Source organism: Brachypodium distachyon, chromosome 3, assembly GCF_000005505.3.
Source record: "Brachypodium distachyon strain Bd21 chromosome 3, Brachypodium_distachyon_v3.0, whole genome shotgun sequence".
NCBI classification, from domain to species: Eukaryota; Viridiplantae; Streptophyta; class Magnoliopsida; order Poales; family Poaceae; genus Brachypodium; species Brachypodium distachyon.
This window is the reverse complement of record NC_016133.3, coordinates 19,096,749-19,239,323: the sequence shown is the minus strand read 5'-3', so window position 1 is coordinate 19,239,323 and position 142,575 is coordinate 19,096,749. Positions and strand designations below refer to the sequence as shown.

The 142,575-nt window shown below is 44.8% G+C and overlaps 9 protein-coding genes and 2 long non-coding RNA genes across 17 annotated transcripts; 3 read left to right on the top strand and 8 right to left on the bottom strand.

The window, feature by feature from the left end:
* The first annotated feature begins 4,010 nt into the window (after positions 1-4,010).
* On the top strand, positions 4,011-5,701 carry LOC100825628 (peroxidase 40). The gene is made up of 3 exons (XM_003573634.4): positions 4,011-4,454; positions 4,546-4,737; positions 4,828-5,701. The coding sequence occupies exons 1-3, from the start codon at positions 4,143-4,145 to the stop codon at positions 5,428-5,430; spliced, it is 1,107 nt and encodes a 368-aa protein (XP_003573682.1). The 5' UTR covers positions 4,011-4,142; the 3' UTR covers positions 5,431-5,701.
* A 7,469-nt stretch (positions 5,702-13,170) lies between these two features.
* Positions 13,171-22,720, bottom strand: LOC100825323 (probable sucrose-phosphate synthase 4). Its single transcript, XM_003573633.4, has 14 exons — positions 22,252-22,720; positions 22,040-22,129; positions 20,132-20,373; positions 19,768-19,831; positions 18,881-19,579; positions 18,678-18,791; positions 18,443-18,574; positions 18,133-18,309; positions 17,140-17,193; positions 16,984-17,046; positions 15,977-16,879; positions 15,743-15,870; positions 14,499-14,813; positions 13,171-13,469 (listed from the first exon to the last, which is right to left on the bottom strand). The coding sequence occupies exons 1-13, from the start codon at positions 22,501-22,503 to the stop codon at positions 14,537-14,539; spliced, it is 3,195 nt and encodes a 1,064-aa protein (XP_003573681.1). The 5' UTR covers positions 22,504-22,720; the 3' UTR covers positions 13,171-13,469; positions 14,499-14,536.
* Positions 22,721-41,086: 18,366 nt separating this feature from the next.
* On the bottom strand, positions 41,087-48,963 carry LOC100825018 (pentatricopeptide repeat-containing protein At5g65560). Of its 3 annotated transcripts, none has more exons than XM_014899913.2 (6): positions 46,536-48,963; positions 45,336-45,549; positions 44,926-45,096; positions 44,763-44,849; positions 42,217-42,769; positions 41,087-41,456 (listed from the first exon to the last, which is right to left on the bottom strand). In XM_014899913.2, the coding sequence occupies exon 1, from the start codon at positions 48,801-48,803 to the stop codon at positions 46,584-46,586; it is 2,220 nt and encodes a 739-aa protein (XP_014755399.1). In that variant the 5' UTR covers positions 48,804-48,963; the 3' UTR covers positions 41,087-41,456; positions 42,217-42,769; positions 44,763-44,849; positions 44,926-45,096; positions 45,336-45,549; positions 46,536-46,583. The 3 variants fall into 3 exon arrangements, with proteins under 3 accessions (XP_014755399.1, XP_014755400.1, XP_014755398.1); XM_014899914.2 differs by having other exon boundaries at positions 41,087-41,473; positions 44,763-44,846; XM_014899912.2 differs by having other exon boundaries at positions 44,763-44,846.
* Positions 48,964-53,085: 4,122 nt separating this feature from the next.
* Positions 53,086-57,037, bottom strand: LOC106866543. The gene is made up of 2 exons (XR_001407057.2): positions 56,851-57,037; positions 53,086-56,397 (listed from the first exon to the last, which is right to left on the bottom strand). It is a non-coding gene; the product is annotated as an uncharacterized LOC106866543 (long non-coding RNA).
* Positions 57,038-59,860: 2,823 nt separating this feature from the next.
* LOC112271563 lies at positions 59,861-64,571 on the bottom strand. Its single transcript, XR_002964687.1, has 2 exons — positions 63,648-64,571; positions 59,861-62,880 (listed from the first exon to the last, which is right to left on the bottom strand). It is a non-coding gene; the product is annotated as an uncharacterized LOC112271563 (long non-coding RNA).
* Positions 64,572-74,573: 10,002 nt separating this feature from the next.
* Positions 74,574-77,259, top strand: LOC100824206. Of its 2 annotated transcripts, none has more exons than XM_010236265.3 (2): positions 74,574-75,140; positions 75,895-77,259. In XM_010236265.3, exon 2 carries the CDS (start codon positions 75,918-75,920, stop codon positions 77,016-77,018), a length of 1,101 nt encoding a protein of 366 aa, XP_010234567.1. In that variant the 5' UTR covers positions 74,574-75,140; positions 75,895-75,917; the 3' UTR covers positions 77,019-77,259. The 2 variants fall into 2 exon arrangements, with proteins under 2 accessions (XP_010234567.1, XP_003573679.1); XM_003573631.4 differs by having other exon boundaries at positions 74,575-75,554.
* A 9,372-nt stretch (positions 77,260-86,631) lies between these two features.
* Positions 86,632-95,683, bottom strand: LOC100822445. Its single transcript, XM_010236263.3, has 14 exons — positions 95,560-95,683; positions 95,092-95,451; positions 94,902-94,999; positions 94,723-94,809; positions 94,493-94,628; positions 94,051-94,350; positions 91,029-91,168; positions 90,760-90,951; positions 90,585-90,675; positions 90,379-90,508; positions 89,509-89,622; positions 89,346-89,439; positions 87,342-87,419; positions 86,632-87,075 (listed from the first exon to the last, which is right to left on the bottom strand). Exons 2-13 carry the CDS (start codon positions 95,365-95,367, stop codon positions 87,380-87,382), a joined length of 1,698 nt encoding a protein of 565 aa, XP_010234565.1. The 5' UTR covers positions 95,368-95,451; positions 95,560-95,683; the 3' UTR covers positions 86,632-87,075; positions 87,342-87,379.
* Positions 95,684-100,268: 4,585 nt separating this feature from the next.
* Positions 100,269-105,156, bottom strand: LOC100823897 (putative chloride channel-like protein CLC-g). The gene is made up of 5 exons (XM_003573630.4): positions 104,874-105,156; positions 104,123-104,323; positions 103,733-103,910; positions 100,865-102,580; positions 100,269-100,764 (listed from the first exon to the last, which is right to left on the bottom strand). The coding sequence occupies exons 1-5, from the start codon at positions 105,029-105,031 to the stop codon at positions 100,597-100,599; spliced, it is 2,421 nt and encodes an 806-aa protein (XP_003573678.1). The 5' UTR covers positions 105,032-105,156; the 3' UTR covers positions 100,269-100,596.
* A 5,928-nt stretch (positions 105,157-111,084) lies between these two features.
* Positions 111,085-120,837, top strand: LOC100823592 (synaptotagmin-5). The gene is made up of 13 exons (XM_010236262.3): positions 111,085-111,336; positions 113,799-113,903; positions 114,000-114,050; positions 114,185-114,305; positions 115,295-115,416; positions 116,257-116,358; positions 116,437-116,511; positions 116,589-116,668; positions 116,749-116,899; positions 116,965-117,195; positions 118,896-119,168; positions 119,243-119,356; positions 120,344-120,837. The coding sequence occupies exons 1-13, from the start codon at positions 111,232-111,234 to the stop codon at positions 120,500-120,502; spliced, it is 1,689 nt and encodes a 562-aa protein (XP_010234564.1). The 5' UTR covers positions 111,085-111,231; the 3' UTR covers positions 120,503-120,837.
* Positions 120,838-122,417: 1,580 nt separating this feature from the next.
* LOC100822130 (ABC transporter B family member 4) lies at positions 122,418-136,689 on the bottom strand. 4 transcript variants are annotated; one of them, XM_010236258.3, is made up of 12 exons: positions 136,444-136,689; positions 129,007-129,061; positions 128,370-128,545; positions 128,042-128,263; positions 127,682-127,920; positions 127,063-127,588; positions 126,702-126,975; positions 125,963-126,602; positions 125,644-125,872; positions 123,738-124,004; positions 123,323-123,586; positions 122,418-123,240 (listed from the first exon to the last, which is right to left on the bottom strand). In XM_010236258.3, exons 1-12 carry the CDS (start codon positions 136,672-136,674, stop codon positions 122,602-122,604), a joined length of 3,762 nt encoding a protein of 1,253 aa, XP_010234560.2. In that variant the 5' UTR covers positions 136,675-136,689; the 3' UTR covers positions 122,418-122,601. The 4 variants fall into 4 exon arrangements, with proteins under 4 accessions (XP_010234560.2, XP_024317105.1, XP_014756848.1 ...); XM_024461337.1 differs by having other exon boundaries at positions 125,644-126,602; XM_014901362.2 differs by lacking the exon at positions 136,444-136,689 and having other exon boundaries at positions 128,042-128,087; positions 129,007-129,791.
* Positions 136,690-140,045: 3,356 nt separating this feature from the next.
* Positions 140,046-141,905, bottom strand: LOC100823280 (premnaspirodiene oxygenase). Its single transcript, XM_024461988.1, has 2 exons — positions 140,988-141,905; positions 140,046-140,886 (listed from the first exon to the last, which is right to left on the bottom strand). The coding sequence occupies exons 1-2, from the start codon at positions 141,888-141,890 to the stop codon at positions 140,263-140,265; spliced, it is 1,527 nt and encodes a 508-aa protein (XP_024317756.1). The 5' UTR covers positions 141,891-141,905; the 3' UTR covers positions 140,046-140,262.
* Positions 141,906-142,575: the final 670 nt, after the last annotated feature.

Below are 142,575 nucleotides of genomic sequence, written 5' to 3'. Positions count from 1 at the left end.
TATTTAACCCGGCGCCATGGCTCTGCTTCTTCTACACAGCTCTCCATTCTTCTCCTTCTTCTACACGGCTCTCCACTCCACTTCTTCAACCCGCCGCCCAACGCCCCCACTGAAGACAAGCAATGGCGTTCGAAGGCCTCACCTTCAACCCGCCACCCCTCACTAACGAGGCATTGTTCCCACCTGGCGTGCGTGTGGAGCGGACGCTCCAGGTGTGGGCGATATCGCGCAGCCGGAGCTCGATCGCGCTGGCCAGGAACTTCCTCAACACCGACTTCGGTCACCTGGAGGCCGGTGGCCCTCCAATGTACCGCCTGGAGCAGCTCCACGAGCACGGCGTCAAAACCGCCCTCCTGGTGCACCTCACCAACAGCCATGATGCCGATTACCTCCTTGGCCCCGTGTACTGGTGTGGATGCAAGTTGATCGCATTCACGCTGTTGAGGGGCGCATTCTGCGGCGGCGGCGCCGGTGCTTCCCTTCGTGTCTCGCCTGCGAGCCCACGGAGGCAGATCAATGGCCAGAAACTCGACCACGTCACGCCGCAAAGGGTACGGTGCGGCGTGAGCGCGCGGCAGCGGCGCATCCTAGTGTCCGGCGCGCCGACCGAGAGCATCCTAGCGGCGCGTCCTAGCGGCTCATCCTAGCGTCCACGTCCCCGTCCCGGTCCTTGTCCTCATGGTCGCGCCAATCCCCACGCCGCAGCGGCCGTCGTCGTGGTGGCCAGAGTCAAGCTCGTCGAAGCCCGGCTCGGCGCACAGTCAGCAGCGCGCATTGGTCCCACCCCTCAGGCTTATACCCGGTCCCACCCGTCCGCAGCTAATGGCTTGACCGAGTTGACCGTGAGGAGGTGCTCGGTGATGGCAAAAACGAGCATTTGCGCAAAGGAGGAGGGTAGAAGCGAGCAGTGTTCCAAGACCTGAACAAAACTGAGTAGAACTAAGGAACCGATGGCACAGAAGTAAGAAATCCTTCTATAAATTTGGTCAAACTTTAAAATTTTTGACTTAGAACAAAAGTAAAAGGCAACATATGGATGCTAACTCCTTTGGGAGGACTGGACATGTGCTTCTAGGCCAAAATGTGAAGGAACGTGTGATTAATTTGAACTGATCTCTCGACGGACATATCCAACTAAAAAAAAATACTAGCCGCACATACGTAATCTCTGGCGCTGGTGCTTCCCAACGAACGCATGCTGATCGAACGGCATCAGCAAGACCCGGTCGCGATCGCCTGCAGTCCACCGTGACCACGGGAATCTTCTCTCTGACTCCCTTCCATCCACCGACTCATCTCGCAGTTTGACCGCTTCATGCACGCACTGGCATGCAACTGCCACCGCAAAGCTGTTGTGCCAACTCCACCAGGCGTCCAGGCCCAGCGTGCCAAATCGATCATCATGCATATTACGTAATACTCTCTTCTCAAAATAATTTTACGTGCAGTTAACGGTCTACAATTTGAATATAACTTCAACTTTTATTTACAGAGAAAGCTGTCCAAAATGTAGGTCACATAAATTTGTTGGCTGTCAAATTAATATTATAAAAAATATATCAACAATTATGATGCTAAATGAAGATCATTAAATCTGTTAACTATGAACAAACTTTTAATATTTGAAAGTCAAAAAAAGTTATATGCCCTACTTGCATTGAAGGAACTAATCGGATGTACTAGAGTATTACTAAATGCTCAACTTATAAGTTATATACTTTGTCATATAATAGTACTGGTTTGTTGGTTGTGTAATGTATTAGTGTGTTGGGTGTGTGCATCCATTGATCTTGATGCAGAGACCAGTGGTCATTCCCTTAAAAAAAGAGAGTAAAGTCTGTTTTAAAACTTAAACTTGTACTCCCTCCGTTCAATAAAAGATGTCTCAAGTTTGTCAAAATTTAGATGTATCTAGACATGACTTAGTGTATAGATGCATTCAAATTTAGTCAAAGTTGAGACATCCTTGGTTGGACGGAGGAATACAAACTGTCGAAATCGAACCTCCATTTCTTAATTTGAAATCAGCACCCTGATGTTCCCGGTCAATATTGCTTATAAGAAGGTTTGTCATCCTGGATTGCTCACATGGCCACGGCCAAGGCCTAATAATGTTGGCTGACGCTAACTCATCTTACCACGCTCGCTATAGAAGGTCTCGTAGCTTTTAAAATGGTCACTATTCAAATCGGCTGTACAAACTAAAGGTTTTTTTTCTGACGAAACTAAAACTCAAGGTTTCAAACATAATTTGTTGGCAATGGTCAGTCAGCGATTCCAGACTTGACCGTGTCCACGCGGTAATACGTTCTTACGGTCAATAATGAGCAGGAACAATAAGGCTAGGGTGTTGATTTCACGAATCAGAAGGTGGAGGTTCGATTTCGATCGGCTCTACAAACTCAAGGTTTCAAACATATTTTGTTGGCATTCTAAAAAAAAGATATTTTGTTGGCAATAGTCAGTCAACGATTCCAAACCTTGACCATGTCCACGCGGCATATAATCCATGTTTTTATACGTTCTTATGGTCAATAATGACCGGAAACAATAAAGTCAGGGTACTGATTTCAGGGGATCAGAAAATGGAGGTTCGATTTCGATCAGCTCTACAAACTCAAGGTTTGAAACAGAGTTTACACTCTAAGGAAAACAGCATTAGAAAGTCAACTATATGCAAAATTGGCTTATGTTTTGGAAAGGAGTCACGCATGCATACAACATATTTTGGTACACATGCACGTGGCATCGATCATAAATACACACATACATGCATATGGCCATTTCGTGTCGATTTCCACAAAACAGACCTCGAGTCAAAACTATTTTTCAAAATAAACTCGTCACGAAACTATTTTACAAATATAACCCTTTCACATAGCACCCAACAGTTAGGCGTTAAGCTCTGTAGCATAGCGCCTCTCCCTAAGGCGCTATGCAACTGCCAGCGTGGCCAGCCTGGACGCCTTAGAGTTGGGCGCTATGGCAGCTACATTCGCACCCAATGAGAAGGCGCTATGCTGCTTCCTACCTTGGCGGTACTTGGATGTTTCTATTGGGTTTCACATGCTCGATCATATTGACCATGCATTGTCCAAATATTTATTTGGAGATGTTTTATACGAAGACCAACGCTAGGGTCTCTACACGCTGTAGTCAAAAATTTCGATCGGGTATGTGATCGAGCTAGGCGCAGCATAAGCTACGGCTCGGGTAGCTAGCTAGCTTGGTATGTGTAGCTGCATGCATGCCTTGAAATATGATATTTTAATCCATTTCACATGCATGCCTGGAGATATGCTATTTTATTCCATTTCGATCGCCTGTCGCTGCATGCATGCCTGCGTGGGACAGTGAAATCAGCAGATAGTGAGGGCACATCGCCTTTTCGTTGGGCACGAAGGTAGCTGGTACAGCGTCCAACTCTGAGGAGTTATGCTAGGACTTGGCAAAATTTGAGACCCTGCAAGGTCGCAGGTGGGGTCCGAGCTGGCCACGCTGGTAGGCGCATAGCGCCTTAGGGAGAGGTGGTATGCTACAGAGCTTAACGTCTAACTGTTGGGCACTATGCGAAAGGGTTAGATTTGCAAAATAATTTCGCGACGAGTTCATTTTATGAAATAGTTTTGTCTCGAGGTTTGTTTTGTCGAAATCGACCCATTTCGTGCGGCAGAGACCAGGTCTCAGGCGATTTTTACAGCCACTACGTAATGCGTGCTTCTAGCGTTTGATCTCAGAGTACCTTCGCCGACAGCTATGGGAGAATCTGATCAGATCATATTCCAAGAACAAGCCGCGGTACAGCGACGATTGATCGATCCTTGTACAACTCAGATTGATCAGTGTTGTGTACACCAAGGGCCAATGATTTGACCGTCACGCAAAAGGCCTGCCACCCTAGCTTACCTAATTTCTCGCTCTCTAGCCAGCTCCCTCGTTGGGTTTGGGTCTATCATGCATATTCGTCCATATAAAGGGCGACCGACCATGCATATTCCCCATCACGATCACCAGCCACTGGCGCGCACACACACACACTGAACACTGAAATCATCACCCGGACGATCGACCAAACACAGCAGCACGCAGCAGCTGCGACAACACTCATTGTCCTTGATTCCTTCCTTTCTGCGTGCACTGCCATGGAGGTGGCGTTAGCCATGGCGCTGGTAGCCTTCTTCCTGCTGCTGCAGCTTGCAGCAGCAGCCGAGGCGACCGCGGTGAACAAGTCGTGCGTGGCCGGCGCAGGCGGCGCGTCCGTGAGCATCGGGTACGGCGGCGCCAGGGCCAGCGCCGGCGCCGGCGCCGGCGTGTCCCTGGGCGGCGACGCGTACCGCTCCGTGTGCCCCCTGGCCGAGGAGATCATCCGCGAGGCCGTCGAGAAGGCCGTCGCCGCCGACCCCCGCATGGCCGCTTCCCTCCTCCGCCTCCACTTCCACGACTGCTTCGTCAATGTACGTGCATGAAGGAACTACAATGCGCTCGGGAATAATGCAGTGCGCCATTATGACTTCGCGAGTAATTTTGCTCTCTTTTTTGGGTCAGGGTTGCGACGGGTCCGTGCTCCTGGACGACAAGCCGTTCTTGGTGGGCGAGAAGACGGCAGGGCCCAACGCCAACTCGCTGAGGGGGTTCGAGGTGATCGACGCCATCAAGGCCCAGCTGGAGCTGGCGTGCCCGGACACCGTCTCCTGCGCCGACGTGCTCGCCATCGCCGCCCGGGACTCCGTCGTCGCCGTAAGTTTTCCTTAGTCCTTCCTCCACACGCATTAATTCTTCGCATGAACAACAACAATTCGATGTCACATTCTAACTGAAAGCGTGCAGTCTGGCGGGCCGAGCTGGCAGGTGGAGGTGGGCAGGAAGGACAGCCGCACGGCGAGCCTGCAGGCGGCCAACAGCAACCTCCCGGCGCCGACATCCGGCGTCGCCACGCTCGTGCAGAAGTTCGCCAACGTCGGCCTCTCCGCAAAAGACATGGTGGCCCTCTCCGGCGCGCACACCATCGGGAAAGCGCGGTGCACGACATTCAGCGCGCGCATCGGTGGCGGGATGGGGGTCGCGGGCACGGCCAAGGACGCGGGGTTCGTGCAGTCGCTGCAGCAGCTGTGCGCGGGGTCGGCGGGGTCGGCGCTGGCGCACCTGGACCTGGCCACGCCGGCAACGTTCGACAACCAGTACTACATCAACCTGCTCTCCGGGGACGGCCTGCTGCCATCCGACCAGGCGCTGGCCGCCGCGCCCGCGGGCGACGATGACGGTGATCAGGATGCCGGCACGCTCGTCGCGGGCCTCGTGGCAGATTACGCCTTCGACGCGGCTCTCTTCTTCGACGACTTCGCGGCTTCCATGCTGCGGATGGGGAGGCTGGCCCCGGCTGGCGGACGCGCCGCTGGCGAGGTCCGCCGCAACTGCCGTGTCGTCAATTAAGCCAAGTTTAGCACGATGTGTAGTAATGTGCGTCACTCTCTCGCGCGCTCTCTCAGTCGGTATGCAGTTATGGATTACGTTTCGGTTAGGCTTGAAGATTTAGTTTGGTGTCCGGACTCCGGAGCTAAGAATTGGTAGATTCTAGCTAGATGTATCAGTTGATGTATGTGAGGGGCGCGTCGAAATAATTGATCCGGAGGTGTTTCGCTTCTGTTAAACTGGTGATATATTTGTTTTGATTAGAAATGAAATTGTGTGTTTATTATTACCAGAGGATATGTATATATACCCTACGAGGGGATGCCAAGGCATCGTTACATTGTGAATACACCTTTACGAACAGTTGTGTCCCAAAGTTTTGTACAATCCTAACCGTTAACACTTGATTAATTAATCACTAATACAAAATGCTAATCCTAACTGTCAATGGCTACTCGGATGGAAGCAGCGGTTCACAACACTTCCCCTTTTACAAACGTCAAATCTTGAGTTAGACATTGTCTTAATAATTCCGCGTATAGTTTGGGTAATAATAATCTTGGAAAAACTCCTTTGAAAAACCCTGTGGAAAAAATAAGGAGAAATATAGAAAACAATGATATACCATGGAAAACTCCTTTAAAACCCTATGGGGAAATATAAGGAGAAAACGATATGGTATATTGATATTGCCTCATTAAAAACCTATATGAGAAATCGATTTTGAAAAACTCGTAAAGGAAAAGAGTACAATATTAATTATCTAATGGTAATTAATGGGTTATTAGTTCAGAAGACTTTCTCCCCCTGAACTTTGCAAATTTCTAAGTCGTCTCATACCAATTCCATGAATACATTTTTCGAATGTAGATGTTGGTAAAGACTTAGTGAACAAATCTGCTAGATTGTCACATGATTTGGTTTGCAAAATATCAATTTCTCCACTTTTTTGTAATTCATGAGGGAAGAACAATTTAGGAGCAATATGTTTTGTGATATTACTTTTTATATAACCCATATGCATTTGAGCAATGCATGCAGCATTATCTTCATAGATAATGGTTGCTGATTCTAATGAACCAATATCACATGATGTTTGAATATGATTTATCATTATGCGAAGCCATACAAATTCTCGTGAAGCTTCGTATAAAGCGATTATTTCAAAATGATTAGTGGAAGTTGCTACCAAAGTCTGTTTTGTTGACTTCCATGAGAACGCAGTTCCACCATATAAAAATACAAAACCTGTTTGTGATCTGGCATTGTGAGGATCAGATAGATAGCCAGCATCCGTATAACCAACCATAGTCATGTCTTGATTTTTCTGATAGAACAAACCAAGATCTTTTGTGCCATGTAAATATCTGAAGACATTCTTTATTCCCGCCCAATGGTGTTTAGTTGGAGCTGCACTATGTCTAGCAAGTAAATGTACCGCAAATGCGATGTCATGTCTAGTACAATTTGCGAGATACACTAATGCACCAACAGCACTAAGATATGGGAACTCGGGTCCTAATATCTCTTCATTTTCATCCCTAGGTCTAAAAGGATCTTAATTCATATCGAGAGATCTAACGACCATGGGGGTGTTTTGGATGGATATGATTTATCCATGTTGAATTTTTCCAAAACTTTCTGGATATAGGCAGGTTGATAAACAAGAATTCCTGAGGGAAGGTGTTCAAGTTGTAAATCTAAGCAAAATTTGGTTCTACCCAAATCTTTCATCTCAAATTCCGTCATTAAATGATTACGTGCTTCATTTATATCTAATGTACTTCCAATGATGTTGAGGTCATCAACGTACACTGAGATGATACAAAAACCTTTTGAAGATTTCTTTATAAATACGCACGGAGAATCATCATTATTTGAGTAACCTTTCTGAATAAGGAACTCACTTAGTCGGTTATACCATATTTTCCCCGACTGTTTTAAGCCATAGAGTGACTTTTGTAATTTTACACAATACATGTTGCGATCTATTTTTGGATTCGGAATTTTAAGTCCATCAAGAACTTTCATACAAATATCCGCATCAAGTGACCCATATAAGTATGCGGTCACTACATCCATTAACTGCATTGATAAATTCATTTGTACTGCCAATGATATTAAATATCGAAACGTTATTCCACTCATAACAGGAGAGTATGTATCATCGTAATCGATGCCAGGTCTCTGCGTAAACCCTTGTGCTACAAGCCTCGCTTTATATCTCACCACCTCATTGTTTTCGTTTCTTTTTCGAACAAAAACACATTTTTCTCCCACAGGGAAGACCTTTTGAGGAGTAGTCATTACTGATGAAAATACCTTTCTTTTGTTAAGCGAGTGCAATTCTGCCTCTATAGCTTCCTTCCATTTAGGCCAATCTGAGCGCTTGAGGCACTCTTTCATAGATTTAGGCTCTGGATCCAGTTGAAGGGTTTTAGCTATTTTCGAGGAGAAATATATGTCGACAAGCGTAGTCTTTCTATTGTATGATTCTCCCGAATCAATATAATTTGTGGATATTTCTTTAATGGCCTCAGGTTCCATGTGATTTCCCTCAACAATGGAATCTGGGTGTTTGGATGTCCCAACATTTAGATTTGTGTGCACATTTATGTTGGGGTTTTGATGTTGAACATCTGGTTGGTGTCTATCAACTTCAGGTTGATTTGCATTTACTGTTGATTTTCTTTGTTTTCGCGGAGGCTTCTGAGAAGTCTTATTATCCTTTGTTTCCAGATTTCTCCCCCTTTTATTTGCATTTGGGAGATGAGTGGTTTTAATTGGTACCTCCACTCGTTCTGGTGCATTAACTGTAGGAATATGTGATTTAGTGACACCTTTATGATCAGTAAATGCGTCTGGCAGACTGTTTGCAATGTGTTGCAAATTTCTAATCCTCTGAACTTCTGATTCAGATTCTTTAGTACGTGGATCTAAGGACTGAATGCCTGTAACATTCCAATCTATTTCTTGGCATTCTTTGTGGTTTGATTCTCCCCCTAATGCCGGGAAATTGTCCTCATTAAAAATTGAATCAGCGTACCGAGCCATAAACAGGTCCCCTGTTAGGGGTTCTAAATATTTGATAATTGACGGAGAATTATATCCCACATAGATCCCTAATATTCTATGGGAGCCCATAGATGTACGCTGCGGTGGTGATATCGGTATGTATACAGCGCAACCGAATTTTCGCAGATGGAAAATACTTGGCTGATTGCCACGTACTAGTTGAAGCGGGGAAGTTGAATGATATGCAGATGGTCTAATTTGAATTAGATCAGCGGCGTGTAAAACTGCATGTCCCCAACATGACGTTGGTGGATTGCAATTCTGTAATAATGGTCTGGAAATTAATTTCACTCTTTTAATTAAGGATTCAGCAAGTCCATTTTGAGTATGAACATATGGTACTGAATGTTCTAGATTGATACCTAGAGCCATGCAATAATCGTTAAATGCTCGTGAAGAAAATTCAGCGGCATTGTCCATTCTAAATGTTTTGATCCTGTGTTCAAGGTGGTTCGCTCTTAATTTGATAATCTGAGCAATAAGTTTTGCAAAAGCATGGTTGCGTGTGGATAGTAAACACACATGTGACCATCTGGTAGATGCATCTATAAGTACCATGAAGTACCTAAATGGTCCTGATATAGGTTGTATTGGACCACATATATCTCCTTGAATTCGTTCAAGGAAATTGAGTGACTCATTTTTTATTTTAAGATGAGATGGTTTCAAAATTAATTTGCCTGTTGCACATGCACTGCATACAAAATCTGATGATTTGGGAAAAGATTTATTTGGTAAATTATGACCTACATAATTGTCTATAAATTTTCTCATCATCCCTATACCAGGATGACCAAGGCAATCATGTCATGTCTTGTATTTGTCAAGATTTTGAAAAATTATTTTATATGCAACATGTTGTACGGGTTTAATATATGTATAATATAATCCTGATGATAGTGAGGGAAAATTTTCAAGAATTTGTTTCTCAGATCCATTGTTTTTTGTTAAACAGAAATATTCAGTATTGTCCTCCTTTGTTGTTTCCAAATGGAAATTGTTGGAACGGATATCTTTGAAACTAAGAAGGGTACTTGTTGATTCGGGATACATGAGTGCATCCTCAATTATTATAGTAGTACCCATAGGGAGTACGATTGTGGCTCTTCCTGAACCTATAATTGATTTGTCATGTTCAGTAATGGTCATAACATTTCCTTTCCTTTTGGTAAGGGTTTGGAAATATTTTGTATCCCTTAATATTGTATTAGTGATACAACTATCCACTAAACATAGTTCTTCCTCCATCAGATTCTTTCCCGTATAGTTCTATAAGAGTAAAAGAATATTTAGAATAAAACTTATTCATATTACTCAATGAAATTGCATACGAAGTATTGATATTATAATATTATGTCTGAATTACATAACGTATTACATATTATGTCTGAATCACACAATACAATATTATGTCTGAATTACATAATACAATCGAGTCTGACGGACTTTATTCTACTTAATGTCATACAATACATATAACGTCTAGTAGTATAATAATTAGCTTGAACATACGTTATATATAGGAACATTAATTGAGGTCCCCATATGCATCTTGTGTGAATTCAACAAGCATGTCATCTTCAGCAAGGAGATTGGTGTCCTCTAGTTGGTTTTCCTGAGTATCGCTTTGAGAAGGATTGACTTCGAGGTTGTCTTCTTGCATGGCGTTGAAGTGAGCTTCGGCCTTATGTCCATGAACATACTTCCCTTTCCCAGTAGATTTGAGGTATAGGTCAGCCAAGTGCTTGGGAGTACGACATATATTTGTACGATGATTCGTACATCCACACCTTTGACAAATTTGAGAATTGTCATTTTGATCGTTTTTCTTGATACGACCTTTACCTTTGAAATGACCATTCATTTTCTGCTCGTCATTGCGCTTCCACTTTCCTTTAAATTTTCCGATGTTTTTCTTGATACCTCGAAATTTATTGTTGATATGAGTACTAGCATGTGCTTCAGGGAGAGGCATTGCGCCCGTTGGACAAGTTTGATGATTTTTCATTAGTAATTCATCATGCTTCTCGGCTTGAAGTAAAGTGTATATCAACTCGGAATACTTTTCGTATTTTTGTTGTCTGTATTGCTGTTGCAATATCCTCATGGATGGGTGGAACGTACATAAGGTTTTCTCAATTAATTCATCCTCCGAGACAGCTTGATTGCAAAATCTCAGTTTTGAGTTAATCCTATGGACAGCAGAGTTATATGCAGCGACAGATTTGAAATCTTGGAATCTAATAAGAGACCATTCTCTTTGGGCTTCTGGGAGCATAATAGCCTTTTGTTGGTCATACCTCTCTTTAAGAGAGTTCCACAGAGCCAGCGGGTCCTCCTCCATCAAATATTCAACTTTTAAATCTGGATGGAGGTGGTGCTGTATATAATGAAGTGCTGCATATTTGTTAATTTCTGGGATTGGTTCAGCATTTGTTGGTGGTGTAATTATAGTTGCACCAAGTTTACGTCCTATTAAGTTGATTCTAATATCCATAGCCCATGATAGATAGTTACTACCATCAACTTGGAGTTCATGGAAATCTTTTTTTGTTGATGTCAACCATGTCCTGCATGTATGATCATGCATAAATTAATTTCACTTGTAAAATAATCGAATTTAGTAACAACAAGTATGCTAAGATATAGCACTTTAATCGATGCTGATGCATTTTAAACCACTTGTGTAGACCTCAAGTTATAAGCTAACACGTTGAAGATAATCACCGATTTGGTGTAGATCTCACAGTAGTACGTGAAAAATTCGCTAAAAATACTACCTTGTGCATATGCTTATTTAAAATATTAAGGAGAGTACATTGAAGGTAGTCATTATTCCAATATGGTATAATATAGACCTCACAGTGATATAAAAATTATCACCTTGTGATCCAAAATATAGACATGGGTAGTCAAATTTTAGTGGAATTGTGTTCACTTAATTGGTGAGAATTTGCAAGGGAACGTAATTCTGAATGCAAATGATAGTTGTTGTACTAAAACGACAAATCTACACAATGTATGTGTATTCATTCATATATTACAATACTTAAAACATAATACTTAGATGTAATATGGTCTATCATACAAACCTACAATACATTAGAGTACAGTACGTAATTATGAACAATGTCAGACTAGGATGAATAAATACACAATAGTCATTATTTAATAGTTAAACTATAGGGCTGATTGGCAAATGTCCAAAACTATAGTGGTTAAAATGCAAATCGCCGTTTCTTGAGGTGCAGGAGCAGTTGGCCTGTAGGCAGGCCCATCAATCCCATGGAGAGGAGATCGATCAGACGGAATAACGAGGCTTTGTGCGACTCGTCGAATAGGTTTTTCCTGCTGCCGCCGCCACACTGTCTTCTCTGGTCTTCTCCACCGGGACTGTACCGCGCCATTGCTTTCTTCAAGGGGTGGCTGACCCTCCCGCATCAGAGGAGGGCGCCGCGGAGGAGTTCCCGGCGTTGAAGCCGAGTGCGCCTGGGTTCCACCCGCCCACGTGCAGATCGGGGCGGCGCGCTGCCATCGCTGAGGCGAACCGGCGCAGGAGGCGTCGGGCTTCTGGCGTCGGTGTTGGGGTTGGTTCTGGTGCCGGCACCTCCACTGTACCATATCCCGGCGGTGCATCAAGTTCTGGGGTCGGTGTTGGTGTCGGCAGACGAGGAGGCGTTAGTGGGAGTGGTGGCGGCGCTAGTTCGTCGTCGATGAGGACCGGACGCAGAGGCGTCGCTCGGCGTTCCCCTTCTTCTGCCAACCAGCCAGCGCTCGGGTCGGCTACAAGCCATTCAAATGGCGGTGCTGCGGGCGTGGCTCTTCTTGCAGTTCCTTGATTTGATGACGAGCCCGGCGCTGACGGAGGCCAACACTGGGACCAGCAAGTCGACGGCGACGAACAGCAGCATGAAGTCGACGGCGACGGACAGGAACAGCAACTCCTCGACGGCGACGGACAGCTACAGCAACTCCCCGGCGACGAATGTTGGAGACGCAGTGGTGGCGACGGGCTTCCTGAGTATGAACCTTACGGAAGGCTTGAACGAGTTCAGCAAGATGTGCCGTCATTCCTGCCTTTTCTTCTTCTCTTCATGCGCTCTTCCTGTGCTCTCTAAGTGCTTGATAACGTATTTTTATTAAAAATGAAACTTTGTGTTTAGTATGTACATATTACCAAGGCATCGTTACAATTGTCAAGACACCTTTACGAACAGTTGTGTCTCAAAGTTTTGTATAATCCTAACCGCTGACACTTGATATACAAAATGCTAATCCTAACTGCTAATGGCTGCTCGGATGGAAGCGCGGTTCACAACAATATTGATGTGTTGGCATATGAAAATCAGATGCAGAATATCTGCGCACATGTACGATTGATAGCTTCAACCTATGAAATCGTGCATTTTATAAACAGTGCACGCACAATGTTGCCAACGCCTATAGCTGTCAAGTTCTTGACCCTCAGTGTACCTGACTCTTTTTAGTTCAACCAAATGAACTAAAATTTTAAGATGACACAACATTTCAAATGAACTAAAATTTTAAGATGACACAACATTTGAAAACTAGTTCATTTAGTTGAACTAAGGAGGATCAAAGGTACATGAGGGTCACAAACTTGCAGCTCTGCCAACGCCCCAGTGCCCAGTGGCCGGTGGGCTATCTATTAAGACGGGAAAAACATTCGGGGCAGGGCAAAGCGTCGCCGAGCATTCAATTTATATTTTCTCGTCACTATCCTTTTTGCGAGGAATTACATAGCATGCATGATCGGGTGAAATCACGATTTCCATAAAGCTTCATAAGAATGTTCCGGCACGTGATGCATGTCTGTATACATCTTATTGCGATGTAATTACAGAATTGGACAAAAAAATGCCTCAAGTTTGTTCGCTTGCCTCTCATTCTTCAGCTGCAGAAGGCAAACCTCTTATTTCCCACCATTTGAGAAGTTGTACACAGCGGGCCGCACTCGACTCCATCTGGATCACGTAGAATGGATGAATAAATATTATATATTAGAATATAATAATAAGAAATCATTGAAATACTACTTTCTTAAAATAAATAAATATACAATCCACAGCACATTTCAGAAAAGAGTTATGGAAGACCAAATAACTGGGACAAAACCGGGCCTGCTTAGATGATAATGCTGCGGAGCAATTTTCACCGACTAGTTTCTTATTTGTATGTGTTTTAGCTTTGAATATTGTTGAGGTGAAAAAGGATATAATTATGCACACCTGTTAAGAACGGCTACTGTATATACTTAAATTAAACACATTACAAACACATGAAATTGATGAGCTCATATAGACATATATTGATCATTGTAGAATTTCATCTATAAAACAGAAAACAATCCTTAAGAATTTTGGGCTACATGTACAACTCAGATTTTACATGGACAATTTTATGTGAATAAATAAATAAATAGCACAAATAGAAAATCTTTATGCATGAAAAGGCAAACGGTTCTAATGCAGAGTGCATGTTCTTGCAATTTTGTGGAATTTCTTATATTACTACATTCCACAAGAGAGGGTTTTTTTACATGACTAAACTGTGTAAAGGTGAATAGTCCGGTGAAAAGGCAAAAATATTGCATGTACAGTATTTTTATGTAAAATGATGGATATATCCAGTACAGCTTAGTTTTCTCAGTGGACGCATTTGCTTTTATGCATGTATTAGTAAATTAAAGCATTTAATCCTTTTACATGAGGAATTAAGCATTCCATTTATGGTATATAAGTATATATAAACACAAGGAAACAAGATTACAAAAAAAGAAAGAAAAAATAGTTGGATCAATGATATTCTGTTCCTGAATTATAATTAATTAGTTTCCAATATAACACAATAATAAATGAAACTGAAAAGCCAAAAAAACACCCTTACTTTTGATATGCATATCTCTAACCATGCAGTTTGAATATTCATATGGCATTCAGTTCAGTCAAGAGTCAAGACAGTGTTCAATATGAATGAAGTGTGTCTGAACATACCTAACTTAACTCTGCCGTGGACTGGCAAGTTTAATATTTTAGTCTTTCAGTACACCAAATTGTTGTAGAGCTGATTTTAGGTCATCTGGGAGATATCCCTCAACTGAAGAAATTCCTGGTTTATCAAACGATACAACATCCTCTAATGAATAGCCTCTGGCCGCATGAAGTTGGTTTGGAGCAGCATTAAATGAGCCTTTCAGTATGATGGTCTTGTGTACGCCTCCAAGTAGTCCATCATAATCTGTATCACCACTTTCACCAACAACCACTGTCATGTTTGACAGTTCCACCCCCCATCTTATATACAAGTACCTGGATAAAGATGAAACATTATCAGAAAAATTAACTCGTGAATTGATGTTGCAAATTGGCAATTTCTCTGGCCATGCAGACAAAACTGGAAATAATTTTGGACATCATGCAAGAAAAGTTGGCCTCGTGGAAAAAATTAACATCATTTCAACAATCAAGCTGTACTCTAGTATAGGAGTGACATATAGGTCATCTGAGACATCAACGCACACCAATGTGCTATTCTGATTGCTATTCTCTATGATAAGCTACCAACATTCTGTTATAAATAAAAATAAATCTATGGAAGTTTTATAATGATGTAGTACCAAAATGAAAAAAGTAATTATGAGATGTGTCACACTCCTTTATCACTTTGAATATACTCGAATAGTAATAACTAGACACTCCAAAGTGACTCCCATGAAACTTCTTATTTCAGTACATATGTTTAACTTAATTTTCATATATACTGCTTTTTTATGTACATAACCAAGGGTTCCAATGGTATTTTTTCTTGCAATTAGTACATCTTTTAATCATTATTGAAGTATACTGAAAATGAAAGATGTACTCCCTCCGTCCCATATTAAGTGCCGGAATATTACATGTATCTAGACGTATTTTAGTATATAGATACGTCCATATTTAGACAAATTTGAGTCACTTAATATGGGACGGAGGGAATATCATGAATCAGTGTCAAAAGATGGGAGTACATACTCCTCGAAGTACAAAATAGGAGTCCATTCAATCTATATACTCAGTATTTTGTTACCTTGCAAAAACAAAAACAAAAATACTTCCTACAAATGATGGTCAATTACAAGCATTCTAGAATGGCAACCGTTAGTGGCAGCAGAGAGAGTAACAGTATAACATTTTACTCGAGACTAGAGGTTTGAAGGCTCTGCCCATGAAAAAGAGAACAGTTATAGGAGTAGTCAAACCTTAGTGCTTGTGATCGTGATGCTAGGACAGGAATAAGATTCAATTTGCTACCATCATGGCTGTACAAAACATGACAGCGTAGAGCTTGAATTCTCATTGTCTTTCTAAGGTCTTTCACCGGAGGGACCTAAAACAGTTGCAACATAATAAAACACCAACGAGTGTACAGAATGTAAAGACAATCATTGAAAACATAAATGAAGAGGGCATAGAAGGATGAAGAAGAAACATACAGCCTCAGAATTCTTCACTTTAAATGAAATGCAGTAAGTTGACGAACATTCTTCATCTTCAACGACGACTTTTTGTCCACTCTCACTGTTCTTTTCTGCTGCCCAACGAATTAGTGTCTTCCTTAAACCTTCTCCTCCCCAGCGATATTCAATTTGAGAGTGATAATCAAGATCAATCATAAATGGAAGCTCGGAAGGGCTAAGCATGTCTTCAGAACTTGCAGACGGATAGCAAAGATCACTGCCACTGCTGCATATGAAGGCATCAAAATCAGTAGTTTCTATGCCCCCAGATGTTAACAAAGGATGTATCTCTGATACGGCTCGAGATGTTGACAATACAAAACCAACATCACCGGACAGTCTTTCTTTGCTTGAAGCCTCAAAAATGTTTTTTATAATCTGAACTAAGTCTGCATCTTGCACAGAATCTACAGCTATCACAACAATGTGTTTTCTCCTTCGCAGAGATGGCCATTTATTGGAACCTGTGGTAGCCTCAGCATTCTCACCAGACTCATCCTTTGTGCTGGCACTAACACCTTTTGAAAATTTTAGTAGAGCATCCTCAAGGTTTCTCTTGGTGCTTGATTTTTCACTGTCTAAGGAAATCTTCAAGTTAAGAGATATATCATGAAGATCCCTCAAAGAGTCGCCAGGTGAATCTGCTTCAGAAATTTCAGTAGCATCATCACTCCTTTGCCATCTTGGGTGTCTAGGCTTAAGTGTACCAACCCGTGACAAATAGTTCTTGCAATGTTCTGGCCAAGAAAATCTATGGATATTTTGCAGACCATTCTCACGGCATTTTGCCCACAAATGCTTATCAGAAACAAGCTTATAAAGTGCCTCAGCTATATCATTTTGATTGTGGGGATCAACAAGAATACCATTGTCAAGAACCTGAATGAAGAAATGAAACCAAAAGAACATTAAAATATATGACATCAATAAGCAAAGGAAAAAAAAATCAGTGCAAAAGATAAACCAAGATAGCACAGCAGTACCCGATGTATGTCTACAGGTCCACCATTTTGTGTAGCAACCATCGGTAGACCATAAGCAGCAGCCTGAGAGGCAACAAGGTGCAAAGATTGCATAAACATTGTTAATCAACACATAAAGTAACTAACAGCCAAAGGAAATGTTGCAGAAGTAAGAACCTCGATCAAGGTGAGTCCAAATGGTTCAATATAAGCTGGGTTAATAAACACCCCCTGAAAATAATAGGAACTCAGATGAGCATGTTTTTAGTATGGAAATGTGAGTAAGGCACAAACAAAAAGCATGTCCGTTTGTTGCTGAAAGTCAGAACTTAAGCAAAAAAGAGAGGAGAAAAACAAGTAAAGATGCCAACATAGTCTTCGCTACAACGATGGGAGGCATGGGGGTCTCTGGTGGTTGGTGGCGACAAGCTGGAGTCAGTAGACAGGGGATTTATGTCCCAACATGGCCAGCGATCGCACATTAGACTATGGAGAAAATATCCAATGGAAACCACCTTACAGGTGGAAACTGGTGAAGACCCACACAAGAAACATGTTAAGTTTTTAAAAAATACAATATGTTGGGGGAGAGGAGTTCCATAATAACATATAAAATTTCAAGTTCTCAAACTCAAATTCATTTGGAAAGTATGAAAAAACAAATTTAACCATGAATAGTACCAAACAGAGATGCTACTATTTATTGCTGAACTTGTCTTTTACATACCCCTGAAATGAATGAGTTTGAACTTGAAATTTTGCATCTAAAACCACTCTCCTAACATACATTTTTTTTCTTAATTTGTGAAAACTTTAAACATGTTTCCATTCGGAGTTTTTACTGTAAGATGGTATCCACCGGGTACTTTCTCCAGACCATGTAATGCCTGAGATAACACTGTCAGCTTTTACGTACTCATTTCACTTATGTGATGCTGATTGGCTCCTGACTGCGTAAACTGTGTGCATTTCATACGCAGAGGCCCAAGGAAAAACAACTCTTCCTTTTCCAAAAACTAATAAATACAGACAGGTTAAAACTTAATTACCACTTAATCTATAACATCCAATTAACGATTAATCATGGTACCACAGAGAATTCGGTAGCATGCTTATTGCAGAACTCTATTTTCACATATTTCAAAATATGAAGATATAAGACTCGGTTACCTTGGTTCTTGCTGCCAAACGGTAAATATCTGGGACATCAGATTGCTTATGGTGCTTGGGGTATGCCACTTGACCATATAGATCGTATTTGTCAATCAACTTGAGTACTGATGTCAAAACAGCTCCATTTGTGCTTGACATTTCATCAATAACATCACGGTTACCCATAATCAGTGTCTGCAGAATAATGATAGTTCTCAATGCTGAGCACAGCTGTGATATTCTGTGATCATAAGAAACTAAAAAACAGATAAAAAAGCAAAATAAGATCAAAGCAACTAGAGATACCACATAGGACTGGCAAACGTACAAGGTTAGCTAAATTTCTCAATTCATGGTGTTCACCAAATGCCTTCACAAGTGTAGTGATATTCTTCTTGGGATCTGGACGAGCAAGAGCGAGAATCATGGGCTTTCGAGGGTTTGAGAAGAAGCGCATTATCTGAAATTATTTCAGACAGAAATTGTAAGTAAACATAACATGTGAGTGTCATATCGGCAATTTATTGAACTATCTTATGGGAAATAGAATGGAAAGAACATACATCAGTCCAAATAGGTGGATCCGGTGAACCTGATCCAATTTCATTGCCTTCTTCACCATCCAGATCAACATCATGGGGCACTATATGTCCAAACTCCATTCCTGGAGGAATTGCCTGATAATATCATACAACAGTAAGCACAAAGAAATATTGAAAGAATGAAATGCATTCGAACAGAAAGGGGTTGCTGCAGATGAACTTACAATCATACGAGGCATGTATCGACCATAGCAGCTCACACCGCGCTTCATTCTTGCTCTAAGCTTCTTTGCCATAGTTAAATCAAAACCGTTATACAATCCCCATTGTTTTTCTATCTCTTGCCTAGTGCTTGTGATTATAATTTCAGATGCATCAAGACATAGTTCCTCAGCCTCAATCCGACGCATTATTTTGTATGTTGCATCCACTTCGTCCCTTGTTTGACGCCCTTGTTTCAAAAGTTGCTCTAATTTGTCTCTGCCAAGAGAATGTCCTGTAAATACCATCGGGACATTGAGTGCCCCAGATAGTAAAGCAGCAGAATCGCCAGCATCCGCATAGTGCCCATGGATAACGACTGGCCATACTGGTTGTCCACTACCAACTTGTTCTCCAAGAACCTTCGACATCTGCATGATATGGACAAGCGCACCATCAACAAATTCCTGGATGTGGGGCCAGAGATGCTCTTTAGGGATATACTTATCTCTTGGTCCAAATGGTATCCTGACAATATAAGCACCACTACTTTCACCCATGTCATCTCCAAGGTTCTCAGAATTTCTTGGACTCAGCATCTCTGTAGGTTCCCCATAACTCCAATCAACATCAGGTGCAGAAATCTGCCTTGTCAGCAGATCCACTCTATACACTCCAGGTGTTTCACCTAATGCCCTAGCAAGCTCTACAACATATTTGACCTGCAAGTTATGGAGCCAGTTAGTTCAAATCAGACATCAATTCTATATAGACCAATATGTTGATACTACGTAACAACTATAACCAGACAAACAACAAGCATAGCCCACCAGGTTGTGAGAATTGGGCACAGGCATGAAGACGATATCAAGGACGCAAATATGAAAACTAGGTAGATGCAATTAAGTACCTGACCACCTGTATCTGAATCACGCCCAAGCTCCATATTCTCACCACGTATAAGACCATGAATGCTGCATAAAAATAAAAAAAATGTGAAAACAGAGGCATCCTAAACAATGTGCACCAGAAAAACAAACATAGGTTAATTGGCTATTTAAGCATGCAATCTACATGTGCCCCAACAATTTGAATAGAATAGAACCTATGAATTGACACTTGTGTTACCATCCAATGCCATTTGCACAGAAATGCATTAGTAGACAAACTTCCATGGAAGCTTCTAAATTGACTAATGTTATTAAACTATAAATATGATCAAATGGTAACTCGTTTATCGATTATTCAAAAAGAAACACCCCTTAGAACCATACCTTATCAGCACTATATACAGTTTTTTATCTTTGTGCTGATTTGCCCACACCTCAATAGCATCAGTCGAACCTATCCTTGGCATTCGTCCCCTTGTGCTCTCATCGTGAATAGATGATTCATGAATGTTTTCTCCCTTTTCTCCCTCAGATAGGTCTTCAGACAAATCAGCAGCAGCATCTCGACGAGCCTTCTCGCGCTCAAGACGTTTCTTTGATGAACGGGAGGCTTCCTCGCCTTCAATCTGTATTAAATAATCAAATAACATGATGAACCAACTCAAATGTTGGTGGAAAAAACATGGGCATGTATACTTGGGGAATGAGAAGTGTTAAAAGTCATTTTGTATTCAAGACTACGACTATCTTCTTTGGTAAAATTGAAGTAGCTTCAACAAAAAAATCTCCCTCCAATTAGTATCATATGCAGAACCTTAATCATATATGGCATGAGACATAGGTCTGGTCAATTTATAGCTCTGCAATGGAGATGGTTTGTGCACTGTGACCACTAATAAAAGAACTCCCTCCTGACCAAAAGGAGCACTGCTTGTGCATGTGTGCTACTGAATCCGATCATCAAATTATAGATCTGAATAAACAAAACCCTAAATCTTCTCTTAATATGTTTTTTCTTCTACAAGAACATGAACACCAGCACAAGATATTGTCGATATTTTGACCAAACCAAGAATCACTCTGCATTTCAAATTATAGGGTGTATTTCAATTCGTTGAGACAAGGCTTTCACAAACAATTACACTACCAGTACATACTTTATGTGACACAAAATCAATGTCATTAGATTCGTATTCAAAAGTAACCACTTGTGATTTTGTATCACATACTCAAAGCATTGTCTTAATGAACCAAAATACACCCTAAACAGGCGTAGTAGTTTGTGTTAGATGTGTAATATTCCCACTAATAAGGGCTATTTCTCTCGCCTGTATGTGTATGTATGCTATCCTATTATCCCTATGGTAAAACAACATGCCTTAACATGGTGTCAGAGTAAAGCTTTCTTCCTTGGCAGGCATCAAAAGCTTCTTGTAATCATGTCTTGCTAAGCTGTGAAGTCATGTTTGGACTTGGACTCGAGCCTATATTAATTTGGTGCACTTATTTGGTACTGGACCATCATCCATTGTCGGCAAGAGTGGAGGGGGGCATGAATAAACAAAGGCAGCGAAATACGGAGTAGTCCATAGTGGCAACACATGAAGATTATAATCAGGTGGCCCAAATCATATGGTATTTTATGAAATACAGAGCCCTCGATTATTTGTAGGCCTACTCGTAAGATATACTTTTGCCTTGCTAGAGTAGTCTGTTACTTCATTGAACGCATAGCCAAGTGGGAAAAAACATTCTTATTAGACTGAGAGGGGATCAAACCCACAAAGGTCAAACAAAATATACATGCACATAACGTTTGACTGGTTTAAGCATCATAAGTTGCATCAGTCTTGACTATTCCGGTCACAGCATAAGCAAGGGACAGTATAGGAGTGTGCCAAGAACAATGCTTGGCCAAAAGAAAAATTACTGGCAACTCTTGGTATGCTATTATTGTCATCCTTATAATCTGGGCACCACTTGAAGAGCCAATTCATAGGCAGCATTGGTATATTAAGTATTCACTGCATGTGAGAAGCTAAAATGACGTCCAGCCACCATAAACCCACATACACACAAGTCAACAACTAGCACTAGTTGTCAACAGCAGTGAACTCCCCAACAGTCACACACACACGGTGTATAAATAAATTAGACTACATAACTATAGTGCAAAAGGTTACTGCGGCACAACTTGGTGGGTAAAACAGAGTGCTAAGCATGTAAGACAAGCAAATCAAGCATTTGACAACTTTTATATTTCACCGACCCGGACATGCATCACATACATACCTGCTTCTTCTTCCTGGCAAGGTTCCAGATCCTCCACGACATGTTCTCCAGCCGCGTATTCCTCTCCTGCGGACTCCTCATCGCCGACGTCTAAACAAAACAAGTCCATAAGCCACCATGAAGGCGAAAACAGCCGCAAAATATCACCAGAAACAAGCCCAAAACCCGAGGAGCAATTAACGGAAAGAGCGGGCGTGGTGGGCGACGCTTACGCGGACCCAGGTCTTGTAGAGGTCGGTCTCGTCGAAGCCGGAGATGACCTCCTCGACGAAGTAGCGCGCGGGGTTGAACCGGCCGCGCTCCCGGAGCATGAGCGACGACTTGTCCCGCTTCTCCCCGTCGGCGCCTCCAGCGCCCGGCCCATCGCCGCCTCCGGCCACCGATGCGGCCGAGATGTCCCCCGCGGCGCCGCCCGCGTCGAGGATGGCCTCCAGGTAGCTGTTGATCCAGTCGTTCCCCACCATCGCTCCCTCTCCTCCTGTGCTCTCGCGCAACGAGGCGGTGAGATATGGGAGGTGGGGGGGGAATCGGTGGGTGAGATCGCGTAGAGAGTTCTGGGGAAGATGGGCAGGAATCGGTGGCAGTGCCGACTAGACTAGTGCTAATGATGGTGATGATTTGAGTCTTTCCGAGCGTTGCAGCGGAGATAGTACAGCGCGGTGGCGTCAGGCGGAAGGCAGATTCGTTCCGTTTCCGTAGGCTTCTCCCGTTTCACGCACTTTTAGCGACAGTTCGCCACGTTGCGTCCTGCTATTTCAACGCGCCTCCCTCTCAAGAAAAGAAAATGCTGCTTCAACGTGCCATGTCTCGCTCGGGAGAGCAAATGGTATTATGGCTCACATGTTGTTCCGTGCCGACGGTACATGCGTTCGCTAGATATTTACTACGGAATTTATAAGGACATAGTATAACTGAAATTTCTAAAATTTAACCATGCTGCTTGAATTTCTAAAATTTAACTGTACACAGCTAAGTTTATATTTTCTCCACTTTAAATATAAAACGTTTAATTTTTGTTGACGATTAAACTTTTTAAATTTTTGACCAAAGTTAGCACCAATGAGTATATTTAGATAGATCTATTTCGAACTTTAAATTTATTGCCTTTCTTATATATAACTTGATCAAATTTTACAATTTTGACCGTCACAATATTTTGAAACGGAGAAAGTAGTTACTTAATATGTGCGGCGAAGTCCTAAACACTAAGGCCATCTCCAAAGGTGAGCCCCCATTTATTCTCCCATTTGTCCATTTGAGGAGTTTTTGAACTAATGGGAGTGAGCAAAATATCAAGTTGTCCAACGGTAACCTCCTATTTATTTTTTCATGAATCTATCACATGTGGACCAAGAAGACAAATGGACAATGTTTGGATGAGTTTTGCACAGATGGGGACTCTCATACTCTCCTCAAATTTGGAGAAGAAATGAGGGTGTGGACCACTTTTGAACAAATGAGGGTTCTCATTGGGTTATGTATTTTGCTCATGGACCCCACTATGAACAGATTTGGACAAATGGAGAGGATTTGGGGAGTTCCCTTGGAGATGCCCTAAGGAACTCTAGAATAGAGGCCATAGTTAACGGCTATGAAGAACTGTGATAATGGTTTTAAAGGCGTCCCTAAAGCGTCACCTAAGCCTCGGAGCGCCCTCGCGTGGCAAAACTTCGGTCTTGCCTTAGAGGGCCACGTGAGGCGTCCGCCTTAACCCTTTTAGGTGTCCAGGATGTCGTAGGGTGTCCCCATGTCCAATTTGGACGCAAGGGCATGAGCCTCTCCTGTGCGGGCAAATGGTGCGTTGGCGGAAATTTGGGAGGGGAAATAGGAGGCAAACTGGAAATCTGGGAGTTGAAATAGGAGGCGGGATCGAAAATTGGAAGAAGTATTGGGAGAGAGAGGAGGGCGCAGGCACCAGCATCGAGCAACTCCTCTCTCTTTATGCGGCAACCAGTGACGGGGCCTGCATCTCTGCAACTAGCCAATCACTGCTTCCTCTAAAGAAGGGAAAGCAGGGTGCCAGCTTCTTGTTATTTATCTTCTACCCGTGCCCCTGAAATCAAGGCAAACACTAGTCAAGGCCTCGCAAATTGTGACGTATTCCTATCCTTCATATGCTACCTACCAATCATGATCGGTTACCATGTTTGATTCACTTGATTGTTGTCCCTATGATCATGGTTAGTTACCATATTTGATTCATTGATTGATGTCCCTTGAATTTCTTAATTCTTGTCCCTATGATTCCTATACTTCAGTTGAGATGCTACCAATCAATGAGTGGATGTTGTCCCTATGATTGCTCAAGAATTTCAAGATATGTATTTCTACCCTATAGCCAATATATTGTGCTACTATAGTAGGTCTAACGAGTGTAAGGTGTCGCCTCGTTTTAGCGCTTAAAAGTTGAAAAGGGGTCGTAGGGCCTCGCCTTACTACCTTAAAAACCATGACCCTGATATGTGCGCACGAACAAAGCGTTTTTTACAACGTAGTAGAATAAAACTACTGTAACACAAAATTATGTGTTTGGTTTACTTAATTGTTAAGCTAATTGATCTATTATAATATCTATATAAAATGGATAGGTGTATGGCCTAGTGGTTAAAACAGGGTTGTTCGTTCTCACCCACCATGTTTAGTTCCATGCCGTATTTATTCGAATATCACGCAAACGTGCACACTATGTGGGACAACCCAGCGGATGACCAACCACAAGGAGAACCTTGACCTGGCGCTCATTCGCCGGGGCAGGATGGATTTCCACATGGAGATGTCCGACTGCTGCTTCGAGTCCTTCAAGGTGCTCGCCAAGAACTACCCCGGGATCGAGGAGCATCCCCTGTTGGGTGAAATTAGACAACTCTTGGAGGAGGTCACCATGTCGCCGGCCGCTGTCGCGGAAAACCTGATGCCCAGGTCCAAGAAGAAGGACATGGACCGCGCTAGGTTTGCTGCTTAAGGCGCTCAAGGAGAAAGCATTGGCTGGGAACGTCGAGGACGATTGCAACGACCAGGAGGAGGAAGAGGATGAAAACGAGGAGAAAGATGAGGACGAATGTAGCAACGACGAAGAGGAGGAAGACGACAAATTAATCTCATCACTAATTTATCCTTGCCAGACCGTAATGTGTGTCAAAACTGGCACCGTGTTTTAGGTTCTTGTCTAGTTTTTTCTCAAATTAGGTCAATCTTTCTTGACGAATCAGCAGGGACATCGAGATAGATGCATCTTTGGTCTTTCTGGAAAGCATTCTCTTTACAAATAACACTTATTTTTCTATGACAGCTAATAATTGATCTGTTGATAGTAGTAACATGTTGCAGTAAAATAAAACCATTATATGGGCCGGACCGTAAATCCTACGTGGCAGCGATCAAGTCAACATTTCACAAGCACGAGTCAAGACATCCACGTGGCGCAGTCAATCCTACATGGCGAAGGGAGACAAGTCAACAAGTCAGGCCTCTCATGCCATGGTCAAAGGGTCAAATGAGCTAGAGTAGGGGCAAGAAAGGTTTGACGAGGGGGGCCTTAGTCCATGGTAGACCATGGACCAAGCCCCACTTTTCTCGCATGGTGCACACAAAAGTTATGGACCAAAAGAGCTACTTTTACCATTTTGCCCCCACTTTTCTCTCTTCCTCAAGGATAACCATGGTCTTTTGTCATGGATCCCTAGGCTATAAATACCTCCCAACGGGGCATGTACCATTCACTCTCACTTAAATAAACTCAAGGGGAGAGGGCTAGAGTGCTCCCTCTAAGGTTCGCTCTCGCGCGCCGCTCTTGACTGAAAGTCGATTGGCCTCGAGGAAGCCTTCTAGGGGACTCTAGTTTCGAGGCTCCGAGCTAACCTTGGTTGGCACGGGCTCGAAGGAGAAGGGGTTGGGTTAGAGATCCGAGGGTATCCTAACCTCGATAATTAGAAAGACGCGTTCGGTCCAAGTACGAGGCGGCCCCGACGAATCTCTCGCCAAAAGGTGTCTTGGGAAGATCCGCTCGGCCCAAGCCCTCGGCTCACAACCCCCTCGAAGCCTTTCCTAACATAGGATTAAGTCGCACCCGCAGGGTCGACCGAACCTATTAAAAAAATATCGACGTGTCAACTTGTCCAAGTGTACGCATAAGGCCGGCGTACACGCCCTACTTTTATACCCAAACTTGTGCCATCGCGCATTGGCACCCCTTACTCTAATTGTTGTCGAGAACAACCACAGTGGCGCCGACCGTGGGGAACCTCGCCGCAATTGAAGATCTAATGGCCCCGACGAAGCCTACTTCATCGGGTTCCCAACTTGCCGCGAAGTCTACACGGTTGCAAACAAAGAAAGCAAGTGCCTCGAGGGCTCCCGAGGAGAAGGAATCCTCACCAATCCGGACACCGCCGCAAGCATGGTCGCCACGACGGAAGTCGCGGTCACCCCTCCGCTCCCGGCGGTCCCGGAACGAACCGAGGTGCTCAAAACCGTCGGCGGCGGTCCCTCGACACGCACCAACTTGGTGGCAAGGATCAGCGAGCTGCCTAAAGTTGCCGCCCCCGCAGGGGATACGGAACTCGGCATGCCTCGCTCGATGGGCTTCGCGCCACCTTCCCTACAACCGGTGGTAACCCTGCCCTCGGAACCTACAAGAGGAAACAATGTGGCGTCAGGAGGATGCATGCCAGAAAACCAAGGAGTCCCGGCCTACGACCCCTCCAACTCGGGATTACCTCCACTGGCGCTCACCCCGATCGCCTAAGGAGCTCCTTGGTACCATCCTTATTGGGGGCTTCCGCCACAAGGCGCTCTCCAAGTCGCCCCTTGCTCCCCCCGCCGGGGTCGAACAAGGCGGCCACCAGGTACCACCTCAAGCCACGCAGGCTCACGAGCTATACGCCGTGAAACAAAAGCCTGGGGAATCCCTTCGAAGCTTCTTCCATCGCTTTGCGAAGGTGCGAAGCCAAATCGCCAACCCGCCGTCAACCATCGTGATCAACGCATGCATGCAAGGTCCTCTCCAAGGAGAAGTGAATCGGGCTCTAAGTCGTAACCCACCGAAGACGACCGAGGAGCTCTATCAAATCTTGGAAGAATACGCCCGGGGTAAAGACGAGGACATCGCCAAAAAAGACGCGCCACGCGCCGCTCCCGAAGGAGCTCCCTCATCCGACAAACCCCCTGCGCCTACGTCGTCTTCCAAGAAGAAGAGGAGGTGGGGGAAAAAGGCCCCCGGCGACCAAACCCGGAAAATCTTCGCCGTCGAAGGACAAGCACCATCCCAAAAAACTTGGCAACCCAAGAAGCCACCTCGCCTCGCCGAGGGGGGAACTAGGAGATGCCTTATCCACAACTCGGCAAGCCACAGCACCGAAGAGTGCAACACTCTCATCGCGGCTCGCGAAGAGTTCCAGGCACGAATGCAAGCCCGGCACAAGGATGAGAAGACGGCTGAGGCTTCACGCCCCGCCAACGTCCTTGTTGCTGACCCAGCACCCAAGGAGGATAACCTCCCTTTCCAGGAACCCGCACATCACGTCGGAGTGATACTTGGGGGCTCCGTCACGGTACGGGGATCAAAGCGACAACACAAGGAGTATGCTCACGAAGTCAATGTCGTGGGAACCTTTACCCCGACACCACCACCCAAATGGGCGAGCGTGCCAATTGCCTTCACCGAAGAAGACGCCAAGGGGATACGCTTCCCACATGACGACGCCCTCTTTGTGACGGCGATCGTCGCCAATTGTGAGCTCAAGAAGATTCTCGTGGATGGCGGAAGCTCCGCCGACATCCTATATCTGAGCACATTAAAGAAGCTGATGGAGCCACAGGGGGGATACAAGAACGGATCGCTTCAGCCGTCCCTTTATCCCCTCACCGGTTTCATGCCGAGGAAGTCTATTAAGCTGCTCGGACAAATTGAGCTCCTCACGACCTTCGGAGACGCCACAAACCATCGAACCGAGCTCGTACGCTTCGACGTGGTGGATATGGAGGCCTCCTTTAACGCCATATCCTCGGGAGGACGACACTAAACCGTCTTTGCGCCGCCATCCACCACAACCTCTTGTGCATGAAGATCCCAGGCCCGAAGGGCATGATAACGGTCCGCGGCGAGTAATCTTCCGATAGGAAGACACTCTACCGTCATGAGACCAAGTGCGCCGAAAAGGGAGAATCATCCAAGAGTATTAACTTGCTTTCGAACGCGGGAGCATCCGAAGCCAATCCCCAGGAGCGCTACATCCCCAAGCCTCTCCCCGAAGGAGAGCTCAAGGAAGTACGCATCTCCCAAGATGACGCCACGCGCACGGTGAAGATTGGAGCCGACCTCCTGAGTAAACTCGAGGAAGAACTCATCATTGGGAGGAATTCCGACATCTTCGCTTGGTCACCTTCCAACATGGGACGAGTCCCGCCCGACGTCATGGAACATCGCCTCGCCGTGAGACCCGACAAAGCTCCCGTGAAGCAAAAGCTTCGGAAGCTCTCCACCGAGCGAAGCGAAGTCATCAAACAAGAAATTGCTAAACTCTCCAACGCCGGGCTCATCCGAGAAGTTTGGCACCCCGAGTGGTTGGCCAATCCGGTCTTGGTAAAGAAAGCCAACGGCAAGTGGCGAATGTGTGTCAACTTCACCGACTTGAACAAGGCATGCCCCAAGGACGACTATCCGCTCCCTCGGATCGACCAACTGATCGACTCCACGGCGGAATGCGAAAGTTTAAGCCTCTTAGACACCTATTTAGGGTATCACCAAATCCACATGGCCGAGAAAGACGAGAAAAAGACCAGCTTCATCACTCCCGTCGGCACCTTCTGTTATCGCAGAATGCCTTTTGGATTGAGGAACGCCGGCGCAACTTTCCAACGCCTCGTCAGTCTCATCCTCAAAGAACAATTGGGGAGAAACGTCGAAGTCTACGTTGACAACGCCGTCATCAAAAGTCAAGTTGCGAAGACCCATCCCCAGGACCTGCAGGAAACCTTCGACAATCTTTGCAAGTACGGCGTAAAGCTCAATTCGGAGAAGTGTGCATTTGGAGTTCGAGGAGAAAAACTCATGGGCTTCCTCGTCTCTCAACGAGGGGTCTTCCTTTTTTTCAAAGCCTTAAGAAGCATCGACAACTTTGAGTGGACCGACGAAGCTCAAAGGGCCTTCGAAGAACTCAAGACCTATTTGTCGACCCCTCCGCTTGTCACGAGCCCAAAGCAAGGAGAGCCTTTGCTCCTGTACCTGGCCGCGACCCCGGTCGCCGTAAGTGTCGCACTCGTGAAGGAGGAAGACGGGTCACAACGCCCAATATATTACGTGAGCGAAGCCTTGGGAGGAGCCAAGGGTCGATACACCCAGATCGAGAAGATCACATACGCCCTCCTCATGGCCTCTCGAAAACTCCGTCATTACTTCATGAGCCACACCATCACGGTGCCAACTACCTTCCCACTCAAGGAATTCTTCGGCAATAAGGAAGCCACCAGAAGAATCGCCAAATGGGCAACGGAATTAGCCCCTTTCTCGCTAGAACTCACGGCGAGAACGGCCATAAAATCCCAAGTCCTGGCTGACTTTGTGGCCGAGTGGCATGCTCCACTAGTCCCGCCTGAAGAAATCACATCCAAAATCGAGCCCCCCGAACCATATTGGATAATGAGGTTCGATGGTTCCAAGCGTCTCGACGGTGCCGGGGCCAGAGTCATACTCATCAGCCCCGAAGGCAAAATGTTGAAGTACTGCCCATCTTGACTTCAACGCCACCAATAATATGGCGGAATATGAGGCGCTGCTCCTCGGGCTTCGACTGGCCAAGGCCATGAGAGTCTGACGCTTTCTCATCCAAGGAGACTCCCAACTGGTGATAAACCAAATGGACAAGTCATATCAATGCCTTGATGAAACGGTGAAGAAATATATCGAAAAAGTTCGTAAGATGGAACGGTATTTCCTGGGCATGGAGGCACGACGCATTCCACAAGGAGAAAATCATCTGGCCGACAGGTTAGCCCGAACGGCCGGTTCCAAAGAACCGCTGCCACCCGGTGCATTCTTCGAAGTAATTCGCGCCCCATCCATAAAGAAAGAAGCCGACGCCCTTGACGAAGCTTCAAAGACCAGCATGGTCATCGACGCCCCACCCTCTTGGATGACACCGATTATCCGCGCCTTGAAAGGCGAGATGGACGAAGAAGCAGAAGGCCCAAGCGCCAAAACTCTGCTCGCAAAAGCCAAGATGTCCGTTATCCTCGACGGCATCCTATACAAGAAAGGAGTGGCCGCATTGCTTAAATGCATAACTCCTGACCGGGGAGCCAAGCTCCTCCTGAAAATCCATTCAAGAATATGCGGCCACCACCTTGCGCCAAGAGCCACCGCGGCAAAAGCCTTGCGTCAATGATTCTATTGGCCCACCATGGTGCAAGATGCAATCACCATATTGCGGAAATGCGAAGTTTGCTAGAAAATGGCTAAGTCAATCCATGCGCCCGTGACTTCCCTGAAGAATATCCTGATAACATGGCCATTTGCACACTGGGGAATGGACCTTCTTGGACCTTTCCCCACATGCAACGGGGGCTGCAAGTACGTCGTGGTGACGATTGATTACTTCTCCAAATGGATAGAAGCAGCGACGCTCAGCAAGATCAGGTCACAGGCCGTTCAAAATTTTTTCTGGGAAAACATCATATGCTGATATGGCGTCCCGCGACAGCAAACCGTGGACAATGGCAAACAGATCGACTGTGTGGAATTCATCAAATTCTGCGAATGCCTTGAGATCAAACTGCAGTTCGCATCCGTAGCTTACCCAAAGAGCAACGGCGCATGCGAAAGGGCAAATGGACTAATACTCCAAGAACTCCGCTGAAGGGTAGAGCACACGGTTAGCAAAGCAAGGGGAGCATGGGAAGATGAACTCGCTAGCGTGGTTTGGGACATACGCACCTCCGTAAGCCGTTTCACGGGCCGAACACCATTCTCTTTGGTGTATGGAGCCGAAGCAGTTCTTCCCGCCGAGGTCGAGTTCCGCTCACCTCGAGTTGAAAGGCTCCAAGAAGCCACCCCAATCGCCTTCATCGAAAATGAAGAGCATCACAAGACGGCCGTCGATCTTGTGGAAGAAGCACGTGACAAAGCTCTCATGAGGCACGCCATCTACGAGCAAAGCGCCGCACGCTTCTACAACCCAAGAGTGTGGGAATGAGCCTTCTCCCAAGGAGATCTCGTGCTGAAAAAGAATGTCGACCCAAAGCTCCAGCGCAAACTCGACCCTAAATGGGAAGGACCATACCGCATCACCGTAGTATTGGGAAATGGTGCATACCACCTCGAGAACATGAAAGGGAAAAATCTTGTCCATGCCTGGAACGGCGACAAGCTCCGGTGTTTCTACGCCTAAGAACCTTCAAGGGCAATCATTGCCGCTCCCGAAAGAAGATCATCAGCGCCCAACCGGCCTCTTCCCTACGAAACTTCGAGGGATCATAAGCGCCAATGAGGCCACGTCTACATAAGGCTTGTAAGTGCCCATCGGGCCATACCTTAAGACAAGAAAGCAAGGATCAATAAAGCAAGTTTTTGAGGAAAAATTAAGAGTGACACGAGACACTCACACGACTCATCGTCGTAAAAGAGCCGCTGCCCCTGTGCCGCTCACCGAGGAACGCGAAAAGGCCTCCGTTGGCCCAAGCATCCTCTAAAAATGTCCATGGACATAGGTCACTACTAGTGACTTGTTCCTTGGTAGATCCTAGCGTGGCTCGAGGCCATCCGCCAAGTAGAACCAAGTCCCCCGAGGGCCGGAAACTCCTTAAAACACATTTAAGGAGAACCGTAAATAAGCGAGTTATGCATGAGCATACTTACCTCGGAGAACCATGCTACCCGTATGCGAGACGTCGCGCACGGGCCTGCATGATAGTAACCGAGTTAAGGCTCCATAATAATCGCGGGAAAGCATATCTTCCTGAAGTCCGAAGAGGGAAAATTCCGCATGAAATTTCCCGAACGGCAGGTCGAAATGTCCGGATCACTACCGGCATATTGATAGCGACCCTCACAAGGATACTAGGACCCGTGGCTCGTAACCATGGCCTAAGGCGCCGAAGCCAAGTTGTATCCCAACGGCGACAGCAATTGATGGCACAAAAGTGCAATCATAGCGAACGATCGCGAGCTGTATAAACTAAGGAAATATAATACTTCACAAGAAGGAAATATAGTACTCCAAAAAACACATGTTGAGCCAAGTTAACATTTTCGATAATGTCGACTACATGGTGAAACATGAGAAATACATGCTAAAGCAAGGTTAACATTTCCGATAATGTTGCCTTACAACCTCTACGACTAAGAGCCTAAGCATGCTAGCCATGAGGCTAAGTCAAGTGGGGATATGCAACATCGCATAAGTAAGCAGCTGAGGTACATCACCACCTCCGGGGGCGACGAGGCTCACGCCTCACCGTCACCCTACTGAAGAGCGGGCTCAAGGCAAAGCACGAAGCATCGAGCCTGAGCGCGAAGAGGAGCTCCCTGGTCCGCCAGAAACTTCTTCACCTCGTGAGACATCTCACCCTCAAGCCCGCTCATCCCGGCACCACCGTCAAGGACTGCCGCAACCGCCGACGAAACAAGTCGGGCACCCGTACTCAGGAGGCACTTCTTCACGGTAGGCTCAATGAGCTCCACCTGGGAAGTAAGCACCCTGCTCGCCTCATCCACCGTGCAACACGGAGGAAGATCCGGCTGGGGAACACTCCTCACGCAAGTCATCGTCTCCCGAATCTCGGTGGCCTAGGCAAGCAAAAGCGAAACCACATCGGGACAACGATCCGGAGGAGGACGAGCACGAGGAGCGAGCATCAGGCCATCACCCGCTGCCGCCAACTCCACCTTGATGGAAGTTGCCTCCGCGCGGGCATGCTCCCTATCAAGGTTGGCCACCACCAAGTTCTCCTCAGCTCGACGGGTCCTCGCGATCTCGTCCTTCTGCGCTCCTCAGAAAGTCGAGCCCTGGTCTCCACGGCCACGAGCTCCACCGAAACGCGGGAAAGCTCAGCCTCCACGGCATCGCGCCGCACCCTCTCCGAAGCCAACTCACTCAAGGCAAGGGTAGACTTGGACATCTCCACGTACAAAGCAGCAGAAAGCGCCCCCACCTGAGTCTTGAGGGCAGGAAGGGCACCCACGACCTCGACCAAACCCCTCACCTGCAAAGGAGAGGGAGTTAGCACAAAACCAACCCGAAGGACAAAGGGAGATACATCACGTATGCTCACCAGCTCCAGTGTCACGAAATGGTCTCTCGCTCCATCCTCGGCCGTCGGAAGTGCTCCATCCTCGCTTGAGTCGGGGGCTCGCCCTCGAGAACCTCGGGCTCCGTGGCCCTCGCACCTAAAAACAAAGCAAGGAGATCATGTCAGAATCGTTCAGAAAAAGAATGACGTGACCAAAAGAGAAAGGCACTCACCCGAGGTAGGAGCATCCTCCTCGGGGCGCTCGCGACCAATGGAGAACACCTGGACGCGCGCACCGCTGGCTCCGGTCGACAACTCCACCACCGAGTCGCTCCGAAGCCGAAGCCCCGTCTCACGAGTGAAAGCCTCAACCTCGTGACTCGAAGGAGGAAGAACTTGCTCAAGTCCAATCTTCCCCTTAATGTGCAGGTCCAAGGTCACCCTCAGGGGAGACCTTGACTCGCCCACGATAGGATCCGCCGAATCTGTCGGGGCGTAGTCAAGAGAAGGAGAAGAAGTCAGGGGAGCTTTCCTCTTGCATCCACTCGACGGACGAGGTATCTTGGGGATCGGCGCGACAGGCACCGCCAAGCCCAGCACCGCCGTTCCCGCCTTCGCCTTCCCGCAGGAGTCCCTCAGCTTGGACCCCACCGCCAACATCGACGGTGTCGCCAAGCGGGAGTAGCGATCACCCACTCGGAGAAGGCGACCGAGCTTCGGGTCCTGTCGCACAGGCACCATCTTCCCGAAGCACCTCGCAATGACGTTGTGGCATCCCCCCTCGCTAATCTTGGTCTCGTAGTCGCGGTGCTCTGCCCCGCCGTACGGACCTATTAGCTGCGTGGCCCACAACGCCGCCCTCTCCTTGGAAAACGTCGCTGAAAAAGACAAGCCAAAACCATCAAGTACCTTCACAAGGGAAAACAATCAAAGCACAAAGGGGGGAAGGACGCCACTCACGTGCGGTGACGAGCTGTGGAGGACGAAAAGATCGAGGGATCCCAGTCTCGGACCTCGGACGGCTCCTCATTATGAAGCGTCTAGCCATCACCATCTCCTCCATGAGGTCACGAAATCTCCTCTCAGCGGACACCTCCTTGATCTTGGCCACCTTCCAAAGGTCGGCTGATCGAGGATCGCCGGGGTGAGACACCTCCCTGAGACCTCCGGCCCCACAGTGCCGGGGGAGATCACCCGTGTGTCGAAGATGGGTCTTCGAAGCCCGGAGAAGAAACCACTAGGACTCCACTTGAGGAACAACTTCTCTGCACTCTTCCCCGGCATGAGAAGGAAATCGTCCCCGAAGCCAGAACGAAGCCTCAGGTTCACCGAATCAAAGGCGCTCAAAGAAAAGCCGTCCAGGGTGAGCAACTCCCTCACCTCCACAGTGAAGTTGAACAACAGAAGCTTCATTGAGGGCTCCTCGTGAAGCGCCGTCTCACACAGCCACCTGAAAACGTTCAACCTCACGATCGCCGACGGGTGAAGCTGGGCCAACTCGATGCCGTAGGTCTTCAAGAGCTCCAATAGGAAGGGGTGAACAGGCACGCACAAACCAGCGTGGAACCAAGCCGAGAATGCCACGATGCATCTTGGACGCCGCCACTAGTCGAGCCTCACCTCCTCACCATCAGGCAGAATACCATCCCCCTTAGGGAAGTATCCCGCCTCCTCCAACTGGGCAAGATCCTCGGGGCTCATCGACGAAGGGTGAAGGTGGTCGTGCGCCCAACCGTCAGCGTCCACCGACGCCGTCGAAACCAAGGGAGGACCACCGCGAGGGCAGAAGGAGACCTTCTTCTTCCGCGACGGTCAGTTCGCCGCAAGCTGCGCCGCAGAAGACCCCCTCGGCGGCTCACCTGTCGGACGCTCGACATCGGGTCCCGCCATCTCACGTGCAAAAAAAAACTGCCAAAAATTAGCAACGTATGGAAAGGACGAAGGAGGAGGAAGGGAAGCCCGGGCCCGTTGGGCCCTCCCGCGGGCCGCAGTCCCCGCATCATCCAGCCATCCCAACGCAGGAAGAAAGGGAAGAAGGCCGCCTCCTCTGTGCGCATGGTATTCGACGCGAAGACGCTCCCGCGCCGGTGCCTACGCGCCCGCCTAGCCGTGCCCGTGCGAGCACCGCGCTCCCGCCGAGCCACTCCCGTGCCCGCCTAGCCGCGCCCGCGCGCGCGCCGCGCTCCGGCCAAGCCACACCCTGGCCACGCCCACGCCGTGCCGCGCTCGTGCGCGCCCCGCCCGCGCCGCGCCATCCCCGTGCGTGCGCCCCGCCCGTGCCGCGCCGTCCTGAGCACGCGCGCCCCCGCCGCGCCGAGCCCGTGCCTGCCCCCTAGCGACGCCGCGCCCACGCCGAGCCGTGCCCGTACGCGCGCCGCTCCCGCGCCGTGCCGCCCCTGTGCGTGCGTCGCGCCCCCGCCTGGCCACGCCAACGCCATGACCTCGCCAAGCCATGCCAAGACGCGTGCCATGCCGTGATTACCCGGAGTGCTCCCAAGGTGCTCGACGAAACGTCCGCAAGCCTCACCGACGACCGAAGGGCACCAAAGCATATGCCACGAAGCTCCACTCACCCTCGCACGAGCAGGAAGGGCGCGGCCAACAACGAAGGTCACCCGGAAGTACTTGGAGGCACGATCGACACCTTGCCCCGAGCGGCCTCGGACGTGCTCCGTGCCCCCATGAAGGCTCGACGATGGAGAGCTTCCGCGGCAGTCCCCCAACAACCAGCACAACCTCCGTCGTTGCCGTGGAATGGCTAGCGCCCCTGCGGAGCTCCCTACTACACCAAGCCCTCAAAGGAGTGCTGGGTGCCGCCGAGCGCGTCTTCGACACCGGGCAAACCAAACGAGTATGGTGTGAAACTTCTCAGTGCCTAAGGGCTCCATTTTATAGGCCAGCAAGCTCCTGGGCGTCCAGGCCCAAGCCAATCCTCCAGCGACACATCGTCGTCCTCTCCCCTGTCCAAGGCCGACGGAAATAGCAAATAGACAAGCCCTCTTTCCAAAAAGGAAGGGGAGGAGGGAAAAGGGAGCCCCCCCCCCCCCGCGCGGCCCCGACCGGAGCAGCAGCTCCCCTCGTCAGCAGCCGTCCGATCTAGGGCTAAGGGACGCCCCCAGCCGTCGGATCGGGTCACTTGAACTGAACCGGTATCGGGGCCCGGCTGGGCCTCGGCCCAGCAACAGCCCAGGAAGGCCGGCCTGAAAAAAAAGAAAAAAACTGAGAAGAAGCCTCCCTGAGGCGGCCCAGCTAGCGGCCATCCCGCACCCGCGCGTGCACAAGGCTGGCCCGGCTCAGGGAGGCCCGCAGGGCCCCTGATTTTTGCAAAAAAGTCCTCCGAGACACCGGATTTCTCGCAAAGAGGCCCCTAGGGTCCCGGTTTTTGCTAAAATACCCCCCGAAACTCGATTTCTCGCAGAGAAATTCGTCGTGGGCATGGAATTTCCCCGCAACTCCACCAAGGATCCTGTTTTTTGCAGGAAATCCACCGAGGTATCATTTTTCTCTCGCGAATGGAAGATCTCGGGAGTCTTGCATCGAAGGTTGACCCGAAGGCATTCTCAATGCATCCAGCTCAAGGGGGCTACTGTTGTAGTAAAATAAAAAACCTTGTATGGGCCGGGCCGTAAATCCTACGTGGCAGCGACCAAGTCAACATTTCACAAGCACGAATCAAGACGCCCACGTGGCACAATCAATCCTACATGGCGAAGGGAGACAAGTCAACAAGTCAGGCCTCTCATGCCATGGTCAAAGGGTCAAATGAGCTAGAGTAGGGGCAAGAAAGGTTTGACGAGGGGGGCCTTAGTCCATGGTAGACCATGGACCAAGCCCCACTTTTCTCGCATGGTGCACACAAAAGTTATGGACCAAAAGAGCTACTTTTACCATTTTGCCCCCACTTTTCTCTCTTCCTCAAGGATAACCATGGTCTTTTGTCATGGATCCCTAGGCTATAAATACCCCCCAACGGGGCATGTACCATTCACTCTCACTTAAATAAACTCAAGGGGAGAGGGCTAGAGTGCTCCCTCTAAGGTTCGCTCTCGCGCGCCGCTCTTGACTGAAAGTCGATTGGCCTCGAGGAAGCCTTCTAGGGGACTCTAGTTTCGAGGCTCCGAGCTAACCTTGGTTGGCACGGGCTCGAAGGAGAAGGGGTTGGGTTAGAGATCCGAGGGTATCCTAACCTCGATAATTAGAAAGACGCGTTCGGTCCAAGTACGAGACGGCCCCGACGAATCTCTCGCCAAAAGGTGTCTTGGGAAGATCCGCTCGGCCCAAGCCCTCGGCTCACAACCCCCTCGAAGCCTTTCCTAACATAGGATTAAGTCGCACCCGCAAGGTCGACCGAACCTATTAAAAAAATATCGACGTGTCAACTTGTCCAAGTGTACGACGACCTTCGCTATAAGGCCGGCATACACGCCCTACTTTTATACCCGAACTTGTGTCATCGCGTATTGACACCCCTTACTCTAATTGTTGTCAAGAACAACATCATAACGTTTTGAGCAGTGTTTACCCTCTCTACTTTAGAATTCTTGACAGCAATTACCCCGTTTAGCGAAAATTCTAACTTTACCTCCTTTAGCAAAAGTACCGGCTTTTACTCCGTTTAAATTTAATTAATCACACAACTGCGTAACTAGCTCCGCCTTTGCCCCACGGTGCGTAGATCAGCTTGGGTACAATAGGAATGAATCAAAACAATCGATCGCATTGGTGTAGATTGCTGACTGGTATTTAACGCGGAGCTTGTGCCCCTCACCCTATCTACACCCCTTCGCAGCCACATGTTTTATCTCAGGCCCATCAAATTTGGCATATACTGCAGAGAGATTAACAGAGAAATTACCTGTGTCAGGTACTTACTTTTTTCTGACTACTCTTTATTTTTCTTTGGTTTTCTATCTCTTTCTATCTGTGTGTCCCACTTTCAAGTACGTTGTGGTACATGTCATGTTTTTAAGTACATATTTAGTACATTATGGTATTGGATTATAACTTATCAGTTTTCAAATACCTCGTATACATGAACATATGAGACTAGTACATTGTATGGTATATCACAGGTACCTTATCAATTTTTAAGTATCTCGTGTACATGGACTTATATAACAAATACATCGTATGGTAAATAACATTTATCCAGAAAAAAATCAGAATACATGACAGATACATGACGAGTACATTAAGATACCCAGATACATCAAATTAAATGACAAATACATTAAAGTACATTGCATATACCTAAGTACTTCATCAATCCTCAATCATAACGATCAGCAATGGATGGATCAAAGAGATAGAAAGAAGGAATCGTAAGGAAAACTCAAATTCAACTTTAAATTCAACAAAACCAAGTACCTAAGTACTCGAATTCAACAAGGCATCATCACATGTTTGTATTGTCCCCTTCCTTCCTAAGTACCTCACCAATCAAAGTACCTCATTGATCTATGTTTTTAGTACTCTTGGTTCAAACAGAAACCACAAGATCCCAAATCAAAGTACCACATGTACATTTATCCATGTCCTGCGATGGGATACACAAATCAAATTAATACCAAGATCCGAGCGATGGGGGCAGCCGGGACAACGGCGGCGGCGGCAGAGCCCGGGATGGCGGCGGAGTGGAGGCCGCAGATGGGGACGGCAGGGTCGGCGGACGTCGGGGGAGCAAGGGGGCGGCTTCGTTCCTCCGGCCGGGGGATGGGGGCGGCGTCCAAAGGAGAGAGGGGGTGGCAGCCATGGCCTCGGGCAGCCGTGCCAGTCGCCACGCCCACACGCTCCCCTTCCTCCTGGCGGCCCGCGGCTTCACCGGGGGCAAGCGGCGACCAAGCTGGACGGCGCAGGGAGGCCAAGCCGGGTCAGCCACGGCGCTTGACCAGGAGCACGGGCTCGTGCTGGAGGAAGAAAGAAGAAGGGAGGAAAGAGACGAGGGGATGGAAGAGAAGAAACGGACGTGGGTGCTAGAGGAGTCAGAGGGATTAGGATTACGCAGAAAAATAAATAAAGAGAGGGGACATGTGAGTGGTGGAGACCAGGGGCGGAGGTCGCGGGCGGTGTACCGGGGCGTTTGGCGATTCGCATGGCAATAGAAGGCTGAGTACGGTGCTCTGATTACAAAGTATGGACTCTTTCAAAAAAAAAAGATTACAAAGTATGGAGAAGTATAAGAGCTAGATTCTTTTTTCCTGAAAGGAGGACTAGAGAGAGGGAGAGAGCTGCAGGAATGTACAACACAATAGAAGAAGATAACTGTGTGCTGGAACTGAAGGCCCTGAAGAATAGGTCATGTTAGCTAGCCATAACGAGTACATACAGAACGTGATGGTGGAGCTCGGCTAGCACAGATAAAGAAACAAGGGACTTTTATTTCGAATGGGGTAAAAAATCGGCACAACTTTCGCTAAATAGGATAAGATTAAAGAATTTCCACTAAATGAGATAATTGCCGCAAAAATTTCAAAGTAAGATGTAGGAACTAGAATGCCGCACTACACTTTTGCTAGGGACTCAGTTGCATGATTTCTCGATCGACGACGAGCCACCCGATCGACTTTGAGATTCGTGTAACTATTATTTGTGTTCCTGTTCATCTGTTTTCGGTCGTCGCTTCGAAAATTGATACTCCCTCCGATTCATAATAAGTGTCTCAGATTTAGTATAAATTTCATAATAAGTGTCCCAGATTTACTACTTCCTCAGTCCAACAAAGGATGTCTCAATTTTGACTAAATTTGATTGCATCTAAATACATCTAAATTTTGATAAACTTGAGACATCCTTTGTTGGACGGAGGAAGTACAGAGTTATATTAAGTTTGAGACACTTATTATGAATTGGAAGGAGTATGGAGTATCTCTCGAATGATTAATAGCTAAGTTCCCCGTGTCCCAAATTATTTCTATCCAAAATATGCTACTTAGACTAATAATTATTCTCTTAAATGTTGTCTTTTTAGATCATCTTACGCCGATTTTGGGCTAGGCCGAATAGTTTCGCGTGCAGTGAGCCAAACGTTGCTGATGAGCTTAGGTAAGGTTCATTAGTTCTGAGTTGTGAATGAACAGAGAAACGGACACCAAGTGTAAATAGATACCGCAGTTGGCGTCTGACAAAAAGTATCACCGGCCATCACAGGCTTGAAGCGATCATAGACCAAAAGAAACCGCACCCTGAATCACATTTCTCTTTCGTACTTTCTTCCAGGAATCTCTACTGACTATACACATCATGACATGTCACTGCAAATAGCTGACTAAATGACACGTGTCGGCACGGTTGCTGTGAAGCAACAACCATTCCCTCGTAGCAAATTTGTCGTCGCCATTTGCTAAGTTTGCCACGTCTCAATCTTTGATATCTATTTTATTATCGGTATTATTGTTAAGCCGTCAACGCAAAGAACATTTCAAGCTGATGGAAAAGACAAGGGAGCTTTTGTTTTTCCGTAGGTCACACGTGGTCCCTCTGTCTTGTTGATAATTTCGATGATGGAGACGCAAGCGGTGGATGCTGCTTTGCCTTTCCAGGGTATCAAATTCCACAAGAACTGATAACCCACGAATATGCGAATAACCCATCTAGAAGAGTTTTGATTTTCCTTTTTAAGTAGACAACTCGCCGATTGGGATCGAGCACTGAGCACAACAATTGCCGCGGGCCCATTTCCGCCCGCGAAAGTAAAATCGGCCCACTACCACGGACAGACTCTTCCAAACAATTTTAACCTAATAGGCCGTAACAGAGCCCAACATATGATAAACCGAGGCTACACGTGACTTCTCTTCAGCAACAAGTATACCTGTGAAGGGTAAATGGTACATAAAACAAATACAGGCCTCAATTATCACTTTCCACCTTTCTGAAGACAAACAAATACAGGCCCCAATTATCACTTTCCATCTTTCTGGAGATAAAAAATTGTTATGTTCAACTATCTCGCTATCTATCACTTCTCTATACTTCTGGCATCCTACGGAGATGCAATTGCTGGTGTTTTGCAATTTCTCTATACTTTACAGTGCCCAGAGCATATCGGTCTGTGCCTAAGAATATCTATCACTTACATCCTTTTTCACTACAGCATAAAGAATTTGAATGGTCTTGTTATACATAGAAAATAGCGCCCCTCCCCCATAGCTGTTCAGATATTTCTTTACACCAATGTGTGCAACCTTGTAAATACCTATCATCCACATGAATCTGAAATTAGGGAACCAAAATCTTCAAGCTGACTTCCAAACATTTCTTGAAAACGTAAGCGTAACCATGCGATTAAAGTGAATGAGAAGTACATGCTAGAATGAAATTCAACCCCAATAAATAAAAAAATTGATGACACTGGATGGAAACATGATTCTGATTAATTATATATGAAAGACCAACACCTACTTTTTCCTTCCCCTTACGATTAGCACATGAAACGATAAAATGCTGTTAGCCCAGTTGCATGTTTTCAGATACTATGCTCCTACTAGTAGCAAACTAGCCATTCCATTTGTGTAAAGAAGTGCGCATGCTGTGTGATGTCAAAAAAAGTGTGCATGCTGTGTAAGCATGACACCTCAGTTCTTGCAATCAGAAACCATTGCTCTGCAGATGGTCATCAGCCCATCAGTGGGATGTGGTGCGACTTCAAATCATAATTATTTATTGTCTTTTTCTGTTACAGTCATGACACTTGCGGTACTTGCTTCTGGCCATAGTGCCAGGGATTTGGAGGTCACTAATGAGCATACAAGGAGTTACTTATATCAATTTATTTCTTCCAAACTCATGATAATGCTAGCTGCCCTTACAGTTAAGGCGTTCATAACATACCATGCATCTAATAAAAGATAGACATAGAGATAGTATCTCTTATTAACTAATTTATATTCCAAGCAAACACGCTAGATGAACTTATCTGTCCCAAACTACTTGTATGATATGGTGTTATCACGTACCATGTGTTGGTCCCTTGCAGAGTGATGGTATGAGGTACCCCAGGAGTCCACAACATTTATCTGCCTCCTGGAGAAACAGCCTGCCCTCGATCTGGAATGTAAGAAAGACACGACAAAGTCACCACCAGCTCCCACTTCCCAGGAGGTGTCGGCCTGAGAACAGTTGTAGCATTGACTGGCTGAACTCCCTTTTGTTGCCCGAACTCCCTTTTGTTGCCCAAGAACTCGTCACAATACAGAATTTAGCATTCCACAGCAATCACGAGCAACAAGCCAGCCATATGAGAGTAGGGGTGGCAGGTCACGACCATAGACCACAAAAAACAATACAGTGTTGTCCAGAGTGTCATCTGGAAAGAGGAATCGTATGCAATGAGATACGACAAAAATTCATGGTAATGATATAATTGACCACCTCCGTCTGCCTGGCTGACTAGGGGGGTGGAAACTTGAGCTAAAGTGAAGCTTCACGCCTACAAGAAGGCAATATGTCCTGCCAGAAATTGCTTATGAAGATGGTGACATGACAGTCATTTAGGAATGAGGTGGAATCCTGCAAAGGCATGAAGATGTCATCAAAGCATGCATGCAATGAGCTTGCATTATGAATGGGCAATACTTGTTGACACGGATGGCTTAGAAATCATAGACGAATCCTACAAGGATGATGATTCCTACTTCCTTTGGAGCAACACATGTGGGTCTAAAAAATATGTTATGGCCATAAAGACTCAAAATAATCAACTAATTGACAATCTAGGGATGTAAGCGGCGTGGGCATGCCCACTAAACTGCTACCCTGCCCCACAAAAGAAGGCCTAAATTGCTTGCAGGGCAATCACATTGTCCTGGCAGTTCAGGTGACCGAGTCCACGTTGTCTGGTGGACAACCGCTACGCCCACAGGAAAAAAGAAAACCAATGAACATGCCTTCATTCCTCGCGCTGCAGAGCCGCCTTCAACAGTACCGCCACTATGCCAACTGGCTATCGCCGTGCCATCTTGCCGAAGAAGGTGCTCGGCCACGAGCCCGCGACGCCACGGCTAGTTGCATCTCAGAGCACCATCACCGAAGTGCGAGGTCAGGCGCACCGTTCCTGTCGCAACCTAAGGACTCCATGTCTCGAAGCGCCATAGGCTTCAGCGTCGCATCAGCACTGTTCATCACGAGCTCCCTCAGTACTTAGCTGATGGCAGTGTTTATGTGTGTTATGTGTGCAAGATTACATGCTCATGCAGTTCACCCGCTTCAAAAGAGAAAGGGAGAGAAGCTAGTGAGCTAATGTGAGCTCATTCATATGCGACAAATTCCACAGCATTAGGCAGGGATAGTGGACAGCTGCAGTGCCGCAGAAAATAACTGGCGGTCAGGGCAGCACAGTGTGGGCAACCACAAGCCACCCCGCTTGCACCCGCAAGACAATTTCATAACCACTGTATGTGGAAAAGGAAACCATAGTCAGTTTCACCCAATCTTATCCCTCTTGTCATAATCGATTAATCGGTGTTCTTTGTGTAACCTCTGTAAGATTTATGTACTTTGTTCTTGATAATGCACACACATATGCTATGTCTCAGTCGGATTTGGATCCTGGTAGCTCAGCAGGAGGGTATCAGAATATAACACAAGGTATTAGAGGCAGGTCCACATTTATCTTATTATGAGCAAGATCTCTGTCAATGCTATGGAATGAAGTGGAGAATTGAAGGTAGCGGACACTTTGTGACCAGGAATATTTTGAAGGTTTAAACTAATAATGGGAGATCAAAGCAATCATGACCAATGGAAACAAGCAGCGGTGGTAGGTGATTGAACCTTAGTACCTTACGTACAGTTATACACGGAATTGCAAATAAGGTTGCAAGCTCTAGCTACTGTATATAAGGTGTGAGCTATTGGAAGAAAACGTGGAAGGGTCAACGACTTAGCGAGTAGGTGGAGCTTGAGGGTGGTACAAACGATAGACCAATGATATTGAGGGATGTGGGAATAGTAGTGGTTAAAACATTTCCTATTGATGTCGCAAGCGACCTAGCCTGGAAACTAGAGCACAGTTGATGCTGATGTGTATGAGCCCTTGTGGTAGGGGCACAAACAAAGTTTGAAGCAAAATGTGGGCGTCAGAGTGTGTTCTTGGAGAAACACACAGCCCGGTTACTTCAGCAGATAAGAGCCAAGGTGTAAACTATTGAGAATTTTGGCTCATATCAAAATCCTAGCACATAGAGAGATAAACTTCCTTTAGAGGGAGCACAGGAGCACTAGTTCAAATGTTTAGTTTTGGAAATTCTCAACGTTCTGCTAGGTAATTTTTTTCTGCACGTAAATAATTGCGGTCACAAAAGGGGCCTACATAGCAGTACTTACTTTAAAAAGAATCTCACGTCATCCAAGATTCTGAAACGGAAACATGATAAGCCATGCATAGCTTGGATTTGAATAATAACCATATACATAGCCCTAAATTTGAATAACAAAAATATGCACTGAACAGCATTGTCTAAAGTAGGGACGGAATACATTAATGTCTTGAGTGCCAGTCTACCTTATTATACACATGAAGCTGACTCAGTGCATGAGCAACGAGTTGCATCTGCAGCATTTTCCAGGATTTAATTACCCCATTCACCTGCTGGATGAAAAATTATAAATTAATTAAAACTTAAGTAATAGAGCACAAATAAGACGAACACAACAATGTAGCTTACCGTCCAAGTATTCTTGAGTGAGCCATTAGGAACATACTCAGTAATATTACAATTCAGATACTCATGTTCTTTACCATTAAAAACGAGCAATTTCACCTAATTGAAGCAATCAATTTTCAAAAGTAATTGCAGTTTGTTGCTGTATATATCTCTTGGACCAGGTAATTGATCCTGACAAACAAAATACAAAGGCAAACGAAGAAAAAAGATAATCAGGTAGTTCAGTGGACAAAAGAAACAAAGGTTATACGAGTGCACTAATAAAGTTACGTGCATATAATGTCACTCAACAACACAGGTAGGTATGTCAAAGGTGATAATATGGATCAAAATGTGCACCATAAAAGATAAAGAAGAAACAATAATTGGCAATAAAACACAACACAAACAGAAGGTAATTCGGAAGGTACCTTCTTAGTGCATGCGATATATGCAAAACAGAATGTAGACTGTTCTAGTTCCTCTTCTAGTAAGTTAAGAAGTTGCACACTAGCATTGAGAATCTGCTGGATGCTTGGCACACTCAGGTCTAGATATTGATGGAGACACTGAGAGCCTGATTAGTCTATGAAGAGTTTGTGTCTCTAAAATCACGTGCTTACTCAAAGGACGAAGCAGAGCCAGCTGAAAACAAGTAAATGTTAGGGAAGATGAAATTGATTGAGTTAATGCTGTAATATTGAGACGATAATTAAGCGACTATTTGTGCATGAATGTAGCACAGCAAGTGACTGTCTAGGGACACAAGGGAGCTACAGAACTACTCCCTCCGTTCGTAAATATAAGATTTTCTAGCTTTGTTCTAAGTCAAACTTCTAAAAGTTTGACCAAGTTTATAGAAAAATATACTAACATCTACAATATCAAATAAGCATACTATGAAGTTATATACCATGACGGATTTAATAAAACTAATTTAGAGTGTAGATGTTGGTAGATTTTTAACTTGGTCAAACTTTAAGGAGTTTGACTTAGGACAAAGCTAGAACATCTTATATTTAGAAACGGAGGTAATAGTTATAAACAGTGCCAGCGAATTTTGGGGATGCAAATAAAGTTGGCAGTGCTAACAGGGGCAGCAAATAGGTCGCAATAAAGTTTCCCAAGAATCTGGAAATGACTAACATGCCTAATATTAATCTAGGCTATATCACTGGAGTTCTCAATCATCAAACATCAAATATACCACATCACAATCTGTTCAATTGCACAGTAGGATATATGATATTTTAGACAAGCGAGCTAAGATCTTTGTTTTTATCAGAGAAACAAGATGCCAGAGTTTAGTTTTCCCTTTTATTGTTTATTTTACCATCAAGCTTTCCTTGATATTAGTAAAGTCAGTAACTAGCTGGTCACCAACAGTAGAGTTCTTACAGTTCGTACTGTTGCATAGGCCATATGAGCTGTACTCTATTACAGACTTTCTAAACTGAAATATTAACAGATTGCATCAGATATCTTGAATACAATCTATCAAATCAGATCCCCTATCTGAAAGTAGCTATGGCACTAAGCATCACTAAGACTATACATTGCTCAAACAAACAAAGGAAAATAATATGACAGAACATAGATTGGAGCTGAAAATGAGAAATTAAAATGCATACCTTGTTCAATAACCATCAACACACGGCAGTTGGTTGGTTTGTCTAAATTTATCTAGCAATTTCCTGAATATCATTTGCATCTGTTATTTTACCTGTAAGCCTAGCATACAATGCGTCACTTGGGCGATAATTTTTTTCCTCCATCACTGAGAGCAGACTTGAGCACTCAGCAACATAGCCCTTCTGTAACAAACCATCAATCAGAATCCTCCAGGCAATTTCCTCGTAGTTGTATTCCTTTGACAACATGTCACCAAATACTTGTTTAGCAGTCTGAATACTTCCTTCCTCACAAAGAGAAGAAATAATATGCCTATAAGATTCTAATTGTGGTATGTAACCACTTTTGACCATTGAATCAACAAATGTCAACGCTTCTGTTAGCATTTTTAATCTGCAACAACACGCTATAATTGAAGTATATACATCCTCGCTGGGGGTCAAGTTAGCACTTTGCATCTCAATGAGCAAAATTTTGGCTTCGTCCAATCTGTCAACTCGGCATAAAGATGTGAGAAAACAGTTGTAAATATCGATCTCTGAAGGCAACTGAAGCTTAACCATCTCCTCCAAAAGCCCGTGCAGATATTTCATTTCTGCTATTTTCCATATACTCACAGAGTTGGCAGGGATGTTGTTAGAGGATTCCTTCTTTATCAATAGTCTAAGCAGAACTGTGTAGGACTCCTCATTTGGCTTGCATCCATTAGCAACCATGTGCTTGAAAGTTGAAAATGCTTGACTGGTTAGTCCTAAATTTGCATACCCACAAATCAAAGCGTTGTACGTCACTAAATTTGGGCAAACGCCATGATCGACCATATGAAGCATCATGTGTTCAGCATCTTCCATCCTCCCCTCGTGACAATAGGAGCGAACAAATATTGTGTAGGTGAAAACATCAGGCTTAATGCCTGCTGCAATCATCTTATCAAGTATCTTCTTTGAACCATCAGCTCCCACCTCCCTAACAAGTTCATCAATTATAATGGTATATGTGACAGGACTGGGCTGTACTCCTTTCTCCATCATATCATCCAATACCAACATCGCTTCTGATAACTCCTTCTGTCTGCATAATCCATCAATCAGTGAACTGTATGTGTGGGCATCTGGCACAAACCCCTGTGAAACCAATGTCTGCATCAACCTGTCAGCAGCAGCAAACCTTCCTGCCTTGCATAATCCATCTATCAAGCTTGTGTAGACAATCTCATTCACCTTAATTCCCTTCTGGATAAGAGAACCAAGAAGCAACTGAGCTTCCCCTACTCTTTCATGTTTGCACAGAGCATCAATCAACACCGAGCAAGTCCACTCATTAGGAACCAGCCCACTATTCTCCATCGATTGGAGCAGCCTATAAGCACAATCCAACTGCCCGTCACTGCACTGTCCCTGAATTAAGGCCGTGTATGTTACTACATTTGGCACCAAACCAGCGTCAACCATCCGGCTGAACAGCATCATGGCTCTATCCAACTTCCGTGATTTGCAGAACCCAGATATGAGCTCAGTGTACGTCCGCACATTTGGTGAGCACCCGTTAACATCCATCCGCTCAAAAACATCAACGGCGAGCTCCAAGTCCCCAACATTGCAATATCCATCAATCAGCGCATTGTAGACTACCACATTCGGCTCAAATCCCTCCGCCATTGCATCTGAAAGAAGAGTCTCTGCCTCACGAGTTCGCCCCGCCCCACACAGCCCATGCACCATCGTGGCGTACACGTGCGGATCAGGGGCGCACCCATCCGCCTGCATCCCAGCAAACACTGACATAGCCTCGCGCACCATCCCAGCGCCACACAGCCCATGGAGCAGCGCCGTGTAGGTGAACGCGGTGCGCACGCATCCCCGGAGCGGCATTAGCACAAACAGCCGGCAGGCATGCGCGAGCAGCCCCGCGCGGCAATACCCGACGACGAAGGAGGTGTAAGCGTGGGAGTCCGGCGCGAAGCCCGCACGGAGGAGGGAGGAAAGATGCCGCTTGGAGGCGGGGAGGTCGCCGGCGAGGCAGTAGGCGTTTATGAGGGTGGTGTACGTGCGGAGGTTGCGCGCAGGCATGCGGGACGCGAAGGACTCCATGTCCGCGAGCATGCGGTGGCGGGCGAGGGCCATGAGGAAGGCGTTGAGGCAGCGGAGCGGGGGGAGTGGGGTGCAGGGGGGCAGGAGGAGGTGGGAGAGGCGGCGGAGGTCCGCCGGCGAGGCGGCGGCAGCGGAAATGGCCGCGAGGATGCGGGGGATCGGAATGGGCAGGGGCATTGCGCGGCGGGCTATGGCGTGGTGGGCATTGCCGTGGTGGGTTGATGGAAGTGGGCGGCGGCTGCGGCGGCAACGGCGGCGGCGGCGCCGAAGGGTGGGAGGTGTGAGGCGGATCCAGGGTGCGCCTAGTCAAAAGACGAGAAATTTCTCAAACGAAAGACGGGAAATTGGGCCGTTATGCAGGCGGCCACGCAGAGCCGGTGATGTTCCTTTTTTTCAGCATTTGGTCCGGCCCATGGCACCCAAATGGCCTGGCCAGCCTTTGTTGTCCCATCCCGATCCTTCCATCCCCTCAGGCCTCGTTTGGCAACTTGGTATTTAGTTGAAAACTCTCTAAATTACCAGCCCAGTTTGTGTTGGCAGTCCGGTAATCGGTCGTTTTGGCCCGGTTAAAAACCCTAGACACACGCCTCGTGTTCGATTAATCAAGACGCTGTCTCAAAAAAAACGGAGTAATCAAGACGCGAGCCCCCCCCCCCCACCCCCCCTCGCGTATTTTCCATGACCGCGGCGGCAAAGCTTCATCCCAGTGGCGATTCTCCTCTCTACAACTCACTATAGCTATTACTACATCTACCACCATTGAAATTGGCCGCTCTCCATTGGTGCATCTCAATCTCGAGCGAGCTCCAGCCTTCGCCTCGCTTGCCGTGTTAATTAATCATGCATTTATTTCTCTCGCTACGAATTTCTGAACGGACGCGAGCGATTAAACTACTCCTCAACTAAAACCTGAACACCACCACAGCAGCAGCAACAGAGATTCCCGCCATTGATAGTGAAATTGGTCCGACGATCTAGAATAGGAAGAAAGCTGGAGATGTCTCTCTAAACGACATTTTTGGGAAGTGTGTTATAGGGTTTTTTTTTTCCACCAAATACTCTAAGGGGAAATTACCCCCTAACGCCCTACAATACCCTACAACCAAATGAGGCCTCAAGAAAAAAAATCCTGATCCTTCCGCATCGTACATCCAAGACAGAGAACACCCAGGCCGTGTTTGGTTCCATAGCCCGTACTTACCTCGAATCCGAGATGCAGACTTAGGCCTTGTTAGTTTCTTGGGTCGCATCATGGGTTATATCCGAACTGCAAAATTGGCCTTCGGGGTAAGGTTGAATCGCTATTCCTCATTCCAGAAAAGAAAAGGTGCTCTTCCTTTTTTTTGGCGGGGAAAAAGGGTGTTCTATTAGAATCACATAATAGTTTGGTTACACTCCGTGTTTAGCATGGCTAACAGCTCAATAGGACCCGAACCCAGCCAAAGAGCTGTCCTCGCGTCACTCCTAGCAACATTAGTAAAAGAAAAGGTGCTCTTCCTTTGACAGACTCTTATATAAATCCATGTCAATGATGTTCAAAAAAAATCCACGTCAATCACTTTGGTACGGAGGGAGTATTGTTTCTTCTCCCAGTTCACACTCGACTCTTTCTCCCATCCAACGCAAAAGTTCATACATCCCAAACTTGCAAACTATCTACGAGAACCATTGGATCTAAAACATGTGGTGCTGATTAAAGGTGGAAATCAACATGACCAGTTAAACACGTTTTCATAAAACCCCATGTATTTGTTCCATGTTATCTTATATTTGATTTTCATCTCATCTGAAACGTGTTGTATCCGATGGCCTAGGACGATAGTCTGCAACTTTGCACCGGACATGTTGCGACATCTATTTCTCCCTTTTTGATCTCTACATCTCGCTCGTCTCTCTCTCTCGCTTCTCTCTATCCCTATCTCTCTCCCCTTCGCCATCCACACACCGTTTGACGCCAGTGCGGCATCTGTGTGAAGTTTGTTGCCTGATGTCCTCTTGTCGTCGATTTCAAGCATGACCTAGGCATGCAAGGCAACCAAACATTGGATTGCAACTCATGCATGCACCTTCTCAGCATGTCTTCTAACCACAACATGCCTGGTGCAATGCAAAATAGGTCCATCACAAGAACCAATAACACACCCTCACTGTATCGCCTAATCAACATCATTTCTGGTCTAAATTAGATCGAGGAGTGTGATCTCGAATCAGGGAGGTGGAGCGATGTTGTTCTCCACAGAGTCTTTTTGGGTGTCTTCTCCGCAAATGCTTGCAAAATCCGGATTGCAGCAATAACATACGGCCCATCGTGGTCTTTCCTGTACCAAAGTTGGTAGTACCAGCTCATTTACTATGTGGCTTTCTGATTGAGTGGTAGCATTATGATTGTGGGTCTATTGTCCAACAGGGACAACATCCCTTCCATGAATAGTATAATACATGTGCATTGCTACACACCAAAAAGATACATGTTTAAAGGGAATATTGTACCATTATCTTAGATCATATGAATCATACTTGTTCCCATCTTAATGATTTGTGCCAAAACAAAATATGGTGCGAAAAAAGTCACAAACGCACAGGCGACATACCCCACTAGCAATTGGGTCTTTTATAGGAGTAAAGATGAATAGATGATGTATATATTTTGCAAAGAAGGTCAAGAATAAGAGGCAAATGGCCAAGGAAACTTCAAACAAACATGCATCATAGTATTTATCCGTTTTCATGTGCCATAGCAGCATGACTGGCAATATTATGCAAGGGGAATGCAGGTTTGGGTGTTGGAGCTAGGTGATTAGACATGGGAAAATTATTTTTAGTCGCCATCTCTTGTTTGGTTGTCGGTTGGGAAATATGGGGTAGAATTAATGAGGAAAGTCCATTCCGTGCTTGATTGGTGGCAGTTCAGGAAAAATCAGCTTAGGGAAGGTAACATAAGATAACAGTTCCCTCCGAATTCCTACCTCTCGTTCATTACTAAAATGGTGCAAGTTGGTCTCTCAACTTCGATGTCCAATCTCCCTTAAGCTTTTATTCTCTATAATCTTCCGTAAGCCTTCATTCTCAATAACCAAACAAATGATTTAATAGCACATACTCATTCATCTCCCATCCACTCTCTAATTTCCTCCAACGAAACATTAGCTAGGTGCAAACGGATCAACTAAAAAAAAAGCAACTAGATTTGTTAGATAATTTAGATTTTTTATTTAAATTAATTTGGTATTAAAGATACATAATTTCTCTATTAGACTGTTTAGATTTGTTATGCTAATAAATAAATATCAGTAAATCTGAGAAGTATACTTTTGGTCTACTGCTTAGCATAGCTTTCGGCCACAAACACTCGGTCTATTCCACATCACCATCATGTGTTATGTTGGTCTGAATCATGTGTTATGTTGGTCTGAAAAAACAGCTTGTTCATGGAAAAGATGCATACACGGAAGTTTAGCCGGTTCATGCTGTATGATTCGAGAAGAGGTAGCTAGCTGACAATGTGGTGGATTCTGAAATTCTTTAACTTGAAGATTGTTTGCTAACTTCGAGATTGCACTGAGTCCAGTAAACAATAAAAAAGATGGAAACATCTAAAGTTAGCTTCGCTTTGCACTCAGCCAACTTAGAATGAAAAGCTTGCTTTATTTACATTACAATTGTTTTTCCCAAAAATTTCAACCAAATATACTTAAGGTTCAATTTGAAAAGCTCGTCAAGTCAAAATATAAAATGTGTGGCTTTTTCAAAAACAAACAATATAGAAGTGTCACATGAATGTTGGTTGTTGCAAAACTCATGGATACGAATGTCTCAAAACACCCCGTCAAATGTCCTCTCTCTGAGTGGTTAGGTGGCACATGTACCAATTTTTGTCAACATTAGTTTTCCAACTATTTGATCAAATAAAGAAAAAAATATTACAATTTGGAAAAGACAAGACACTGCTAGATTAGTCCAAATCAAAAAAACTCAAAGACAAATATTCTCGAGAATGCAAAGCAGTATCAAGCAAACAGACTCCGAATATAATTATCAAATTCCATTTTTGTTAAAAACAGTATCAAGCAAAAGTTGAATCTCGATGGAGTCGAACCATCAGTTCCAGCAGTTATTCTGGAACGCTCTTTCCAGTTCAGAGCTAAAGATCCACGAATGATGTTGTTATTTGCTGGGACGCTCTTTCCAATTCAGAGCTAAGCATCCATTGATGATGTCATTTGATGGAACGCTCTTCCAATTCAAAGCTAATCCAGGTGACAACGTTGTCGGATTATCTCCAAGGTGCCTGCCAAAAACCGTGACGCTCAGCGCACGGGTAACTGTGTTACAAAAACTGTGCAAAAGACATGTTTATTTGCCAGCACCGAGGAAAAAAAAAACAGCAAACAAAATCCCTTCATACCATAACATTTCAAAACAAATTTAATTGCCCACCAAATTACTCTGTCCGGAAAAGTGAGTGTCCAAATGAAGATATTTAAACAAAGTGAGTGTCCAATTTAGATCAGACATTTAGATCAGACAGAAAAATGGTTCCTTCTACCAGGCAATTAATAAACCAAGATAATCACTGTAAAAGATGAAGAGATAATAATTAACCAATGACCTTTTCCACTACTATTAACTTGCAACAAAAGCTAAAACAGATTATTATACATCACCAGACGCGTATGAACTATATCAGCAGCTCTTCATGGCAGAAAAACTTCGCTCCAAGCAATTAGATCATCACCATCATCATTAAACACTATGCGCCATCCTCGCAGCTCGGAACACTTTATATGCCCTTCCCGGCAGCAAGAATGGTTCATCATAAAACAGCCGGTGAAGTAACAAATACATCATATACATGTCTAGAACTTAACTCATCACAACAATCCATGATTGCAGTTATGAGCTCAATGTGAATAATCACAACCAAGCTAGTCTCCTGGAGGCATAGTGTGCACCAACAACCCAACATGGAGACCGGCTTTCAAGGATGTCCCATATATGAAGAAATAACTCATCCAATGACCATCAGTGCCATGGCATCACCACGTAGCATTACTGTCCTGCAGCATAACACTAGTCTGCAGGAGGCTTCATGCAAGCACCAGCAGCCAGTAACAGATAACTCAGAGCACCCACATGAAAACTTTGTGTGCACAAGAGATGATAACTAAAAAATCTTTCCAAGAGGCAATAAAAGAAGTGGATCTTTCCAATAGGCAATACAGAGAATTCGTATACAATTCTCCAAATAAAACACCCAACTAGCAGCACCTCTCTATATAGTCAAATACAACCAAATCACAAAACAGAAGGTCCACAAAATATATGCTTGTGAAAGAAAATAATCCTCAGAATATTGCATAAAAAGATTCAGTTAGTGTATTGGAAAGATCCAGTTCATGTTTTGGCAGAACGTTCTATGCCATGTGGAACAGAAGCCATCAGAACATTGCACAGGAAAGCTAGCGACTTCAAACTGGTACTGACATGATTATCGAGTTTCACTATCTTGCAACAAACCAGAAGTATTAATCATTTGCAGAAGCTACACAGAATATAACTGTACAATTATATTGGATTTGGGTAAAGCATGAGCTCAGTAATGGTGACATTCCAGCTTGGATTTGACAAGTTACTCAAATGAGATCAGAACCATGCACGGAATTGAAGTTCAAATAAATCCTCAAGTTACAGAAAATAAATAAATAAGATCAAGTTAGATGTACCTTTGGTTTGTCATTATTGATGTGCCTCAGCTGAACAAATATTTGCCGCGCAGTTATTCAAACCATGGAATCGTGTAGCAGGAATCACACAGGTGGAACAAGGAGAAGCACGAGACAAACACACAAAGGCAGGGTGGAGAACCCGGGCAAAGTAGAACAAATAGATAGTTCCCCGTGCGATCTCCACCCCGCGAACAACAAAATGTACTTTTATTGCCTTGTGGCCTGCCAAGCGAGCGCACCCAACATGGCAAAGGCCTTCCTAGCCTACTGATCTAGGTACAGGAAATTATACAATACACATGTGCACACAAGCATGTGCATCAGCTTACCAAAACAATTACCTTCCTGTGGCATTTGGAGATAGGCAAGCATCGTCTTGAGCAGCAAACAGAACTAAGGAACATCACCAAACAGAAAGAGACAACCAGATGACTTAAGCTCCCACCGCTCCATGTTAACATAAACTTCTGTTCGCAGAGAGCATTCATCAACTTCAAGTAAATGATTGTCCAGATCAACAGCCATTACAAACCAGGCTGCCAAAGGTGAACTGGCGATGGCACAACATAAACGGCGATGAAGCAATCCATGATGATCTTCAAACGGCTCGAGCATAAACAGGGAATCTGATGAACCAATCGATTAGGTCTTGGGAACACCCCAGACAGGAGGCCAATCGTCAAACCTGTCTTGATGGAAGAAGATCCAGTAGCAAATCTAGTAATGTTGCAAACTACAAACTCACGAGGCATTCAATTATTAGATCTAACAAAAGGAGAAGAATTGATACTCATGATTTCCGAAGCATATGTACCATCTAACAACATATTTGTTTCGGACCATGAGAACCACAGTAGGAATCTGACATACACAATCAGTTGAAGAAGTCATATACAAAAGAGAACCCGCAGAATAGAACATCAGCCAGCAACACCACTCTTTATAGTCAAAGACAACCTAAGCACAAAATAACGGAAGGAACATAGCAGATAAAAGAATCCTCCAGGATATGCATATAAATTCATGTGTTGGGAAGCTTTTAGTTATCTGTTGGCAGAACTTTTAACAGTAACTTATATGCCACTCATTGACGGAAGCTTCACAAATCAATACTGCCAGATTAAATTGGCATTGGGATAAGCAGGGTGTTCAGTAATGGTGAATTGCTGACATTTCAGCTGTGGATATGGCAATAAGATCTCAAGGATGCATGGAACTTGGAAGTCAATGTCAAGTTGATCCTCGAGTTATGGAAAATAAATAAATTAAGAGCAGCAGTTAGATGTACCTTTGGTTTGTCATTTGGTTGACCAAATCTGAGCAAGCTAGTTCTTGTAGTGTGCTTTCCCCGATAGGAATCATGCAGACGTGTAACGGAATCAAGCGGACAGAACAGGACACCATAGCAGTGTGGAGAACCCGGGGCAAAATAGAACAAATAGATAGTTCCCCGTGCGATCTCCACCCCGCGAGCACAACAAAATATACTTTTATTGCCTTGTGGCCTGCCAAGCGAGCGCACCCAACGAGGCAAAGGCCGTCCAACCCTACTGGTCTTGGTACAGGAAATGATACAATACACATGTGCACACATACATGCGCATCAGCTTACCAAAACAATACCTTTCACTTGGCATCTGGAGATAGGCATCGCGGCAAACAGGAACAAGGAACCCCCACCAAACAGGAAGAGCCAACCGGACAACCAGTTCCCCACCACTTCGTGTGGAGATGAACTTAGCCTTCAGAAAAGCAGTCTTCCGATGCAGCTAGAAGCCTGCCCGTGAAGGCAGTGGTGGGCATCATAAACCGATGTCCAAGGCTGCCGAAGATCATGAGCCACCAGCAGGCCACCGGCAAGCGGGCCCCTTTATGGCCGAACCGGTGAAATAGTGCAGCATAATAAACGACGTTATCGTATGGAGCAATCCATAAGGATCTTCGACCGCCCGGAGCATGAACGGCGCATCTGACGAAGCAATCAGTTAGGTCTTCAAACGCCTCGTAGGCCCATCAGGGTGAAGAGAAGAGGCAAATCGTCGAACCTGTCTCGATGAAAGTAAAGTTAGATCTGTCGAACTACAGACTCGGGAGATATCCAATTAGATCTAACAAAAAGAGATCCATGAAATTAGTTTCATGATACTCTTGATTTCCGAAACATATGTATCATCTACCAAAAAAAATTAGTTTCGTGCCATTAAATTCTCCATGAGATCGAGCCCTCCTCCAAGCACAAGATTCAACATGAAAATCAGTTAGAAGACTGGTATTCTGACAAGACTAAAAAACAAAATATGCGGCGGATCTGGATGTAGCTTATACAAAATAACGAAACGCGTATGGATCTGGATCTAGGGTTCCAAAGTTTTCGACCTACACAACAGATATGATAAAACAACTATAATCGAAAGAACAACCTAGGATTCTTAATCGAAATTGACCTAGGATTCCAAATCGAAACAAAGAATATAGAAAAGAAAAAAGGAAGGAGGCACCTGGCGATTCCCACAGGCGGACGAAGAGAAGCCTGCGACGGGCGGACGAAAAAGAGGAGAGAGGCTATGGGGCTGGCCTGGGGAGGGTGGACGCATATATAGAGACAGGAGGCAGCCCGATTCTTCTCGAAGATGGAGTCGGTTTCGGGTGGTGGACGGCTGGAACACGTACTCCGTATCGTGCAAGGCTTGACCTCTCTGCCGTGAAACACAGAGTAGGGGTCGGTCGATCCAGGAACCTTTGCGTGTCGGACGAAGTTGCCGTGTCAAGAAAAAAAGGTCACCGGGTCCTGCGTTTCCTGACCTAGCTTAGCTTGAGGGGCTGTGAGTCGTTACCTCCTGCGTCATATGGAGGCGCTTGGCAAGCACGTACCCAGTAAAAGTGTCGCGTTTGATAAACCGAGAGTCCGAGATAGAGATTCTAAAATCCTATGAATAGAAAACATATACGAATTGAATGTCATCGTACGTTGAATCTTACAAAAATTCAGAACTCAGAAATACTGTAGATGATAGAAACTGGAGTAGTGCTCTAAGTGAAGTTGGTGCTTTCACTAAAATTAGTAGAATGCATCAGGATCAAATAAGGTAGCTCATGCATTAGATTCTTTTGATAGCGCCAGTAACAACACCGGTTCGTTGTTTGATCATGTAGCACGGCTTTTTGCTCCTGATTGTAACCCTGTTTATAAGTAATAAAGCTCACCTTTCTTCCATGAAAATTTTACCCTATCCAGACATCATTTCTACGCGCACACACACGCTTATGTGAAGAGTTAGTAAGATATTATATTTGCATCGACCAAAAAAAAGAGTAAATTTCACAAGCCAACATTTCTTTTTTTGCTAGGATTTCATGGAGCCACGGTTAACACTTAGCTCACAAAATCACAGTATTTGGGGGAACCTTTCTTATAGGAATCAAATCAGGTAGATTAGTACATTTGACGGTATTTATGATAGCCCACATGTCATATGACACGACGGATCGCTCGAATCGTCTCGTTGCCACGTAGGTCGGAATTCCTGTCAAACGACCTAATCTGTGAGACTTGAGATTTCTGAGAAGGTTTGACCCAAAAATTGTGGTTCTATGTAATTATTAGTGTCAACAGTGGGTCTGTGAAACCCTAACCCTAACTCTAAGAAGTGTAGTTTTATGAAATTTACTAAATCAAAGTAGAATTATATCACTTGTCAACTACAGTTTGCATGGCTACTTGGTGGGCCTATAATTTTCTTTGCTCGTGTGTGTATTTATTGGAGTAAATATTACAAGCAATGTGAAGGTTATCAAGATATCTGATAGGCGATACAATATAACTCTGGGGAGTGTCCGTTTTCGTTAGTACGAAATTCCAGCATGCGCCATTTCTGTGCCCTAACTAACTAGGTTAAACGGACACATGGCAGTACTACCCAATCATAAATGATGAGGGTTTTACAGACTTAGTAGAGGTCACGCCAAGATTATTTAGGTATTTGAACCAACTATATTTTCCCATATCATCCATATAATGGGTAAACTAAACACAAGTTTTTACTAATTTTATGCTCCACGTTTTCTTGAGTTAGATCCGCAAATCCAACCAATTAAGCAATTCATGTGCATAATAAGAAGCAAATAAATTAAAGTGGTTCACTGCTCAAGAAAGGCAAGACAAAAGCCCCACATGTCCGGAAACAAAGGAGGCTCTTGTTGCATCGTGATTTTATCATTCTTCTTATTCTTATTGAACAAAATTACTCGCATTGAACAAAATTACTCTCCAATATCCTTAATTTTACTCGAACAAAATACTCTATACAAGTAACACCATAAAACATAACTTACACATAAACTGCCAATCGACAAAAACTTATATTAACAAAACTTATGGTCTCACGAGGACAAATTACTCGCTCTACATCGCTCAAAAAGAGACCAAACAGCCAAACAGGAGGGATGGAAACAATATGTTTCTCATTTATTCTTTGAATTTGTAGTGGCTAAAGATATCTGGCAAAAAATCTCTGTTTTTTTTAAGAAAGACATTGGCCTTATGATTTTGTAGCTCCTAATTGGGTAGCAAACAAAAAGTTTGTAGCTATGAACATTGTATGTGCTGCTGTTTTATGGAGTCTCTGGACTTTTCGCTATGATATGATCTTTAACGATACGCATCTGGCTTGACTTGAATCAGATAGGGTACTTGCTCCTGAGAACCATTCGCAAGTGGTCTCTACTGTTCAAAGAAACAATGCAGATAGAGATAAACAACTTCTGCAGCAATCTGTCTGGCTGTCTCAGGCAACCAATCCTGCTACCGTGGAGAACAAAGCCTTCGAGCTGCTGACCTCTCCATCCTTCTCACCATTGACGTCTGACCTCCACATCCAGCAGGCTGAAGCCATTTCTGGGGGCTGCTCCTATCCCAGCATCGCTGATTCGTTAACGCGTAACGGACGTGCTGAGGAGGCCTGAGGCAAAGAACACTGAAGTTCTCCATGCATCGATAATTCGGTTGAAGCCCTTTGGTCATTTTGCCTCGACACCGCATGAGGACGCCGTGTGATTCCATTTACGATTTTACGTTAGCTAGGATCTTGTTCCCGCTGCAGATTGGTCGCGAAACTCCGTCGTTGCCTGTTGGCTTCTGGCGTTTTCCTTTTTTGTTTTTATAAATCTTCCAGAACTGCTCTATAACACTGGCTTCGTCATTCATAATTCGACCGGCAGGGGGGGCTGCAGGCCTCCTGTTATTAATCTAAAAAAACAGCGAAGAAAAAAAGTCAAAATGACAAGATGAGCAACTGTTTACTCGATTTTTGAATCAGACCTTTTTTATATCGGAAAATCAGTCATTTTAACCTACCTTTTTATTTCTTTGGAAGATCAGACATTTTATTCATTCAAAAGCAAAGTACAGAGGTGAGCACCAGATGAGTGCTAAAGTATTGCACAAAGCTGAGCATTTGGACAGCTTGCGCCGAGGTTAGGTCATGTGATGAGAACTCACACTCCAAACAATGAACAATACTCCATACGGACAATTTACCTTCCAACCTAATGTTTTGAATAATAAATACATACCAAATCCTCCATAAAACTGGAATCAAGCTAACTACTCTAGAGTTTGTAGATGGAGAATTCCGTCTTTTGGCCATCAACAAGAGAACCAATTCAAAATTCAAATGTCTCAAAACTCCAATTCATACTATTCAAATGAAAATGAATCTTGATGGAGTCGAACCATCAGTCGCAGCTGTTATTTGCTGTGACGCTCTTTCCAGTTCAGAGCTAAAGATCCACGATTGATGTATTTTATGGTGAGGTGACAAGTTAGCCAGATGGTTTCTGTGAATCCAACCGTCTGCCGCCCAGCCCCTGCAAAGATTCAAGATTTTCATGTCACATGGGTGTAACTCTGCAGTATTAGATTAGTATGCTCTATATTTACCATGACAGAAAAACACAAAAATAATTAAACAGGGAACCAAAAAACAAGAGCCAGAAAAAGAACAGCTAAAAGAATAGTCCCTCGGACAGGGGGTGGTGTATCAACCTTAACAAAACTATGCATCTCGTTATCACATTTGTCAGAAAAAATTCAGTACAAATGCATAGTACATACCAACGAGACAGAAAAATTAAGAGCTCCAGGAAATAAAAGAGATAATAATTAACCAATATACTCCCAAGGCTTTTTTGCTTAAAGGAAATTTTTTTAAGGAAGAAAAACAAAACAGATTTACTAGAAATCACAACACTTTCTGCCAAACAACACGACAATGCCTCTTCAGGTCGCCAAAAATATCAGCAAAATGCATAGACGAAGATGGAAAGAAATCACAACACTGACTGACGAACAACATGAAAATGCCTCTTCAGGTCGCCAAAACTATCAGCAAAATGCATAGTATAGACTCCTACAAACGAATCAGGAAAAAGATCATAGCCCAGACTTACACAGGCAACCAAGGAAATAGAATGGATAATAATAACCAATAAGGCCCTTCCAATGAAAAGAACAAAGGGAACACTAAAATGTGGCTACACTGTTTACATAAACAACACGAGTATTCCCTCAACAACAACAAAAAACATGAGGATGCCTACAAAAAATACTCGTACAAGCAAAGATGTAAAATCATAACAGGTAACCAAGGAAATAGAAGGGATAATAATAATCATTAAGGCCCTTCCATCCACTTATATAACGGAACAAAGGCAAAATACTATTGCAACACAGTTCGACGAAAAACATTAGATTGCTCCCAGAATGCATCATGGATATCTATGAATTTACTTGCAAAAATTATACATCACCAGACGTGGATGCCACCAGTTGTGCATGACCAAAGAACCTTAATTGAGTTCTTCAGGACAATCCCAGGCGTGGAAGCAGAAATAAGATTTTGGACCCTAAACGCAAATGATCACCACCAAGTAGCATGTTGTTCTGTAGCACATATACTTGTCAGCAGGAGACATGATACAACATCAGCATGAAGACCAGCACAGGAAGAAGTCCGTCGAGTTAACCATCGCCATCAAGAAGAACCGGACACCCACAAACTTGAAAAGAGAACAAGTATACAGAGGTAATAACACAGTTCTCAAATAGAGAACTGACATATGTAGCCATAGCTGCCAAGACTCGCACATCCACAAACTTGAAAGGAGAACAAGTACACAAAGGTAGTAACATGGTTTCTCGAATAGAGAACTGATATACAACCACCGATAAACAATGCAGCACCTCCCTAAATACATACAGCTGAAGAACAAATCATAATAATAAAGCACACAGGATATATACTTTTGGAAGGACAAATCCTCCAAAATATGCATAGAACCCGAAAAAACACTTAAACTGCAGTTCATATGTTGGCAGTAGTTCATGTGTTGGCAGAATGTTTAACAAAGTTGGAGTACATATGTAAAGTTAGCTATGGAGAACCAAATGATACTGGATGTTGAACTTAAAATTGGGCAGTTTGGCATACTTGTGCAAGAGGTTACAACTTCTTATCTTGAAGAAAACACAAATAAAAGAACTTTGGTTATTTAAGGAAGCTGTGCAAAAACATAACTGTCTGATGTGTAACAACTTCTCATATTGGATTGTAGTTGGGATGAGCGGGATATTCAGTATAATGCATTCAGCTACAACAGGTTCGATCCTTGAGTGATGAGAAAGTTTAAGTACATAAACATGAGTAATTAGATGTACCTTCGCTTTTGTCGTTATCAATATGCCTCAACAGAGATCTTCATAGTTTAGTGTGCTTTGGACGTTAGAAATCATGGAAGGCGTGTAGTGGAACCAACCAAACAGATCAAACAACAAGCAGAACGAGGAGACAGCACCAAGGCAGGGTGGAGAACCCGGGGCAAATAGAACAAATATATAGTTCCCCGTGCGATCTCCACCCCGCGAACACAATAAAATAGACTTTTATTGCCTTGTGGCCTGCCAAGCGAGCGCACCCGACATGGCAAAGGCCGTCCCGTCCCACCCTACTGGTCCAGGTATAGGTACAGGAAATTACACAACACGCATGTGTACACATACATGCGCATCATCAGCTTACCAAAACAATTACCTTTACGCCATATTTGGAGATAAGGAAGCATCGTCTCAGACAACAAACGGGAAGAAGGAACATCCCGTGATCAGCTAACAAAAAGTATCAACTGTTGACCAGTTTCCCCTCTGCTCCCTGCGTACAACTTGGGTCTCCAGAATAGGAAATTTGCTGTTCTTCAACCACTGTCCAGCTGCCGATGAAGATGGCCGAACCGGTGAACAAACTACAGCATGAAGGGCGTTGTCTGACAAAGCAATCTGTAAGCATCTTCAAGCGCCTCTAGCATAGACGAGGTCTCGGACGAAGCAATCAATTAGGATCTTCAAACACCTCGTCGAGGCTCCATCAGGGCATAGAAAGGAGGCGAACCATCGAACCTTCCTTAATGGAAGAAAGAACTGATATAACAACCTCCGATAAACAACGCAACACCTCCTTAAATAGTCAAACATGCAGCTGAAGAACAAAGCATAATTGTGAAGTAGATAGAAGATACTTTTGGAAAGACAACTGCTCCAAAATATGCATAGAAACAAAAACTGATCTTAAACTGCAGTTAATATGTTGGCAAGTGTTTAACAAAGTTACATATGACTTGCTAACGAAGAGAACTAAATGACTGGATGTTGAGCTGAAAATTGGGCAGTTTGGCATACTTACATAAGATTACGTAAGAGGTTACAAGTTATCTTGAAGAAAACCAAAATAGACGAACTTTGCTAATTTAAGGAAGATTTGCAGAAACATAACCGTCTGATTTGCCATCCAGTCTTTCATAACAACTGCTCATGTAGATTGGAGTTGGTATGAGCGAAATAGTACGGTGAATAAAGAGCTGCAATTAGATGTACCTTACTTTGTCTTTACCAATAAGCCTCAGACAAGACATTTGCTACGTAGTTTAGTGTGCTTTTGCCGATAGTAATCATGGAAAGCGTGTAGTGGAACCAAACCAACAGACAAAACAGCAAGCGGAACGAGGAGACGGCACCAAGGCAGGGTGGAGAACCCAGGGCAAAATAGAACAAATAGATAGTTCCCCGTGCGATCTCCACCCCGCAACACAATAAAATAGACTTTTATTGCCTCGTGGCCTGTCAAGCGAGCGCACCCGACATGGCAAAGGCCGTCCTACCCTACTAATGCAGGTATAGATACAGGAAATTACACAATACACATGTTTTACACATACATGCGCATCATCAGCTTACCAAAACAATTACCTTTACGCCGTATTGGAGATAGACCACCGTCTTCGACAGCAAACGAGAACAAGGAACATCCCGTGATCAGCTAACAAAAATTATCAACTGTCGACCAGTTTCCCCTCTGCTCCCTGTGGACAACTTGGGTCTCCAGAATAGCAAATTCGCCGTTCTTCAACCGCTGGCCAGCTGCCGACTAACCGGTGAACATAGTACAACATGAAGGGCGTTATCTGACGAAGCAATCGGTAAGCATCTTCAAGCACCTCTAGCATCGAGGTCGTATCAGACGAAGCAATCAATTAGGATCTTCAAACACCTCGTACAGGCTCCATCAGGTTGTATACACCTCGAACATAACGGAGGAAGTTGTAGCCAAATATAATTAAGTTAGATCTAGAACTACAAACTCAGGAGATATCCGATTAGATCTAACAAAAGGAGGAGTGGTGCTCATGACTACTGAAACATGTGTATCATCTATCAAAAATATTAGTTTCAGACCATGAGATCCCTCCCCACAGCAACATGATTCGACATAAAATAAATCAGTTCGTTCTCTAAATAAGATATATCTAACAACTCACTACAAATCAACATATCTGGATCGGGATCTAGCTTATGCAACCTTAAAAAAAAACCGTAACACGTACGGATCTGGACCTAGCTTATGAAACAAACAATTCCTGTCACACAGATGGATCTGGATCTAGCATAAACGACATACAAATTCCAAAGTTCGACCTACACAATCACCACCAACCTAACAAACACGATAAAACAACATTGAATTCTCCAGATCGAAATTCAGAATAGAAAGAACAACAACCTTGGATCCTAAATTGAAATCGAAATTAACAGAAAGAAGATAGGAGGGACCTCGCGATTCCCACAGGCGGACGAACAGAAAGCCTTCGACGGGAGGCTATGGGGGAAAGGGGGGACGGATATATAGAGGAGGAAGCGTGGTTGGCCGATTCTTCTCGAAGATGGAGTCGGGTTCGGGTGGTGGACGGCTGGAACACGTATCGTGCAAGAGTTCTCCTCTCTGGCGTCAAGCCAAACATCGCTGTCGGTGTTTGGGTCGGTCCGGACTCGGATGGGCCGAAAGAAAGTGGACCTTGCGTGCCGCACGTAGTTGCCGGATGGTGCGTTCGTCTGCGGCTCCGTCGTTTTTTATTGTCTCCGATCTCAACTACTCCTACTGGTCATTTGCTCTCTTTCTGATACTCACGCAAGGGCATCTGCTACCGCTACTTAGACTCTGTTTGTTTGGGCTGCGGCTGTGGACTGGCTGTGCTGTCAAAGCTGCTGTGCTGAGGAAGCGGCTGTGATCAAGGTTGGCCGATTGACAACATAATTGTGGAGTAGCTGCGAGCTAAGAAAATATCTGAAACGCCTCTTTAATGATAAAACCACTATAACCTATGCACGACGACCAACACAAATAAAAAAACACATGCACACACAAAAATCGCTTGCTTATCTCTTGTATGGTCCTAAAAATATCAAAATCATTTAATACTTCATACAGATAAGTGTTTTTCATATTACTAAAATATGTAGCAATCTATCTTTGTCGGGAGATATAGAGAGAGTTGGCAATTATGTCACGCGTGGTGTTCATGTTGCTCTCGTCGTGTGAAATTGAAACATCCTCGCCAAGCAAGGGTGTAGCTCGTTCACCTCCAGGCATGTAGTTTTCATCTGCATCACATTTGTCAAACTCTTTATCGCGTAGCTTGCTATCTCTGATAAAATTGTGAAGCGCCATGCAAGAATTAATAATCATCGTTTGACTCGCGATCTTGTACTGCGGCACATCCCTTAGAATGCGGCATTTCTGTTTCAAGACACCAAATGAGCGCTCAATCACATTCCGAAGAGAAGAGTGAGCATGATTGAACACCTCTAACTTCCCAGTCGGTGGACGTCGATTCTGAAATTCCAGAAGATGGTATGTTTGGCCTTTAAAAGGAGCTAGATATCCCTTCCGATTTGGATAACCGGAATCAACAAGGTAGTACGTACCTACATCCATGGGACAAAAATTATTAGCTACACGTACATAATAAAATAATAAATTGGTAGTGCATAGGTAGTAAACATATAAATTACCTTCAGGAGGCGAGTGATAAGTATTTGCATACTTGTCCATACTATAATTAAAAATCCGTGTGTCATGGGCGGACCCTGCCCAACCAGCGACAACAAAGGTAAATCTCATGTCAAAATCACATACTGCCAACACATTTTGACTTGTGTAACCATGCCGTCCTGTGTAGTTCACTGTCTGACTAGCAGGAACAATAACGGGGATGTGTGGTCCGTCAATTGCACCAATGCAACCTTTGAAGTGAGGCCAAAAACGTTTATCTCTAATTTTTGGATGCATGGATGTGAATGTAGGATCTGTTGGTTTAATGATGTCTCCTCCCAATGAATTCAGACATTCCAAGACATGCTTGAACTTCCTGTGAATTGTTTCGGTTGAGTGAACAAAGCGATCCTCAGCTTGGATAAATGTTTGAGGACCTCCAAGCATCCACAAACACATGCCAAGACATTCTATTGAAGCCGTCTCTCTTGTTGACCGCAAATTATAGTTACTCACTAGAAGATCGTGCAAGCGCATGAAAACATCCGGGTACATTCTAAACATCTTGTAGCAAGATTTTGGATGCTGTAATTTCTCCATCACCCATTCATGGCCAGTTTGCACTGCAATTCTCCTAGGTTGCTTATTCAAATATGTATTACTGTTGCTTATTCAAATATGTATTACTGTAGTGAGTAGCCATCTGGCCCAACATGACAACACCAATAAGTTAACTGAAGCAAACGCAAAAGTTCTAGTCTGCTATTGTTGCCATCATATTCATCATCATTGTTGTTGTCACCATCCATCTACAAATATCAATATGACGACAACATTAGAATTTCATTATTTGTAAATGATGCAAAATAATAGCACATACCATTATCCGATAATACAAATAGTACGTTCACACAAACATGTAATAAAAATTCAACGACGACGATATTAATGTTGCAAACAACTCAGCACTTAATCTAAAATAAAAATTACATCATGTGCCCTCTCAAGCCAATCAAACCTTCCTTCCTTGGTCTGCACCGAAGCAAACATCTCTCTATACTCGGGCTTCATAAAAAGCATGCTAGAAGAGAAAAATAGAGGAGTCCCTTCCTCCACTCTACATTATCGAACCATCTCCATTGCCTCCAACATACTAGGGGCGGTCGAAGGAGGAGTCCTATTGGTTGTAGTCGCCTCAGCAGTAACACATATCGCATCAGTAGCCTTCTTGTACATCCGAAAAAATGGGTTCTTCTCTTCCATTGCTGCGAAATCATCATGAGAGGACTTTTTTCGCTTCCCGGTCTATTTTTGCATAGGTACATCATCTTCATCGGTATAAGCAGCAGCAAGATCAACAACATTAGATGATACTTCTCCAGGAATAGCGGATGTAGCGCCGGTGACATGATGATCATCAAACATGATATCCATCTCATCCAAATTGGCCGGTCCTCCATTCCTATACCTTGCATGATCTGGATATTTCTGAAATTTTTACAAGTAACAATGAATTAGCATAACAGAAACAAACTTAAAAAAAATATGTACAAATAAAAAATTACCTCAATGTGAGTGTTCCACCAATCGCTCGAAGCATCAACAGTATTCAGCTTGTTATCCCACCCAAGTCCAGATGCAGCAATTTTCAGTTCTTTCCATCAAGTGTAATCCTTTTTTAGTGCATCCCATCTATTCTTAAACTGCTTCTTCACATACCTTTTCTTGGTAATAGTAAAGAAATTATCCTCAAGGTTCTTATATCCCTTTGAACTCAAGAACGGCCCCGGCCTATTGCCAAGTTGAACCTCCTTTGCACATACCTCACAAAAGATTCTAGTATGGTATGCGTCCCAAACTGACTTTTCCATCTATTGCATTGACCAATCCGTTAACAAAAATATATATACATGGTTGCAACATAATTACAGCGCATCATACAACAAGCACCCGACAACATTAGCGGCATTATCTAGTAACATCAATACAGGAGTATTATGACCACCATCAACAAATTAACAACGACAACATCACAGAAGTACCATTATAACCAGAAATTATCAACAAATACTACCAATCAAAGCACAACCAAGCATACAAAATTAGAGAAAAATAATTACCACAACAGGCCGGCTTGGTCCGGAGGAGACGAGGACGAAGGGGGCGCTGCGCCGGAGAGAGATGCAGACGGCGGCTGGAGGGCGTGAGGTCAGGCAGGGGCGGGAGGAGTGCGGCGGGGGGATGAAGTGCGGCGGCTTTAGTGCGGCGGTGGGAGGGTAGGCAGCGGCCGGAGTGAGGCGGCGGGATGGAGTGCGGTAGCTGGAGGGCAGGTGACGGCGGCGACCGGGCCAGGAGGAACGACCAGGGGCGGCTGGAGGGCAGGCGGCGGTGGGAGACCCTGCTCCCGATGGAGATGGGATCGATCGATGGAGACTTGGAGAGACCGAGAGATATTTCACGGGCTAGAGATGAGAGAGAAATAACGGGTTGAATTCATTTTAGCGGTGGCATATGTCTAGTAATTTCTATCAACTTCCAGTGTACATCAGACGTGGGTCTTCAAGAAGCCCGAGACGTACCTCGTGCACGTGCTTTTCATTGAAAGCTGTTCTGAAAGCCCAAACAAACAGAGCTTTAGCGCCATGTGTCAGATTTTTGCTTAGGTGGAATAGAGAAAGTAGAAAAAAGTATAGTACTAATTACTTCTGCAAGATACTGCTACCTCACGGGTACCAAGAAAAGTTGAAGTATGACAAGCGGGTCCTAGTAAAAATATACTTTTTAATTAAAAAAAGAAATGATAGATAGGAGAGAAGTGATGACATGGAATGTTAAGTACCGATTCTAGTAACAGCCTGTTGAAGATGCCCTAATTGGAGTCTTGGAGATTAAAGAAGAGAGATCAAACTTAATTGAGTGCATCAGGATCGTAGCTCATGCATTAGGTTATTTTGCTAAAGCTAGTAGCAACATCCATGCATGGTTTGATCATGCGGCACAACTTGTTAGTCATGATTGTAACCATGTTTATGAGCAATAAAGCTCATTTTCCCTAGAAAAAAATTACCCTTGTGAACAGTGGCGGAGCCAGGCTTTCATTAATAAGTCTTGGTCTATCACTAAATTATCAAGTAAGACCCGGACAAACTTCAAATCGCCAAATTTAACAAAGAAAAACAGTCCGTCTCGAGCCATCGCCCGGGCTGCCAGCCGGGGGCCTGTCTCCACCTCTGCTTGTGAAGAATTACTACGAAGTACATGATATTGACATAGACATAGGAGAACCATATCACTCCAAGTATAGTGCAGGTGTGGCTCTTGGTGGCTATATGTTCTTTTTGTTCATTAGGTGTGCATACTCATTGGAGTAAATACTACAATACAAGATACAATATGAAATTTATCCTCGACGTGTGATACAATATGAATTTGAGGAGTAGCCAAAGTAAGGAGGAGAGAAGTAGCATACCACGATGGATTCATATGGGCAGAAGAAATATGGCAAGAGAGGGAGGAGCGAAAGAGATATAATCATTTTTGGCGGGAAAAGGCTAGGGAGTGGCGCCATTTGTGCCCTAACTAGATAGGTTGTACATTCGTGCGGAAGGACCACCGATCATAAATTACAAGGGTTTTAACTATCTTAGTAGAGATCCCGCCAAGACTATTTAGTCATCTGAACCTACCATCTATTGTCGTGTCCTTCATTAATTTGGTACTGCAAATCAAGATTTGACCATCCTTTAAGTATGCCCATGCCTATTTCCATAGGGAGCAGAATAAAAGTAACATCATACAACATAACTAACATGTAAACTGTGAATTGAGATAAACAATACGGTCAAACATGCTCTCTCTCTCTCTCTCTCTCTCCCTTGCACGTGCTTTGCTCAGTCGCAAAAAACCTAGAGAAGTCTCGCTCATGTAGTTGGCATAAGCAACCATACATTAGTAAAATAATGTACAGTGTACTATAAAAGAACGCGCCATGGAGACACACCCTTACTCTTCTCCGCTCAAAGGGAGAGAGACCGAACATGAGGAAAGGACGGAAAATGTGATACAAAATGGTTGGAACCAAAAAAAAAAGGATAGAGATAGAAGAAAGACATAATCAAAGAACTGTCTCATACATCCCAATATGTAGTCGAGCCAGTCTATTAACAGATAGCTTCTCCGTGCTGTAAAAAAAACATATAGCTTCTCCGAGATCTATATCTTGAATGTAAATTTGGTTCTTCATCTTTTGCCTCTAGATTGTTACCTCATATTTGTTGGATAAAACATTCTCCTTGCATGCACTGCGTTTTAATATTGCTGCAAAAATCATCGTATTTGATGAAGATCGCATGTCATTTACTTCAAAGGCAGTAGATAATAATTGTGGAAGTGTAAGGTCACATGATAAAATCAAGAGAGGCAAAGAAGGAATTATGTAGAAGAGAATTAAGGTCTCGCCAAAGCGGTTTTTTGTTAGAGAGTTGATCATGGACTAATATGTCATATAAAATCGAGTTTTTTTAAAGCCGCATACTACATTTGAAAGGACAGAGTATGAGTATCGGAAAATAATCCTAAGACCCAATCTTTCTTGCAATGTTTTTTTTCGAGAAAACGCAACGCTTGCGTATTGATGCATTGATAGAAGAATATAATTACAAGGCCAAGATAGCCCAACGCAACCGACCACTCAAGACAAGACCATGACCAACGGCCGCAAGACAAACATCACAACCGGCACAGCCAAACAAACCCAAGCCTAGATGCCTAATACACATTGTACAAGGCCGAAGGTGCCGCGGCCTGCCGGCCTCGCAGAACTCGAAGACAAGACTATGAGGCGTCCCGACGACCGCAGAAACCTCAAGACGCCGATCGTCGTACCCGTCCCAAACAAAGCGCCAGCATGCCTCACCAATCCCCTTCCCGGTCGCCACAATGTCCATAAGCGTCAGTCGATACCCATCAAGTGCACCCATGTGACCAACATGCCGCAGCACAGGATCCTCTGCAACCACTACCCATGTCGTCCAAGGTAGCGCACTAGCATGACGTCAGGGTGCCCAAGACTTGTGCCAAACCCAAGGCGTATGCCGTAGGTACACACTCCAGCCAAGAGGTTACCCTCCAAGAACGCCTCCAACAAGGAAACGACATCAACAATGCCGTCATCGTCCGATCCGGCAAGCCAAATCTTGGTTTTCACCCGGAGAATTAGACCACGAGGCATGGAGGTGGATCGAGCCTCCTCAACGACGCCACCATGGAGGAAACGATGCCCGAGAGCGTCGCCATCGTCGGCACTGACAGAGGTCAGGCAAGGGTTTCTCCCGGAGGCCACGATCAACACTCACGTAACCGCAGCAACCGCGAAGGTACATCAACCAAGTCCTAGCACCACCAATAACCACACTAGTTCGACACTTGGATGGCCCACCACCACATCATCAGAGGCCACCATACACCGCGCTTCAAGGCGCACACGCCGGCCACAATACCAATCGAGACGGTGTTGGCAGTGGCCCAAATGGCCTGTGCACAGGCAAACCTAGACCTGCGACGAGGACCCCCATATCTGCGGTTAGCCGTCGTGCACACTGCATGACAACACCCACGAGGTGCCGCCGGATGGGAGCAAAAGCATGCGCCACAAACCTGCTGCGCAACGCCGACGACCACATCAGGCCACACACCAACGCCCACCTCCCTCCAGGCGTCGGTCACCCGCGTGTGGCTAACCAAGCTGGCCAACACGCACCAAGCACGCACCTTGAGCCACCTCCTGAGCCATCCAAAACTCCAGCCGCCCAACTCGCCGGCGTCAACCACCACGCGCCACTCCTACTGGAGCACGAACCGCCCTGGCAGCCCGCAAGGCGCCTAACTAGCGTGGCCTGCACCCGGCAACCGGCAACGCAGCAGTGGCGGCGACGGCAACATCATAGCAGCAGCCAACTTGACAGGCGCGCTGTCGCGCAGCACCGTGACACTGACCTGGAGCCGCGTAGGCCTGTCGGGGAGACCTGCCGCCAAAAAACCACAGTGCTGCCCCGCCGCGAGCCACCGTGTGAGTGCACCGCCTCAAATTTGGCTGTCGCCGCCGCGCGTGAGCCACCGCGCACCTGTGCCGTTGAAGATCAGGCCGCTGCCATCGGAATTGCGCCGCTGCGCGCGAACCTCAGGGAGGAGAGAAGAGGAAGGGTGGAGGGGAGGGGAGAAGGGACGGATGGAAGCCTTGCTGCCGTCGCGGGCCAGCTGGTGGCCGCCGGCGGCAGCGGCTGGGGAGAGGGGTTGGAATTTGGTAGCGGGGATGTCGTCCCGTGATTCGCGAATTTTTTGCTCAATTGGCCCCCTGGCGGACGTTTTTGACAGAAATGGCCCCCTCTCGAACGAAATGGCAAAAATGGGTTGGCGGAAAGCACATAAAGCGACATGTGGTTTTTCCTCCAATGGAATTGATCGGCGGAAGGGGGCAGAAGCGCTTCCCAACACACATATTCAAATGCACAAAACATTGCTATAGTACGTGCTACAATGCATTCCGCCAATGCCATTGGCAGAAAGGCCACGTGTTGCTTTGTGTGCTTTCCGCCAGGCTAGTTTTGTCAATAGGCTTTGAAGGGGTCATTTTTTACAAAAGCGTGAGACGGGGGGCACTGCCGGCCTCTCTTTCAATGTGAAAAACCACATTTGTATTTTCTTTTTTTTCCACTCCTAATTCCCACAATACTTTTTTTGGGATTAGCTTTCTGACTAATCTAGTTAGTGTCATGACCTGATACATGTGGATAGCAACCATGAATTTGAGATTTCTACAATTTATTTTTATAATAGTGTAAAAGCCAAAATCCAAAAAAATCTAGTGAGTGTCATCATATGATGATGATGCACGTGATCTTGGGATGGAGCGAGATTATTTTCGGAGTACGGCCTATCTTTTTCACATTGCTTGGTCGACTGGTCTTTAAAAAAAATGAGTAAAGTTCATTTTAAATCTTAAACTTGTAGGCCGAGTATAAAATAAACCCCGACTTCTCAATCCCTGAAATCAGCACCCTATCCTTATTAATCCCGTTCGATCTTGATGTTCGGGATCCAAATCCTTGTTTGGGAGAGCGGGATTGCTGACAAGATAGACAAATCTCGGGATTTTTATTAAAAATTAGATGCATTCATTTTCTTCAACGCCACGCACAAGCAGGTGTCCATGCAACCATGCGCATGCAAGCGACCGAGTATTTGTGTCATTTCGCACGAGCTCAAAAAATAAAAAAAATAGAGTTAGAAATAGGTGTCCAAGTAAAACAAGACAAATGATCAAAGGCAGATTATTTTAAGACATATATTTAGTTTGCCAAGTAACATGAGATATATGATCAAATACCCTGCATATGCAAATTGTAAATAATATTACTCCCTCCGTCCAACAAAGGATGTCTTAACTTTGACTAAATTTGAATGCATCTATATATTAAGTCATGTTTAGATACATCCAAATTTTGACAAACTTGAGATATCTTTTGTTGGACCGAGGGAGCATATAACTTAGTCTAAATATAGGTGGCGGATATGGGTTGCAAGAAGTTGAACTGAATTAGTCTACAAAGCCCAAATTTTAACAACTATATCAGCAGTTCCGTTCTTCCAAACGGTGTTTGATTCCCAAAGATTGAAAATAGACAGAATTAACAAGTACAGAGCGCTGATTTAAGGGATTAGAAAGTTAGTGTTCGTTTCAGACCTGGTCAACTAAGTCGAGGTTTAATATGGACTTTGAAAGACGCGAAGGCCTTCTTCACCCCCGTGCCTAATCACGAGCCCGGGAAGGGCGAAAGTTTTACCGTCCAGGCTCCCGCCGCCCCTCCCCCTCGCAACCGCAACCAGACGAACCTTCTCCGACTCGACTCCGGCAGCGCGGCCCCCGTTCCAATCTCTTCTTCGATCCAAATTCAAATTCCGATTGCCATCCACGATCGGAACTTCTCGCCTGTATACCCACCCAGCACTTCCGCCGCGCCGCAATTCCCCTCCTGCTCTCCATCAGCGTCTCCAGTTCCGCTGGCGATTACTTCCGTTGATTTCAGGTATGGATCTGGTTCGTCTCCTTGGATTGGTTCCAGTCATATGATATACATTTTTTTTATCTGCATCATGTTTTTTCTAAGGTTTAGAATAGATGAAGTCATCTGGGAAACTGAAGTTCAGAGTGAGGCAGTGTTGCATGAGCAAAACAAGAACTCTGAATCATCATGCATTCAAGTTACTAGTCAATTAGAGACACTTGTGCCCGTCAAATCAAATTAGAACCTCCCCAGAAGCATTATTGGGACTGTAACATAATTTTGCACTCCTCGCCTCCTCGGCCCTTGCAAGTTTAAGCTGGAAGCATAACTTAACTTTGCACATCCTGAACTCACACTTCGCTTTTCCTACAATCCTACCGCGTTTGTCTGTTAATTTAGTCAATTTCTATAACAATTTATGCCAGTCAGTGTAGCCGTGTTCAACCCTCTTTGCGGGACTCCAAACTGTTTAAAAAGTGGTGATTTTCAGGGGTAACCATGCTCACAAAGGTGGTTGTACTCTATCATAAGTGCCGATTGTTCAGATAGCAGATGGCATGATTAATTCTAGACGGGAGGGTAAAGAATTCCTGTTTCTGTAGAATTAGATATCGTGAACCAGAGGTCTGAACACACTAAATGTTAACGTAATCATAATAGGAACGTTGGAACTCACATTAGGATCCCAACTCCTAATTGTCTGTATACTGCATCCTATAAGCATCGACAAACCACAACGTGCACAAGCTATCAACCAAATCACCTCTTATATGCTAACCAACAGATCCTCCTTTTCGAAAAGGAGTACCGCGGAATAGACGACTAAGTACCTCCCCAACCCCACGAAACCCTAGCCCACCGCCACCCTACGCCTCCCTCGCCGCCGCCGGCACGCGCGCGGGCACGTGGCGTCGGCGGCGGCGGGGCTATGCTCCTTCATTGGCTCGGATCCTCTGCATCGGCGGCGCAGGCGTCCCTTCCATGGCGGCGCGCGCGTCCTGGCGCCTGGCGACGGCGGGCTCGCCGGCGGCCGGGGACCTGTCCGCCTACCCTGGTGGCCGCGCGCTCCATGGCGCGTTCACCTTTGTGGTGGCGCCCCCCATGGTGGCGGCTCTGTCCCTGGTGGCGCCGCGCCCCATGGCTGCCAGGCGGCCTCGCTTGTGGCGGCCCTTCTCCTGGTGGCAGGCGTCTGACCTACTTCTCCTCGCCGGATCTTGCAGCTCGTGTTTGGCGGCTCCGGAGACAGGGTGTCGTGGTGTTTGTACCGGGGGAAACCCTTGGTCGGCGAGTCTGGCCACGACGACGGTGATGTTCCTGGGCGTCTCATTCCTTCCCTAAGGCGTTGTCGAGGTACTACCACTTCACCTCTGATCTAGATTCCCGGGTGAAAACCTGAAGTCTTCGGACTGGGCGGCGGCGGCGCTGACGGCGTCGTTCTCCCCTTTGGGGGTGCCGTCGGGGGAATGCCAGATTAGCGGGCGAGGGGTGTTGGTCGGAGGACGGCTGTTGGTCGCCTGTTGGTTGGTGGCTCTGTCTTGTGTCGTTGATGCCAGGCCTTACATGTTGGAATGCTTCGATCCTTGTCTTGAAGATGGGTTGGTGGAAGACGGTGGCGGCTATATTCTGGAGCGTGAGCAGACGGCACACGCAGCGGATTTGCTAGACCAGTTGTGCTTTCGTGGCCTTTGGATTTCGATGTTAGGCGATGGTATGCGGTCAGGGCATGCAGCCCCGATAATGACCACCCCTTCATCAGGCTTGTAGGTATAGTTTGATGGCTTTGGCTTGTTTGATCAATGTATTCTTTTTATGTCAGGCTTGCTAATAAATTAATAAAATATGGCTGTGTGCATCATTTTGATGCAGAGGCCGGGGTTTCATCCTTCTTTTCGAAAAAAATATGCTAACCAACAAACTGGTCATTTGACATGTACAAGTGCCAACTAAATATTTCGTATGAAGTCTTGGTTATACACAACAAGGAATTCCCTAATTAGTATTTTGAGTATGTGATTTTTTTAAGAAGTGAGTATGTGATTATCCTCATATGACAAACCATATATTAATGTAATAAATACTGATCAGTGTACTTTGCTTCTGCTAGATATCTGTGAGGCAAGCTGAGGCATGGAAGCAAATGTCGTGAACAAGAACGGATGTTCTGAAGAGGGGCAACTGCAACTGCCCTTGGCCTTGTTTGCTGTGGAACGCAACAGCAAGAAACGACTCCTATTCGATGTTTCAAGCAGAAAGGTCCGTGGAATAAGCAGTGTGCTATTTCCAGATGCTTTCTGTGAGTCCCAAAATGGTGGATGGCTCCTCATGGTCCAACACAAACCATTCAAACTTGAAGAGCAGATTGTCTTCCTTGTTCACCCAAGCACTGGCCGGCGGATTGATCTGCCACTACTTCGTGATGCCAGCCAGGGGTGTTTTGTTGCCTACATTGATTCTCGTGGAAATCCTCTAGTTGTTGCGTGCATCGAGATCATGACTGTTTTTCCAACTGTGCACATAACCTGTCCTGGAGATGTGTACTGGTGCGTATACAAACATATTGATAATCCGTTCATGCCAGAAGCAATGTGCAGATGTGGCAGGAGCACTCCGATGTGCAGATGCACCAAGAGCACTTATATTATTGATGTGGCTTTGATCGGAACACAGGCTGTCTGCGTTGAATCTCATGGGCAAATCCTGATCTTTGACGTCACTGAAATGACTTGGAGAACGGTGTCTTGTCCAGAGTGGACTATTGGAGATGCTCCTTACCTCGTGGCGTCCAACACGGAAGTTGTGCTCATATCATGGGATCGTGGGGCGGAGGTGAGGGCTTTCAAGTTCTTCAAGCTGGATGTAAAAGCATTGGAGTGGTCATCGCTGGATGATGGGGAGCTGGATAACACCAGCTGGTTTCTTTGGAAGGGACAGTCCTTCCGTGTGAGTGAGGAAGGCAAGAGGAAAGTTTACACATTCGGTCCTGATCAATGCAAGCCACCAATGACGTCTGTCACAGACAGCTCAACTACAATGAATTGGATCACCTATTCCACTGGTGGATCAAAATTGAAGTCCATTACAAATATCTATGTATATGATTTAGTTGATGGGACTGTTGAGATGGTTATACCAGCATCTATCGTTACGGAAGTACGGGGTTGGGTTCAGTCTAGTACATTCGCTACTCCAGCTATACTGAACATTTATGTTTATCCTTCCTTGTCTTGAATATTTACTGTTTCCCTAGGCTGATGAATGTATCCAGATAATCTTGTTTATCATGTAAGCATTGTAATGTCCTGAACTGCTCTGTCCTCCAGAGCCCTGTAATTCTCAGCCCTGTTATAATGCCTGTAATTCTCAGCCCTGTTATAATGCATGTCTATGGGTAGTTTCTGTAAGAAAAACATAGACATCATGTATAGTCAAGCTCAAGGAACGATGACCAGAGGCACATTTTTACTATGGATATTGCTCTTGCTGTTGTAAACTTGATGTTATAAGCAGATTATAGCAGGCGTAGTCACCTTCATGCATGTGCCCATAGGTCTATAAAAAACTAGTCTCAAGTTTTGACAAATTCCATATATACAGTCATACAGTTATGAACGAACTGCGAACCTGCAAAGTTTGGGCAAAACCCATTTGTGTATGTATAATACAAATGACCAAGACACTAGGTTAGAGGCTCCTAGTCCTCGGTGAAGAGAAGAGTGTGACCCCGTCCCCCACGTCGCTCCCAAGGGGCGACTCGAGCGGAACCCTAGTTCCAGCCGCCGCCGCCGCCCCTACCCTCTCCTCCTCCCCTCGCTACCACCGGTGAGCGCTGCTGGGCAAAGCCCTGGTAGCGTCGATGGCGGCGGGGCCTTCTTTGGCCGTGGCGCCTGGTCCCACGGGACGGCGCGTGCTGTGGCGGCGGCGCGGGTGCGGGGCGCGCGGAGGGGTCTGGTGGCTGCTTGCGGCGTGGATCCGGCGGCTGTGGGCTGAGCGGCGTGCCCCGGCGGCGGCGGGCTGGGCTCAGCGTCACGGGGTTGGCGGCGTGCACGTGGTGCGGCCAGATCTGCGCGGGCGGCTCGTCTGCTCGAGGAGCTTCGGCGGGTGTGGAGCACTGGGCAGCGGCCCCGGTTGATGGTGGACGAGCTGGTCCCCTGGTCCTGGCCCGCGGGGTCGGGCTTCGCCGGCTTGGGTGCGGTGGTGTTCGGCCACTGGGGCATGCCTGTCTTGCGGGCTGCCTTGGTGAAGGTGTGGGGGGCCAGGCAAAAGCCTCGACCGGTGCTGGCCGGTTCGGACGACGGCGACGCCCTTGGGCGCCGTTAACCTTCTTGGAGGCGTCGTAAAGGTTCTCCACTCCTCCCTCATGTGTTTTGCGGGTGAAAGCTTTAGGTCTGTTTCAGATCGGGCGGCAACGACGCTGCGGTGTCATGTGCTTCTTGGAGGCGTCGTCTTGCGAAGCCATGGGGATTGCCGGCGGGTTGTGGTTGTTCGTGGGCACCTGGCTGCGTGGAGTTCGTTGGCGTCTCTTGTGGCAACGACGACGGTCGAGTGGAGTTTGGGCTGCGGCGGTGGTTCTTAGTAGTCGGTCCTTCCGGCGTGTTCGATGGCTCTCCAAGGTTTGTTTTGCTACGTCACTAAGAAGTCGGAGTCGGCAGCTCAGAGAAGTGACGTGTGATGACGATGACATGGTGATGGGTGGTCCGATCTGCAGGGTTTCTATTCGGCGCAAGCCTCGCATATTGTCCATTCGAAGCTCGACTTCCGAATCGGCGCCACTTAGTCGCTGGCATGAGTGGCCGATTGTTTGGCATGGGCCGACGCGAGCTTGCGTGCCTGCTGAGGCAGTGTCGCTGTTCTTGGGCGTTGGTGGGGGAAGTCGGAGTCGCCAGCTCAGGAGGAGTGCTTGTGTGATGACGACGACTTCTGCGAGCAACCTCGACGGCTATCTTCTCGGCTGCGTGCGTTGAGTGAGTGTGGGTGGCCAAGTCGGCCGGTGTGGTCCTTGGTGCAGTCATGGGTCATGTTACATGATGGTGGCTTGGACGTTTGTTACGGTTTTTGTTCGGTTTTTCGTTAATTAACTGGGCAAATCTATTCTTCTTAATTAATGGAACGAGTCCTTCGGCTCCGGTTCGAAAAAAAAGGTTAGATGCTCCTTACTTTCTCCACTCTAAAAAGTTCTATAAGAATAAAGGTAAAATCATTGAAGAAGCAAGAGAAATCTCAAAATTCAGCACTCGCAAGGTCTCTCTAAAACCAACTTAATGCTACAGCCAGAAGTGCAGAACACACCATTTGTATTAGTAGATTGGAGGAAATTACACCGCAGGTACATGAACTTGGCAGCGATGTTTAGTTTCATCCATTAACTTGAAAACTGTTCAAATGACTCACTAAACTTGACAGTTTTGTTCATTTTAGTCCAAATGGCCAAAATCAGGTGAAATTCGGCCATGCTGGCATGTGTCGTGGACCTGGCCGGCGTGTGAGGTTTTTTTTCCACAATTTTCTGGTTATGGACCATTTCTGTTTAACCCCCTCGAATCTCGAGAATGGGGAGACGATGCCCTCGCCGATGAATCCACTTCGGGCCGGCATACGCCGCGTCCACACGAATGGTTTCGTCGATGCATTCGTCGCGGCTACTTGAACAGCCAGATCCACGTCAAATGCCATCATAACCGAATTTCGCCCGAATCTGGCCATTTGGACTAAAATGAGCAAAGCTGTCAAGTTTAGTGAGTCATTTGAGGAGTTTTCAAGTTAATTGATGAAACTGAACATCGCTGCCAAGTTCATGGACCCGCAGTTAGGGGTGGACCCAGCCAAGTTAATTGATGAAACTGAACATTTTTAAATCCTGTTATCAAAGTAAAAAAAAAGGAACAGATAGAAATGTAGTGTATTTGCCCCACCCAATCTTAAAAATACACTGTTTTCTCACCTAATATTGGAAATCTGGGTCCGCCACTGCCTGCAGTGTAATTTCCTCAGTGGGTAGCACAAATTTTGCAACGACAGAAAAAGAAATGAGAATAGTTCATAAAATAGGAAGAAAATAGGCTGCACACTTGTGCATATAACCATTTGAATTAGTAATGGGTGAGAAACTGGCCTTACGTCTCTTAACAACGGCAGGGTAGTTTTGTATCAATTTTTTTTTTGCAACGAGGAGATTTCAGTTTTGCTGTTTTTGCTTACTTTAACTAGTAAGATGCCTGTGCATTGCCACACATAGACAAGAACATTTATATTTGTGTAACACAGCAATCTGATCCCAAAAGCCGCAATGCCGCATCCTACGTACATCCTAATTCCTAAAGCATTAAGAATTGATTTCTCAACTCGTTTCTCTTCAAACAAATGAAAGATCTTTGGACTTCAGGGACCAACATAGACATGTTTGATCGCGAAAACCCCACCAGCAAGAGTGAGATCGGGGCAAGCAGGCATAAGAGAGTATTAGAACACACATAATACAGATGAACAATTAGTGTGGAGGATACGCCGGATCAGGAAGTAGTTGTAGGCGGTGTCGAGAAAAATGCTGCGGTGGATGAAGTGGGCCCGGTCAATCTGTGATCTAGATGCCGAGACAATCGGCTCGTGGACGCACGAGTCGCCCTCCATCGCCGTTGAGGTCACCAGTTCATCCAAATCGTCATCCTCAACTAGGGTTCAGAAGGGGAGCAGAGCATCACCCAGTTAGATGGACGCATCCACAACTAAGACCTGCGACAAACAACTTAAAAAAAATCAGGACCCAAACATGCATTTTTAAAGTGTAGAAAGTAAATTGGCACCTCAAAACAGAATTTCAAAGTTTAAGAACAAAATTGGTGCCTTCTAAAATAGATTTTTAAAGTTTGGGAACTAAATTGGACCTTTAAAATAGAATTTCAAAGTTTAGAGACTAAATCGAGACCTTTAGAATACCAAATCCTCCCTAAACTGGAATCAACTCAGAGTTATGCACATGAAGAATTCCATAAGACTCGCGACTCTCGGCAATAAATAAATAAATAAATATCTTCTTAAACTCAATTCAAACAAAAATGAATCTCGATGGAGTCGAACCATCTGTCGCAGCGGTTAATTGCTGTGACGCTCTTTCCAGTTCAGAGCTAAAGATCCATGACTGATGTATTTTTTATTCTAGTTTAGGTAATCGTATGAAGCGTACCCTCAGGCGCAGTGCCTCCTGCCTAGACTTGTCCCGTGGGTGTAATAATTCTGCATAAGAGAGGAACTATTATTTGCCATGACCAGACAAAATATTAACATAAACAGGAGAGCAGAAAAACAAGAGCAAGAAACGAAACAGCTAAAAGTATATTCCTTCGGATGGGGGCAGGTAAATATCCTTCAACTGCCGGGGGCTGGGTGATATCCTTGAACAAATTTTTTTTCTGAAAAATCCGAAGGGCCATGGCACAAACAAATATTTCAGTAAAATAAAATGCATAGTACAAACCATCGGAAAAAAATCCTGGTATCAAAGAAATAAAAGAGAAAATAATGAACCAATAGGCCTTTCGCTCAGGGGAACTAGAAAAACCTAACCAGCCTTGCTAAGAAATCACAACACTGCGTGACAATCATGAAGACATTCTTCAGGATGACAAAAAAATTCAGCAAAATGCATGGTATCTATTCACAATCGAAGATTGTAAAAATCATAACCCAGAGCTAAACAAAAATTGAAAGCATAATAATAACCAACAAAGCCTTTCCACTTAAGGGAACAACGGGCAACTACTAAAATATTAACACTGTTCCACAAACAGCATTAGAGTGCCTCCAAAAAAAATTCATCACAAGAAGGGACAATAATAACCATTAAGGCTCTCCCACTAAAGGTAACAAAGGGCAACTACTAAAATATTGCAATACTGTTCAATGGCGAACATGAGATTGTTCAGCACAGTTCACCATGGATAGCTAAGTGTTACCCCCTCCGTTCCATAATTCTTGTCTCAAATTTGCCAAAAAATGGATGTATCTATTTCTAAAAAATATCTAGATACATGTAATATTTTGACAGAAATTATAGAATGTACTTGCAAAAATTATACATCACCGAACATGGATGCAGTCATAGAATATATCACCAGTTGTGCACAACCAAAGAACCTCCGACACATGAACCATAAAGTTTCAGCTTAACTGAATAAGGAAACACCATCATCCTCAAAACACTATATTCCAACCTTCTTCAACAGCAAATGATTTTTGTGACAATTCCAGAAACAGCAGCATAGTCAAACATACAAGGAAGATACTTTTGGAAGGACATATCATTCAAAATATGCATAGAAACCGAAATTCTGAACTGCACTTCATATGTTGGCAGAAGTTCATATGTTGGCAGAACGTTTAACAAAGTTACATATGCCATACGAAAGCTACGAACAAATAAATGATACTGGATACTGAGCTGCAAATTGTGCAGTTCACACACTTAATAAGCTACAAGTTTTGTTATTTTAGGAAGCTGTGCAAAACACAACTGCTTGATTTGTTGCCCATTTGCCAGTAACATCTGTTCATAGGGGGAGTTGGGATGTGGTTTTCAGTAAAAGTGGCATTTCAGCTAATTGGTTCTATCTTTTAGTGACGAAAAAGGTAAGTAAATCAATAGCAGCAATTAGATGTACCTTTGCTTTGACGCTGAGATCTTTGCTACATAGTTATTGTAGTGTGCTTTCAACGATAGGAATCATGGACAGCGTGCAGCGGAACCAACCAAAAAACAAGCAGAGACAGGCACCAAGGCAGGGTGGAGAACCCGGGGCAAAATAGAACAAGATAGTTCCCCGTGCGATCTCCACCCCACGAGCACAACAAAATATACTTTTATTGCCTCGTGGCCTGCCAAGCGAGCGCACCCGACATGGCAAAGGCCGTCCTACCCTACTAATCTAGGTACATGAAATTACCCTACTAATCTAGGTACAGGAAATTATACAATAGGCATGTGCACGCATACATGTGCATCGGCTTACCATGACAATTACCTTTACGTGGTCATACATGTGCATCAGCTTACCAAAACAATTACCTTTACGTGGTATTTGAAGATAGACAAGCAAACAGGAACGAGGAACATCTCAGTCATCAGCTAACAAAAAGCATCAACTGCTGACCAGCTTCCCCCTGCTCTGTGTGGACATAAACTTGGGCCTCCAGAATGGCAGATCTGCCGTGCTTCGACCAGTGTACAGCTGCCGAGGAAGAATCAGCGGCAGCATACAAAGATGACCCATCCCTTCGATGGCCGAACCGGTGGAGATAGCACAGCACAAACGGCATTATCTGACGAAGCAATCGGTAAGCATCTTCAAACGCCTCACGCATATACGGCATGTCTGACGAAGCAATCGATTAGGCCATCAGGGTGTAGACAAGAGGCGAATTATCCCACCTTTCCTGACAAAAGATGATCCTGTAGCAGATCTGATAAAGTTAGATATATAAAACTAGACTCGCGAGATATCCGATTAGATCTAACAAAAGGAGGGGTGATACTCATAATTTCCTAACCAGATGTACTCCCTCCGTCCCGAAACAAGTGATGTGTCACTTATTTGGGACGGAGGGAGTACCATCTAACAAAATACGTATTAGTCGTAGTTTTGGACACAAGATCCCTGACACAGCAACAAGACTCGACATCAAAACTCTGCAAGATATGTTCTATACATCTGACAACGCACCAAAAATCAATAGAACTGGATCTAGGTTATATAAGAAAAGAAATCCGTGATCTTTCAAATAGGTGATCAACATATGTTGGTCTGGATCTAGGTTATGCGACGCGAAAAAAAACCGTGCTTCGTCCTAGAAAATCACGACCTAACAAAGATAAAAACAAGATCGAGATTCAGAATAAGAAGAACAACAACCTTCAATTCTAAGACCTTAAAATCACGACCTAACAGGGCGGGGGGGGGGGGGGGGGGGGCAGATATATACGGCAGCGTGGCGTGGTTGCCCAGATTTCTTCCCGGGTCGGGTTCGGGTGGTGGACGGCTGGAACGCGTACCGTGTAGCAGTACCTCTCTGGCGTCAAGCCAAACACCGTTGTCGGTGAAGGAGAACCTTTGCGTGACTCGCACCAAGTTGCCGGATGGTGCGATTTGCAGCTGTATCATACATGGTTTGATCACGATTACCCAGAATGAAATTACTTGTTAGTGTTTGCTTGAGATCACGAAGTGGAATGTAACTGAATGGTTTCAAAAGCTGAGATGATTCTTGTGTTTGGTCATGGAGAAGTGGAATGGAACCATATGGTTTCTCAAAAAAGAATATTCCCTTAATATGACTAACCATCGCATTTCTCAAAAATGTATGAATGAGTTGGTTCCAAGTGGAACCAATGATTTAAGTGTTTGGTTCTTAAGATATAAAAAATTAGAACCGTTACATTACATTCATTCCTATAAGAATAGAACCGTTCCGTTCCATTCCACCTTGCTCTAGAACCAAACACTGCCTAACTGACTCAAGTTTTTTTTTGAAAGTACTCAAATTTGCTCAAATATGAATGTTTTTACATAAAAAAACGTTTAGACACATCAAAAAAAAACATAGTGAAATCATATCACTTTTCATGTTAGTTCAGCTGGCTACTTGGGGATTTATGATTTTTCATTGGTGCGCATACTTGTTGGACTACAAACAATGACGCTAATACATTTTGGAGTTTAAGTTTAATCATCAACTGGATCAATAATATGTAGACTATGTGTTATAGATTTTATACCATTGGAAACTCCATTTGAATACAAATCCCATGATAATTCTTGTAAACGATTAAGTAACTCACATATCATTGGTCTAATTATTGGACAAAGTTAAACATTGTAATGCACGGACATCATTTTTGTGAACAAAAGTGAGTACAATGCAACATACAATATAAAATTCATCAGTGTTATGAACGCGACAAGCAAGAACGAGGAACGAAGAAGAACGCGACGAGCAAGAACGAAGAAGAAATCACAGCACAATGACACACGGATTTAACATGAAAAACCCTCTCAAACAACGAGAGGAAAAAACCACGGTTGCCAGCCAGTGAAATTTCACTATATGGAGAGTGTATACAATGCCAGGGATGTTTCACGATCAACTCATCCCGAAACGGCTGCTTACAAGGGGTACATATAGTAGGAGCATTATGTCAAAACAGATCCGTCATGTTGCACCCGGAAGTTCCAGTGGTGAGGCGGAAGTTCCGCAAATTCACGAATATGCGGAAGTTCCGGTTATTCCTCGAAGAGTAACAGAGAGCAACTGGAGGTTCGTTGGGGCGGAAGTTCCGATGCCTGGAGGATTTGGATCACAACTTCAACAATCAGGTGCCCGATATGCGATACAATATGAATTCGAGTAAGTAGCAAAAGAAAGGTGGATAGGATAGTAGACCCGTGATGGATTCCTATGAAGACGACAAGATAGGGAGAGAGAGAGAGAGATTTGGCGGGAAGAAGTGGGTGAGTGGAGCCAGTGGCGGAGTTGAAATTTTCATTTAGGGTATGACAAATGTCTTTTTTGGGCTTTTTTCTCGAGTATACATATAAAATTAAATTTTAGGTTGGGGCGGGCCCCACCTGGCCACACAGCTGGCTCTGTCCCTGAGTGGCGCCATTTGTGCCCTGACTAGTTAGGTTTTAGTGGGTGCACAGAAGCACCGCTCAATCATAAATCAGTAAGGGTTCCAACAATCTTAGTAGATCCCATCAAGATTGTTTAGTCATTTGAACCCACCAAATTTTTTACTAATTCCATGCTTCGTACATCCTTGAGATAGATTTGCCAATCTAAATAATTAAACACCCTATATGTATAATAAAAAGAAAATGAAATTGAAAGGTCCAAAGTCCGAGGAAAGGCAAGACATGAGGCCCCACATGTCCAGACAAAAAGTATTATTATTTTTGTTTGTATTGTGCATTTTGCCATCGGTCCAGGTGACACATCTTGAATCCGAGCCTTGGATCTTAGGTTTGAACTCTCCTAGGCTCCTCCCCTCGAGTTTACTCTGGGGATATACATTAATACATAGTACTAGGAATTATGACAAAAGACCATTGATGATGCCCTTTAGTGGAAGAGTACAAGTGGAAAAAATCTCTAATTGCAAGGCCCATTTCTATTTATATTTTTGTTAGCAGTCCTTTTTCTCACAACTTCGTCATTTTCCTTCACCTGCGCCCTTCATTTCATTTGCTTGACTTGTCCTATGTTTCAATCGCTATAGCTCGAGTCTTCTCTGCCTTTCCACTAAAGTAGGGGCAGAAAAGAAAAGAGCAACAGATGACCATGTTCTCCCAAAAGCACAGAAATTTGAGTCGCCACCAAAGACCAAAGGCTTTGAACACCTTGGCAGCCGATCTTCGAGTTAGGTGAGATCGAATAATCAACGAAAGAGCGTTGGCTAGGAGCTAGGCTACACCCTGAAATCTGCAGGTCATCAAACCAACACCGTGCAGCTTGATGGAGAAGGATTCTCAACATGCAACAAAACGGCATAGACAAAAAAAAAACTCGGATGTCAAATAAAGGAAAAAAACACTCGTGAAACTAGTCAAGCTTGATCTGCAAGGAATCAAACTCACCAGCTGTGCGACATTGCTGGAGAAAACTAACACCGCAACAAGGTGGAGTACCTTTACTACTCAATATAGCGTCAATTCCTCCAGCAATCCGACGCTATGGAACACCAAAAGTTTAAAACAGGTTGAGACCAACTCCCAAATTCCCAATGTTCAGGTGGCCAGCAGGCCACATGGACCGGTGGGTCTGGGCGGAAGAGACGGAGTGGCTAGGTTTCTCTGGATGGCTAGGGTTTCCACAGTTCATTATACTGAATCCTGCTTTTCTTATGGGAAAAGCATTAATTAAATCTCCCAAGTTCGGAAAAGGAAGGGGGGAAAGTCATTTGTTTAAACAGAAGATACACAACAGGAAAATTTGACGGTACCACACTCAAATTATAATGCTATTTATGCTCAGAGGTTGCACCCTCCTAGCTTCAATACTCCTATGTCCTGGGGAACAACTGCAAAAGGTGTTACAGACTACTGTACAGAGACTTTGCTGCCTTGTCATCTGCAGAGAACATGTCATAAGCTTCGGATTCAGATGCTTTAGTTGAATCTTCAGTTGTTGTTAGTCGTCCAGTAAATGTATAACTTTCCTATAGCAAAACTTTCCTCCGTTTATGCCATCTACAGTGTACAGTACAAACGCTGCCGGGTCTCAGCTAGCATAGTCCATCCACCTGCCAAAACAGAACATCAACGAAGATTCAGAGTTTCCACTCTGAATTTAACACGTAGACTTAGGCTAGTGTCTGTTGTCTTTATTAATTATTAGTACTACGTAGCAGGTAACTGGTAATGTTCGTAATATAACCTAATGAACTCCCTTGTGGGTTCGTGCACTCATACATTAAAAGAAGACATATTTCCATTTCAGTACTATGGAAATGAGGTGTACCTTCCGATTCAGAAAAGAAAAGGTGCATAGAAATGATAAAATAAATACCTTCAACCAGCTAAACGCCCAGAGATTGAGATCAGCCATCATTGTCCCCAAGTACGCTTTCTTGACCGACCTCGGGATCTATATAAACCAGTTGCAACCAGATACCAGATTAGACAAGAATTTTGGCAACAAGAAGTATCTTCCCTACTACTATAGATGGAGGTTGTGAAAATAAGATCACCTTACTAACCTGCTATAACTTCTCCGATAAAAAAAGTAAAATAAATATTCAGTCCAACTTGAACTAAGAAATTTCTTCATCCAAAAGAAATCGGAGCAGATTGGTGCATTCGGTTCTATGACTTGAAAAAAGAGAGACTGGATTCATCATCAGCTAGAAGGGATGATGTTCCAGGTTTAAAGTTTAAACTTTAAAGTATAAGTTAACATTATATCTGATCTTTAATGAAACTATATTAATATATAGCAAAGATAATACCGTATATAAACAAGTTTATATTTTGAGATCAAATAGAGTTAAAGCCTTAGGTTTTAGATTTTCCAGAGGAAACAGAGAACAGCAAAACTGTATGCATATAAAGAAAGTCTTAACCAATCCATGAAACCAAAGCATCAACCATCTGTTTACGAGCTCTGGAATTCTTGCATTCCAAAGTATGCAAGTAGTTAATTCTTCCATCTATGCTTATTTGAAGGAATCGATCAAAAGTACTTCACCAGCAGTTATTTTATAGTCATTATTTTCTTTATCTTGTTAGTTACCCACCCTGTGATGGTGGTGGAAGATTGCCAACCCTCACCAACACCCACAATCCCTGCAATGAGTACTGGAAGCATGGGATCACAATGGCAAGATATGGCAGTTGTGGGGGGGTGACATAGAGAAGGGAGTACTAGTGTAGGTGAGTACCGGCGAAGGAAAGTGGAATTTATTTAGCTTGGGCATAACCTAGAAGAGTAAGGTTCTTTGTTTGGTCCTCGTAGCCGAAGGGCGAATAGCATGATTGGAATTGCTGCACCTAGTGGTCTTTATGAGAGAGCAACTGCCATCTAAGACTAGAACGATTCTTTGCCTGCAGAGGAGAATCAATATGGCGCTCCCAACTAAGAATTTTCTAGCCAATATAAGCTAAAGCTAGTTTTTATTTGCTCTACCAAATGCCTAACCTGGCTAAGCAAGGCTTGACTTATACTTGCCTAGGCCACACCCCTAGTTGCTTTGCAGGACTATGTTGTTTGCAACAGCCGAATCAGGGCTGTACTTAAATCTGATCTACTTTCGGTTTTGAGATTTAAATGAAGAAGCATCTTTACGAAAAGTATTTGGAGCCATATGGTGTACGAGATGTTGTTTGCAACAGCCAAATCAGGGCTGTACTTAAATCTGATCTACTTTTGGTTTTGAGATTTAAATGAAGAAGTATCTTTTCGAAAAGTATTTGGAGCAATATGGTGACCGAGTCTGCATTTAGCCGATGGGAAACAATTGACCAGTTAAGCGTCCTCCATGGGGAACATAAATTTTCACATCCCTATCCTTAAATAAGGGAATTCCGAGAAGGAACAGGGAATGGGGCCCTATTGCAGTATTGACACCCATAAATTTGGACTGTATCAGTTAATACTGGGCTTTATGCATATTATAAAGTACATCAGTCTTAGGAAAAATCTCTTAACGTATTATATTCTCAGAATGATACTTCAAAGGATTATGCTTCAATTACATTACTAGAAAGCCAAGTTGCCCAATCATAACACAACACCAAAAGCGAAATATCAAATGTTACAATAATTATAGGATCCACTTAATTAAATATCAGTAGTAACTACTCCCTCCGTTCCATAATTCTTGTCTCAAATTTGCTCAAAAGTGGATGTATCTATTCTAAAAAGCGTCTAGATACATGTAATATTTCGACAAGAATTATGGAACGGAGGTAGTACCATTTTTTTTTAGATATAGGAACAATGGAACAGCAAGTATACTAGTTTTAGAAAATACAAAGTCCCAACCAAATAAATTTGGTGTGAAAACACCTTTACCTTCTGGCCACATGATCTCCTATAACTTTCTCTTCATCTTCAGTGAACTTGAACCATATGTCTTTGTTGCTAATTATATTTTGACTGTCGATCTCTGATATAAACAAGATATTAGTATCACTAGTTTTATATTGCATGTGAGTAAAATAAAAGTCTATAATACCTTGGCGCATTATTGTTGCATCATTACAATAGCCATCCAGCTTCCAGTATGCTACCCCTTTGTCTACCATGACAGGCTTGGTCGAAAGGACAACTCCAACCTCCTCATCTAATGCTGCCAAAATTGAGAAGAAAAATAAGAAAAATAGTATAGTACAGCTAGCTCATGTCTTATTTTTTAAAACGAAGCTCAATGTCTTTATACATTATTACATCAGATAAAAAATAAAATATCTAAGAGGGACTGTCTATCTTTCTTAAAGAAGAAAGCACCCAAATTTGAGTCTACCCGCACCTTCCACCAACAAACTAGGTTCAGGTACTACACAATTAGATAAATAAACAATGTTGCAGACGATAACTTCACACACTGCTAAAGAGGCAATATCTGTTATGTCCGAAAGACCAAGACCAAGCATTTTTACTTAATTTGTCAGAACAAATATAAAGTCATGGTAACATATTTGATATTTCTTTATTTGCTTGACACAGAAAGGACAACGAAGGCCCATTTGACAGATATATAGGATCAAGGAACACAAATGGACAATTTTTTTTATCAAGGTACATAGTATCGCCGTATGTTTCCTGGTCCTTACTGATATATACATCTAGAGTATCTGTCTCGTGGTAACGCATCTCAGTGTCCATGTCACTGGTACAAATGAACAGAGAACATCTGCTAAATGCAAATTAGGGCTGAAGCTTGAAAATGTGCATAAAACAAAACCAAATATAATGTGAAAAATATATATTCAAATAATTGTGTAAAACTCTAAAAGGTCAGACGTATGAAGGTCTGAGAAAAATACAGAAAGCTGAAGCAAATTTTAATGCAGAGATGTAGATATATAAGTCGTAACGTTCAGACCATTTGTGGCTGTCTGCTTGACTTCCTTTGCCTCCTTTATTTCAGATTCAACATTGCTAGGAGTGTCCGCTCCCTCGCTCAAAAGTGGATCTTTAGCCATGTCACTCTGTCTTTCTTTTAACTCCTTTTCCTACGAAACCAGAGAAAGTGTTGTTGATTGCTATAAAATTAAGTGACTTGACAAAAAGACTTGCACAGGTTAATACCTTTTCATTTGCAGCACGGATTTTTTCCCTGGCAGCATTCTTTCGTTCAGCTGCCTTCTCGTTTTGTTCATCAGTCCAGGTCCTGAATTTGCTGAATAAATTTACAAGATAATTAGAATATAAAGAGTTAGTAGTGGAGTGAAAGGTTCCAGCAAATAAGATAGGCAGTACTCACACTGAAGATAGAGTCGCATCACACAGAAAATTCAGCACATATAGCTTACAGGACGGGCTTAAATTTTTGTACCCCACTAGTCCCAGCTTTAAAGAGTCAAGAGGGAATTCCTTTGAGACAGAGTCTGACTCGGTGATATATTTGCCAATGTCTATTATCCATCCATCCCCATCTCTTGAATAATTCAAAGGCCTAGGGAAAAAAATCCATTTAGTCATCCATAGTTAAATGTGAACAAAGCTATGAACAGCATTTTGGAATGTATTTACTTCTCCCCTCTGTCTTCTTTAATGATAGAGAACAGGTTTATATGCAACTCCGCAATAAGTGAAGCTACAACTCGAAGTTCACGACCTCCAGTTATGTCTTGAAGAATTCTCTCAGGTTGTCCTTTCCTTATTTGAAAAAACTGCATACAAAACATTTGTGATGTTAATGCTATGCCATTTACAATACTTGAAAACTAATCTCTAAATGCAAGCGGACTTACAAGAACAGATTACCATGTTAAACCATGGACACAAAAACTTTTGAGACCAACTTTACAAAAAATATCCTTCCCAAACAAAAATAATTTATTTGATAATGATAAGGAAAATGTCAAACTGACACCCCTGAGGTTTGAAGCCATGAGCCCGTGACAACACAACCACCTGAGGTTTCAAACAAGGTAGGCAGCCCCTTAACCTTTGCACAACCATTCAAATGACCCTTCATGTCGGTTTAGGGTGATGTCACTGATGTGGAACCTATGTTGGCAACCGATCCATGTCTCAAACAAGGTAGGCAGCCCCTTAACCTTTGCACAACCATTCAAATGACCCTTCATGTCGGTCTAGGGTGATGTCACTGATGTGGAACCTATGTTGGCAACCGATCCATGTCAACTATGTATGCAATAGTACCCTCCAATCCAACCGTGGGGGGTTATTTGAATGGTTCTGTGATGGTTAAGGGGCTTGGAACCGGTTTAAACATTATGGTCTTATGACGCACGACATTGGAAGTTTGGTGCTTGCTCAAGATGGCATGAAGTGCTTGAACCAGACAATGATTTACATTGTGTGGTGTGGCTATTTATTCTATCGGGACAACAACTGATTGCTTATATCTAAAAACTGAAGAGGCATTGTAAAAAAAATGTAATACATCAAATAACATACAATTCTTGCATGATTGTAATGCAAAAGAGAGTATAACCTTATATTATAAAAGAATTGTCAAATTTTGATTTGTCATTGCATATCTAGTTGTTATAAATTATTTTTTAACATGTTCTAGCAACTTCTCAACCATCCAAAGTTTCTAACATTTTTGCTATAATTGTTTCAAAATGTGTGAAGCAAGATATGAGGTCATAACTACCATGTAGCGGTTGCTGAAACTTCCCACACAATTGCATTGAGTAAGCAGTCAGCTACATGTAATGAATATTTTGGTTTTGTTAATGACATCAGGGAGTAAGAAAAAACAGTCAGCTGCATGTAGTGATACTTAATTTTTGGTTTCCAGTGACTGAAATAGACCATTAACTGCATATGATAGCCTTTTAATTTTCTTTGGCATAAGCCAGGACAAGAGCTCTGCCATTCAGTACAAGTAGAGACGAGGTTGCCCAAATTGAAGGATTCCAGCCTTCTTCTAGTGTGAATTATTTCTTTAAGATGGTAAATTAACGCGAGCAAGGGCCAAGTGAGGAAAATCAAATGCCAAGACCAAACACTCGAGATGGCCAAAAAGGGTGCATGACTAACTACTGTTTACTATTTTTGTTTTTAATTAAAATTGTGCACTTGCCTTTCAGAATCAAATACAGTGACAATAAAATAGATGTTTCTATGACTTAGGAACTGCTTTAGTAGACATTGCTATAAGAACAATTAAAATTATAATCGGAAGTCTGCAACATCCTTGTCTATTGGTTTGTAAAACATGTATACACGAGAACATTTATGAAGAGAGTTATATCTATCTCCGTAGAATTTAAGAAAAAGAATACACCAAATTTCTATGGGTCTTATGAATGGTAATTGTTCTTGAAGAAAAGTGCAAACAAGAAACTAAGAAATTAATAGTTGAAGGATTGACCCCAATTTTAAAAATACACATGGATAGCAGCCAAATAAGAAGTAACATATGATAGTAATGCAACTTTTTAGCTAACAAATAAGATGCATTTGATTATGCTATGAACTATCATACAAATTATCGGCCGTTGACAGAGAGGACTTCGTGGATTGGTGGCATTTGGCCATCCAGTCCATCCCTCCTGCCTTCCGGAAGGGCACCTCGTCGCTCTGGCAACCTTCAACAACACACAGCCTGACATTGCGAGCTTCCTCCCCTGATCCAGGATGAGGCCCGGATGCGAGTGAGAGCAGGGCAGGGGGGCTAGGGGCACTACTCTATATGGTGCTTAACACTTTGGTGTATAGTGTTGTAAATCTTGGGGTGTTTGCCCTCTCTCAGGCCTGTACATAACTCTTCTTCTACCAGATGACAGTACATAATTGAACAATGATAGGTTAGCTTGTTACAGACGACATAAACTCAATTAATTTTAACAAATCCACAGAATTCGTAACTGATAATAATTATACTTAAATACAAATAGGTGAGTGAAGATAAATGCATGAACACACTTAACACAGATTTTCCAAGAGTTCAAGTGTTCAACTATGTGAATAGGTTTCTTTCATCTATGTGCAACACACACAAAAAAGAATAGGTTTCTTTCACGTAAGCGCAAAAAAAAGAGAGAGAATAGGTTTCTTTCACCTAGAAACATTATTTTTATTTTGTGCCGTGCACGATATCTCACTCATAGGATAGGTGAGTGCATGTATAGATTCACATATTTCTCTCCCATATTCAGTATGATGACATGACAGGGCGCTGGTAAAATCACCGGACATCTAAATGCGAATCTGGTCTTTTACTGTACTGCGAATGTTCGCAAGATGTCCTTAATGTATCACGACTAAACTCAACTAATGTTTACCATATTCAGAGAATCCTAACTGATAACAATTATAATAAATACGAATAGGTGAGTGAAGATAAATCATAAATGTATGAACACACTTAACACAGATTTTCCAAGAGTTCAAGTGTTCAACTATGCGAATAGGTTCCGTTCCTCTCCCATATTCTGTACGATGACATGACATGGCGCTGGTAAAATCACCGGACATCAAATGCAAATCTGGTCTTCTACTGTTATTGCGAATTTTAGCAAGATGTTCTTATAAAAAGACATGCATAACTGTATTATTGGTTTCCCATAAATACCTCAGCAAAAGAGCGGCAGAACTCATAAAATTGAATTGCAGGCCCAACATCTTCAGCCTCCAGCTCTACACCTGCAATGTTAGTGACAGGGGTGCCCCTGGGTAGCGCTATTGCATTCTCAGGAGCAACTAGGCTCCCAGTTCCCAGCAGGGACTTCTTATCAGCGGGACATTTATTTACTTTGCAGTTAACCTTCAGGTTCTTTTTTGCAGGAACAGAAGGAACTGCATTGAGATCATCTGCTCCAGCTTGCACTTCATTAGCACCATTCTCTGTCCCCAGGGTTATACTTGGCTTGCCCTGCTTGTTCATAACAAAGGGAGTCAGAGAAGCTGATCAGCCAGAACGAACAATTGCTTAATACAGAGGTGGACTTCTTTCCATGAACTATACACATTGATAGACTTGAGAAACAAACTAGTACAATCAGGGTATCATTCACCTTTAAAGGGTTTACCAACTTCTGCGCAGCAGCCACCATGTCTGCCCCCTTGTTTAGCAAATCATGGACGGAGGAACACCCCGACGCCTTGGCGGCAGGGGCCAGTATCCCTGTCGGTGTTTCCCCATTCTTCTTTCTACCAAACAAAACCATAGTGTGAAATCTAACTGAAGAATTCCATATTAATCCCCCATGAAAAGAGGCCAGATCACCACCCTGCATCAGCTCACCTGCACATGCTGCAGTTGCAATCTCCCCTGCACTTGGGGCAGGTCCAGTTAGCCTTCTGCGCCACCACCTCAGCGACCTCGCCATACCTAAACAAACCATCAACAAACAGTCTCAGATGATCAGTTTGCTCGACCACAGAGATGATGATTGCAACAACGGAGAACAATTCTTGTACTACCTATTACGCAGGCAACTCCGGCAGTATCTGAGCGAGCACAGCCCATAGTTCTTCACCGCCGTGCAAGCCGCCGCGTAGTGCGTCCTTTTCTGACGGCACTGCGAGAGCACCGGAGGAACAGATTACAGCAGATGCGAAATGGGAGGATAGCCGGAGAGAAGATGGGCGACGGAGGTGGGAGCTCGCTCACCTGGTGGCATGTCTTCCCCTCTCCCGTAGCTTCCTGGATCTGCGGCAGGGCCCCGGCGGCGCCGTTGCTCTCCGTCGCAACTCTCTCCAGGCCGCGGGCTTCGTCCCGCTCCTGGGCGACGCCGGCGCCGTCCCTCTCAGGGTCAGCGCCGCTGTTCCCCTGGGAGCGAGGCACCGCGCTTTCCATCGACGAATTTGCAGAAATTCGGTGGACTCTCTCCAGCGAACTGAAATCGGGGGCGAGGCAGAGAGGCTGGCTCGACGATGAAATGGGCATATATGCGAAATCTTGTGTTGCCGAAGCACCTTCCGTTTCTGATTTCACGCGTTCTCGGCAGTGAGGCTGGAAGGCGTTAATTACCTGATAAATTTGGAATCAAGCTGGTGAATGTGATCGTTGGCTGGCGCCGCGCTACTAGTAACGGAAGAAGAGAAGACTCGGGTCGATTGCCCTGGACTTTTTGAAAACCTCGATTCTCGAGTGACGTTGCGCTGTATCTGCTCTGGGCTTTGGCTCCAAATCTTCCCCCGGCCTCGCCGTTTCTGTGTTCGCTTCGGTTCTGTCGGAGTTTTAAGCAGACCGGGGAAATGACGAGCGGCGCTGCTAGTATTGTTTGCGTTTTTTTATTAAATAAATAATTTTATTTTAGACTACTGTCTGACTTTATTCGATAATAAAAACTGGTGAGCAACAAGAACCTGTTATCGAACTAAATTACTCCAAAGATTTCACTTCGTCTCTTTTTTCACATTTTGATCACCTGAAAAAATTTGATTACATGAAAAAAAATCAAGGATCACATGAACCGACTATCTCATCAAATTATAACCTACAGGAGTGAAGTGATGATTGCGCAATTGCCACGGGCACTCACGTGCTCTTGCTAGGTAGGATGTGCTTTTTCATTGTTTTTTTCCTTAACCGGCGTCCGAAAGACTTCATCTATCAATTGAGAGGAATATAATTGTCCAGTTAATTAACTGAAAACCAGACAAAAACCGTTACAATCTCCATAGCACCGTCATGGCACTAAAGACCATCCTGGCTGCCCTGGCGACCCACACTCACTCAATGCACGGAGACGAAGAGAGCTGTCGAGGTTGCAAGCAGAAGTCATCGTCATCACACAAACACTCCTCCCGAACTGGCGATTCCAACTTCACCCACCAACGCCCAAGAAATGACTCCTCCACTGCAGGCACGCAAGCTCGGGTCGGCCCATGCCAAACAGGCAACCATCCTTGCAAGCGAACAAAGCCGCCGATTCTGATGGTGAGCTTCGGAGAGGCAATATGCAAGGCCAGCGCCGAACAAGAACCTCAGAGATCGGACCACCTCATACCAAGTCATCGTCATCACGCATCACTCCTCTGAGCTGGCGACTCCGATTCCCCAACAACGAAGCAACCCCAACCTGGAAGGCTAGCGGACACGTCGGAAGGACCGACTACCAAAACCATTGCCGCAGCCTAACTTTTGCTCAACACCATCGTCGCTGCCACAAAATTCGCCAACGGAACACTCACAACGCCGGCTGGGCACCTGCCAACCACGAAGCCGTGCATGGCCAGCCCCGGGAAAGCACGAAGGGAAACACAATCTTCAAGACGACGCCCTCAGGAGGGGAAGCGACGCAAAAACGACGCCATCGTCCGACCTTGCACCGCAAGGCCTAGGCCTTGACCCGAAGATGAGACCCGAGAGCTGAGAAGGACGAAGTGCTCCATGACAGCCCCCAAGTGGAGAGCGACATCCACGGACGCCACGCCATCGGCTTTCGCCCAGAGCAAACCTTCTCCTACACGCACCCCTACGCTGCTGGCCAGGGGCGGAGAAGACCCGCAGCGCCATCGGCCTGCAAATCCACTGCCCCAAGCACCTCCAACGTGGCAACGGCGCCACCACCACACAGGAGCCACCAACCTCACCGCCAGTGAGCCGACGGGCCAGATCGGCCAACGCAGTAGGCCGCCGGCCGGCTGCCACCACACGCCATGACGACCAGGGAGCAGGACGAGGGGGCCGCCACCCCACCCCAACACGCCGGACAGAGCCGACGCCGCCGCACCAAGGAGGAAGCAGGAGCTTCACCCGGCACCGCGCCACTGTAGAGGACCACAGGAAGGACGTGGAGGACAGGCCGCCAACGCCGCCACGCTGGCCGCAAGCACCGGGGCCAAGCCTCCCCCCTCAGCGCTGCGAGCAAGAAGAGCCCAACCGCCACCGTCGTCCGCACGGACTTAGCCCGGCGGATTCATCCGGCGGCGGCGAGCAAGGGGTAGGGCGGGAGGGAGGGTAGCTGCGGCAGCGGGCCTAGGGTTCCCCCGAGCCGCCCTTAGACGACGCGGGGGTTGGGGGCCTAGTGAAATTTGAGAACCATAACCATACACAAACTCAAACATTACTAATGTCATTACTGCAAAAGATAGCCATTGATGGACACACTAGGATATGAATGAAGCCGGGACACATTTATTCCATACAACGTCGTCTCCATAACACGCAAGTAGAAGATGGAAGATGTTCTAATATCTTACACACAAGGGGTGTCCTCCTTTCATACATCTTGGATTGGGTTAATTGCTAGAGACAAAGAGAACTAACACAATTGTCAGGAAATCAACGCTCGACGACCAGATTTTATCTAGAACTCCTTTCTCGCGAGGTCTTTGTTACCTCGTCCTTGTTTGCATTGAAAAATTTAATTTCTTTGGCGTTCTCCACAACAGGATGACAACAACATGCTATACAAAGATTGCAGCATCTTAGTAATTAATGTGCATTTATTAATAAAAGATTGTGGCGATAAAATTAATTATTTTCCATCTATTGCTCGGTCCACAAGAAAACCAAAAATTAATTATTGCCTATCTATGGTTCAGTCAACTTTGTAATTTTCTCCACACGGATCTAGAAAATGTTCACCATGTTATGATCATTTGCTTTCAGTGGAAATAAAATGGACATATTGCTTTAGTTCTCAGTTGGCCTTGCATTTTTTATAATCTCTTTGGACATCTCTATTTTACAAGTTAGCTCATGAAAAAACTGCTTTTTATTGGGTGTTCATATAAGATCCAAAGTTGTTAGAGTACAAACCTAAAGAGAACGAAGTTTGAGCCCTCACATGGCTCCATGTCATGGGTCATTCCCTTGTTAGGTAAGTGCCCTCCACTCTGCAGCACGCATTTACATAACTTAGATGTGTGAGTACCAAGTGTCATCTAAAACAAAATTCCATAGCAACATCATGGACACAAGGATTTTAACGTGGAAACTCATTAAACTATGGTAGAAAAAAACTACACCCAATTTTTTTCCATTTTTGTCGATTGTGAGGTATATAAAGTTTTTTTCAGGTAGCATTAAAGACTCACATACATCAAGATTTCAATATCTTGGATAGCAACAATAAGATATGTGGCACCCCATGAGCCACTGACGGAACAATTTCACCAATGGATGATGAAAACACATCCTTGAAAGAGACAAGTGGGTGGGTCTAAGCACTTTTTTGGGGAGAAAATCATTTTAACGGATGGCAAGCTTCTTCATTCAATCTTTCTCGTCCTTTCTCTCTCTTTGTTTTTCTTCTTCCTCACTTTTATAACGGAGGCTTTCATAAAGTTTTCGAGCCCACACCTGATGCCCACAAGACGGTTAACATCCCTCTCCATTCATGTTCAATGTCCATAAATGTCTCTAGCTAATAATCTAATAGATAATAGGCTCTTGCACATGTTTGAACTACCTAAAAGGCTTCAAATTCATCACCTCATAGCCATGAGCCCATAGAAATCCCAAACTTTTCTAAGCCCGTTGATAATTATCCAACCATCAACGGATCCCTCAGTCTACCTTGAAGACTAATCTTAGATACAACATCATTTGTCAAAATGACACGTTCTTATACCGCAAGCTTAATCTTAGTAATATATTTTCTCAATTCCTAAATATAAGATGTTATAGCTTTATCATAAGTTAAACTTTTAAATTTTGTCCAAGTTTAGAAAACAACATACCAATATGTATAACTCTTACTTAGTATTATTAAATCTTGTATTCAGTATTATACATATTTGATTGTGGTTTTTTTCTTTTTTCAAAAAGGATGATGAAACCCCTCCCTCTGCATCAAAATGATGCACACAACCACCTGACAAAAAGACATCGATCAAACAAGTCAAAGCCATCAAATTATGCCTACAAACCTAATGAAGGGGTGACCATTATCCGCGCCGCATGCCCTTACCGCAAATCACCGCCTAACATCCAATCCGGAGGCCACGAAAGCACAACAGGTATAGCAAATCCTTCACGTGTGCCGTCTGCTCGCGCTGTAGAATTAGCAAATTTGAAATTTTTTGACTTTAAAAAGTTTGACTTAGATCAAGACTAGAATATTTTACATTTAACAACAAAGGTCATAATTCATTTTTATTTCAAGTGGTTGAGATATACGAGAACACAAAGCGACTCAGATTTAGAAAAGAAAACATAAACATAAAACTTCTGGAGGCCACATTTTTAGTGGCTGGATGCGTCGCCGAAGTAATTGTTGAGGAACCGATCGATGGGGAGGGATGACCACCGATACGTGCGCCTCCCTCCACCTTCCGTAGACTCGTTCCTCCACTTAACGTTAGTTGTGGGCTCTTATTCCTTACCTATTGGGCCTATATAAAGGAGAAGAGACTACCCTTGTGCGTACTATTGAGATCAGAAAGAGTAATAAAGAGCTTTGTTCCTCTCACCTCTTTGTGTCAATCTACTTTTATGTACCTTGTGATCGTGTGCGATCGACTCCTTCGACTACGATCTTGGTGTTGCACAACAGTCCACAACCCGCATGTTGGCCGTGTTTCATCTGGATCAAATGACACGAGTCTGGCGATTTTAACGGACCGTCACCTACGGGTGCGGGATCCGTCGTTCCTTACTCCTCGAGATGCGCTCGTCAGTTGTCGTACTCAACCTCCCTCCCGCGATTTCCTGTCCATGGCGCATGCCGCGTGGAACCCAAAAAACTGAACCGCAGATCTCACACAGGTACCGGTACCGCTAGAATTCACTTTACCTCAAATGACACGCACCAATCATTCGGCCTTTTGAAAATGATACTAACTTCGTTACTAAATACTTGTCGCAGAGGAAAAAAAAGACAAATACAGAGAAAATAGATGGTCCAACCAATCATTCTTACTCCAGTAACGACAAACTGAGCTGACACACTCGACTACCAGAATCATGGTCGATCAGAACAGAGAACATCTTCCTATCGTAATGTGCACAAAGAACAACAGATGTCAAGCCCAACTTGAGATAAACACACGAACCACCGTTTCCTTTATGAGACAAATATACAAGGAATCGAACTGAAAAAAACTGCGTACGTGTCCTTTGTAATTATTTTCAGAAATGCGCAAAAATTGATCCCCACCCCGAGCTGACCATTCTGCAGCCAGCAAGAACGCAACAGAGAGTATATATACAGGTGTTCCTGGTTCAGCCGCTGCTGGCGATCCAGACGATGAGCGAGCGGAAGTACTTGGTGACGGCGCCCTTCTGCCACCGTAGCCGCTTCCACCGCCCCCCCAGCAAAACCGGGTGCAGTCCCAGGATGTGCTCCGGCATGAAGTCGTGCCTCGTCAGGATCCCCACCACCGGCGACCTCTGCACGCAGTTTCATCATCAATCAGCAACCAAAAACACAAATTAAGGGTCGTTCCAAAGTGTATTTTCGCGAATCAAGCAACAGAAGAGCTTTACTTACATCGCAGGCCTTGGGCACGACGAGGAGGTGGCGCAGGCCGACCTCCCGGAAGAGCACGAGCGCCTTGGCCAGCGACATGGTCTCCACAACTGTGTACGGCGACGTGTTGGTGAACGGGTGCAAGTCCACGTACATCTCCATCTCCTCCGCCGAGATCTCCACGTCCTCGACGGCGTCCTGCTTCCCGGAGCCCCTCTTATCAAAATCCTGCGCCTCAAACCTGCCGGCGATGGACTCCTTGGCGCACCGCACGGGGGTCGCCATGAAGAACTCCTTCTTCTTGAGCAGCACGAGCAGGTGCGCCCTGAGCACGAGCCCGTACAGCACGGGGGACTGCGCGAACGGCGGCTCGTCCACGACCGGGAACGCGTGGTGCCCCGTGGTCCGGAGCACGTGCACCACGTGCGCCACCTTCTCCACTCCCCCAAAGCTCCTCAACGGGCCGGCCACGACATCCCCCACCGTGAGCTGCCGCATGTAGGGCTCGGCGTGCCCGTCGAGGTGCGGCAGCCCTTTGAGCTTTAATATGAGGTCGTAGATGCTGGAGTTGAAGGAGTCGGCGAGCGTCTTGGAGATGAGGAGGACGAGCATGACGAGCGGGAGGAGGAGAAGGTTGTTTGTGAGCTCGAGGATGATGACGCAGACGGAGACTGTCATCCGGAGTGTGCCGCCGAGGAAGGACGCCGACCCGAGGATGGCGACGAGCCCGTGGTCGAGGCCGGAGTGGTCGCCGAGGAGCATGGCGACGAGCCGCCCGTAGGTGGCACCGGTGAGGATGATGGGCACGAAGAGGCCTGAGGGGGCCACCACGCCGTAGCTGAGAACGCCGAGGAAGTAGGAGGCGAGGAAGAAGGCGAGCATGGAGCCCGGGTGGTACACGTCGTTGGTCCCCGTGGAGTAGAGGTTCCGGATGGCGTCGTCGTTGATGTTGAGGAACAGGCTCGCCAGGTCGTTGTAGTTCCCCGCCGGGCAGTGGAACCTCCGGAACCGGTTCAGCGAGTGGCACGTCCCGTTAGATGATGTTGTGGATGCCAGGCCGGCGTTCTTCATTCCGGCGGTGGGGCAGGGGCGGCAGGGAGCGAACCAGGGGAGGCCGAAGAGGCAGCAGGAGGTGAGGAGGGAGACGGCGGCGGCCAGGAGCAGCTTGTGCCCGGCGCCTCGCTCGTTGACGGCGGTGTAGAGGCGGAGCACGTTGGCCATGAGGAAGTTGTAGAGCGCACCGAGGAGGGCGCCGATGACGCCGATGAGGACGACGGTGGGGATGTCCTTGAGGTGGTACGTCATGATGAGGTCGCCGTCGACGAAGGCCGTGCTCCTCACGTCGTACATGATGAGCCCGCCCTGGCCGAAGAGGCCGCACCGGCCCGTCCCGCACAGGTCGATGAACAGCCGCAGCACCACCGCCGCCACCGCCGTCGTGAAGAAGGACCGCCAGATCAGCGCGCTACGCCACCAGGAGGAGAGCGACTCGAGCGCGAAGAGCACGCCGCCCACGGGGGCGCGGAACGCCGCCGTGACGCCCGCGCCGGCGCCGATGGTCACCAGGTCGCGACGGTCCCGGTCGTTCTTGAAGTAGCGCAGCCAGCGCCAGGTGAGGCCGTACTTGCGGGAGCCGCCTTGCCCGAAGATGGCCGCGATGCACGCGCCCGTGTGCACCATCGGACCGGCCTTGCCCACGTGCAGCGACGACGACACCGCCGCGATGTTGCCGATCACCTGCACAACGATCGATTTGGATTTCAGAAAAAAAATTCGTGCACTGGTTCAGAAGTGTAACTGTAATTTTTCTTTTATGTTTGGTTGTTTACGCAAGTACTGCGGGAACATTTTCGAATTTTTTTTAACTCACTCATGTAGTTTAGATAATGCTACAAGAAATATTATACTTCCTCCGTACCGAATTAACGTGTATACTTCGTCCGTCCAACAAAAAATGTCTCAATTTTGACTAAATTTGAATGCATCTATACACTAAGTCATGTATAGATACATTTAAATTTTGACAAATTTGAGACATCTTTTATTAAACAGAGGGAGTAATTATTATACAAATCCACGTCAGTTAATTTAGGACCGATGGGTACCATTTGTGACCATTAAAAATTAAAAAAATCAACAAATTGGAATATTACTAGGATGGAATTTTAGATTCCATGGAGGGCAATACTGAGAAAACTGGGCTCTCTACGCTTTCAAATTCAAAGTCCCAAACACAAATGCTGGTATTTGATTCCATTGTCCATCCTAGGAGTTGCAGTGAAAAATGTCGTATTAGCTCTAGTCGGATGGATGATTCAGTCTCAGTCATATCCTTTTGGGGATGGATGATTCAGTCATATCCTTTTGGTATGCCAAACCAAACGAACTATATATGTTCTCTGACATTTCACTTTCAGTTAGATAGATATCTGGAGCCTGGAGGTTGGTTCCAGCTTCAATGATTGATCCATTTTATACTCTGCCTACCAAATAGGTGCACACATCGATGGAGCGCGAACGGATAACTGATGCAGTGGATGGATCCAAACAAAACAAAAATTTAAGAATCAAACGATGCCGACCACAAAAAACAATTACTGGCAAGAACATGCCCTCCCACATGGATCATACAACAATGCCCCTACTAGTAAATTCTCTTCGATCGGAACCTATGCGATCAGGTCTTGCAGATGCAGGAATTGATGTCTCTTTAATTAATTTATTTATTTATTGACTGATTGGTGGGAAAAATCAATCAGGCCAGGCGTAGCGTACAACTGGCAATCGTGAATTCGTGAGTGAGGAGTGGACCATGTGCTCGTTGTCCGTGGAAGCACTGAAGAGGCAACGCTGAGCTGGATTAGTTAGCTAGGATGTGTAAGGACTGACCTTGACAGCGAGTGTCCTGAGCGAGAAGATGTTGGGCGCGTCGACGCCGTTGAGGTACGCCTTCACCTCCGGGATCCCCGACCCGCCGGCAGCCGGCGCGATGAACGCCGTGATTGAAGACGCGAACAGCAGCAGCGCCAGGTTGGCGCCGGCGAACACCAAGAAGGCTGTCCAGTAGCTGCATACGCCCAACAAACCGTCGAAAAGCCACATGAGGATGAGACTTTTGTTGCAAGATCTCGGACATGAACCTGAATTGAATATTGGGAATATTTTGGGACTCCAAACACGGTGCGGACTAGAGACAAACATACAGAACATCTTTGTCGTGCTCAGCAAAAGCAAGATCCATAGACAGGGTAGCTAGAGATCAGGGGGAGGGAGGAGCACCTGCTGGATTCCATGAGTGAGGACACGGCCGTGTGCTTGAACCCGGCGACGTTCTCGACGGCGAGGTTGATGAGGAACCCGACGATGCCGGTGAGGATCCCGATGGCGAAGCAGAAGGTCCATTTCAGCACCACGTACCGGACCTGGTCGGCTTTGCCTCGTGACCTCCAGTTCTGATCGAACAGGTCGTTCTCTATTATCCTGCCACGCAAAATTCGAATTCCAAATGGAATCAATTAGCTTCTTCAAGATACATCACGATTGCAATACCTGGTAATGACAATTTTAAGATACCCAGGAAGGCCCAGGAAGGCAACTTGGCATGGTAATTTCAGCGAGAAGCTTGGTAGGTATACTACAGGAGAAAATGCCAAATGGGGCAAAGATGATCGGACCAGCCACGACAGCGCAGCGAAGATAAGGAACCTCATAGGAACAGGGGACACAGATTTTTACATGCCAATCCATGCAATTATGCAAGAATTTTGAAGATAAGTTCTTGCGAGTACAGTTGGATCAAGAAAGACGGAGGAAATCAACAACTGGAATGACTGACTGACAGGCCTTGAGATGCCAAAACGAGCAGAGCAGGGAGCAATTGAGAAGGCAATTGATCAAGAATTCGATACAGATGGGATCATGGGATGTTGATACGAAAGAAGAACAGAGAGGTGCCAAAGATTGGGGGGCAGAGAGAAGGATTGCGAGGATCTTAAGTTCTAGGAGACGAATCGAAGCAGAGGTTGCTTACTCGTAGTCGAGGCTCTCGATGGGGCAGGGGTTGGAGCCGACCATGGCCACCTGGGAAATGTTGTTGGTGGCGCTGCGGTGGAGCAGAGCCCGGGTGAGCGGCGGGCGTTGCTCGTCGTCCTCCATGAGAGGGTCCTCCCTCGGAGCCGTGGACGCCATGGAGGGAGATGGACAAGGGAGCCTGCAGAGTGAGACGGGAGCAGGAGGAGGTAGTTTTGATTGGGACCGAAGAGGGAGGAAACACCGTGATTGCCTGATTGGGAGGAGTCAGTAAGCTTGGTCTATACACCGAGACTACTTGAGTATTTGTGGGGAGCTTTTATAAGAGGAAAAAAAATGCCATTGCTACAGTGGTCTAACATGTCATCGACACTGCTCACTGGCATTTTGGAACCTTATGGCTTTGGCAATGGTACGTTGGCCAATTTTTCTGTTATGTAGCCCAAAACTCTTGGAAGGTCATCACCGAGGCAGGGGCTACTTTAGGAAGCTTCACATGTTAGCAATCTTACGGTTAAATTTCGACCAAGCGTCTCCTGAGCGGTTTTTCGCCTAAAGTGATCCCGAGTGCGTCTAATTTTCCTTCCTCCCGAGCTGATCTCAGCCTTTATATTTGGGCTTTCCTCCTTTTCTTTTTTTATTCTTCTCAAATAAGAAAACATAAAATTCTAGAGATGAACTTCAGTTTTCTGAAAACTTTCAAAATTTGATATGGGCTTTCAATAAAAATATTTTTTATTTGAGGAAGAGTGAAGTTTCAAAATTAAAGATGAGCGGTCAACAGTTATTGACAAACTTTCAAAGAGATGCTCACAACACGCCGGTACACTCACCCCTCCTCCTTTTCTAACAAAAAAATCTTTCTAAATTCTAAGATGTGCTTCTAAATTTTTTGGGCAAACTTCCAAAAATTTTAGGAGGGGACTATTTGTTTCTTTGGCAAAAAAATAATTTCAGATGAGGTTCCTTTTTAAAATTTCATGTTTTCATGGAGAAACTTATGTTTTTCTATACAACCGTTCAATTTTTCAGATGGGAATTCATCATTTTACTTTCAAATTTTAGTGACAAACTTTTAAATTTCTAGGATGAGCTGCATTGTGTTGTGTTGAGCCGGCCTTCTTTGGCTTTTTTTTCTTGAAATAATTGGGTTATTTTGCTGGAGCGTGCGGCCGCTCGCGCCCGCGTGTGTCTGCATCGAGCCATTGACCACATTATCCATGCCTCGTGGTTCCCGGCAAAAGAGTCTTTTCACAATACTGGATGAACCGAAAATATTCTAGGAATTATTTTATTGTAGGCTTGTAGCAACTCTCTTTTTTTATCATGCGAGCACTTAGCTAAACCATATAGAGGCACATGGAGATACGACTTCCAGCAAGATCGAGACGGTACCCTGGGTGGTATCTACCCCCATCATGATGCCCATAGGATGAGCCATTGAGATTTGTGCCATCTAATTAATTTACTATGTCTTATATTAAAGTGAGTGATTAACGATATGAATAGTATTTTTTTCTTGGTCTAATTTAATGTGACCGGACCACCTGACAACTTTCGCCATTCTCTTTCTCACTCTTGTTTTCGTCAGCGACATAAACACAACTTTTGCCCTTTTCTTTCTTTCTCTCTCTTGTTTTTCGTCGGACACTGGCTTATTCTCCTTTTATGAGATTTGTACTTCGTCAATATTTACAACCTTGTCAATACTTAGTAACTCGTTTGTAAGTACATTATGGCACATGGTATGTGCCTTATCAGATTTTAAGTACCTCGTCAAAATACCAAAACTGCGTGCATCAACCTCATGTACCAAGGAAAAAAATAATGGTACGAGCATCTACATCGTTAATACTTAGTACCTCTCATGTAAGTACATTATGGTACGTCATCTACAATAAAAAAATCATAGCACGGGCATTCCCTAAAATTTTGTACTCTCTTCATGTACCCATGGTACCTACTAATCTTGTTGCGTACAATAACACATAGAATGACATATTAATGTGCATCAAACAAATCACTGTATACGTCGCTAAAATATTAACAATTCGTTCAGGACGTTGCTACCTAAAGCAACAAAAAAACAGATCAAACAAATTTTAGGAACTACCCAAAGCACTAAGCTACATGGAAATTTCTCATGCTCTCGTTTCAAAGAAAAACTCACGAAATCCAAAAGCAAAATAACGTTGTTCACAGTCATAGGCCGAACCTGGCCAAAACACAAAAGACAAAGGTACCACCCAGAAAGTGTGTGCACCGGGTCTACGACATCCGTAACAGAGGGAGAGAGAGACGGTCCCTGGTAGGTGGGCCACGTGATGTCTCATCAATTGGTTTGTGGCTTTTGGGACGCCGGAGCAGCGTGGTGAATTAATATTCTCAGCTCATAATTCCTCAAGAAAAAATAAATCTCGCCTCATAATGGATGTTCAATGCATGCGCCTGGAGCAGTAATAGACGTGATATTAATTCCCCGGCACATCCGCCCAAGATTGATATTAGTATCCTGATCTCATGAGTGAAGGTTGCACAGCATGTTACTGGGGAGAACTAACTGGCCGACGACTGCGGACGATTTCCGACCGGTGTGAACGTCGCGGTCGTCCCGACCAGGTAGCCTCCGCCGCGACATGAAGAGAGCCGCCGGCCGTCCCTGGCCCAACCAGCTGTCCACCGCCACTCGCGGCCGGCGCGCTGCCGCGCCGCTCCTGCCCCATCCGCCACCACCGCCGGTCCACCGCCGCCCCGGCCACCTCTCTAACCCCGAGAACCTTGCATCTTCTCCGGCCCCGACCCCCCCCCCCCCCTAACCCTAAGTTCGACCTCGGACTAACCTCTCCGGTGACTCATCACCTCCTCGCCTCCACCGTTGCCGCCGCTCCGACTCGATCTCGACTCGCCGTCGCAGCCCTCTGCGCTGCTGCCGGCTCCGGCTCGTCCTGTCTCACCTTCGCCGCCCACCTCGTCGCTCTAGCTAGGTAGAGAAAGTCAGGAGAGAAGAAGAAGCATCGTGCGCGTGGGGATCGTGGGAAGAGATTTTTTTTATCGGAAGAGATAAGGCAGGGGATCGTGGAAGAAGGCACGTAGAGAGAAGTCAGGGTGGGGCCCATCCGGGATTTTGCGCCAGTTTCGTCCGCAGAGCGCGGTTAAGCGCCAAAGAGTCCTTTCGCATATTACCGTGTATAGAGAGCCTTTGGAAACGTGGATCAAATTCACACCGTGCTACGGATCGCCCCTCCAGTGGCTGTTAATCGAACTTGTGTTAAATCGGGCTCACCCATATATTGCTGATGTAATTTTATTGATTGTAACCTTGTTCAAGAGTAATAAAGCTCAATTTTCCCTTAGTAAGGAAGAATCTCTTGGTAAAGAAGAATCTGTGGGCAGTTGACAGGGGGTTGACTGTTGAGTTTCGGAAGTTACTAGTATGATCCTCATTGTTTTTGCTTTCCTAGTCAGTACATCTTCACGGATAGAGTTCGGTTACCTAACCGAAATGCAAGTTGAACGTGTGAATGGGCATATTATTGAATTACTGTGTGAATTACTGTGTTGCGTAGTAGCAATCAACCCACAATCCAGCGCACATGATCTAGGAAACTGAATCAAATACTCGAAAAATTATCGAGATTTTTTTTTCGAAAAGGGAGAATTTTTTCGAGAGGAGATGATCAAAAGAGAAGTTATCAGAAGAACTCGTTACGTATACGGCGATCTCCTATGATATTAATTTGCTTGTCGACATCAATGATATCCTCTGTCTTATCCCATGCGAACAAAATTCCCGTCACACTTGCACGGGTTATACGCGCGGTTTACACCATGGATTCAAATTATATTTCTCCATCGCTTCCTAGACTTCTAGCATAACCAGGATCCAGAAGGAGTTGCGAGACAGGTCCACGACGCATAGTACAATAATGCACATGAGGAACGGGCCGTGGATCATGAATTTAATTGGTCCAAGGCCAATCATTTTGGTTCTTTTATCGAGCAAGTCGGACCGATCTCCACTAACAAAAACAAAAAAAGGTTCACCGTACTACACGCCTAATTTGTGTTGATACAGTTGTTCCGTTCAAAGATCCCTCTTGGGTATTGTAAAGGGGCAGTAGTGAGGTTCTTATCTTCCTTCACCTGGAGCCATCCCTCCCGACCCTTGGCAGTTTTCTATTGCTAAATCACAACTGGTCGTTAAAAAAGAGAGTCTCAATCAAGTTTTGCTGGTTTTGGAAAGCTTTTTTCTTCGGAAGGATGCTGCTGCTCATTTAAGAAGCAACATCGGCCGGGATTACACTCTTTCAGTGGCGCAGGAGGTCGAATGACCCTAGTGTTAGACATCTTTTTTCCCGATAGCTAGCTACTACTCCCTGGGCCCCATAGTACGAGGCACGCACGCATCCTTAAATCTCAATTTGATTAGTTAAATATGTATGTTTCTTAACAAAAAGTATATCAAACGTTATAAAAAAACTTTCTAATGATATAATTATTTAATTATTTAATTCATATTTAGTTAGCTAAATTGACGATATAGAGATGCGTGCGTGCCTCGTATTATGAGACGGAGGGAGTACTACTGATCAAATTATTGTTGGCCGACTGGCCGTCCTTCTGATCGTGTATCGACATGTCTTTGCTTCCAATATTTTAGCCAACTTGGCCGGTTTTATATTGATCAATAACGAGAGGTACGATGAAACCTGAAGATACATACGGGCTCTGAGATGGTCTGAGGATATCGTATACGAGGTGTTTAGAAGCCACATGAATGAACTCATTGTCTAGCGTTTTTGCTTGTGGTGCTTCTAGCCTTTCTAGCCTCCTAACTAAAGCACAAGATTAAATACACCTGATATTTAATCTAGCTTTCTAGAAACACTTCTTGGAATTACATTAGAAGCTAAAACATCAAAATAGGTGTTTCTCGCAACTCCCAACGGCTTCTGTCTCCTAGTTCGCAATAATGATCGCGTAGGTCGACAAGTTGTTTACAATGCCACGAAGATAAAGTTATCTTCGTTCACAAATTCTCCACCTCTTGCATGAACTATTCACTTTCAATCAAATCTCTTTTTCCTCACGCACCTTCCTCTATTGACCCAGCTATGGTTTAGGCTCTGAGCCACCACCGTTGCCGGCCGTCTATGTGCTCTCCTTTCCATGAGTTGCCTTGACGAGTACATCGTTCTCCGCTACGTTGCACCGTCGACGTCCTCTGGGAAGTCGTCGACGTTGTTGTCCTCCGCTTAGGTTTGCCTCTTCCGATCGGATTTCACATGACACTTTCTCCATGCTAAATCAAGACTTAATCATCAATCTTTGCATACATGGACATTTCAAACTTTAAACACCAAGTCAACGTAAAAGCATCTTACCAAATAATTCTCTTGTTTAGCTCCGGTTATCTAGGTACAAGTGCCGATCTTACTAGAACTAACAAGCTCGTTTGGCTCTCATCATTTGGACCTATAATTTTGGAATTCGTTTTGAATATCATGAACAAACTTGTTTGACTAGCACGAAATTGGATTGAAGAATCTCAATTACTCTCTAAAATGTATCCTCTCTGGATTTGTCTCTTATTCTGCAAATCCATGTGATAACATGATTTTTAAATTTAAAATTCAAATTCATATGAATGGAATTTGTTAAAATTTTGATTTTGTTGTTTTTTTCTACTCTGCCCTATCCATAATAAGTATTTCAAATTTAGTACGACTTTTGATCGGAAAGAGCACATGAAAAACGTATTTCCTTCCCTCCATAAAAATGTCGCCAGGGAGTACCAAACTACTCCATACGGGATCTGATCTGATAGAATGACACCCCATATTATATCCACGAGAATCGAGAGACCACACGTATTCGCGCCCACTGACATCTGCCCCCGTACGGCACGTGGCTCTCCACGGAAACATCAGGAAGCACACACATGGTGACTCGACTCGCCCTTCCTCCCCATCTGTTCCCTTCTGCTCCAAACAAAGGATCAACGAGAATGAGTATTGAGTACTTTTCAAAAGAGAAAAAAACGATCAACCAGAATATTTAACACATATCCCCATACCCTACCACCTCTCCCAGGCACGCCAATCTGTCATCGAACACACAATGACACGCGGGCCCAGCATCACCGACAGCCATCCGCAGATCACATGGAGAAATAATAATTAATCAGAATAGTCGAGAAAACCCAAAGGCGAAAAGAAGACCACCACGACCACTCGGCTCGCCTCCCTCCCTCCTCTTCGCGCATCTTCTCCGCATCAAGCAATCGATCGACCCCGCCAACACCACCCAGGCACGCGCGCGGCTCGACCTCGCGAGGCGGAGGAGGACGGTGGCGCGCCATGGCGTTCCTGTTCGGGGCCCTGCTGGGGCTGGTGCTCGGCGTCGCCGTCGTCATGGCGTTCGCGCGCTTCGAGAATTCCCGCGCCGAGCAGCGCCGCGAGCTGGTACGTGCCATTGACTGACGGCTTCATCGGCTCCCTCCTTCCTCCTCGCCTCGTTTCCAATTTCATCCTGCCGTTGCATGATTTCGAACCGATTCGATTGGACGCTGGCGCCCGCGCTGCGGGGATGCGGTGCGCGGGTCTGAAACCGCCGAGGTGGTCGAAATTACGACCCGTTAGGTTTATGCTCTAGAGTGCTGTTTAATTCCGGAGTAGAGTGAGGTGCGATGGAAATGAAGAGACGTTGATGTTGAGTGACGTGGATACCGTAGGTCTGGGTACTTCATTTATACGGGTCGTAATTGCCACAGGCTTTAATCCTAATCTGGCTTGTCGTTTCCAATTGGGATGCCTTTTAAGGAATCTGAGGAGACATGGTTGAATCGGCTGCTCCGTGTTTTATTTTCACAAAACAATTGTGGAGTCCAGTAATGAGTGGTCGCGCTAAGATGTTGTTGATTGGTTTTGCAGCATGCAAGATTGGTTGTGTATTTCCTGTTTGGCTAAATACTCCTATTGAAACTTGGCAGGGGCACATGCAGACCTGTCACTAAAGCATTTTAGGATGCTCTGCACCAGTTTGACTGAAAGAAATTGTTCACGTGATACCTGAGAAGGAGGGAGGGCTGCCAAACTCCTTCCTGATAATCTGGACAAGGACCGAAAACGACACCTAAATCTAACCGGAGAAAGTACTTCGTTTTGCTGATAATGCTTCTTTATGGCAAGTGGAAATATGTGTTCGTGCAATTCACCATATTACTTATTTGGAAAATAAAGTTTCTCTTGCTAATTGTAGAATATGGACACCTGCACCTACGTGGCTTACTGTCCTATCAGTATCTAGCTTATGAAAGCTGATCATATCCAACAATAGAGCCCGGCCATAGAATATTGATAAAGTTGCAACATCTGGTATATGATTCTCCTATTTTGATGATGGAAGAGGCTCCATGGAAGGGCAACTGATTTTTTGTGTAGCCTATAGCTTAGCACTCAAAATAAGTGCATTTGCAAAATATATCACATTTGCAAATGTTTGAATAAATAAAATCTCAAATGCTTTGAGAAGAAAATTCATGTATTCCCAGTTTCTTTTGATCAATTTCATATGAGAAGGGTTGAGAAAAATTATACTCCCTCCGTCCAACAAAGGAGGTCTCAAGTTTGTCAAAATTTGGATGTATCTAGAAATGACTTAGTGTATAGATGCATTCAAATTTGGACAAAGTTGAGACATCCTTTGTTGGACGGAGGGAGTATGAAAAATGATGATACTGGATGTTGTGAACCTTCTGAAGTTATTGCTTGCAAACATACAGCATGAAATCTGACACTCCATTGCAACTGTATAACACCATGTTGGCGTCACATATTAGTTTGAAGTTGAAATGGGCAAGTTTAATTTATTACGCCTGATCATGATGACAATGGGTAGACATTTAATGATACTAGTACAGCAATTGGATAATATCCATGACAACTGGGTTTGGTTCAGGGTCAGAATATGTGTTCCACAAAGGTTACAAAGGAATATGTACTCCACAAAGGTCCTAACTACTGCAAATTCAATTGTGCATTCATTGTATTATCCATTTCTGGTATACAAAGGCTGCAGTCAATATATGGAAAGTAGTACATGCAGAGACTTTCTTGTGGAGCTATGGTCTTTGATGATGATTCCGATGTTAAAAGTTCAGATCTGTTTGTTGTAGTTGCATCATGGTTGACTTGAATTTCTTAATCATATCTAGTTAATGTTGGATGGCATCTTTACATATTTGTTTATCATTCTCTCTCTTTCTCTCTGGCTAAGTAAGTGTATTTAATTAATAACTGTATTCTTTCTGACTATATCGTTATTTGAGATAAAGCATTCCAGTAAGCAAAAGCAGCTACTTCATATGTTCTTTTATTTTGTTTGAAGTAATTCATGTTCTCCTTGGCTGATGCGATGAGTTGTGAAAACTTACCTTGAGAACATAGCATAGCAGTCTGTGTCTGATAAAGGGTTACATTTCGCCGGTGATTCACCGGGAGGAGTTTATCACCGCTGCCTGGGAGCTTTGGAAGTGTAGAAACGATCCCATTTTTAACAATGTAACTCCTTCGGTTAATAGCTGGCTCGCTAAGCTTCGTGTCTCCCTAGTTTCTCAGAGTTGTAGATTTGGCAGTGGGGCTAAGGAGGCTCTGCGAGCCTGGTTGGTCTCATCGGCCTCTGTCCCTTGAGTAGGTGCTTTCTTTTCTCCCTTTCCTTCTCCCTGTGTCCCCCCTGTACCCTGCTTGTAACTTGTGTTTTTATATCTATATATATATACATACTGTCAGAGCCTCTCCTACAGTTTTCGGTCAAAAAAAAACCATAGCATAGCAGTTATTTGTTGACAAGAATGTGCGTGCATCAACACTTATTTAGGGACTGGCAGTAGTATTTCAATTAATACCATAATTCAACCTGTGTGTAGGCTGCTACAGTTTCATCTTTTTCAAAGTTGACCGTGCAAGATTTGAAGAAACTTATTCCTCCTGAGTTCTATCCGTCATGGGTTTCTTTCACCCAAAAGCAAAAGTTGAGCCTTTTTCTCTCTTATTCTTTGCATATGCTTTGACCTAGGTGTTGTCCAATATTGTTTATACTGATACCTTATTTTCTTTAACTCTTACAGCTAAAATGGCTGAATCAAGAATTGACGAAAATCTGGCCATTTGTCAATGAGGTGCAAATATTTTCTGTTTCATCTAAATATTCCCTAGTGCTGTTGCTAGATACTGAGTTTTCTTGCTGTGTTCCTTGAGTAAATTTGTAATGGATTGTGTAAGTTGCTTAGGACAACAAGTGTGGTTGTTGTAGGCTGCATCGGAGCTGATTAAAACTTCTGTGGAACCTGTATTTGAGCAGTACAAGTCATTCATTTTGGCTTCCATCCATTTCTCAAAACTGACACTCGGTACTGTTGCTCCTCAGTTTACAGGTAGGACCCCTGTACAAAAAGCTACATGTTCCTTGATCAATGGTCCTCCTTATATTGATATATTCAAATATTGTGTGTGTGGTATATTAATATAGTTTGCTATGCAAAGTTAATTCTTTAATTTGTTTCTGACATTAAACTGTAAGAGATGCGCGATTTCATTCTGACAGTATATAGATACATATATTAATTTTTGGCAAAGTGAGACACCAGACTGCGACCTTCGGGGGTCGAACCCTGGTGGGCAGCCAGCATCCCTCGCTGGGCTGACCACCCAACCTGAGCTTGGTTCTCTTAAGTTTTTAATTTTGTGCACATGAATTAATGAGTACATGAATCATAGCCTTTTCCCTCATTGAAATAATTAATTCTTTGTTTTACCCCCTTTTGACATTGAAATTTTAATTTCTACAGTTAGAATGAAACTTACTCAACTAAGGTAAAATAGCAGGGAGTAAAATACGCCTCGAGGTTGTAGAACGACTTATGTTTAGAGAAAAGTTCGTCTATAGCTATGGCAAGGCTGGAAAAGAACATCAACAACCAGCTAACAATTGTTCTGTTTATTGGTTCACAAACCTTATGTTTAATATGGTCACCCACGTCATGCTTCATAAGGGTATTAACATAGTTGAGTGGCTTTGTTTCTTCCAACATAACAGGGTAAGACCTTCTCATAATGTTTGTTCAATAACAGTTAGTGCAGCAACAGATCTCTCATGCATCCTGAACCAAAGATCTGTACCCAGCTTATACATATTACCAGGCCAGAAAACGCTGTTTGCTGTTTCATGATACATCAACAATATCTGTTTCTTTGAAACATAGAGCTGAAGTATCCCGATGCCTTTTCAAATCATATGTCATCGATGAGGAACACATTTATGTGATATCATAGTTTTCTGTTGATGATTTCTTCTCCCTTGTCGTATTCATGTTATGGCTGGTTGGATCCTCTTACAAATGATTTTAACAAATGATCTTTTCAGGAGTTTCAATCCTGGATAGTGACAGTTCTGGTATCACCATGGAGCTTGAGATGCAGTGGGATGGTAATCCCAACATAGTACTCGACATCCAAACAACACTGGGGATTTCACTCCCTGTGCAGGTAATTCACAAATGTAGTAATGTGCATTTAAATACAGAACCCTGCATTACAAAATGTGATTTTAGATGTGTTACCATGGAGTATTCTCACTTCGTATCAGTAATAACAAACAAACTACAGCTATACTCGTGTCTAGCGATTGCAATTTGAAGATTCAGTTTCTTCTAATGAGAATTGTATTACTCCTTTTGGTTTGATTTTTGAACAGAATTACCAGAGACGCGGAAACAATGTCACATTTGACTTGAGTTTCATAGCTGACTCTTTATTCTCCTTGCATCATGCTACACTAACCTTCTCATCTTATTAGTTTGAGTAGATATCATGGAGCCCCGGCATTGGGGATTTGGTGTCAGATAACCACAACTTTTGGAGTTTTTTTACATAATAACTATTTGCCTAACTTGCAACCGGGAACCCAAATGATGAGATCTAGAGCCTTTGACAGTGAAACTGACTGGTTGGGGCCACCTGCAGTTGCCACGTGGCAAAAAACAGACCAAAGCTGAACCTGGGCTCGACTGGTTGGGGTCGGGCAAGTCTGTTTCGCCGTCTGGTCGGGATCGGCTCAGGGTCCAGGTTTTTCTGTCCATGTGCTGACTGACCAATGGTCCCAACTGGTCAGTTTTGCTGTACGAGGCCCCAGATCTCATAATTTGGGTTCTCTGTTTATAATTAACGAAATACTTGTGGTTATGTGATTTTTTCCCAAAGGTTGTGGTTATCTGATACCAAATCCCCAATTGTTGGGGTTCCATAATATTTACTCTATTTTTTTTATCATGGTGCAACCACTTATTTAAAGCACTAATATCTGTTTCTAAGTTCTTCTATCTGTAGGTAAAAAATATTGGATTCACAGGAGTACTGCGGCTAGTCTTTAAGCCTCTGGTTTCTGAACTCCCCTGCTTTGGAGCTGTTTGTGTTTCTTTGAGAGAGAAGGTACACCAGTTTCTTTTGATCATACGATGTTGCAAAAAATCACAGCGAATTAAATCATTGAAATTAATTTGACTTCAGAGCAAGGTAGATTTCACCCTCAAGGTTGTTGGTGGCGAAATGACAGCAATTCCTGGAATTTCTGATGCCATTGAGGTATGGTAACCCCTACAGTATCAGCTAACACTTAATTTGCATACTGCTGCACATATTTCATTCTTGAGACAACTCAGGGAACAATACGTGATACCATTGAGGACACACTGACATGGCCTAATCGCATAATTGTTCCCATTGTGCCAGGAGACTATAGGTAATTAATTACTTTGAAGATTAGGGAGTATAATTCTATGTCTGTCTTACGAGTAGTGACATTATGCCTACCCTTTTCAGTGACTTGGAACTGAAACCTGTTGGAGTATTAGAAGTAAAACTTGTGGAAGCTAGGGACTTGAAGAACAAAGACCTTGTTGGAAAGTCTGACCCATTTGCTGTGCTTTATATACGCCCACTGAGTGCAAAAACGAAGAAAAGCAAAACAATAGTAAGTAAGATGCATTCATCTGATCAAATAAAATGAACTGCACCCTTACATTTATTCTGCTGCAGAACAATGATTTGAACCCTATCTGGAACGAACACTATGAATTTGTGGTCGAGGACTCAGTAACCCAGCATCTGACTGTGAAAATTTATGATGACGAAGGGCTGCAACCATCGGAGATTATTGGTTGTGCTCGAGTAGACTTGGCGGATCTTCAGCCTGGAAAGGTGAAAGATGTTTGGTTGGAACTTGTGAAAGACCTTGAAATTCAGAGGGATAAGAAACCTCGTGGTCAGGTCAGTTGGTGCAGTTTTCATAATAACTTCCCTATATATAGCTTTATAGCTTACTAACATGTGGTTCCATACCATTATGGTCTCATGGCATTTGCTATTTACCATTATGAATGTAACTGCTGAGTACTAAACTACTAATATAATTCCAAGTAATGTATTCCTGCCACTTTTGCTCTTTATGTTTTTTTGTTCTATTTAATAAAGTGTTTTCTAGTGACATCGATAATTTAGAATAACCAACAAAGTACACTTAACCCATGTCTTTCCTGTCCTCGGTCTATGTTACTCCAGGAAACCTCTGTTTCCTCTTACCTGACAGTTAGCTAGCCGAACATGGTGGCCTCTGGTCATATCATGGCCCACACTGGTAGACCAGGTCGTTCTTATTCTCTGTCTTAGAGCATGTCTGGCAAATCCCTGTACCACCCCCAATCCCTAAAAAAGTAAAAAGTAAAAACTGCTAAAAAGCCAACTTTCATGCTCCAACAGATCCCCAATCCCAATAATTTTTTTAGGGGTTCACCCTATATTCTCAAATCTCACCAGAAATAGGGACAACACCACCCCCTATCCTGAGATTTTTTTGGCAGGCTAAAATTTCACCTCGTCCGATGCTACCCCCCTCGCCATCCCTCCCTCCCGTCGCAGGCTGATTTGCTGCCTCCAGCGATCGATTGCTGCCGCCGGCCATGCAAATTCTCGCCACCACTAGCTCCCTATTCACCGTCGCCTGTGTCCGTCCGCAGCACCCTGCCCCATCCTATGCCACCGACTTAGCCTGCGCTGCGCCAATCTGAGCCCTACTCCTGCGCCACCACCTTGACCTTTCGGGCCACTGGATCGGTCCCCCTTGCTACCCCACTTCCGACCCACACCGCCAGCCTCAGCTCGGCTCCGCATCCTTGCCAAGCTGTTCAGATCATCCTCGCCTCGTCTCATCGACAGATCAAAGACCGCACGGCGCATGAACAACTTCAAGTAGACGGAGTACACCCAGTTGAGCAACTGTGGCATTGTGGCAGCTTCATGGACCTAGTTGAGCATTTATTGGTTTCTTCAGACCTTATGTTTAAATTTAAAGAAAAATGGATTTCGGACTTCTGTTTAATTGTATGCGGTAGAAACTCTGAGTATTGTAGTGAACGAAGCAACTCATGTACTGTTTTATAAGATGAGCAACTTAGTTTTTTGTTATCTCAGGCTTCATGTTCATGGGGATCCTCAAGCCTTCTGCTGATGAGAGTGTTGTTCTTATATAACGAGTTTTTTTTTTTAGATGAAAGGATTTTCGCCCTGTTTCATTTCATACGAAAAGAAACAATTTGTCCAAGTTACTTATATAACGAGTTTTTTGTGGAAAAAATAAAGATGAGTTAGTAAACATGGAGCCAAATAATCTCTTTGCATCGTGACGCTACTTCTCTTAGCCAATCAATGCTGAAATGTAGTATCTGGCAGTTTTATGCCATATCGCGAGATAAAGCCAAGAACTGCGGTGCCAAAGATTGGTTTATTTAATCATTTTTATTCTGTAATTACATGATGATGACTGTCAATGTATGGTGTTTCTTTGTCTATGTTTCGGTTTCATGGATCATTGAATGGAAGTGATATGGGCCATCTCTTAGGGTACATCATGGCACTGGCACTTCTAAATATTTCTTGTAGAGAAGTTAATGATTTGTCCATTTGTTTGTCAGGTACACCTGGAGCTCCTGTACTACCCTTTTGGTAAACAAGAAGGGGTCTCCAATCCTTTTGCTAGTCAGATCCAGTTAACATCTTTGGAAAAGGTCCTCAAGACAGAGTCTAATGGATTTGATGTCAACCAGAGGAAAAATGTTATTATGCGAGGAGTCCTTTCAGTAACTGTTATATCTGCAGAAGAATTGCCAGCAATGGATGTGATGGGAAAGGCTGACCCATTTGTTGTCTTGTATCTAAAGAAGGGAGAAACCAAAAAGAAGACAAGGGTTAGTTTCTGTACCTATCTGCAGTTCTGTGTCACCATTTTTCTTTTTCCATATATGATTCAATATATTTGCAGGTGGTGACTGAGACGCTAAATCCAATATGGAACCAGACATTTGACTTTGTAGTAGAAGATGCCCTGCATGACTTGCTCATGGTGGAAGTATGGGACCATGATACATTTGGAAAGGTTCATTTCTGTTTCATCTCTCTTAATTTTGATGGTCATATTAGATACTCTGATCCATAATAAGTGTCGGGGATTTTGATGGTCAACTTTGTACTAAATCCCTGACACTTATTATGGATCGGAGGGAGTAGATTTATTCATGTAATATGCATATGATTATAGATCAAGATTTTGATGTCCTGGATTTGATAGGGGTTTGCGGAATATGCATTGTAGCACTTGTTGAACTGTTTTTTTCTTGCTGATCATTGAACAAAATTGTGGGAAAAAATGAGGAAGAAACGAGGATACACTGAAGGGACTAGCTGTGGACCTCTGGTGGGGTTGCACACTTGCACCTCCTAATATTTAATTGTCCAGTGTTCAAAACTGTTGCGTATGTTACTTTATATATCTTTAACTGTTTGTAGTTCTGCAACATATAACTCTCGGAATGGATTGAACCAGGAAGTCATTTCCCATACAGATATGAATTTTCCACACATGGGTGCAGCCACACTCCAATAAATAATGCACATCGTGTAAGAAAAAGGTAAAGCAAAATCCATAGTTGCAAAGCTTGCCATAAAATGTGCACCTGCAAAAAAGGGAAATAGTATGCTACAATGGCTGGTAGCATAAGATGGGCATCGGATTGGGTGCGGGATCTGGGTGACTTGAAAAGGTGACAGTGGAGCAGAAAGAGAACAAAACACAAATAGTCAGGTGAGATCGCTGCATATCTCCAATGACAGTCCCGTAAGATTTGGGTCGGAGTTAGAGATGTGAATAGGGTCAAGTAGATTTTGAATCATGGGTTTAGTGTTATAACTAATCTGAGTCTAACTACCTTCAAGGTTTACCCTCAAGCAATATCTGTGAGACCTGCGAAGTTTTCGTCCAGGGACTACTGAAGTAAAAACTATGCTTCAGTACATCCTGTAGCCTTAAACGTGGTCTCTGTTATTTAGATTTTCTTGGGCTAATTTTAATCTACCGAAATTGCAGGATTACATTGGGAGATGCATCTTGACACTTACAAGAGCGATACTTGAAGGTGAGTTCCAAGATACATATGCGTTACAAGGTGCTAAATCCGGAAAGCTGAACTTGCACTTCAAGTGGACGCCGCAGCCAATTTACCGTGACCGTGATCGGGACCAGTGAAAGCTGTATAGATACTTCACGACAAGACTGCTTGTTCCCCTAGAAATGCCTGTACATTAGCATTTCTGTATACGGATCCGCCTGGGTCTTGTAGCCGCACGGTGCCACAATAATTGCGTAAATTCTCTGTAGATTCTGATCATGATAGGAAATGCAATGTGGCGTGGATACATAAGAATAGATGATCACACGGGAGACTCGGAAATGTTAAAAGTACAGGAAAGTTCAAGTCCATGTCTTGGAAGCACGTGTTTGCAATGCATTAGGACTATATCACACTTTCTTTTTGAAGGCAGGACTATAGCACACTTGTGATATTAATTGTTTGTGATACATATCGTCAAGCCGTGATTTGTGCACAGTGGAATTCGTGGATTTGGGAAATGGATTGGGGGTGTGGGGGGGGGGTGGGGGGGGGTGGGGGGGGCAACGTTGGACATTTAATTCAAACTCGGAAAGATCAACATTGTGGCTATGCTTGAAAGAGTTAGTTGATGGTCTAATTGGCGGAGGAGTACTGCCACATCTAGTAGATGGTGGCTTGTCTATTCTGCAATATGCGGACAATGTGATCCTTTTTATGGACCATGATTTAGATAAAGCTCAAAACCTTAAGCCCTTGTTGTGTATGTTCGAGCAATTATTGGGTTAAAAAAATTATACTCCCTCCGTCCAACAAAAGATGTCTCAAGTTTGTTAAAATTTGAATATATCTACACATGACTTGGTGTATAGATGCATTCAAATTTAGTCAAAATTGAGACATCCTTTGTTGGGACAGAGGAAGTATTTCACATCTGAGCTCTTGTTTTGCCAAGGCTAAGAACTCCACCATACAACACTCAGAGCTCTTTGTTTGTGCTACTGTGGAGTTTCCCTCGGTACTTCAGAATAGGCATGGTAGTGCTAACTGATGTTTTTGTGAGACTATAGTTTACCTTTTTTTTTTATGCCATGTCTCGTGCCGTGTAGTCAATGGTTGAAGTAGGTTATAATATATAATTTATCCCTTTCCTAATGTACCTCATATGTTAGGTTTTTGGTCAGCTTGAGCATGTTTCTTATGACTAGGGGAACAATTTTATATTGGGCAATTTGGCTATGCAGAAATATTGTAACACTTAATGTAGTTGGTCACTTGGTCTACACTTCTCAAAAGCAGTTGACCGAGAGCTGTGTTTGATGACATGCAACTTACAAATTGGACTGAGTGGTTAGAGACCTTTTCTTACCCAACTTGGAGACAATCTATTCTACGAATTGGATCGGTTTAGAGTTCTGGTTCCAATCGTTGCATTTTGGTACTTTACGGATGTGCGCGTCTTGCATATACAGGCTGAGGAGTTGATACTCTGTCTTGTACAGATCGATATTCCGTGAGATTAATATAACTTCCGTTTTCGAAAAGAAATGCAAAGTAAATATGGTGTTGACATGATCTATGTGTAAATGTATGCTTGATGATATGTATCTTTGCTGCTGAAAAAATATATGCAAAGTTGCTAGCGAATGAGCCAAAGTTGTTTTGGATGCTGCAATGGATAGAAAGTTCGAGTAAAGAAGGCAAATATACCATCACGCGAGTGAAAATGCCTATAATGCAGTCAAAGAGTCCATCAGAGAAGTCAGAATTGGATGCAGTCATGCAGTGGACCAAAAGTTCAAGAGTTGTCGAAATAAAAGTTGGTTTTAAAAAAAACCGACAGCGAAAGCAAATCAAAATTCTGACACCGATTTGAAAGTTTTTCCTTTTTGAATTGTTCAATTTGGAAAACAAATGCACGTAATAGCATCTCTAGTTTGCATGCAGCTGACTATATATGGGATATCATGAGATACATTCATGCACTCTCTGCTTGGACCATACTCACTGATTGAAGTGTGCGCCCGTTGAAAGGAAATAGTGCAGCTTTAGTTTCTATTGCAGCTTCTAGCTTAAATATTTATATTATATATGTATTAGCCTATTAGGCACGGTAGAAAAGCTACACCCATTTACACATAAATTTGGGAAATTCAAAATCGAAAAGCAGAAGCACAAAGCCGTTCATTATGATCGAAAGATTACAGTTCTACAACTACAACAACAAATGATCACATCACACTAAGTGATGTTCTACTAGTGAAGCATACACTCCACCTTGGATGTTCATCAGCGCCTCATGTCTTCCTTTCTCCACTACTGCACCATCCTTGAGAACAACAATCATGTCAGCAGCTTTGATTGTCGAGAGGCGGTGCGCCACAACAACCGTGGTCCTGCCAACCATCACATGATCTAAGGCATCTTGAACAATGCGTTCCGACTCAACGTCCAAGGCACTAGTCGCCTCATCAAGTAGTAGCATCTTAGGATCTTTGAGTATAGCCCTTGCAATTGCCACCCGCTGCTTCTGGCCACCAGATAGCTGTATCCCCCTCTCCCCAACAGAGGTAGCATATCCTTGTGGAAGGCTCGATATGAACTCATGTGCATTCGATGCCCTTGAGGCCGCAATAAGCTCCTCCTCGGTGACTTCCATATTCTTACCATAGCATATATTCGCATGGATTGTGTCATTGAAGAGTACAGGCTCTTGGCTCACCAGTCCCATCTGGTCTCTCAACCAAGTAATGTTTAAGCTCTTTATTTCCACACCATCCAGTGAGATGGTACCTGAATTAGGATCGTAGAATCGCTCCAGCAGTGCGATTATTGTTGACTTGCCACTACCACTCCCTCCAACAAGTGCAACAGTCTACAGAAGATCATAAGGAAAGCAAGCTGCTAAGTAAATCACTGTACTACGTATGTGACTAGGATAGGAAAAGTAAGCTGACCTTGCCAGAGGGTATGTGCATGGTAAAGTCAGTGAAGATTTGAATATCTGGACGAGTTGGGTACTTGAAACTGACATGTAGGAAATCAATGTCGCCCTTGACCACATCCAATGTAATACCCTCCTTGCTGCTTGAGTCGATTTCGGACTTTCTGTCAAGCAAAGCAAAAACGGATATAGCTGAATCCTTTGCTTTTGATGAATCGGTGGCCCTTGCGCTAGATTGAGATACTCCAATAGTTGCCATAACCAGTGCAAAGAAAACCTGCAAGGTTTGACTTATTATTAGTATGCGAAATCAGATCTTGAAAGTACTAACTGTGGTTAAGGATGCAGAGATTAAGACTAAAAAATTTCTTACGAAGAATTGAAAGACTTAAGAAGAAATGATCCTACTGAAGTAATTCTTTACATACCCGGAAAACGTCGTCAAAACTTGATTTTCCATGGCGCACAAATTGTGCTCCAACATAGGAACAAAGACTGTATGCAAGGTACAGCATCATGAATGAGAAACCATATCCAATTCCTCCAACTATTCCAGTTCTGACTCCTTGATTCATTGAGGCTTCGCATTTGAGATCATATATTCTTGTAATTCTTTTCTCACAACAGAAAGAAGCTATAGTCCTAATACTACTAATTGCATCTATGGCCAGTTGACTTGCATCGTCATACATCATCTGGAAAATCAGCAACCCGACATCACAAACTTAACAAGCTTTCAAAAAGGAAAAATAATTATCTAAAGTAAACGACGATTCTTCCTATTCTTATGAAATTATAATATTTGACTGCACTTTTTAAACTTCGTAGAACAAAACAATGTTACATCTCTACTATTATATACTATTAGGGGTTCTTTTTTATTATCGGAGCTTTATTGAACCGTAACGTTGCATCAAGCCAATGCATCAACACAAAGTTCACACTCGGTCTCTTCATAACAAAATGCACACAACCAAAATGATCTGACGCAAAACAACACCCATAAACATCGTTTTATAACAAGCTGAACACTCAACTAGCACCCCATGGTGTAAATCAGACTGCCACCCACTGTGGGTAAACATCTCCTAAACCACCTGCTCCACTTTTGTACATGCCTCCATAAAAATCTCCCGCTCGTCCACTTGCTGAAGTAACGACCAGGAGCAGAGGCAGTGAGTACAATGGTGTTATGGGCTCACAATCACACACACTACTAAAAATCTAAAAAAACAAATTAATACGCTAACTAATGGAAACACACCGAAGCTCCCCCAGTCCCCTTAGAAAACTAAGTTGACCAGCTCCTTACTTTCTCAAATGAAATGGAACATGGCATGGGTCCCAAAGAGGCATGGCGTGGACGCCGTGGCGTGGCGGAAATGAGTCACCGAGGACACGCTGTAATGTTGCAGGCCAAGGGCAAGCACGAACATGGAGGAATGATCCAGGCATGGGGGGACACGGATGAGCATGACGACATATGTGAGATGTGAAGCAGGGGTTAGGTAGTTCTAGTTTGATACTCACTAAGAAACTAACAACATCCAGATTCCAGACAACATTACTGCTCGCTCTGGTGTGTCGTTTTAGGATAAACAGAGTAAAAAACTCGACACTCTTGCCACCCATATATTTAAGAGAAAAGTACTTTTTTCGTCCCTCAACTTGTCGAAAAGTTCGTTTTTCGGCCCTCAAAAAAATTTCGTACTATTTTCGTTCCTCAATTTTCAAAACCGGACACTTTTAGTCCCTCAGTCCATCCAAAGTGGTTTTCCTATCCCACGTGTCTGGTTTTCGCATAGTTTTTTCATTATTTTTTTTTCCAATCAAGATATGGATGATGCAGATGGAGTACAACCAGTGCCTGGACGAGATCCAGAGCACGACGACGGCCAATTTCAACAGCCTCGGCGGTCACGGAATTAAGTGCAAACCGGACACGTGGCTAGACAAACCGCTTCGGATAGCCTTAAGGAGTAAAAGTGTCCGGTTTTGAAAGTTGAGGGATGAAAAAAGTTCGAATTGTTTTTGAGGGACGAGAAATGAACTTTCCGACAAGTTGAGGGACAAAAAAAGTATTTTTCTCTATATTTAAATCTATTTTAATTAAATCACATGCTAGATTTGTCATTGCAAATTATAATTATTTTTGCTGGGATTTTTAACTATATCATAGTGAAAATGGTCAAATTTGCACTTCAGGGACCCTACTTATGTCCAGAGGAACAGGTCTGATGGAAATACAGTGTAGTAATATTTAGTTTTTGGGAATCATTTTAAGAACGTCATACCACTAGAAGAAATGCCTAGCTGCATATATTCGTGGATTACCTTAGCATCTTGGCTGAAACCCTTCAAGAACTTCACTTGGGCATAACTCTGGAGACCCACTAGTGGAATCACACACATGATGATCAAAGAGAGCTGCCAGTCAGCTATAATAGCAATGATAAATCCTGCTAGAAGTGTTGATATAACCTGAATAGTCAAGCCCAAGTTATCTCCCACTAAACGACGGACATTCAATGCATCAACTGACAGTCTTGCACCAAGTGCTCCACTGTAATACATAATTTGGCAATTAGTACATGAAAGTAAAGCCATGGAATCTAGAGAATGTAGAAACCAAGAGAAAAAAATCGTAAGTAACCTGGAATTTTTAGGATCATCAAACCATGCCATTTCTTGGTGCACAATGCTTTGAAATGACAAACCACGGATGCGCTCTATAAGCTTCCCTCCGGCAATTCCAAACAAGAAGAACTCTGCTGGTATCAAGATTATCGAAATGATACCCAGCACAACACACATCAGACCCAAAAAGCTAGAATCCTTTTTGAGTTTATCTGGTGGCTCGTAGAAAGTTTTAACCGCACTGGAAAGCATTACACTAAACATTGGGAAAAGCACTCCATGAACTCCTGCAGCAATGGATCCTAGCAGAATCATAGGTACCTCTGGTTTGTTAAGAAGCGCTAGCCTTCCCATAGGACCTTTCTTTGGGACTTCACAATCATCATCATGCTCTTTCTGATTCTCCCCGCATGTATCATTGTCTTCGGAAAACTCAACTGTGCCAGGCTGCCCGAGTGGGAGGGTTAAGGAATCCTGACTACTATTCCCTGCAGAATCTCTACTAATAGACAGCCTAAATGACAGGTGTGTATTATTAGACCTTGTATCAGGCATTCGACGATCTACTTTCTGCTCTTCTTCTTCTGAGATTCCTTGAAGCTGAATAAGTTGAAAGTAAGCCCCATTTGGGTTTAGTACTAATTCATCATGGTGACCTGTTAAAGAGTACATCAAGGTAAGAAATTGATGAGTGTAGTTAAAATATGACAAATAGGTGATTGATAAGAAGTGAGCCATGGGAATGGAATCTTGACCTTGCTCAACTATCTTTCCTTGTTGAACAACTGATATGCAATGGGCATTTCTCACAGTAGTTAGACGATGTGCAACCACAATCATAGTTCTGTCAACCATAATCCTATTCAGTCCCTCTTGAACTATCCTCTCTGACTCCACATCCAATGCGCTAGTAGCCTCATCTAACAAAAATATTTTGGGGTTCTTAATGATAGCGCGTGCAATTGCAATCCTTTGCTTTTGTCCCCCTGAAAGCTGAGCACCGCGTTGGCCAACCATTGTGTCATAACCCTAGTACGAGACAAGTAACTGTTAGAACTCATCTCAAAAGGAAGAACTTGGATTTAGACAAGTTAAATTGATGAACTTATCACACACATTGGGCAACTTATCAATGAAATCCCCTGCGTTGGCAAGCTCCGCGGCTCTCTTGATCTCTTCACTTGTTGCATCTTCTTTGCCATATGTTATATTATCTCTAATTGAGGTCATAAAGAGCAAGGGCTCTTGGCTAACAAGACCAATTTTCCCTCTTATTGAATCAAGCCGTAAACTCTTGATATTGATCCCATCAATCAAAATCTCACCAGCCTGTGGGTCATAGAATCTCTCTACAAGACTAATCACGGTTGACTTACCACTTCCACTTTCCCCAACTATAGCCATTGTAGTTCCACTACAAACATGCAATGAGAATCTATGAAATATCAGTTGCTGAGGCCTGGCTGGGTAGCTGAAATACACATCCTTCAGCTCAACATCACCGCTGATGTGTTCTAACTGTTTACCAGTCTTGTCATCAGGATCAATCTCTGGCTTCCTCTTAATTGTTGCGAACAATCTTTGAGCTGCAGATTTTCCTTCTATGAAGGATGTCATACATGGGATTGCATTACCTAAAGACCTGCAACAGACAATTGTTAGTATCACTACCAATGGTGCGACATAAAGCATCATCGATTCTGATATGGATTCTACTTTGAGGTAAAGAACTCACTTTGCCCCAGTCATCATAGCAAATAAGATACTGAGGACCTTTCCTCCTGTGTATCCTTTGGTAAGTATCAACTTTCCACCGTACCATATGGCTAAACCATAAGTTGAGAAAACCATGAAGAAAACCGAACCCATGCCAAAGCCGATGGCAAGTCCTTCCTGAACAGATGTCTTGTATGCTCTGTGTATGAGTTTCGTGTAAGCTGCAATAGCCTTCTTCTCCCCGTTGAAAGAAACAACCTATTTTCCAGATGTAATCACAAAGATATTTAGTAGTGAGTACTCAGAAATCAGAACCTACCTTTTCTGTAGGAACTTTTATACTAGCCCTTATTTAAGTTGCTGTGCAGACTGAACTTACTGTTTTTATAGCTCCAACTGTCTGTTCGACAACGTTCCCTGCATCACTGTATGATGTTTGACCTTTGTTAGAGATTTTGGATAACACTTTTGACATTGCTCCTACAGCAAGTACAACTACAGGTATGCATCCCAACATGACTACAGATAGAAACCATCCTTTGTAAAAAGCTACAATGAAACCACCGACGAAGGTAGCCACAAGTTGTACACATTTACCGACCTGAACAATATCAGAGTACTCAAACTATGTCAGATTTTATATGAGCTAGAATATAATGAACACACTTGTCTGTTCTTTTATTGACATGGAAGAATTAAGTACTTTCCTTCTCACCAATAGCATCCTGAAGTATCACAGTGTCCTCTGACATTCTTGATATAATCTTTCCAGTTGTCATTTCTACGTCAAAGAATGATATATCCTGTCTCAGGACAGATTTGAGGTAAAGAGATCGAATCCGTGTTGCCTGTCTTTCACCAGTAATTGTCCAGCATGACACCTCTGCAGAGACAACACGTTGTCTTAGCAATTATTTAATATTGAAATGTGCACTATATTTGAATTAAACATGGGTGGTTATGTTTCACTTTTTTGTCAGTTTAATTACGTAAAAACATTTATGGTGCCACGATTACTGCTAAACTTTTCACATGTTTTTTTCCTCATTGTTTCTCTCATATTCAACTGTTGAAATATAACAAATGTGGACATTGTTTCTCTCATATTCAACTGTTTTGATAAACTCTTTGAACAAGAAATTTAGGAACCACTTTCTAAAAAAAGAATTTGCAAACACAACTTCGAGTTTGTAGTAACTGTCTTTTTTTGGAAGAATAGTGTGTGCATTAACTGTGTTCTCCGTTTTCGCAAGATAAGCTCATTAGTTTGCTAAGGTAGCAATCATATTAGGAGTAACTAGGAGCAAAACATATAAAAAGTTGTCACAGTGTGAGCATGCATACGAAGAAATGAGGCTACTGCTGTTCCGATACCCAAATAGATAAAGCTCAGAACCGCCTGCAAGCATGAGATGACAACAGGGTGAGATTATTATTATGTCTTTACTGTAACAATTAACAATTTTAAATACAAGCGAGGAAATGAATCTAAATTATTATTTTAGATTCAAGGAACGCAATTTGCGCCAATGCGTTAATTCTAAATACATGCAATTTAACAATCCAGCAGAAGCAGCTGGAGGAGGCAGACGCAGATCAAGGAAACCATTTTATGCCAAAGTCTCCGCCGCCGCCGCAAGTATCCAGCCATCCAGGAGGAGCAGAGCGGCCGGAGCACGGCGAGAAAAGCCAGCAACAGAGAGGCGAGGAGAACAAAGACCGAAAATTTGTAGCCAGCAACAGAGAGGCCGAGATCCTCCTCCTCTGCATTCACGGCCGACGGCGGAAGCTAGAACGTAGCGGTAGCGAGTCCAGACCAGAGTCCAAACAGGTGGCAGGTTGGATTGCGGGAATCGGGAAGAAGAGGAGGAACCGCAACCGCAACGAGTCATTCCGAGTTGGGGACGGGACGCCGGACGGAGACACAGGAATTCCGCCCCGCCACGGGCGATTGCGACGACTGGATTTGGTTGGGGATTTCGTCCTGGGAGAGCGGGTCGGCGCGGGAGAGCACCGCGGCGGTGGAGGTAGAGGCCGTAGCACTGTAGCAGGCGGCCCGGAGAGGGCGGCGGGTCCGCGGTGAGGTAAAAATCGGTGGTACTCCCTCCGTCGAGAAAAGAGATGTACGATGAATCCAACTATATTATATACTATTCTACGTACATTTAAATTTTGACAAATTTAAGACATCTTTTGTTGGACGGAGGAAGTAATTTAATTACGCGCGAGTGGCCTTATCCAGCGGCGTGCCCACGTAAGCGTGGCTTCCCGGCTCCCAACCAACCGAATTCGATAATTCGGTACCGGCTCTGTTCCGGCAGAACAGATGCTGAAAACCGAAATCGAATAAAAGAGATTTCAAACTTCGTGCGAAATTCATGTAAATAGGGGCTGATTCTTTGCGATTCACATCGCAGATCCATTGTTATTCGTCATTCGTCCACATACTTAAGTTCTACTACATCTACTAGTTTGACATTTACCAAAAATTAGCTAAATTAGAGGAGCAAACACCCAAAAACAGAATGCTCCTCGTCGCCCCCGCCAGCTTCTGGTTCCTTCGCCGGAATGCTTGCTTACTCATCGTCCGAAAGGACGTTTCGAACGATGACCGGGGGAGCTGCCGTCACCGGAGGCGCGGGAGCCGCGTTGGAGAGGTCATAGGCTGTCGTGAGCATCCTCTCCTCCGTGGCGAGCCGGCGCGCGTCGTCTTCCGTGATGAAGTGCTTCAATGCCTCCTTCACGCTCGCGATGTTCTCAGGGTCAAACCCTGCCTCCGCAGCTTCCTCCGCCTCCGCCGCATCCGTCTCCACCTTCCTGACTATCTCCATCGACGAATCGAAGGAGGAAGAAGAGGAGGGCGGAGCCAATCCCTCGCCGGCAAGGGGTGGACGCCGCTCGAGATCCCCTCCCTGGCGGCATTGTAGCTGTAGCGGCGGTCAAGCACCCCTCCCCGGCGGGCGCTGAGGCCGGCCCAACTCCCCTACTTGCGGGCTCCACAATTGCGGCCAGCCTCAGACTGGCGGCGCAGGGCTTCTTCCTCGGCGATGGTGAGCTGGCCACCGCTAGGGTTTCCGTGGCCGCGGGGAACGGCGGCCAGACGCGCTCGACGAGTGACGGAGGAGATCGTGGGCCGCATTTTGCCGAGGAAACTCACCGGAAATGGAGTGGGTGGTGGCGGCGAGGGAGGGGAGTTTGGTGTTGGAACCGAAAAACGCCATCCGAACGCTACATATAGTGCGCAGAATCAAAACAATTCGAGGTTTTCGGTAAATGATCTCGATTCGGTATCTGATCTGACAAATTTTTTGGCCCAAAACCGAATTCGGATCGCTCGGGTTTGCTCTAACTCCCGTTCGCGCTCGATCCCTGTTCGCCCGCCCGCCCGCGCTCGTTGGCCGTTGGCAGCGCAGCCTACAGAAGCTAGTTGCCCAAGGCCACTGCCAACGCGACCCATTTAGCCCAGCAGAGTGATGTCTTGGGTCCAATTTGCTTTAGCCTCTTTTCCTACTAAATCGCATCTTCCACGTTTTTCCCCCAAAAAATCTATTTACTGCCACGTATAAAATCTGATCGACTCTAATGCTGGAAACTCGACATACACATCTTTGACATATACCGGTTTACATATGCATACCCGTTGATACGTATTAACGACATGTTAGTTTATCGAGGACCTAATTAGCCTGGTCTAGTTTGGACCAAACAACATGGCAATTATTCTTTCCGTCCCATAATACAAGACACGCATTCATTCCTAGTTCGTTAATTTAGCTAACTAAATATAAATTAAATAATTAATAAGGTGTATCATTAGAAAAAAATTCAATAACTAATCTAATGATGTAGTTTTTGTTAAGAAAAATATATATTTAATTAATCAAATTGATGATCTAGGAACACGTGCGTGCCTCATATTATGGGATGGAGGAAGTACGACCCAACATCATGGCAATTATAATCACACATCATGACAATTATGACGAGACAACACGGCAATTAGGACCAGACAACAAGGCAAGTATAACCCGACATCATGGCAATTATAGACAAACATCGTGGCGATTTTTACGAGACAACATGTCAATTAGGACCAGACAACATGACAGTTATGACTCAACATCATGTCAATTATAACGAGACAACATGACAATTAGACCAGACAACATGTCAACTATAACTAGATAACATGGCAACTAGATAGTACACGACATGGTAATTAGTATTGCACGACATGACAATTATGAACCAAGATCATGGCAATTATGACAAGACAACATAACCACTATAACCCAAGAGCATGGAAATTATGGCCAGACAACACGGCAACTAGGTAATGCACGACATGTTAGTATTGCACGGCATGGCAAATGTGACCCAAAATCATGGCAATTATGACAACAAAACATGGCAACTATGTAATACTCACTCCGTCTCATTTTACATGTCGTTTTAGATTTATTTCGGATACCAAGAAAGTTGAATCGTGATTTATTGTCGACTCTCATACGCATCGGAACAGTCTCTCCTAATTAATCACACGCCCTGTAGTCATGGCAAGTATGACCCAAACTCATGGCAACTAAGACTGTACAACATAACAACTTAGTTGGTACATGTCATGGTAGTTAGTATTGCACGACATGGCAATTATGACCGAAGATAATGGCAACTAAGAGCAGACAACATGGCAATTAAGTAGTATGCGCATAGTAGTTAGCAGTGCACGGCATGACAAAACAACGACACTAAATCGAACTTGCTGATTCTCCTTGTCTATGGCTAATCTGATGGGCATGAACAAGAAGAAGAATTGATAGAAAATATGTACATCTCAAACTGCAAACCCAAAGCGCGAAGGATATCACATGCACTTGCAACACTTACTGGATGCCTAATCCGAACAAATGGATCGCATCACAAACCACATTGCAAAATGCTCCATCACTTCACAAACCACAGCACCGCCTGGCGAGAAGCCGACACGGACGCACACCGCTTACGCCCACCGAGAGTTGGACGCCGCCTCCAGCATTCCCTCCAGCCACTCGTCAAGCACCTCCTCGCCACCTTGGCGCTGCCCACCGCGAGGAGCACCAACACGGCTGCCCTACCGACGACACCATAGCACGGCGGCACTCCAAGTGCCATGCCCCACCTTGGCGGCTCCCTATCAGGGCGTTGGCGCCACAGACGCGCCTCCGTCGGCAACTCCTTCCCCGCATATGCCACCACTGACCCTGCGCCCCCGCCGAGACGACCTTCTGCACCGCCGCTGTCGCGTGTGCGAACGCGGACACCGGGAGTGCGGACACCCCCTTTTTGTTTAGGTAGAGTGGGGCACGGGGAGAGTGCTCCGAGCCTTACCGGTAAGGACTTTGACTCCGGCGGTTTTCCCAGGTTCGGGCCACCCGAAGGTGTAATACCCTACGTCCTGCTTTGTGTGTATAAATGATGGTGGATGGCACAAGGAGTGGTTACAATGAGCGGTCGGAGCGGCGAGCTCTAGCCTAAACTATGGCGGCCCGGGGAGGAGAGAGAAGCAGAAGCTGCTCATCTCCGGCGGTCGGAACACCAACTCTTCTCCTACCCGAACTGCCTATGGTCTATCCATGATGCTAACCTCTTTTGAGTGGAAGCCTTGGGCCTCCTTTTATAGTTTAAGGGGTCACCACAGTGGCAAACTTAGGGCACACGGCATGCGTGCTACTACAGGGGAACATCCTCGCTACAAGACGAATATGAAGCTGTCCAAAGTGATCTGTACCCGGTCCAGGGAGCAGAGAATCTTCCGGCCCTGTCTAGGCCGAAACGGTGATAGTCCTGGCGCGGCATGGAAGCTGGCCGGTCAAAAGGTAAAGGGGACCTGCTGCGTCCTGCCTGTCGTCCCCGTCGGTGATCGTCACACCGCAGTCGCGCAGTCCCGAGGACCTTTGAACGGGCAGATTCGTACTAGCCCAGGCTTGTGGGCGCCAAAGTAGCCGCGTAGTACTAGCTGAGGTAAGCAGTGACACGTTCGCTCCCCGGGTGCCAGACTAGGCATCCCCGCGGAGCCTTTCGGTCCCGGGCCCGAGGGAGTAGAGAACGGTCACAAGTTTCCCGAGAAGACAATCCCGGGAAGTTGGTCCCCAGGGTACCCCTTCCCCGGGGAGCCAAACGCTGACATGGTGGGGCCGCGTCTCGCGCTCCTAGGATTTGGGATACGCGACAGCCGCCTGATCCAGCCTGCGCCCTGCCCGCCACCACGTCCTACTCCACCACGCCGCAACGCCCTGCCGCCACGACGACATTCTCCGCCGCCGCCTGCTCCAGCCCTGCGCCGTGCCCCAACGTCACGCCCAACGCAGCGGCTGCCGCCTGCTCCCCGCCCTCCTCCATCGTGCCGCCCCGCACCGCCGCAGCCTCCTCCGGCTCTGCGCCTTTCCCCGCCGTCGCTGCAGCCTGCTCGCACCCTCACCACCGCAGCTTGCTCCGACGCAACGATTTAGTGGCCACGCACCGCTCAGGATCTTGAGAGAGAGAGAGAGAAGGGGATCACAGGAAAGAATAGAAGGAGATCTGACGGTTTGGACTGCGCCGTACAGGAAGGCTAAGTGGGGCACGTGCCCCACTTAGAATCTCTGTTGATTGGTTATTAGTAATATAATATTTTTTAGTACTTACTAAAAAACATGACCATTACGGGTATGAAGATTTGTTTACATTGATTCATTATTCTTGGTTGCATGGATAAGGCCCAAAGGCCGCATATGGCTCCGCCCGTGTGATTCAGGCGTCACTCCCTGCCGGCACTTTTGCCGCCGCCCGGCGGTTCCTGGCTTTCCCTCGGCATCAGCTGCCAGCTGGCAGTGGCAGCTGCCAGTTGCTGCCCGCCTCGACGCCTCATCCAGTCCTCCCCTCGCAGGCCGGCCATTTATCATGGTAGAAGCTTAGCTGCATACTCCCGGCCTCCATTTCACAAAGAATGACATGCACATATTTCAAGATTTTACTTTGACCAATAATTAGACTAATGATTTAAAGTTTATGTGTTACAAAATTTATATCATTAGATTCGTATTAAAAAAATCTTTGCAACGGTATAGAATTGGTAACATATAATCTACATACAATTGGTCTAATCGTTGGTCAAAGTTCAACCTCAAAAAGCGTGGGCGCCATTCTTTGTGAAATGGAGGGAGTAAATAGCATTGGTACTCTAATATAAATGAAGAAAGCACCGTGTGTGTGCGTCTCCGCTGCTTTGCTCGGTGGTCATCTTCGGAGCGCTTCCCTGGCTGTGGCCCTACGTGGTTGCCCTCGGTGGCACGTCTCCGTCGGCTGGCGGCGGCCTCCTTCTCTGGGCGGTCCGATGCGGCCTGCTGTGGTGGCGGTCAGATACTTGGCTGCGGTGGCGGCCAGACCTTGGGTTGTGTTGGTGGCCTGCCCTTCACAGCACGACGTCCCTCCCTGGTGGCGGGCACCCTCATGGGCAGCAGCTGTGCTTCGGTGGGGGTTTGTTGTGGTGGGTGCGGCCGCCGGTGGATTCTCCCCCTCCTCGTCGGATCTGAACGGTCGGCGTCCTTTGAAGACGGGGTGTGGGTGGTGTTGGTTGGTTCCCTTGGTTGGCGATGGAGTCCTAGGACGTCTCTCTTCTGAGGCATCGTGTATTGCCACACCACCCCCTCTCTAGGTTCCTGGGTGAAAACCCAAAGTCCTTGGATTGGGCGGTGGCGGTGCTCTCCCCCTTGAGAACACCACTGAGGGAACGTTAGATCTGCGGATGTGGAGGTCCTGTTTGGTGGTCGGCTGTTGGGCACATGGTAGTTGGTGGCTTTGGTTTGCCTCGTCGATGCCAACTCTTGCAATGTCACTGCTTTGATCACTAGTTGGAGGAAGATGGTGGCTGCTGATTCTAGAGCGTGCGCACACGAACACGCTAGGGATTTGCCAACTGGTTGTGCCTTCGTGCATGGCCTCCGGATTTGTATGTTTGGCGGTGGTCTGCGGTCTGGCCATGTGGCCCGGATAATTGCTACCCGCTTCATCAAACTTCTAGGTATAGCACGGTGGATTTGGTTTGGTCAATCATTGTATTCATCTTGTGAGACTTGTTAAGTAAATCAATAGAATTGGTTGTGTGCATCATTCTGCTGGAGAGGCCCAATAGAACATGGCCATAGTTCTTAGGTACTACGGTGTACCTACTACCTCGGTTCGTAAATATTAGAAGTCCTAACTTTGTCATAAGTATAACTTTCTAAAGCTCGACCAAAATTATACAAAATGTATCAACATCCTGTTTGTTCAACCGGACCCTTGTACCGTAGCAGGTGTGGCTGCTGATTAGCATGAATATAAGCTTTTTTTCGAAAAGGAGGAAAAAAACCCTGTGCATCAATTTATGCACACAACATGCATCATGAATATCTGCAAACTAGTTCAGAAACGTAGCTTCGATACAAAGCACACTGTGTACATGCAATGAGAAACTCTCTCTATAAAATTATTAAGCTCCACGATAAGAAGATAACATGGTCGGGCGAAAAAGGAATCATTTATCGGCCATTGGAATGAAACGTTTTAGAAGAACTGGAAAGAAGACTACGCGCCAAAACACAGGATGCATCGACCATATATGTTCTACGGGCGCCAACGGAAGCAGGATTTGTAGGGATCTTTTCGAAAAAAACGGAAACAGGATTCGTCAAGTATAGGACGGAATCGGCCAATTAGCTATATAGATCGATCGGACTTGAGTCAAGAGTAGGGTGGGCAGGAGGGCAGGTGATCGAGGCTGACCTTGTTGACGCGCTGGAGGACGGTGTCGATGGTGGCACCGCCGAAGGCGTCGACGAGGTCGCCGACGATGACCGTCATGAGAGGCTGCGACATTCCGTTCGCCAGCGCGCCCACCGTGCCGGCCAGCATCAGCAGCAGGTCGGCGCCGTCTGCGTGTCGGAACAGCCCCTTGATCACCTCCTCCTCCTTGCCATCCCTCCTCCCATTCGCAGGCGAAGCTGCGTCCTCCATTGCTCGATCGGCTCTAGCTTTTTCAAAACTTGATTCGTACAGCTAAGCTAGCTGTACTAATTTGCACGAGATTTATGGGCTAGGGCTAATTGGCTGGGTGGGCGTGGCTACTTCAGCAGCTGGTCAATGCCAATTAATGGCCACGCCGTGGAACGAAGTGGGAATATTGTAGTACTACTGACTGCCTCGCTGTGTTGCTAATGCCAGATGGATTCTTTTATACATGAGGATCTATAAAATCTCATAGAAAAAGTACAACGGATACATATATGCTGGTTCATCGCTTCGATCATGTTACTAAATTGCAGCAGTGCGATCTGCTTGATATGGTCTTTCGTTCCACCTTCCTTGATATGCATCCCTTCATCTGATCTCCCGTTCCACCTGACCTCCCTCCCACGATACCATCCAGTCCATGCACGGCCCCTCCATCCACCCTAGCACCGCCGGGCGATCTGCTGTACTCTCCTGTACGTGCAGCTCAACACTGCACCCTTATTTCTGATGCGACCTGTTTCCTTCCACGCTGATGTGTTGTCAACAAGGTTGAGGTTTTTGGGCGACGGCTTGTTTGCTTGCTGAGGCGGCCTGATCGACTTGTTCTACAAGCTTGGGCAAACTTATAGAGTAAAATACACCACAAGTCCATGAACTCGGTAAAAACGAACAATTTAGTTCACGAACTTGCAAAACGCACACGTAAATCCATAAACTGGGACTACTGTGTCATTTTAGTTCAAAACCGGTTCGGCGAGGCTAAAACCCGCCACCTGTCCGTCACGTTGGCTAAGACCAGGGCCGCGGCTTCTAATCCCTCTTTCGCAGCACCGGTGACGCCTTGGCCGGACGGGTGATTTTGCAAAAAATACCCTGCAAAAGAGGGATTAGAAGCCGCGGTCCTGGCTGAAGCCGGCGTGGCATGTTTAGCCTCGTCTAACCGTTTTTAAACTAAAGTGACATAGTAGTCCCAGTTTACGGGTTTACTGTGTGTTTTCTGAGTTTATGGACTAAAGTGTTCATTTTTGCCGAATTCATGAACTAGTGGTGTATTTTACTCAAACTTATACACCATACATTAACCAACGTTTCAAATTGAAGCGGACTTTTAGTGCCTTGGAAAACCATCAGGTTAACTTAATTTGTATGCACCTAGATTTTTCAAATGTGTTGTAGTGCGGTGATCATCATATGTGGGAAATAAACGCAAGACAATATTTGTGGCAACCGGTCATAAGTTATATGTAATGTACTCCTTCGGTTGTGAGTCAGGATCCCTACCTTTTCATTATCTAGGGATTACTATTCATCACCGCATTTTGCTTAACAAAGAATGAAAATCGGTGGAGGATCGTTTTGATAAAAAACTGGGGTGTTGGAAGGGTAAGCTTCTTTCCTACGGCAATCGACTTAGGCCCTGTTTGTTTGGGCTTCAACTTCAGCTTTTGGTGTTTTTAGCAATCTCAAAAGCACTTTTCCTTTTTACACATGAAGCTGAGAACCACCTCCGGACGTGCTTTTGGTGCTTCTAGCTGAGAAGCACGTCCGGAGGTGCTTCTCAGCTTCATGTGTAAATGGAAGAAGTGCTTTTGAGATTGCTAGAAGCACCAAAAGCTGAAGCAGAGGCCCAAACAAACAGGGCATTACTCTTATTAATTCGGTGCTCGCTAGTATGCCCATGTTTATGTTATCGTTTCTTGAGATTTCTATCAGGTTACGCACGAGAATTTCTACATATCTCGGTTCTTTTGGCAATCTCGAGCATAAGCGCAAGTATAGGTTGACCAAATAGAACATTATCTGTCGTCTGAAATACCAGGGCGGGCTGGGCATTGAGCCTCTTGAAATTAAAAACAAATGTCTTATCACCAAATAGCTGTTTAAACTCCTTAATGAAGAGGTCATGTGGCAAGATCGCTATTACAGAATATAACATCTTCAAAATGGCACCCTCTCCCAGACACTCGCTAAACCGACGGACTCTCACTTCTGGAAGGGTCTTATGCGAGCTTAGGAAGATTTTTTAGCCGTGGTATGTTTACCCTTGGGGATGGGATCGGAATTCGTTTCTGGGAAGATACTTGGCTAGGCGATGGGCCGCTTGCTTATCAATATCCATCATTGTTCTGGATTGTGCAGCACAAAAACGTTTCGGTTGCCACATTCCTAGGGGCCGTTCCCTTGAATATACGTTTGTGGTGGAACCTGGGTGGGGCCAATTGGATAAGATGGTTATATTTGGTTCAGCGGTTGATGTCGATTAACCTTTCGCATGAACTTGATGGCTTTGTTTGGAGTGTTACTTTCTTAGAAGTCTTTTCTGTAAAGTCTATGTACGCTGATTTTATGGAAGGACACACGGTTTTTCATTGGAAATACCTTGGAAGCTTAAAATTCCATCAAAAGTCAAGATTTTTATGCGATTTCTTGATCGCCAAGTTCTATTAACTAAAGATAATCTACCAAAATGGCATTGGGTGGGGAGTTTAAAGTGTTGTTTTTGCGATGCTGATGAGAGGATACAACACCTTTTTCTTAGCTGCCCTTTTGCTCGTATTATTTGGTGCATTATTTTCATTACCTTCAATTTACCTCCACCGACAACGATTACCAATTTATTTGGAAATTGGCTTAATGGTGTGGATAAAAAATTTAAAGCTCATATTCGAATGGGAGTTTCGGCTTTCTGTTGTGCTATTTGCAACTGCAGAAATGCTGTTGTTTTTAATCGATCAGGAGCTCCACATTTTTTGCAGGTTATCTACAAAGGCATGCACTGGATTCGGCTACGGGGCGTTCCTGCTTCCTGCGCCCAACGGGAACCTTTGGCTATTGGATGCACCCTACTGGAGACGGTCTCACCGGATATCTTCAACCGGGCTGGTTGGCGGTCTACTAGACGACTTAATGCATAGACTATCCACGATCTCCGATCGCTGAAAATTGTTTTTGGCTGAATTTTTAATTTTTTTTTGACCGAATTCTATCTCCGATCGCTGAATTGTATTACTCATTACAACTTTGCAATAAAATTGGCTTTGTGCAGCACTTGATGCAGAGGCCGGGGACGCTCTCTTTTTTTAGAAAAATGTGATGTACTCGTTCGTGGATAATATTAATCTTTTGATCAATGTGCATATGTGTGATTTTGTTGTTCGGTAAAAAGACACGGGCACCACGCACGTATATTTGTGACTCGCTTGACACACCTGAAATACTTTTAGAACCTATTATGCATTCTACTCTATTTATTTGTGCTCCACTCGTTTGGATGATACTGTTCTGGCGAATGATTGAGCCGCATGCATCTGTCCAGGAAGTGGCAAGTGCATAAGTTTGTTGATCTATACAAAATACCTTTGAAATGGAACACATGTAATTTATTTATTTATTTATTTATTTGATATCGGAAACACCACACAATTGGAAACAATGATAAATCAAAGAAGTCGTTACCATGGAGTCTTATCACCCTCTGGTACTATCAAAACCTGATGAAATGGCTAGCTATGATATAGTAACATTAACAAGAAAACCATAAAACGCAAAGTTTTTTTTTTTTGGAGGGATCAGAAGTGAACTGTGGTTCAGCTAGCAGGGCAGCTGTATGTGGGGAGTTGCACGCAACCGCAGATCCTCCTTCTTCCTAATGGTGATCCCCATGGTTTCTCTCATGTCTAAGTCACTAGGAAGAATGCCATCCGGGAGAGTCCAGTCGAAATAGAACAGAAGGCTTGCGAGAGCTAGCTCAATATTGGCGAGCCCAAAATACATCCCGGGGCACATCCGTCGCCCGGCCCCAAATGGTGTATACTCAAAGTTGTTACCTTTCCAATCTCTCGCATTATTACCTTCGAATCGCTCTGGCACGAATTCTTCCGGGTTTTGCCAGTATTCCGGGTCTCTAGCGATAGCCCAAGCATTCACGAGGACCGTAGCCCCCTTGGGAATGTCATAGCCAAGAATCTTGCACTGTTTCTGGCATTGCCTTGGCATTAACAATGGCCCGGGAGTATGCAGTCGCATGGTCTCCTTGATGATACACTTGAGGTAGGACAGCTCGCCTAGACCCTCCTCAGTTACCTTCATTTGCGCCATAAAGACTCGCCTGACCTCAGCTTGTGCCCTGGACATGGAGCTCGGGTTCCGTATCAGCTGTGCCATGGCCCAATGTATCGTTGATGTTGGTGTCTCGCTCCCGCCTGCCATAAGTTCCTGCATGCAATTGTTTTCATCATTCACTGATCGAGAGAAAGAAAATATATATAGCAGTAGGAATTAAACATGTGTACAGAGAGCAACAAGCAAGAACTCACAAAAACCACTGCTTTGATTGTATCCATGGTTAGTGGGAACTGAAGGTTGCCTTCGTCTTTGATCCGCAGGAGGACATCAATCAGGTCATGGTGACCAACTTCCTCCTCCGACCTCCTCCTTTGGAGATGCTCATTTACTACCCGATCCAGGAACACATACACGGTGTCCCGGTGGGCGTCAGCAGCACGCAGTGTGCTGCTTAGGGCGTGTGCTAGCCTCGAGGACGGGAACAAGTCAGGTAAGGTGAATCCGGTCATCAAACGCAAAACCTCATCAATGTAATGGACCAAGGTGTCTTGGTCCTTGAACCGGTAACCCATAATGGCATGCACCGTTGCGTCCGTCACGTAGCGGCTAATCATCTTACTCAGATTCATATGCGGCTCTGAGGATGAAGATGCAGCCGCTGACACTGATTCCACGAGCCGCAAGGTCTCGTGTTCCCGGATGTGCCGAAAAGATTGAATGCGCTTAGGGCTAAGCAGCTCCATGATACAGATCTTGCGAAGCTGGCGACATCCCTCGCCGTACGGGGAAAATGTCATCCCCTTGACATACTTGGTGAAGACCTTGACAGCCGAGCTCCGTGGCCTTGTGCAGAAGGTAGTGTCGTGGGTCTTCATGATCTCCTTGGCAGCATCGGCACTGGAGACGATGATAATAGGAGCCTTGCCGAGCTTGAGGAGCATGAGAGGGCCATGACGGCGTGAGAGATCACGTAAGGCTTGGTGTGGGAAAGCACTGAAAATGTGGTGTACGCTGCCAATGAGAGGAAGCTCCCATGGGCCGGGAGGAAGCCGCAGACCGCGGTCACGAGAACCTCTACTGATTCTATTTCTAACCAAGTATAGAAGCGGAATAAGAGCTACTAACAAATAGTAGTAGGGTGTGAGGTTATCCATGATCTGCTTGCTAATTTGTACTATGAGCAGGGGTTGGGATTGCAGCCGGAAACAGCAATATATATAGGCCTCTCGATGCTGCTCTGCCTTTTCAGTTTTGTATTCATTACAGACCCCCATGTGCAGAGTGTGCACAATTTGCACAGGACTCCTAAAAGTTTTGGGGCCCAAATTTAAAAAAAAATTAGGTGATAATTAACAGATTGACTAAATCAGTAAAAAAATCTACCTTCTCTTCAAAATTGTGCTAAGTCTCTCTTTGTTACATGTACCCAATCAAGGATTTTTTTTATGAAAAGAGAAAACCCTCACAACATAATTGTGAGCATCAGGATTTTAATCCTGATGGGTTGAGTCACACGCCGACAACTCCACCACCACACCAAAAGATGTTTCTCAATCAAGAAATTTCTAAAATTAGTTCACTCTTATTATCCTCTTCAAGCTGATTTCTCGGCAAAAATTTGTCCAGAAATTAGTTCAAATACCCTTCACTAGTTCACTTCCATTCGTGTACTAGACATTTTCTCCTGATTCTTTTCTCTGTTTTTTCGTTGCCTCGGTGCGATGATTTGAGTGGAAAATTTCTTATGAAAATCTAATTGAATATTTATCTCAAAATATATTACTTCCTCCGTCCAACAAAAGATGTCTTAATTGTCAAGATTTGAATGTATCTAGACAT

Bases quoted from the DNA above. Each gene is read 5' to 3' on its own strand.
- LOC100825628 (XM_003573634.4), top strand. From the start codon at position 4,143: ATGGAGGTGGCGTTAGCCATGGCGCTGGTAGCCTTCTTCCTGCTGCTG. The intron at 4,455-4,545 runs GTACGTGCATGA...TTTTTGGGTCAG, and splicing joins TCCACGACTGCTTCGTCAAT to GGTTGCGACGGGTCCGTGCT. The intron at 4,738-4,827 runs GTAAGTTTTCCT...GAAAGCGTGCAG, and splicing joins CCCGGGACTCCGTCGTCGCC to TCTGGCGGGCCGAGCTGGCA.
- LOC100825323 (XM_003573633.4), bottom strand. From the start codon at position 22,503: ATGGTGGGGAACGACTGGATCAACAGCTACCTGGAGGCCATCCTCGAC. The intron at 18,575-18,677 runs GTATGTTCTTTC...AAATAATTTCAG, and splicing joins ATCCACCTATTTGGACTGAT to ATAATGCGCTTCTTCTCAAA. The intron at 15,871-15,976 runs GTATGTTTCTTC...CAACTGTTTTAG, and splicing joins AAGTGAAGAATTCTGAGGCT to GTCCCTCCGGTGAAAGACCT.
- LOC100825018 (XM_014899913.2), bottom strand. From the start codon at position 48,803: ATGCCCCTGCCCATTCCGATCCCCCGCATCCTCGCGGCCATTTCCGCT.
- LOC100824206 (XM_010236265.3), top strand. From the start codon at position 75,918: ATGGAAGCAAATGTCGTGAACAAGAACGGATGTTCTGAAGAGGGGCAA.
- LOC100822445 (XM_010236263.3), bottom strand. From the start codon at position 95,367: ATGCCCATTTCATCGTCGAGCCAGCCTCTCTGCCTCGCCCCCGATTTC. The intron at 91,169-94,050 runs GTATTTATGGGA...TTTTGTATGCAG, and splicing joins TCTGCCGCTCTTTTGCTGAG to TTTTTTCAAATAAGGAAAGG. The intron at 89,623-90,378 runs GTCTGAACGTTA...CAATTTTGGCAG, and splicing joins CAAGCAGACAGCCACAAATG to CATTAGATGAGGAGGTTGGA.
- LOC100823897 (XM_003573630.4), bottom strand. From the start codon at position 105,031: ATGGCGTCCACGGCTCCGAGGGAGGACCCTCTCATGGAGGACGACGAG. The intron at 104,324-104,873 runs GTAAGCAACCTC...TTTGCGTGGCAG, and splicing joins ATCGAGAGCCTCGACTACGA to GATAATAGAGAACGACCTGT. The intron at 102,581-103,732 runs GTCAGTCCTTAC...ATCGTTGTGCAG, and splicing joins TCAGGACACTCGCTGTCAAG to GTGATCGGCAACATCGCGGC.
- LOC100823592 (XM_010236262.3), top strand. From the start codon at position 111,232: ATGGCGTTCCTGTTCGGGGCCCTGCTGGGGCTGGTGCTCGGCGTCGCC. The intron at 115,417-116,256 runs GTAATTCACAAA...TTCTATCTGTAG, and splicing joins GGATTTCACTCCCTGTGCAG to GTAAAAAATATTGGATTCAC. The intron at 119,169-119,242 runs GTTAGTTTCTGT...ATATATTTGCAG, and splicing joins AAACCAAAAAGAAGACAAGG to GTGGTGACTGAGACGCTAAA.
- LOC100822130 (XM_024461337.1), bottom strand. From the start codon at position 136,674: ATGGAGGACGCAGCTTCGCCTGCGAATGGGAGGAGGGATGGCAAGGAG. The intron at 127,921-128,041 runs GTAAGTTCAGTC...TCTGGAAAATAG, and splicing joins CAGTTGGAGCTATAAAAACA to GTTGTTTCTTTCAACGGGGA. The intron at 126,603-126,701 runs GTCAAGATTCCA...ACTCTTTAACAG, and splicing joins AGGAAAGATAGTTGAGCAAG to GTCACCATGATGAATTAGTA.
- LOC100823280 (XM_024461988.1), bottom strand. From the start codon at position 141,890: ATGGATAACCTCACACCCTACTACTATTTGTTAGTAGCTCTTATTCCG. The intron at 140,887-140,987 runs GTGAGTTCTTGC...AATTGCATGCAG, and splicing joins CAATCAAAGCAGTGGTTTTT to GAACTTATGGCAGGCGGGAG.